Source organism: Carcharhinus amblyrhynchos, chromosome 6, assembly GCF_965287045.1.
Source record: "Carcharhinus amblyrhynchos chromosome 6, sCarAmb.v2.hapA, whole genome shotgun sequence".
Lineage (NCBI taxonomy): Eukaryota > Metazoa > Chordata > Chondrichthyes > Carcharhiniformes > Carcharhinidae > Carcharhinus > Carcharhinus amblyrhynchos.
In genome coordinates, this window is record NC_137329.1 from 110,247,369 (window position 1) to 110,391,547 (window position 144,179).

Consider the following 144,179-nt stretch of genomic DNA (forward strand, 5'->3'; position numbering starts at 1 on the left):
CATTCTATTTTTCTCTTTGACAAACATAAGGTCACCACAGCAATTTCCATTTGTTCCGTCGTTTTGTTTTATAGCCCTTGATATCTCAGCGAACTTTCCGAATGATAATTAGGATGAAATTTTTTTTTAAATGAAATTTTGTTTTTGCATTTTTGCATTTTGTGAATCAGGCTTTATTCATCAAATCTCCACTAAATATCTTTGCAGATACCTTCAAGTGTTATTGTAACATGATTTAGGAGCAAGGACTGATTACAACCTTGAGCTCAAATCTACTGAGATCTTTAGACAGTCAGTAACAAGGGCAGCACAGTGGCACAGTGGTTAGCACTGCTTCCTCACAGCCCTAGGGACCTGAGTTTGATCCCCGGCTTGGGTCATTATGTGGAGTTTGCATGTTCTCTCTGTGTTTGTGTGGGTTTTCTCCGGGTGTTCTGGTTTCCTCTCATGAGTCCAAGGATGCGTGGGTTACATTGATTGGCCATGCTGACTTGCCCCTTCATGTCCCGGGATGTGTAGGTTCGAGGAATTAGTGGGTAAATGCATGGGGTTACAGGGATCGGGTTTGGGTGGGATTGTTTGGGTGGGAGGCTAAATGGCCTCCTTCTGCACTATAAAGATTCTATGATCATTTCAGCAATCCATTTCATATTGAAAATGGAATAAGTAACAAAAAGGATAAAATAATTGAATATTTCATTGTTGGTATTTGTTGAATTGGTTTGTAGATAAAAATTTACACATCCTATGGATCGCTCTGGAGTGAAGCAGAGACAATTGGCAGGAGCGCGTAGACTATGGGTGGAGGAAAGACTAGCAGTTGGAGCCAAGGGGTGAACTGCACTCACCCCAAGACGAAAATCTCCACCTGAGGTCAAAAGACCTTTGCATGGCTCACCACCTCCCACCCACTATGATTCACATGGCAGGCAGGATGGGAAAATTCCACCCAGGAAGTCCACAACAGCATTCACATTTGTAGTCTAGTTTTACTAATCTTAGGGGAGGCAAGGTGACACAGTGGTTAGCATTGCTGCCTCACAGCACTGGGGACCCGAGTTCAATTTTGGCCTCGGATCACTTTGTGTGGAGTTTGCACATTCTCCTTGTATCTGCGTGGGTTTCCTCCAGGTGCTCCGGTTTCCTCCCACAGTCCAAAGCTGGGTGGGTTAGTTTCATTGACCGTGCTAAATTGACCCTAGTGTCAGGGGATCGGCAGGGTAAATATGTAGGGTTACGGGAATAGGGCCTGGGTGGGGCAGTGGTCGGTGTAAACTCGATTGGGTAGAATGGCCTCCTTCTGCACTGGAGGGATTCTATGGTTCTTGCCATGTTGTGACATGATTTCAATACTCTGTTGGCAGTGAAACCTTTGTTGTTAAAGATGTATCGAGCCGCCCGCTAGTTATCACATCCAGTTACCGTTCCCATTGAAACTGAGACGAAAAAAGTGCCACAGAAGATTAAATAGTATACTTGACTGAAATAAGTGTTCTCCAGAACTGCAGATCAACTCAAAACGTTAACTCTGTTTCTCTCTTCACCAGACCTTCTGAGTTTATGCAGCATTTTCTATTAAACCCTGGTAATGATATTTCAACATTTGCATTCTTGGCAATTGTGGCAAGATTTTGAAAACTTTATTCGCAAAGCCAGGGGGATGAAGGGTATAATTTTTATTTTATGGTCCGGACTTCAGTGCCTGAATACATGGTGGCAGCAATTTCCATGGTGCTGTCAAATGGTATTGGATAAATACTTGAAGAGGGAAAAATAAATCAGAGCTCGAATTTATCTCTTGATCAATTGGGCCAGTGGGCTGACGAATGGCAGATGGAGTTTAATTTAGACAAATGCGAGGTGATGCATTTTGGTAGATTGAACCAGGGCAGCACTTACTCAGCTAATGGTAGGGTGTTGGGGAGAGTTACAGAACAAAGAGATCTAGGGGTACATGTTCATAGTTCCCTGAAAGTGGAATCACAGGTGGACAGAGTGGTGAAGAAGGCATTCGGCATGCTTGATTTCATTGGTCAGAACATTGAATACAGGAGTTGGGATGTCTTGTTGAAGTTGTACAATATATTGGTAAGTCCACACTTGGAATACTGTGTGCAATTCTGGTCACCCTGTTATAGAAAGGATATTATTAAACTAGAAAGAGTGCAGAAAAGATTTACTAGGATGCTACCAGGACTTGATGGATTGAGTTATGAGAGGCTGAATAGACTGGGACTTTTCTCTCTGGAGCTTCGGAGGCTGAGGGTGACCTTGTAGAGGTCTATTAAAAAAAAATGAGGGGCATACTCAAGGTAGATAGTCAATATCTTTTCCTAAAGGGGAGTCTAAAACTAGAGGGCATAGGTTTAAGGTAAGAGGGAAGAGATACAAAAGTGTCCAGAGGGTCAATTTTTTCACACAGAGGGTGGTGAGTGTCTGGAAAAGCTGCCAGTGATAGTAGTAGAGGTGGGTACAATGTTATCTTTTAAAAAGCGTTTAGGTAATTACATGGTAGAATGGGTATAGAGGGATAAGGGCCAAATGCGGGATTCACTTAGACTTTTTTTAAAAAACGGGAGCATGGACAAGTTGGGCTGAAGGACCTGTTTCCATTATGTAAACCTCTATGACTCGATGTGTAGAGGGGACGGTCAGTTAATTGGATAGCTCTTTCGAAGAACTATCGCAGGCTGATTGTGTGAGTCCATGTCCGGAATATTATGGCTACTCAAGCCAGCAGGATTTTCCCATCCTGGTGCGGTGAACGGAGATTTGGCTGGGCACCAAATTCTCCGACCTCGCTGCAGTGGGACCTTGGAGCTGGTAAGATTGTGCCCTATGATTTCACTGAGACACAGCTTCTAGTCTTAATTTCAGAATAAGCCCATTAGTAATTACAATTGTTTTCACAGTTTTGTACAGCCGGTGAGTCAGAAATTCCTGGCACTTTCTGTTGCGTGCTGCAGAGAGAGGGAGAGACACTGCACTGGGTTCTGTCAACCACTTCACATGTTAATTTGTTGACTAACATATTCTCTCTCTTGCTTGGTAAGTAAGAAGCTATGTGAGTAATCATTTGTGAAACAGCAGGCGGTTATATTTTGCTGTTGCAAACCATTTCAAAACAGAGATCTGAAAAAGAAAATGTATAATCGAACATTTTTAAAGATCAAAACACTTCACAAGCGGATCACTGTACAAAGTGCAGAACAGTTGACATTTTCCTTACAAAAATTTCAGGATAAAATACACCCATGGCTATACAGTAAATTATTGTGCCAGACAATACAAATCAAACTACAAATCTAGACAGACAAGTAGTATTTTGTTACAAAACATCATTAAAAAGCCTCTAGGGGTTGATTTCTGCCTCCCTCCATCTCCGCGCCCCCCGACTTATTGGCTCTAGCACTATTTGTTTGGTGCAGTTAAGTGAGGGCTGCACCACTGTGCAGGTGTGTGATCTTTTTCATAGACGTACATGAGAACATGTGAGATGAGTTGCATTTTAAAGACAGAAAATGCTGGAAAAACCTCAGCAGGTCTGACAGCAGCTGTGGGGAGAGAATTAGAGCCAGTGTTTTGAGTTCTGGATGACCCTTCGTCAGAGCTTCATCAGCCCAGCGTGGCATGGTGGCACAGTGGTTAGCACTGTCACCTCACAGTGCCAGGGACCCAGGTTCGATTCCCAGCTCAGGTCAATTACTGTGTGGAGTTTGCACTTACTCCCTGTGTCGGTTTGGGTTTCCTCTGGGCACTCCGGTTTCCTCCCACAGCCCAAAGATGTGCAGGTTAGATTGATTGGCCATGCTAAATTGCCCCTTAGTGTCAGGGGGATTAGCAGGGTAAATACGTGAGGTTATGGGACTAGGGTTGGATTGTTGCTGGTTTGGGCTGAATGGCCTCCTTCTGTGCTGTAGTGATTCTATTCTGTGATGCTTAAAGATCTGCTGAGATTTTCCAGCATTTTCTGTTTTTGTTTCAGATTCCAGCATCTGCAGTATTTTGGTTTTCTTTTTGCGTTTTAAAGATGTGCATTTTAAAGATGGGTCTAGCCTGAGCAGGTAGAAACTGCACCCAAGTGCCTGTTCCTCCTTGGGTGCAATTGTATGAAATATCTATCTAAAAATGAATTTATATCAACACCTACATTTATATCTTTGTGAAGTCAAGAGGCCAACTGCAGAAATATTGATTGCATAAGAGAAGACGAGGTCCCATCTAAGTTCTACCATTTGCTGGGGCAGGAAGGGAAAATACTTATAGCTTGTTGCTTTAGTATCATTCTGCAACCACGCTGTGATAATACTGTGCCTTGAAGAAATGTACTTTGATCATGTCCCTTTTCTGGAAGTTGTTGGCACGGTTTTGTCTGCAATTGGTATCCTGTATAGTTACTGAGGCAGTGTAAATGACCTCATGTTTATTTTTACTCTGGCCTAATGCAGTGTCCTGGGGTTTTATGGTCCTTTGGGGGATTGCTGTTTGGGGTTTGTTTTGGGGATGATTGACAGGCCAGGTGATGGCTGGGCACAGCTTTTTTCCACAGAAAAGTCCAAGTTTTCACTTTTGATTTGGTTGCTGTTAGAACCTGATGGAAGAATGCTCTCCAAAGGCTTTTTGTAAAGTTCCAGGACTGGGAAGCCTCAGAAATTTAATCCACCATTCAAAGGACCAATTCACACCAGGTTTTAAACCTCAGCATCACATGAGCATACTTGCTTTTTGTGCCAAATCTAGAAAAGGATATATATTTTTGGGATGTTGTTTGACTTGGAACACTATGGATAGCTAGCTGTTAAGTTTTATACTGCATCATGTTCGAATCTTGTAATTGGTAAAAGCTTATGCTAATTCTTTTTGTTATATTTCAATTGTATTCTTAAATAAATTTTGTTCTTATAAAAGCTTCCTGGTCACTTAAATCATACTTTGAGTGATACACCTTATGCTCACCTGTGCCAATGCAAATGTAAAACTGTAGGTTCCAGTCTAGCTTTATAAAACTCCTTGGAGTTTCCGGCATGGGTCTTAAAAACACTGATTGGCAATTGCCCAAATTTACACTGCTGGCTAGCAGTAGAAAGGGAGGAGGAAATTCAGACCATATACTCAATAATAAATATGCTCCCAGCATGTGTAAAACTCCTTTGCACCAATAAACTTAGATTTGCATTACTGCATCAGGGCAAATTCAGGATCCAGTTTTGCAAACTCAAGACAGTTTGTTGTGATGGGACTTCTGATATTTGCCTTCACATTTGTAAACTTTCAATGAATGGACGCACACATGACTTTCCTCATGACTTTGCATAATACTAAGGAATTAACATTGCTAAACAAATGCATTGTTTGGTTCATTCATTTTGACACCAACAACTGTTAGAGAATCATTAAACAAATGCTTTCAACTAATTCCCATTACATTGAAATAACAATTTTTTGCATGTCCATTGTCTTGAATTGGGATCACTTTCAATGCAACATCCACAGTATGGAGCAAGGAGTGCAAATTAGAGGTACACATTATAGATATACAAAAAATGCTTTGTGTCTCAGACAAATCCACTTGCAACATCAAGGTGTCATCCTCACTGGCAACTAGGAAGAATCATGCAGTCAATGTGCAAGTAAATGGGTCCATTCATACATGGCAGTACCCTAAGTTCTTGTAAGAAATTTTGAACCAAAATTGCATGGGTAGAAAGTAATAGGGCTTGGCACTTCAATACCAATTGGCAGTAATCTCTTTATGACATTGTCTTGTCTGAAAACAGGACTTGATTTGTAAAACATAAATCTCCAATAAATAGTTTGTCCGTTTATGATTTTACAGAAACATAAAATAGTTACAGCACAGAAGGAAGACATTCGGCCCACTGTGCTGACTCACTACGCTGGTTCACTGCAAGAACAACCCATCCAGCCTCACTCTAACATCATTTCCCCGTAGTCTGGAAAATGTTTTCTCTTTAGATAATTAACCAATTCCATTTTTCCAAACCAGGATTGCATCTGCCACACGCTTCTTTTCATTTTTTATTTACTTTGTTAATTTATTAGTGTCACAAGTAGGCTTACATTATCACTGCAATGAAGTTACTGTGAAAATCCCCTACTTGCCACCCTCCGGCATCCCTTCAGGTACACTGAGAGAGAATTCAGCACAGCCAATGCACCTAACAAGCATATCTTTCAGAGCATCCGGAGGAAACCAACTCTCAGGCAATCCATTCCAGATTCCAACCTTTTTTTTTCCATCTTACGTCAATGTTTGTTTATTCTCTCAAGAGAAATGGGTGTCGCTGATGAGGCTAGCATTTATTGTCAATCCTTAATTGCCCTTGAAAAGGTGCTGGTGAGCTGCTTTTTTAAATCACTACAGTCCATGTTTTGTCTGAGAGGGTGTTCTAGGATTTTCACCCAGCGACAGTGAAGGAACGGTGATGTCGTTCCAAATCAGGATGGTGTGTGCCCTGGAGGGGAGTTTGCCGGTAGTGTGTTCCGATCCATCTGCTGCTCTTGTCTTTTTAGATGGTAGAGATTGTGGGTTTGGAAGGTCCCTTGGTGAGTTGCTGCAGTACATCTTGCAGATGGTACACACTGCTGCCTCTGTGAGTCAGTAGTTGAGGGAGTGAATGTTTAAGATAGTTGATGATGTGTCAAAGAGGGTTGAGCACCTTGAGTGTAAAAGCTGCATACTTAGCCAAGCAAATGGAGAGTAATCCATCATGCTTCTGACTTGTGCCATGTAGATGATGAATAGGCTTTCAGGGGTCAGGAAGTGAGTTACTCACCACAATGTTCCCAGCCTCCGATCTGTCCTTGTAACCACAGCATTTTAAGGCTATTCTAGTTCAGTTTCTTGTTAATGGTAAACTTCAGGATGTGGGGGATTCAGTGAAGGCAATGCCGCAGAATGTCAAGAGATGATGATTAGATACTTTCTCATTGGAGATGGTCATTGTCTGGCCCTTGTATGCCATGAATGTTACATGCCCATTTATCAGCCCAAGCCTGGATATGGTCCAGCACTTGTTGCATTTAGACATGGACTGCTTCAGTATGTAAAGAGTGATGAATGGTGCTGAACATTATTAGTGAGCATCCCCACTTTTGACCTTATGATATAGGGAAGGTCATTGAGGGAGCAGCTGAAGATGGTTGAGCCCGGAACACTAACTGTAAAGTACTCCTGCAGTGATGTCCGAGGACTGAGCATGAACCAGGAGATGGGAGAACAGTATACAAAACAATAGAGCCTAGGGGTTCAGTGGGTTCTTGTAAATGAAGTTCTTGCTGTTTTTCCAGACTGAATAGCCAGAACTTCAGACCTGAAAGACTGGCTACAAATGAAAATTGGATCTAATCAGGCCAGTTCAGAAAAATGAGGGGGGATCTCGTAGAATTTTATAAAATTCCAACAAGACTAGATAGGGTAGATGCACGATGAATATTCCCATTTGCTGGGGTGTCCAGAACCAGTCTGAAGATACAGGGTAAACCATTTAGGACAGAGATGAGGAGAAATTTCTTCACCCAGAGTCTGGTCAGCCTGTAGAATTCACTATTACAGAAAATATTTGAGGCCAAAACATTGTATGTTTTCATGAAATAGTTAGAAATAAATCACTTGAGGAGAAGGGGATCAAAGGATAGGGGGAGAAGGCGGGATCAGGTTATTGAGTTGAATGATCAGCAACGATGATAATGAATGGTGGAGCAGGCGCGAAGGACCGAATGGCCTCCTCTTGCACCTCTCCTCTTTTGGTGCTTCATTGCAGTTCCTATTTTTTTTAAAAAAAGCCCATTGGCAGCTACAAAGCTACCTGGAGCTGAGTAATAGCCTGAAATGATACCTTATCAAATGTTCAGAGCTGGCCCTGGCTGTGGGGAAGATTGATTACTGAGGTAAATAACTTCATTGGAGAGTAAATTCGGCAAGGATGTCAAACCAACATCCAATCTCTACTGGGCAAGTCAGAATAAAATTGGATCCTCCATCCCTCTTAGCTTGAAGTTTGTGGATTGCTTATAATGTGAGCACAAACAAAAAATACAAGTGTTATGAATAATCCTGTCATATCGGAAATGGATTCCATACACACACACACACACACACACAAGCAGCTTGCTCCCTTTAGATAGGAATGTAATAGAAACATTACTCAAATGAATATTTTGTAATTTGCAGTTCAGATTTTCTACAGGTAGCCTGAAATTATAACTAAAAAAATGATGTGAAGAAACTGAAGGGAGCCATCTGTTGATCTCACTAAATGCTATTGACCCACTCTGGGCAATTATGAGCACTATCCTGCTCAGATTATCGAGCCTGCTTTCAGCTAGCAGAATTACAGCTCTGGGCAAAAGATATTATGTTTAGATCAAGGCTTTGGGTGAGCGTGAGGCCTTTGGTTGAAACGTAACACACAAAAAAACTTTCCATTTACATAGAACTTAAACCAGTCCTCACAATATCTCACAGTGCTTTATAACCAGTGAATTGCTTCTGAAGTGGTCCCTGTGGTTAGGTAGGCCAGCCAACAGCAATTATAACTTGCATAAATCGGAAACTTAAGAAGAAATTTATTTACAGTAAGTGGACATCGTGAGCTAGGTCAACATTTATTGCCCATTCTTAGTTACCCTTGAGCAGGTGGTGGTGAGTTGCCTTCTTGAACCGCTGGAACTACTTTAACTCTGGATTTCTCCTTGTCCCGTTCCGTATAGTAAAATCGCTATTCCCGAAATGTGCCCTGGCTGACACTTGATTTATTTGGCCTGTCACATTCCCCAGAACTAGATCTCCTTCACCAGACTAGAAACATACTGATCTGGAAAACTTCCCTGAACAGAAACTCTTTACCACTCTGTCCTTTACACTATTACTATCCCAGTTTATAATTGGATACTAAAATGATCTCTCTGATTTCCTTGCAAGTTTGTTTCTCTGTATCGTTCCACTATTGGTGGCCCATGGTATGTGATGGTGCCTCTAGCATTTCTTAGTTCAAACTAAATAGAATTGCAATTTGAAAGTTAGCTATTCCCTTTAAGTCAACCAGAATCTATCTGTACCAGAAATGTTTTGAGGATTAAGCTCCATATTTACAATGGTTCTTGCTCAGAAATGTTTTTGACCGTAACCACGGCATTTTAATTTGTCACAACATTGGATACCCCAGTAGGCTTTCCTTAAGGGATGATATAAGGGGGTGGCACAGTGGTTAGCACTGCTGCCTCACAGCGCCCAAGTTCGATTCCCGGCTTGGGACACTCTCTTTGTGGAGTTTGCACATTCTCCCCGTGTCTGCGTGGGTTTCCTCCAGGCGCTCCAGCTTCCTCCCACAGTCCAAAGTTGTGCAGGTTAGGTGGATTGGTCATGCTAAATTGCCCTTTGGTGTCAGGGGGAAAAGCTAGAATAAATGGGGACAGGGCCTGGGTGAGATTGTGGGCAGTGCAAACTCGATGGGCCAAATGACCTCCTTCTGCACTACAGGATTCTATGACATACAATTTGTTTATCAAATTTCTAGTCCCTTGGAATTACTTGGGTAATCAAATTGTTTGCATGAGGAAACAGAGGGAAAAGACTGTACAATATCTTTAACTTGATGAAATTGGCTCACAAGATACTTTGTGAATAAACTATTATAATTCATTCGAGACACGAGACTACTTAGAAGATCTGATATTCATTCTTCATGTGACTGACATCCTGTTTTACCTTAAAAGCAAACCTCGAACAGTTGAAGAAAACAAATGCTTTCGTACACCCATGATGTTGATATGCCGGTGTTGGACTGGGGTAAACACAGTAAAAAGTCTGACAGCACCAGGTTTAAGTCCAACCAATTTATTTGATAGTAAACTCACTAGCTTTCAAGGTTTCCCTCTTCTTCAGGTGAATGGAGAGTTCTGGCCTGAGGCCAGAATCGGTTGGACTTAAACCTGGTGTTGTTAGACTTTTTACTTCGTACACCCAAGCAGTGAATGTGCTTGCTCTCTTTTAGAATTTGAATTATACCGAATGGTTTGCCAATATGTTTGCAAGTGTGTTCAGGGACAATTGAAGTAGTGGGACAAGATGATCGAAGAAAGAGATTTATAGGCCTGAGTTTACATTGTGGGAGACAAGCATCTAACTGCCGACCAATTCATTTGAAATCTCTCCCTCTTTCTCCACTCACAGGGGCAGTCGACAATTTATTTTATTTGGGAAATCTCTCCGCTGTCGTAGCTGAGAGAGAAAATCCACAAGGGGCAGGTTAAATATTTGTACACTGGTATTCCACAATATAGAGTGGGATTCTCCGACTGCAAGATCAGGAATTCCCACCCGAGCTCAACCAGACCTTCAAATGGGTCTGTCAAATTTTCTGTTCTTGCCCGTTACGATTTCTGCGAAGGGCAAGACTGGAGAATTTTGGCCATAATTTCAATGCATCTATTTGCTTCAGGTGAAACGCTCAGAACTACATTGGGCCTGATGGAATCTGATTACTTCAGATCCTGAAAGCCATCTTCTACCCTCTTCCATTGAGAATATTCCCGATCAGCTGTCCGAGTCTACTGCTAATTCCCTCCATATTAACTTTTTTAGAATTTTTATTTCAGAACGTAAAAAGCAAAACATTGATTTTGATAACACGTGTGACAATTGTTCAGCAGCTGCCTGGAGTTTGTTACAAAACGTTTTGCATTGACTCCCGTGAGATAACATTGGAAGGTCTAACTGGATAGCGGACTGGTCCAAATACTGATACTTCTGATAATCAGCCACTCCTTCTGGTTTTCTGTTACCAGTATCCGAATGCAGTGAATGTCAAAATTAACCTTGTGACCAATATCCTTCAGCTCAATCCTTCCATGTTGAAACTCGCCTAGTTTGGTATAGCTAGGACATTGCTTTCCTTTTTTCGCTGCTTGCACATTTTGGCCAACCTCTAATGCCCCGTGGTGCAAAATATCATTCTGCCTATCGTCAGTCCCCGTTTCAATCTTCAGTTTGTCGATCTTAGCTGGCTTGTCGAGTACGATAACAAAGTAATCTCCAGCAGACGTAGACTTCCCCCAAAAGTACTCATCCACGTTGCTGTACGCTTTGCTCGGGTCATAGTGTTCAAACACATTCATGTTGGTGTAAAGGGTTGCAGGGGGGTTGTCGGGAATGTCGAAGGAGTCTTCCTCAAAATCATCATCCTTGAGTTTATTTTCCGTCCCTCTGAACGAAGAGTAATATCCCATGTGCTGAAACAAAGAAGGCTTGAATCGTATGATATCCTTTTGGGCGAGCAGTCCTTGGAAATGAATTAGCAACCAGTCGCAAGGCATCTCCTGATAAAACATTAATAAAAATTGCGCCAGTCGTGGCAGGTCACGTGAATGGTAAAGCTTTCCAATATAGCCCAACTTTGAAAACTCTAATGTCACCCAATAGGAGCCTTTTCTTGAGGTAATGACTTTTTTAATGGCAGATAGGAAGTTTTTAGAGCAGCGAATGTCATCTTCTAACATTATGTAGTAGTCCGACAAATTGGCACAGAAATTAAGGAGGAAAGCATAATCTACATTCTGTTTAGATCTAAATCTCACACGATCTTCCGGGTCATTGTAGTTTCTTTTGAGGCCATCTAAACTAGGGTAATACTCCTCTAGAGTATGGATAACCATCAATCGACCAGAAATGATGTGATGGGCAAATTTTCTGGAGACATCTTGGACAACACCTTCACACCATGAGAGGTCAAAGTCTGCTAAGTGTACAATAACTACAATTTCATTCAGCTCTTCGTAGCTGGATTGGTCAAAAATAGATTTAATTGTTTCTAGTAGGTAGTTACCTCTTTTTCTTTTCACTGATGACAGTCCTATTGTTAAATATTCTGCACAAAAACATTAGAAAGAGGTTATCACTAAACCACAGGTTATTTTAATTGTTTTAGACAAGGATATGTTTTGATGATTGATTCAAATTACTTTTAGTAAAAAAACATGACGTACATAATAGAAACAAACTCACTTTTTCTAGGTATAGGGAAACCTGCAAGGTAACGGTAGGTGACATTTATTGCTCCTGAAAAGTTAGTTAGATCTTTGAACGTATGGACATATCTTTCTGAGTTAAGTTGGTGTGAAGTTATTTCTCTTGCCAGTCTCCGCTCTCCTTCCTGAAGAGTAAGAAAAATAATTGTAATTTCAGAGTAAAAGATATGGCAAAGATATTTTTCATTATAATCAAAACCTCTATCTTAGAGATCCTTTATTGTTTTCTCATTGAATTCCTAAAGTGCAGCAGGAGACCATTCTGCCGACTGAGTGTCCACTGAGCACAATCCCACCCAGGCCCTATTCCCCTAACCTCACCTATTTACCCTGCTAATCCCCCTGGCAGTTGGGTTAATTTAGCACAGCCAATCTACTTAACCCATACAGCATTGGACTGTGGTAGGAAAGTGGAGCAACCGGAGGAAACCCACACAGGCATGGGGAGAATGTGCAAACACCACACAGTTAGTGACCTGAAACTGGAATTGAACCCAGGTCCCCAGTGCTGTGAGGCAGCAGTTATAACCACTGTTCCACTGTGCCAACCCTGTTCTAAGTCAATTTTCTGGGCGCTGTCTTACTCAAAATATGCCCACAATACTTGCAGAGTTTCCGTCAAATGCAACCCACCAGCAAGTCTGAACAGTTCACACCACTGCATCAACCTTGGACCTGACATTAATCGGAATGATACGATTGTCAGAAAAGCATCCAAGGTCTGAACTGTCTTCTTGTTGGCAAGTTTATAGCTGGATGGCAAACCTGAGAAAGGAATCCACTGTTAATTCACTGGAATTACCTCCCGTGGGTGGCATGGTGGCACAGTGGTCAGAACTACTGCCTCACAACACCAGAGACTCGAGTTCAATTCCCGGCTTGAGACACTGTTGGTGTGGAATTTGCACATTCTCCTCATGGCTACGTGGGTTTCCTCCGAGTGCTTTAATTTCCTCCCACAGTCCAAAGATGTGCAGGTTAGGTGGATTGGTCATGCTTAAGTGTCCCAGGATCTGCAGGTTAGGGGGATTAGTGGGGTAAATATGTGGAGTTATGGGAGTAGGCCCTGGGTAAGTGCTCCGTTGGAGAGTTGGAGCAGACTCGATGGGCCAAATGGCCTCCTTCTGCACTGCAGGGATTCTCTGAGCTCTGATTCCTGCTGAATAAGATTAAGGTTATGTCCAACAGATTGTCCATAGAATTCCTTTAAGATCCAGTTTGCATCAAAATGATCCATAAATTCTCCTTAAAATTACACGGTTTATTACCAAGGTTAACATATGTTTCAAGAAACTGCAAAGGGTTCTGAACGAAGCCCAGTCTAACATGCAAACCAGCTTCCCATCCACTGACTCTATCCACACTTCCTGCTGCCTCGGAAAAGCAGCCAGCATAATCAAGCACCCCATGCATCCCAGATATTCTCTCTTCCACCTTCTTCAGTCCAGGAAAAGGTACAGATGTCAGATCATATACCAGCTGGCTCAAGAACAGATTCTTTCCTACTGCCATCAGACTTTTGACTGGACCAATGTTATATTAAGTTGATCTTTCTGCACACCCTAGCTATGACTGCAGCACTATATTCTGCACCCTCTCCTTTCCTTCTCTCCTATGTACTCTATGAACAGTATGCTTTGCCTGTATAACACTCAAGAAAAAATACTTTTCACTGTATCCTAATACATTTGGCAATAATAAATCAAATTCAAATAAAAAAGAGAAATATTTATGCTGTTGAACCAGCACAGTGGTTAAGGGCATTAAGGAATTGAAATAATTTATTTCGGAACATTTTCATTCAAAACTGCTGTGATTAAGTGTTAAATGTTGCCATTATCATTTGTATTTTTTACCATCACATATCTGTCCTCTTCCATATACAGGTTCAGGCAAAGCAGGCAAATTGCAAGGAACGCCAGCACTGGAATAGTCGAGCGCTTCCGGAAACATCTCATCTTCTCTGCACATTTCCAATACAGTCTCATGATAAACCTAACTTTGAAGTTTCCTGTAAAAAGAAAAGAAAGGTTTTTAAAAACATTTCCTTTACTACATTGCTCAACACACACATGCGCATGCGCACACACACAAATACACACACACAAACACACACATACATTCACACATGCACGCACACGCACACACACACACACACACACACCGATAACACCGTTGCACAGTGGTTAGCACTGCTGCCTCACAGTGTCAGGGACCCAGGTTCGATTCCTGATTTGGGTCACAGTCTGTGTGAAGTCTGCACGTTCTCCCCATGTCTGCGTGGGAATTCTCAGGGTGCTCCAGTTTCCTCTCACAGTCCGAAAAACATTCTGGTTTTCTGCATGGCCATTCTAAATTTTCCCTCAGTGTATCCAAACGGGAGCTGGACTATGGCAACTAGGGGATTTTCACAGTAACTTCATTGCAGTGTTAATGTCAGCCGACTCGTGACACAAATAAATAAACTAAAAACATAAGCATACAATTTGCTACTCATCTATACATTGCTTAATTTTTGACCCATTGAGGTAACATTTGTGGAACAAATATTAGGACCTCCATGTCTGGTGTTAACACGGTGAATAAAATTTAATCTGCTAAAAAGTACAATGCAATTTCAACAACATATTCCGATTTTTCTCTTTTTAGCACAATGTCACTTCTGGTTGGTTGCAGTTAACATTGTGATTTACAATTTAATTAAGAAAAAACCCAACAGAAAAAAACTTGATTTGAATTCTTTATTATTCCAAGGCCTTTGGACATCTTTTAGATTAAAGATATGCGGCCAATGAAAGGTACTGTTATTATCTTTTAAAGAAATATACCTGTGTAGTCAAATTTATGAAAATTTGCAGCACGGTAGCACAGTGATTAGCACTGCTGCTTCACAGCTCGGGGGTCCTGGGTTCGATTCCCAGCTTGTGTCACTGTCTGTATGGAGTTTGCACATTCTCCTTGTGTCTGTGTGGGTTTTCTCCAGTACTCTGGTTTCCTCCCACAGTCCAAAAATGTGCAGGTTAGGTTGTTTGTCATGCTTAGAAATTGCCCCTTAGTGTCCAGGGATACGTAGGTTACAGGGATTAGTGGGTATAATATGTCAGGATATGGGGGTAGGGCCTGGGCGGGGTTGTGTTTGGTGCAGACTTGATGGGCCGAAGGGCCTCTTTCTGCGCTGTAGGGTTCTATGAGTCTATGATTCTATGAAAAGTTGCCAATAAACGTCTTTGAAACAAAGTACCCAATTTCTTTCATATCGTTATTCTCTTTCCCTTTCTGCTTTTGTCTCTTAAACCTATCCTGAATAAGGAATCCTGAGTTCCAAACTCCACAAGGTAAAATTGCTTTCCCAGCACCCTGGATGCAGTTGAAACAGAAAATGAATCTAGGACCTGCAAATTTCTTTGCTCATAACAAATCCTACTATGAACAGATGAATCATAAAGATAAAAAGCTGCTTGCTAAAATTAAATGCAGAGATTTCTTTATGTGTGTACCTGTCCTTCCTACTGAAGGAAGTCACCAGTAACTCATCTGAAAGCATAACTGCACTGTCTCGAGATCATTTACAGGTTTCCTTCCAAATTCTTCATTTGGAGATAGCGTGACTCTTCAATCTTCATTGGAGTCAAAGGAAACAAAAATCAGGAAGTGTCCATCAGGCTGTTGATTCATCATCGCCTGTTTTATACCATCCCACAAAGTCAAAGGGAGTGATGGCAGAAAGGGAATCATGAGGTGGCGGTTACAAGAGGGGTTGCAGGTCAGAAACATGGGCAGGGTGATGGTCTTCAGTGTGCTCCCTCTTCCTGATTCTTGATCGGGCATTCATAGAATCTACAGTCTTGAAGGAGGCCATTTGGCCCATTGAATCTGCACTAACAGCAATCCCACCCAGGACTTATCCGAGTAACCCACATATAACTTCAGCATTAAAACACATCTACCCACTAGCTGTTCAATAAACATGCCAGAAAAGATTAGGGCTGGTTCATTCAAGATATAAGTGAATTTTTAACTGTGTGTTTAAGTCTCAGTTAACACTGGCACTGAAAAATATTTTTTACCAGTTTGGAATCTCATTCCTTCAGACATTGATTATTGCTGGAAATTTAGAAATGAATAAATATTACTAATTTTACTTTTGTTTCTAAATACTGTCTTTCTTTCTTCCATCTAATTATTTCACCTTTTGCAAACGACTTTACATTGAATTAAATATGTTAATTTATACTGCCTCGTTTAGGCTGTATGGTTCAACAAGGACTCATCAACCTGATTGGCTTTTGTTTGCCTGATACACAAATGTCCCAGATTTTCTCCAAATGGCACCAGGCTAAAATGGATTTCAAAGTGTAGTAACTTGTTGAGCTAAAGCCCCAAAATAATTTATAGCTAGAATCATAGAATCCTACAGTGCAGAAGGAGGCCATTCAGACCATCGAGTCTGCATCAACCACAATCCTGCCAGTCCCTATCCCATAATGCCATGCATTTACCCTAGCGAGCCCCCCTGACTCTAAGGGGCAATTTAGTAAGGCCAATCCACCTAACTCGCACATCTTTGGACTATGGGAGGAAACTGGAGCACCCGGAGGAAATCCACACAGACGCAGGGAAAGTGTGCAGACTCCACACAGCCAGTGACCCGTGTCGGGAATCGAACCACTGTGCTATCATGTCGCCCTAGTCGTAGTTAATAGTAAATAGTTTATGGGCAAATGCGCATCCAACATCATGCATTCACCACTGACAGCAAAATCAAGGATATTCAGAGTATATTTTCATTGTTGAGGTTCAGATTACAGTGTAGCAACATTAAATGCATATTACAATCTTGTAACTTATTCCAGTGCTATCAACTGGAATTTACCAGCAATAACCTGCTTACCAATGTTCAGTTTAGATTCTCCCATTCAGCTCCTGGCCATGTTATAATCTTGGTCCAAACGTGGGCAAAAGATCTGAATGAGAATGAATGCCCTTTACAACAAAGCAACATTTAACTGAGAGTTAAATGGACCATAGCACAATAAGGATCAGCAGGAATGCAGGGAACCTGTCCACTAGTTGGAGTCAGAAGGAATACAGTTGTGTTTTTTGGAAGCCAATGTTCTCAGCCCCAGGACATCACTGCAGTAGTTCCTCAGGGTGGTGTCTTAGACCTCTCCTCACTGCTATCGTCAGTTGCTTCATCTGCCATAACGTCAGAAGTGGGGGTGTTTGCTGATGAGTGTACAATGTTCTGTACCATTCATAGCTCATCGTGTACTGAAACAGTTTATGCCCACATGCAGTAAGACCTGGATAATATTCAGGTTTGGGCTGATAAATGGCAAGTAACATCACACAAGTGCCAGGAAATAATAATCTCCAACAGTAAAAAAAATCCGCATCTCCCCTTGACACCTACCATCATTGCCATCACTGAATCTCCCACCATCTCAACATTCTGGGGCTTACTATTGAGCAGAAACTTAACTGGACCAGCCATGTAAATACTATCGTTACAGGATAGGTCAGAATCTGGGAATCCTGTGGTGAGTGACTCATCTTCAGACTTCCCAAAACCTGTCAACCATCTGCAAGCCACAAGGAGTGTGAGGAAATGCTTTATACTTGTTTGGACAAGTACAGTCCCAACAACATTTAATAAGTTCAGTAACATCCAGGGCAAAGCAGTCTGACTGATTAGCCACCTTAAACTATCACTTCTTCACCAGTGGTGCAGACTGCCAGCAGCATGTACCATCAACACGATATACTGCAGCAACTCATAACCCGTGACTTCAAACACCTAGAAGGACAAGGACAGCAAAGAAGTGGGAACATCACCCCCTGTAAGTTCCCCTACAAGTCACACTCCATGCCATTTTCATTCCCACCTTTTCTACACGTGCAGTTTTTGGCTCTGATCTGAGCTGCTGGTTGTCTGGTGAATTAGGCCTCGTCTGCTGCCCCTAGTGGCTAGAAATGGTCTAGTCCATATTTTCAAAGACTAAGTGCATAAAACTGAGAGTGAAAACTCGCCTGAGAAACGGATCAGCAACTCTCCAGTTTTCACGCCGGCTGAACACTTAGAAAAAATCTCGGAAAATTCTGCCCTCTAACTCCAGGGTAAGTGCTGTGAACGTGCACCTTGCATGTTATTTTTCTATCAACTTGATCAGGAGTAATGAAGAATTGCTCCAAAGAAGCGCTGTCGTTTATTCCATCTGCTGGATAAAAGCAGCCAGACTGTGTCAAAGGCAATAAGGTCCTTTGGCAAACAATCTGGCATTGGCGTTGCTATGTTTGAACTGTTATCAAGGAAAGAATATTTTATGGAAAAAACACAGCAAAGGCAGAGCTTGAAAGAAAAAGCTTTCCAAGGACAGCACGGTGGCACACTGCTGCCTCGCAGCGCCAGGTTCGATTCCGGCCTTGGATGACTGTGTGGAGTTTGAACGCTCTCCCCGTGTCTTGCGTGGGTTTCCTTCAGCTGCTCCGGTTTCCTGCCGCAGTCTGAAAGATGTGCTGGTTAGGTGCATTGACCATGCTAAATTGTCCAAAGATGTGCAGGTTAGGTGGATTGGCCATGGGAAATGTATGGGGGCCACGGGGGGAGAGGCCTAGGTAAGATACTTTGCCAGAGAACCGGTGCAGGCTCAATGGGCTGACTGGCCTCTTCTGCACTGTAGGAATAATGATTCTCTGATGACCTGCACTTACCCTACAACTTTAATACTTGACATGACTCCCAACTGGGGAAAGAATGACATTTACAGTGCTTACTTCGAAATCTTTTCTCCCTTCATTTGGAGAATTAGTTGATTTTCTAATAAACCAAAAATGCACCAAAAACAAATTTCTGACAAAACTTCTAGCAAAAAAAAACTTCTTAAATATTTCCCAGTTGTATACTGAAAGTACTAAATATTATGGCTTGTTCCAGTTCTTTGCCATTTACACTGTTCTCCACCAGGTGGTAGATGTGGTTCCATGACAACTTAGTTTGACTTTCAGAGAGCCTAATTGTGCACGTAGTATTTAGACTTTGAAACCAATCTGTAGGGAGGAAGTACAGCTTGCAAATAACCATTTCAATGTAAAAACTGTCTGGTTCATCCAGTCAGTCAGTTCCGAGTTAGCTGTTCTCCACTGGAGTGGATGTGGTGTCCTAGTCGAAGTTGAGAAGGGTGAAGATCAGCCCGTTTTCCCCATTTGTCACTCTTAGCAGCTAATCTGCGGCCCCCTTGCTGGCAGCATGAAGCACAGACATGCGGATGGCAGGCGAAGTCAGGATTGAGCTTGTATATAGATAGCCCTTCAACAGTTGCACAGCCTGCTGACACTCACGGTCAAGGCCTACCCAAGAATAATGACCAGTTTGGCAAGGGATAAGCGGATAATCAGGCCTGCGGAACTGTGCCTTCAGCGAGAGAGAGAAGATTGAAGAAAAGGAAAGTGAAAGTCTAAACAGAAGGTTTCATTTTAATGCTGTGTGTCCACATCTTAGCGCTATTCTAGCAATCAGGGAATAACAATATGCAATTAATATTCACTTACATCCTCCAAAGAATATTAAAGCATTCTTCTCTCCCCTGATAATGAAACAAATAAAATACAGACACCGAAGACGTCATTCCTCATTAATCATCAATGCTGCTTTTGAAGATAACAATTGCATCTTTAAGGAGCTTTCTTCATCTATTGCTTTCCAAAGTACTCTGACTTTTTTAAAAAAATTTGATTTGATTTATTATTGTTTCTCTTGCAGGGTATTTGCCTCAATCTGATCCCATCTCTCAAATACTTTGCCTTGTCGGCGCAGGATCTTATTCTATATCTGTGAACTACTGAATTCTGCCAACTATCTTTCAAAGTGTTCACTCATTCTGGGTTTATATATTAATCTTTGTTCTATGTTCATGTAATGATAGATTCGTTCAATCAGTTTGTCCCCAATACCTCAGCAAATCTCTGTTTTCCTTCCCTGAGTCTCTGTCCCTGTCTAGCAAATGGCCGGAAATTGCTGCAACACATTTTATGAGCATCAGTGTGATCACTGGCATTCTAGACAAGTCATTTATGAAATGGAGCTTGTGGCGGCCACCACCGCAGGCAATAGTTCGATTTGATTTATTATTGTCACACGCACTGGGATACAGTGAAAAGTTTCTGTTTCTGGATACTTCTTCAGAAAATGTACATCTGCATAACCGGGGTTATTGCTTATGTGGTTGATTTTTCACTTGTATCATTTGGCATTAATGGGGCCAGTGCCATGTGATCCTCAGTGATGCAGTTGACACATCCTGAAACCTGGGAGCACGGTGGCATAATGGTTGTGCCACCGCCAGGGACCCGGGTTCAATTCTGGCCTTAGGGGACTACTCGTGTGGAGTTTGCATGTTCTCCCCGTGTCTGTGTGGGTTTCCTCCGGGTGCTCCAGATTCCTCCCACAATCCAAAGATGTGTAGGTTAGGTGATTGACCGTGTTAAATTGCCCCTTGGTGTCCTCAGATGTGTTGGTTAAGGGGGTTAGTGGGGAAATTTTTAGGGTTACAGGGATAATTTGCTCTGTTGGAGAGTCATTGCAGACATGATGGGTCGAATGGCCTCCTTCTGTGCTATAGGGGCCTCCCACTGGACATCCCAAGTGCCTTTCAGGGGATAGGCCCATTTCTGTACACCAATCAGCATCCTAAAACTGACTGTCATTTTAAGGTTGTTTTCATGCTGAGAGAACTTTGACTCTTCTTATGGGTATTAGAGGAGGTAAAACCCAACAAAGCTAAGCTTGACATTAAAGTTTAATTATTTATTAGTCACAAATAGGCTTACATTGACACTGCAGTGAAGTCACTGTGAAAATTCCCAAGTCGCTGAACTTCAGCACCCCTGTTTGGGTAAACTGAGGGAGAATTTAGCATGGCCAATGCACTTAACTAGCACATCTTTCAGACTGGGAGGAAGCCGGAGCGCTCGGAGGAATCCCACACAGACATGGGGAGAACATGCAGATTCCGCACAATGACCCAAGCTGGGGATTGAATGTGGATCCCTGGCGTTGTGAGGCAGAAGTGCTAACCACTGTGCTACCTTTTTTTGTCAAAGTCCAATTCAAAGTCTCAACCAGTGAGACATTACAGATCCAAGCCACTTCCTGTCTTGGACTTAATCAACATGATCCAAGCTGATAGCAGCAGATATTGCATCTTTGCATCTTAGCCAGAAGGCCTGGATGCCATTTTGAAAAATTGCTTCAAATGAAGCCTCAGTATAACTTGGTTGACTTCTATCAAGTGCAGGACAGCAAAACTACACTTGCTCTGAGCCAAAAGGCCTATTTCTCTATAATCAGGAGCTTCCTGTGCTCCCTCTGAACTCCCAGCCACCTGACGAAGGGACAGCCAGTTCCGAAAGCTTGCAACATTAGCTACAAATAAACTGTTGGACTTTAAGCTGGTGTTTTGGGATTCCTTTCTGTTTTACCCCAGTCCAACGCCGACATCTCCACATCATGACTCCCTCTGAGCCAAGCAAAACAAAAATAATTTGGACCCTTGCCACAGGAAACACACCTTGGCCATTGTAACCCACCCTGTTGAACTTTCTGACAACCAGCATCACCTGATGTTGGTCTGGCCTAATCCAATGTGCCTAGGGATGCTGACTAATTTGCTTCTTAGGGGTGATTAGGAGCGGACAGCAAACACTGACCTGGCCAGCGATGTCTGCACCCAATGAAGGCATGAAAAGAAATGATCAGTCTGTAACTTGCCAGCCTGGCAATAATGAACAAGTGGTTCAAAGCCATTGCCACAGCTGTGCTACCCCAGTGGTGGCGTCTAGTGGGGGAGATGAGAGGAAGAAGAGTGATATGAAGAACAAATGTTCGACTAATGGTTTGCCAAAGTACTAAAGTGGTGCCAATGAGGATTCTTATATATCACAGGGACTAGTGTTTTAGAACATAGAAGACAGAACCGTAAGCACAGGAACAGGCCCTTCAGCCCACAATGTTGTGCCAAACATGACACCAAATTTATCCCTCTCCCTCTATTCCTACTGAGTGATATGATGCCAGGAGATATGAGTTATACTGCTAGCATCCAGAAAAAAAAACGATCTCCGCATGTGTGCTTATCCTGCCATTCAACTGGCAGTTCTTCATACAAGAGATTTGATGGAGGCCTCTGAGCCTCTGCAACTTTCAAAGATGCTCCCACTTCATCAATGGCACAAGTTGATTTCTGAGCTTGGAATGTAGTTTATCTTTTTAAATAGAGTGAAAGCACTTCTTAAAAAGCCATTTATAGTGCACTGCCTTTTTTCTGAAGTGGGGAAGAACATTCATCATGTAAGATTCATCAACAAACATTTATTCCTTGAGATTTTACATTTTGTAACACTGCAAAGGGACAAGAAAGATGCGACCTCAAGGAAATCAATTGCAGTCAAGTAACAAAGTGTTTTTCTCAGACTACACTGTAAGGTCACACTTGGAATACCGTGTACAGTTCTGGTCACCCTATTACAGAAAGGATATTATTAAACTAGAAAGAGTGCAGAAAAGTTTTATTACGGGACTTGATGGTTTGAGTTATGAAAAGAGGCTGAATAGACTGGGATTTTTTTCTCTGGAATGTAGGAGGCTTAGGGGTGACCTTATAGAGGTCCATAAAATAATGAGGGACATAGATCAGGAAGGTCGTCAACATGTTTTCCCAAAGGCAGTGGACTCTGAAACAAGACAGCATAGGTTTAATGTGAGAGGGGAGAAATAAAAGGGTCCGGAGGGTGGTGAGTGTCCGGAATAAGCTGCCAGAGATAGTAGTAAAGGCGGGTCCAATTTTATCTTTTAAAAAGCATTCAGTTACATGGGTAAGATGGGTATAGAGAGATAGGGCCCAAATGCGGGTAATTGGGACTAGCCTAGTGGTTAAAAAAAAGATGGCATGGACATGTTGGGCCAAAGGGCCTGTTTCCATGCTGTAAACCTCTATGACTCTACGACTATGACTTTCCAATGGGGAAACACTGTGGATGGAAAGTATACCATCCCGGCCATATCAGGAACCATACCAGCTGCGTTGTGAACTCAATGCAGGGATCTGCTCCTGGTATGTCGCTCACGAGCACTAACCTGACACAGCAGTTATATGCTGCTGCGGATTAGTGAGGTTTATGGATTCACTTGGACTCTTCAATCAGATCTCCACCTGTAATATTTACTGTCTATGCTATTTCACAGTAATTAGTTGTTAATTGTCACTTAATAGAATTCTGATTACATTGCAATCATTAATCCTGCCACGTAGACAGCATTAGATACAAAATTCAATACTCATCGTTAAAACACGCTGGAAATAAAATGCTTCAGACTGAAATAAATCTACCCTCATTTGCAAATATGTATTTAGTAGATCACCAATCTATATCCATGCTGGATTTTAACTCGTGGGTGAGTTTTGAATGTGTTCAAATTTCACCCTCTGTTTCTGTTGCACTAAACTTTCTGTCACTCTGTCTCTCCATCTTAATCTCTCTTCCTGTTCTGTGACATCAGATCTCCCTGGATTCTCTGCATCCCGATCTCTCTCAGCTCCCAAATCATTCTCTGAAGTCTGTGGCTGTATCTTACCGGCCACTCACACCACGCTTCCACTGCATCGAGATCGGTGAATTTGGCAGCCAGCCAAATCCACCCACTGGCGTGAATGGTAATAACATTCCAGTCTTTGTTTATGATCTTACTCTGTTGCACAATCTCTTGCAGGATACTTGCCTCAATATGATCCCAACTCTAAAATACTTTGCCTTTTTGGTGCAGGAGCTTATTCTATACCTGTGAACCCCTGAATTCTGTCATTCCTCAACTATCTGCCCTATTGGTCACTCATTCTGTGTTCGTATATTAATCTTTGCTGAATGCTTATGTAATGATAGCTTCCTTCACTCAATTTGTTCCCTACACCTGGGCAAATCTCTATTTTCCTTCCATGAGTCTCTATCTATCATTGTAGTGAGTAATTCATGATCTATATAGCAATTGACTTTTGGAGAAGATATTGAGGGACAGGATATATGCACATTTGGAAGAAAATGGACTAGTTGGTGGGTTTGTATGGGGAGGGTCATGTCTCACCAGCTTGATTAAACTTTTTGAAGAGGTGGCAAACATACTTGATGAGTGAAGGGCTGTGAATGTAGTTTATATGGACTTTAGTAAGGCAATTGACAAGGTCCCACATAGCAGGCTGCTACAAAAGTTAAAATCACATGGGATTCAGGCTGAACTGGTGAGCTGGATACAGAACTGTATTGGTTATGGAAAACAGAGTGTAGCGGTGGAAGGGTATTTTTCAGAATGGAGACCTGTAACTAGTGATGTCCCACAGGGATCAGTGCGGGTACCTCTGTTGTTTGTGGTATATATAAATTATCCAGTGGTCTGATTAGCACGTTTGCGGATGATACAAAGATTGGTGCAGTTGCTGATAGTCTTGATACCTTCTGAAAAAACCTCCCCACCACTGATGTCAAACTCACTGGCCTATAATTTCCTGGATTGATGTTTCCTGATGTTCTCACTGGAACGACCTGATAGAAGTCTACAAGATTAGGAGGGGCATGGACAAAATGGATAGTCAGAAGCTCAGGTGGAAGAGTCAATTACTAGGGGGCATAGATTTAAGGTGCGAGGGGCAAGGTTTAAAGGAGATGTATGAGGCAAGTGTTTTACACAGAGGGTGATGAGGGCCTGGAACTCGCTGCCGGGGGAGGTAGTGGAAGCAGATACAATAGTGAGTTTTAAGGGGTGTCTGAACAAATTCATGAATAGGATGGGAATAGAGGGATATGGTCCCTGGAAGGGTAGGGGGTTTTAGTTCTGTCGGGCAGCATGGTTGGTGCAGGCTTGGAGGGCCGAAAGGCCTGTTCCTGTGCTGTAATTTGCTTAGTTCTTTGTTCTTTGATTATCCCTGCTTCCTTTCTTAAATAAGGGAACAACTTTGGCTATTCACCAGGCCTCTGGAACCTCGCCACTGGTCACAGAGGATATGAAGATATCTGTTAAGTTCGTTTAGGAACTCTATGAATCGACTGAAAGCAAACTGGAGTCAATTGTCTGTCCTGGAATCCATCACCTTTCAATCTCTCTCTAGGTGGGAGGTGATTGTCTAGTGATATTATCGCTAGACTGTTAATCCAGAAACTCAGCTACTGTTTGGAAACCTGGATTCGAATCCCTCCATAGCAGATGGTGGAATTTGAATTCAATAAAAAATATCTGGAATTAAGAATCTATTGATGACCATGAAACCATTGTCGATGGTTGGGAAAAACCCATCTGGTTCACTAATGTACTTTAAGGAAGGAAATCTGCTGTCCTTACCTGGTCTGGCCTACATGTGACTCCAGAGCCACAGCAATGTGATTAATTCTCCACTGCCCTCTGAAATGGCCGAACAAGTCATTTAGTTCAAGGACAACTACGGATTGGCAATAAATGTTGACCAGCCAGCAAAGCCCATGTCCCACAAATGAATCTAAAGCCTTTGGTGACCTTTGATTCACCCCCATTACATTTGACCTGCAACTATTGAGCTTCAAGCTTCCTTTAGGCACAGTGGAACCATCCCCTGTTACCTCAATTTGCTATCCATTATTCTCAGCCCTTTGTCTGTCATCGCTGACTTTCCCCTGTTACCATCAACTCTCGGGTCTCAAGCATTGACCTTCTCAGTGTAATCCCTAATGACTCACAATCCTTCTTGATCTTGTGTCTTATAAATCTGACCTTCTGTGTATAGTCCACCATCTTCCCTTCTCTAGGTACCACCTCCCGACACCTCCCTCCCTCCTTCAGCCATGCCTAGTTCCTCTTTGTATGAAACCACCTGATCTCAATCATCAATGACCTCTCTGTCACCGTTGAACAATTTATTTATTATTTATTAGTCACAAGTAGGCTTATATTAACACTGCAATGAAGTTAATGTGAAAATCCCTTGTTCGCCACACTCCGGCACCTGTGTGGGTACACTGAGGGAGAATTTAGCAAGGCCAATGCACCTAACTAGCATGTTTTCCGGACTGTGGATGGAAATCGAAACACCCGGAGGAAACCCACGCAGGCATGGGGAGAGTGTGCAGACTCCATGCAGACAGTGACCCAAGTCGGGAATCGAACCCGAATCCTTGGCGCTGTGAGGCAGCAGAACTAACCACTGTGCCACCATGCTGCCAACTGTGTCAACCACAAATGTAGAGGAAAGGTTAGCTCCTCCTCACTGATTTAACCTGAGGGTCACCACAAAGGTTGAGAAAGTTGGGCCTTTGTGAATAACTTCAGCTGGGAAGAGAATTGAACCCAAATGTTGATGTTGCTCTGCATCAGGTACCATTTGTCCATCCAGTCCATTGCATGCCACATTGGAGCAGATGTGAATCTGAAGGTACACCTTTCTCAATCACTGGTCACTTTGTGGGAAAGCTTAATTCTGGCGAGGTTGCCTTTCAATGGAGCATGCACTGAGGAGCCCTCGGTTTTGCCTTTGAAAAGCTCATTCTGTGGTTAACCCACCACCAGCTCCATTCCATAGTTTCATTCACCATCGGAAAGCTGACTTTTGTACCCCGCCCCCACCCCACACAGAGCCTACACCATACACCAGTGTCCCAACCTGCCTCGATTCCCGCTCCAAGGACCTTCATAGCTTCTGCCCATTGTCTCCTATTTAATGGTGAGAGTCTGGTGGCAGGAAGCTGCTTTTTATCTGTGTGTTTGATTTAGCTCAATTGGCTGGGCAGCTGATACATATGGCGGGGCAAAGCCAACAGCGTGAGTTCAATTCCCGTGCCAGCTGAAGTTATTCACAAGGCCCCCACCTTCTGAACCTTACCCCTTTGCCTAAGGTGTGGTGATCCACAGGTTAAATCACCACCAGTCACTGCCTAAGGTCATCTGGGACTGTGGCAACTTTACCTCACCAACTTGAACACTCTTTCAGAAAGATCCAGCTCAGAAAAAGGTAAAATACTGATAATGATGAAATTTCTCATTGAAGAATTTAATTACAGCTGAAAGAGCCACACTGGGAAAATACAAGCCATCTGTGACACGGGTATTTATCTGTGGGGTGAAGGTCAACTCTACTTCAATATATAAATCTAAATTTATTGTCCACCTACACTTATTGACCGGAATCATCTGCTCCTCCAGACAATAAGGATGGATGCAGGCAGGCCTGAAAATTTGCTGGGTTGATATCAGGCCTAATACCTGACCCCTGACCCCTTCCCACTGGAAGTAAGTTCTGAGCAGGGAAACCCATGGCCAGCCTTCCTGCCCCCCCATCTCATTGAGTCACTTAAGTGAGCAAGTAAAGACCACTTGAGGGCCTCGGCTGCAATCTTCCCACCTTCTGGCAGGCCTGCCGATATGCAGCCTGCAAGAATGGTCAAACTGTGTGGGCTGACTGGACGAGGTGCGTCCTCCATTTTCACTCGCCTGTGTGTAGATTGGGAGTATGGAGGTGGGGATGTATATGGCCACTGACAACCATTCACCCATCCTTGCTGTCAACTCCAATGGCACCCCCCTCTCCCCATGAACCCCACCCTAAGATGCCAACCTCCCCCCACAAAAACAATTAGCTTGCTCTTAGGTCACTTCCTCCACATTGATGGCAGGAGTTGCCAGCTTCTAATTGGCTGGGGCAGCTCTTGTTGGACGGGACATAATTTTCCAGAGTCCTCAGTCTGGAGTTGGTCCACTGCTGCCCACTTTGCCAGCTGGTGGGCAGAAGATATGAGTTGCCTTCCTCCTTAGAATCAATGCTGGTGTCTCACCGTTTTCGCAAGCAGTGCACAAGACACCCACCGAGAATGCAAGATCCTTGTGTTGACTTCTGCTGGCTGAAAATTTCCAGAGTCCTCAGTAGACTTTTTTAATTTGTTGCTCACCTTGATTCATCCATTTCCCTGCCACATTAAGTGCCCGGCTTAAATTAATTGTACATCTACTAAAAAGTAAATTAAAACGAATAATAAGAAATATCAGTGAATATTCCACTACGATTATGATGTCTCAACAGTATTGTTACAGCTCAGCTGATCTGTTTATGCCTGAGAGTGAAATCAAAGTCTCAGTAATTTGACGATTCCCTGATCAAGAACTTAATGCTGGTTTATTCTTTGCAGATTTGTCTGACTACCGTTGAGAACAGCTCTCCGTGTAGTTGAGCGTGCGTACGACTGAGATATGAGGATTCAGAGGGTTTTATTAAATGCTTAAGCTGTGATCAAAGCCCTTGATGCCACCTGAAGTCCTTGATTAGTTTGCAGTGAAGTGATGTTCTCTAGGGGATCTGCCGTTCTAAATAAAATAATACTCGAAATTCAGTCACACTTGCCTGTATGAAAAAAAGATGCAGTTAGCAGCTGGACTGGCTGGTACTGTCATTTGGCATATGCTGCAGTGAGTGATGGTCACCGACACAATTAAAGGAAAATTGCTTTGTTGCCACTAGGTGTCAGCGATGATGGGATGTCTGAAGTATTGCTCTCGGTTAGACTATGACTGCAATATATAACAAATGAGATTGGACAGCAGAAGAATAAATTCCACAGGAATAAAAAGGTACAGTTCTGAGATTGGAGTGGGTTTCTGAAAGGGATAAGCACTGAGGGATGATGGGTTTGTTGTAAAATGAAACATATTATCAGTTGCAAAAGCCAGAAGGATGAGCACTGCAGACCCAACTCCCTCGACGCCTCTTCCTTTGTTCAATGTGTCCACATCGTTTGTGGCTTCGTGGGAATACATTGCTGTTGAGATTCTTCCACTCACCCAGTCTAACATGGGGAAGGAGCAGACTGAAAATGCTGGAAAAATTGTTTAAGAACTGCTCAGATTATTGCTCCACTGCTTGCTGTTCTGCCAAAGCGAAGGCAGATGAAGAAAGGAACTCCACAGAAACTCAGCTCTGTGAATCTGCTATCAACTATTGCAAATGTTGGGGGGGTGGGGTGGTGAAATGAACACATTTCTTAATCTTGGGTACAATTTCCACATTATTGACAGGGGATTTCATAGAATCATAAAATCCATACAGTGCAGAAGGAGGCCATTTGGCCTTCGCATCTGCACTGACAACAATCCCACCAGGCCCTAACCTCATAACTCTATGTATTTACCTTGCTAGTTCCCTGAAGGTGCGGTGGGCAGCACGGTGGTTAGCACTGCTGCCTCACAGTGCCAGGGATCCAAGTTTGATTCCCGGCTTGGATCACTGTCTGTGCAAAGTCTGCACGTTCTCCCCATGTCTGCGTGGGTTTCCTCTGAATGCTCCGGTTTCCTCCCACAGTCTGAATGATGTGCTGATTAAGTGCATTGGCCATGCTAAATTGTTGCTCAGTGTGCCCGAACAGGCATCTGAATGTGGCAACTAAAGGATTTTCAAAGTAACTTTATTGCAGTGTTAATGTAAGACACCTATACTCACACACACACACACACACACACACACATCCATACACACACTTACACACACACACACACAAATAAATAAACTTAAAAAGTGACCCTAAGGGGCAATTTACCATGGGCAATCAACCTAACTGCACATCTTTGGACTGTGGGAGGAAATCGGAGCATTCAGAGAAAACCCATGCAGACATGGGAAGAATGTACAAACTCCACACCATGATCGTGAGGCCGGAATTAGACTCGGATCCCGGGCGCTGAGGCAGCAGTGCTAACCACTTGGTCACAAAATTGGTTGATTTTACAATCAGATAACAATGTTCTGTTGGCAATCATCACCTCAACACTCAAACTGCAAGTTAAATAAGTCCAAGCAAACAAGGTCTACAGTGCAAGCTGCACTTACGAAAGCCGGATGCAGTGGTGGTCCTTGGTGCTTTCCAACTGGTGGAGGTATTTACAGACATCTCCAACCTCTCTTTACAACAATCTGAGATCCCTATCTGCTTCAAGAAGATGATCATCATCCCAATACCAAAGAAAAACCAAGCAGCGTGCCTTAAGCGATTATCATCTGGCGGCTCTGACATCTATTATTATGAAGTGCTTCGAAAGGCTAGTCATGGCCTGCATCAATTCCAGCCTCCCAGACAGCCTGGATGCAGTACAGTTTGCCGACTGCCGCAACAGGTCCACAGCAGATGCCATCTCCCTGGCCCCGCACTCAACCCTGGAACACCTGGATAACAAAGACACCTTTGTCAGACTCCTATTTATTGGCTACAGCTCAGCCCTCAACACCATTATTCCCACAAAACTCAACTCCAAACTCAGTGGTCTGGATCTCAGCACCTCCCTCTGCGACTGGATCCTGAACTTCCTAACTCACAGACCACAATCAGTAAGAATAAGCAACAACACCTCCTCCACAATCATCCTCAACACCGGTATCCCACAAGGCTGTGTTCTCAGTCCCCTACTATACTCCTTATACATCTATGACTGTGTGGCCAAAGTCCCCTCCAATTCAATTTTCAAGTTTGCTGAAGACACCACCATAGTGGGTCAGATCTCAAACAATGATGAGACAGAGTACAGGAATGAGATAGAGAATCCGGTGAACAGGTACGGCAACAATAATCTCTCCCTCAATGTCAGCGAAACGAAAGAGATTGTCATCGACTTCAGAGAGTGTAGAGGAGAACATGCCCCTGTCTAGATCAATGGGATGAAGCAGAAAGGGTCGCGATCTTCAGGTTTTTAGGTATCCAGATCACCAACAACCTGTCCTGGTCCCCCCATGCCGACACTATAGTTAAGAAAGCCCACCATCAGAAAACTAAGGAAATTTGGCATGTCAGCTATGACTCTCACCAACTTTTACAGATGCACCATAGAAAGCATTCTTTCTGGTTGTATCACAGCTTGGTATGGCTCCTGCTCTGCCCAAGACCACAAGAAACTGCAAAGGTTCGTGAGGTAGCCCAGTCCATCATGAAAATCAGCCTCCCACCCATTGACTCTGTCTACACCTCCTGCTGCCTCGGCAAAGCAACCAGCATAATTAAAGACTCCACGCACCCTCGACATTCTCTTTTCCACCTTCTTTTGTTTGGGAAAGGGATATAAAAGTCTGAGGTCGCGTACCAACCGACTCAAGAACAGCTTCTTCCCTGCTGCCATCAGACTTTTGAATGGACCTACCTTGCATTAAGTTGATCTTCCTCTATACCCTAGCTATGACTCTAACACTACATCCTGCACTGTCTCTTTTCCTTCTCTATGAATGGTATGCTTTGTCTGTATAGCACGCAAGAAACAATATTTTTCATGGTATACTAATACATGCGACAATAATAAATCAAATTAAATCAAATCAAATCAAAAGGTCTTTTAGAATCATAGAATCATAGAATCCGTATAGTGTAGAAGGAGGCCATTCGGTCCATCGAGACTGCATCGATCACAATCCCATCCCAGCCCTATTCCCGTAACCCCACATATTTACCCTGCTAATCCCCCTAACACTAAGGGAGAAGTTATATTGGTCATTCAACCTAACCCGCACATCTCTGGACTGTGAGAGGAAACCGGAGCACCCGGAGGAAACCCACTCAGACATGGGGAGAACGTGTAAAGTTCACACAGACAGTGATCCGAGGCCGGAATTGAACCTGGCTCCCTGGCACTGTGGAGATGTTTTAAAGGTGGAGGCGGGGTTGGGTTTTTGAAGCTTTTTTTAAAAAAAGAAGCATGTTTCCTTTTTATGTTTCAGTGTTCCCTCTGCTGTATTTTTCTGAATGCATTTGTTAGTTTTCCTCAGTTAGGCCTCCACTTTTTCATTTCCTTCTCAGGATAATCATTTTTTTCTTTAGTCTGCTGGTTCTGCTGTCAGCTCTCAGAGAGAGAGGGGGGATGCCCGTTCCCTCGGGGCACCTGAACAAGCTGCATAATTGAGATGTGGGCCAGGAGAGCGTGGGGTGGCATCAAATTTAGTACAGTTTTCCCCTCATCCGTCACTAGCCCAGGACACACCTGGACATGTCGGAGGATTCTCTGCCAGCTCCACTTCACAAAGGAGGGCGGCTGCAGAGTTGTAGCATCTGCTGCGCAAGGAATTGTGGACAACATCTGGATCAGGCACAGCTGCTCCCTTAGAAATGACTGTTACCGCAGCGTCGAGCTTTCATGCTGATGCTGTAGGTCACCAAGGAGACAATCGGCATATCAGGCAGTCTACAGCGCGTGCATGTGCAAGAGAAATGACAGCTGCTATGTTGGTGGGAAAGCAGCACCTTCATCTCTTTCCTTTCTGTGGAAAGTAGGCGTCAGCTGAAGCGAATGCATGGCTTTCACTCGGTACAGGGTTCTTCAATTGCAAAGAGTAGCACTTGACACAAATTTGCATATCAGGGATCTTCCTATCAATCCCACGGGCCCTCTGAAGAGAAAGATTTTGCACTCAATTAATGATCAAGTAATGACTGAGCAGCAAAACATCATTATACCTGGCAGCAGCCCTGTGCGGCATGGTGCCACTGTGGTGAGCACTGCTGTCTCACAACGCCAGTGACCCATGTTCAATTCCCAGTTTGGGTCACTGTGTGGAGTCTGCATGTTCTCCCCTGCATGGGGTTTCCTCTGGGTGCTTATTCTTCCACTGAAGGATATATTGGTTAGGTGTGTTGGCCATGCTAAATTCTCCCTCAGTGTACCCGAACAGGCACTGGAGTGTGGCGGCTAAGGGATTTTCACAGTAACTTCGTTGATTTGATTTGATTTATTATTGTCACATGTATTAGCATACAGTGAAAAGTATTGTTTCTTGCGTGCTACACAGGCAAAGCAAACGGTTTGTAGAGAAGAAAATGAGAGAGTGCAGAATGTAGTGTTACAATCATAGCTAGGGTGTAGAGAAAGATCAACTTAATGAGTTTAAGAGAGTTAGAATGAAGTTTGAGAAGCATAGGATGAGAGTAAAAGGTAGAATTAGAAGATATGCTGGGCTCAGCTTGTAAGAAGTCATCTCACTCCGGCACCATCTTGGTTTTCAAGCAATTAATGTAAGCCTACTTGTGACGCTAGTAGGTAAATTTAAACTTACTCAGTAACTAACCTTCATTTGTCTTATTTGAAATCAGTAGAGAAAGGAATATCCTTTCACTAAAGGTAACAGTTGCCCACTGAACAACAGAGCAGCCACTCAGCTTCCACGCATCAGGACCTGCTTCTTTCCTCTATCTGCTCCTGCATCATTACCTCTGATGTTCGCCCCATGGATCTACCCCTGGCTGCCTTTTATTCAGCATCTACATGTAAGTGATCTCATCTAAAAGTATGGGGTTATTTTTCAAATATATGCTGATGACACCCAGCTCTCCCTCACCATCTGACTCCTCCCTTGTTGCTAAATGATCAGACTGCCTGTCTGATTGTTTGTAATCCCTACTCTGAGCTCTGTTCCATAGTTCCAAGGGCATCACAGTGACTGAATGGTTAGTACTGCTATCACAGCACCAGGATCCCAGGTTCAATTCCGATCTTAGGTGATTGTCAGTGTGGAGTTTGCGTGTTCACTCTGTGTCTGCATGAGTTTCCTCCGGGTGCTTCGGTTTCTTCCCACACTCCAAAGATGTGCAGGATAGGTTGACTGACCATGCTAAATTTCTCCTTAGTGTCAAGAGGATTCGCAGGGTATGTACGTGGCATATGGAACATAAGAACATAAGAACATAAGAAATAGGAGCAGGAGTAGGCCATCTAGCCCTTCGAGCCTGCCCCGCCATTCAATAAGATCACGGCTGATCTGTCGCTGCTCAGTTCCACTTTCCCGCTTTCTCCCCATAACCCTTAATCCCCTCTCTTATCAAAAACCCATCAACCCGCGTCTTAAAAATATTTAGCGAGGCAGCCTCCACCACTTCAACGGGCAGAGAATTCCAGAGATTCACCACCCTTTGAGTGAAGAAGTTCTGGGCCTGGATGGGATTGTGGTCGGTGCAGGCTCGATGGGCTGAATGGCTTCCTTCTGCACTGTAGGGATTCAATGATTCTAACAACTCCATCCTTCTTCCTGGTAATGGTCTGAGATCAAGTCAGTTTCTTTGTCACCTTCTTGCTGCTCTTCACCCCGAGATGAGCTTCCAACTTTATACCCACACAGTCACTGAGGCCATCTATTTCCTCCTCTGTAACATCACCCGCCTTTGCCCCGTCTGAATTTATCTGCTGCTGAAGCCATCATCCATGACTTCAATTCCTCAAGTCTCAGCTATTCCAAAACACTCCTGCCTGGTCTCCTGTTCTCCACTCTCTGTAAACCTGCGGTCATCCAAAACTCCATTGCCCATGTCTTAACTTTCAGCAGGTCTGGTTCACTGATTACCACTGTGTCCAGTGACCTACATTGGCTCTCAGTCATTACAGAGTTCATTGGCTTCAGACAATGTCCAGGAGGAAAAAGAAATATTCCGACCAATATTCTTACTTCCCAGTTTTTACTACTTATTTTTCTTCAGGCGTATAGTAGCTGAAAGGGCATTGAAGTGCCATAGCTTGGCAGAGAAAGCACGAGGGGTCATAATGGGTGAATGGGAGGGCTGAACATGGACCAGAGGCATGACGGACCATTAGGGGTGGATGGAAGTGCAGAGCTTGGCATAGGAGGCATGAGAAGCCATAACAGGTATGCGGAAGGAGAGAGTTTGGCAGAGATAGCATAAGAAAGACCTTCCAGACTTGCCTTTTAAAAGTTACCTTCATGCAGGCTAGAGTTCATGATTCCTCTGAGAGTCCTGAACTACGGGTCTTTAAAAACTTGATCCGACTGATCCATGAAGATTGTAGAGGAGTCAAACGTGCCAGTATCTGCTGTGGAGTCGGCCAGATCAGGAATGTTGGATGCAGCTTTTGACAAGAACCAGTTCCAACACCTTTGAAGGCAGTCTCAAAAATCTGACAACCCGGGAATGGGTTCAGAAATCCCGGAATCTGGATCCACCGGCCATTTTTATAGGGCCCCCAAGTCATCCCAACATAGTCGAGGCCTTAGTAACAAGAGTAGGCCATTTGACACCTCAAGCCATTCAATCATGGCTGATCACGAACTCAACCTCAACCTTTGGTTCAGTGGCCCTTTAATCCTCTGGTGTAACAAAAATTTATCACTCTCAGTCATTTTCAATCAGCTGAACTGCAACATATTCTTGGGTTCCAGATTCCCACTAACCTTTTGTGAGAAGAGGAAGTCCGGGAATTCACCGCTGAATGCCTAACTCTAACTCTAATATTATATCCCTTTGTTCTGGGCCCCCTCACCAGGGGAAATTTTATTCTGATTCTGACGAAGGGGTCTCGACCTGAAACCTTAGCATTCTTTCTCTCCATACAACTTCTGCTTGACCTCACCTGAATTGAATTGGTTTATTATCATCACATGTACTGGATACAGTGAAAAGTATTGTTTCTTGCATGCTGTTACAGACAAAACATACCATTTATAGAGTAGATAGGGGAGAAGGAGAGAAGAAGGTGCAGAAGATATTGTTGCAGTTAGAGAGGGTTTGATTTGATTTATTATTGTCACATATATTAGCATACAGTGAAAAGTATTGTTTCTTGCGTACTGTACTGACAAATCATACCTTTCATAGAGAAGGAAACAAGAGAGAGCAGAATGTAGTATAACAGTCATAGCTAGGGTGTAGAGAAAGGTCAACTTAATGCAAGGTAAGTTCATTCAAAAGTCTGACGGCAGCAGGGAAGAAGCTATTCTTGATTTGGTTGGTAAGTGACCCCAGACTTTTGTATCTTTCTCCCGAAGGAAGAAGGTGGAAGAGAGAATGTCCCCTGGTGCATGGCATCCTTAATTATGCTGGCTGCTTTGCCGAGGCAGCGGGAAGTATAGACAGAGTCGATGGATGGGAGGCTGGTTTGTGTGATGGACTGGGCTATGTTCACAACCCTTTGTAGCTTCTTGTGGTGTTGTACAGAGTGGGAGCCAAACCAAGTTGTGATATAGCCAGAAAGAATGCTTTCTATGGGGCATCTGGTAAAAGTTGGTCAGAGTCGTAGCAGACATGCCGAATTTCTTTAGCCTTTTGCAAAAGTAGAGGTATTTTGTTCCAGCACTTAATGCTTTTATTCCAGATTTTCAGCGTCCACGGTATTTTGCTTTTTATCATTTTCTTTCACCTTGTCTTCAGTTTACTCTCAAGTAATGTGTCCAGCTTAATTTGAAATTAAATGGAGAGAAAATGCTCGAAGGCAAACAAGATATGTGCACTTATCTCATCATTAATTACAGAGCTGGAACATTCATTTGAATTTCAAAGCAATGGATATCCATATTCCACTAAAAGTTGAGATTTAAATCAAGACATTGGAACAGAAGAAAGGAACAATAGAATCTTTGAGTCTTATTAATAAGGGCAGCTCCACATTGTTAGTTGTATTTTCCTGCATTTCATGAAGTCCTAAATATTATGTATTAGGGTGGCACGGCAGTACAGTGGTTAGCACTGCTGCCTCATGGCGTCAGGGACTTGGGTTCGATTCCTGACATGGGTCGCTGTTGGTGCAGAGTCTGCCCATTTGCCTCATGTCTGCATGGGTTTCCTCCGGGTGCTCCAGTTTCTTTCCAGAGCCTGAAAGACGTGCTGGTTAGGTGCATTGACCATGCTAAATTCTCCCTCCGTGTACCCAAACAGACGCCGCAGTATGGCGATGAGGGGATTTTCACAGTAACTTCATTGCTATGTTAATGTAAGCCTACCTGTGACTGGTAAATAAACTTTAAACTTTTAAACTTTAAAAACTCGGGTGAACTTGTATTTTCTTGAGCTGTGTCTTTTACACTCTTGCAAACTTTTGGATTTATGTTAAACTAGTTTCAGCTCAGATTCAAAGGGTAGAACTTTCCCAAAAGAATTGGCCAGAATTTTCCATCTGTTTACAAGTGGGATTCCCTGGTCCCACTGTCGTGAACGAGCTTTGGCTGAGTGCCCAATTCTCCATCCTCACATGCAGCAACGGTGAAGCATGAACAGTTGGAAAACCCCAGCCTAAGTGTAATTTTGGGTGAAAAGACTAGGATGATTTGCCTCAGGTTCCCCTGCACCTGAGGGTTAGAGATTGCCAGGAGCAGGAAGAATCCAGCATGAAATAGATCAAACATATTTGAATACTCATTTAAATATGTTAATCTGGTTCCCATCTTCTTTGGGCAGAGGCCAGATTAAATCTGGGTGGCTGGGAGAATCACAATGGAGGTTCACGCTTGCGTTAAACACACTCTGGCCCTTGCCCAACATTCTCCAACCCACACCATCCCAATGCAATCTACACCAGGCGTAACACTGCTGGAAAATTGCCTCCAAAGATTACAATTGGGTGATTAATTGACTGTTACTCAGACAAATGGCAAAGAACAGTAAAAACCATGTGCGAAAACACTGTCAGGGTTAAGGGAAAATGTGTATAAGTGAACAAATCATGTGAACATACAAAGTTGATGGGCAGCAAAAGATCATCTTGTCTACTGGAGTGCCCCAGGGGTCGGTGCTGGGGCCTCAGCTATTTACCATTTATATAGATGATCTGGAGGAGGGAACCGAGTGTAGGGTGTCAAAATTTGCTGATGACACCAAGATTGGTGGAACGGCAAATTGCGCGGAGGGTGTGGAGAATCTGCAGAAGGATCTAGATAGGCTGGGCGAATGGGCCAGGAACTGGCAAATGGAATTTAATGTTGGCAAGTGCGAGGTGGTCCACCTTGGTAGGAATAATGGTAGGAAGGACTATTACTTACGTGGCGAAAAACTACAGCAGGCGACGGTGCAGAGGGACCTCGGGGTCCTTGTGCATGAGTCGCAAAAACCCAGCCTGCAGGTGCAGCAGGTGGTCAGGAAGGCTAATGGGATGCTGGCCTTCATCGCGAGGGGGATTGAATATAAAAGTAGGGAGGTCTTGCTGCAGCTGTATAGGGCATTGGTGAGGCCGCAGCTGGAGTACTGTGTGCAGTTTTGGTCGCCGCACTTACGCAAGGATATTTTGGCCTTGGAGGGAGTGCAGAGGAGGTTTACTAGGCTGATACCGGAGTTGAGGGGGTTGAGCTATGAGGAGAGGCTGAATAAACTGGGCTTGTACTCGTTAGAGTTTAGAAGAATGAGGGGAGATCTCATTGAGACGTATAAGATGATGAATGGGATGGATAGGATAGAGGTGGAGAGACTCTTCCCGCTCAAAAAAGACAGTAGGACTAGGGGGCACAGCCTCAAGATAAAGGGGGGGCGTTTTAGTACGGAGTTGAGGAGGAACTTCTTCACTCAAAGGGTGGTGAATCTCTGGAATTCTCTGCCCGTTGAAGTGGTGGAGGCTGCCTCGCTAAATATTTTCAAGAAGCGGGTTGATGGGTTTTTGATAAGAGAGGGGATTAAGGGTTATGGGGAGAGGGCGGGAATGTGGAACTGAGCCACGGCAGATCAGCCATGATCTTATTGAACGGCGGGGCAGGCTCGAAGGGCTAGATGGCCTACTCCTGCTCCTATTTCTTATGTTCTTATGTTCTGAGCCTGCCTCACACCAAGATGACCAGATCATCATAGCTAAACGCATCTATTCTCCCCACCCTACGAGAATTGGATTTATGTAATATTTCAGGATGTCCTAAAGCACTTTAAAGTTTATTCATTAGTTTCACAAGCAGGCTTACATTAACACTGCAATGAAGTTACTGTGAAAATCCCCTAGTTGCCACACTCTGGCACCTGTTCAGCTACACTGAGAGAGAATTTAGCATGGCCAATGCACCTAACCAGTTTTTCAAATAGTTGGAGAACCTAGAGGAAACACATGCAGATGTGGGAAGAACATGCAGACTCCACACAGACAGTGATCCAAGTTGGGAATTGAATCTGGGTCCCTGGCACTATGATGCAGCAGTGCTAACCACTGTGCCACCATGGCACCCTCATCGCCACACTCCAGCACTTGAGGGCAAATTTAGCCTGGCAAATACACCTAACCAGCACATCCTTTGGACTACAGTCCATAAAGTATTTTTGACATGTTATCATTCTTGTACCGTGGGAAACACAGCTGCCAATCTGCACACAGAAAATTCCCACAAATAGCAATGTGATAACATCCAGGTCATCTGTCTTTGTGATGAGACGACCCTCTTTCTTGCCTCATTAGGATCTCATCTTTATCATTACCTTTTTGAGAAAGGCACAGCAAGACATCTCACAACACTAGGGTTAAAGGCCAACAGGTTTATTTGGTATCACGAGCTTTCGGAGCGCTGCTCCTTCATCATGAGTTACCTGATGAAGGAGCAGCGCTTGAAAGCTCTGAATACCAAATAAACCTGTTGAACTTGAACTTGGTGTTGTGAGACTCCTTATCACTCCAGTCCACATCATTCTTAAGGAAGGCTGACGGACTGACATCTACAAAAAGTAAAACCCTCAAGCGATGACTTGTTGACCTCACCGACAAACGGGTTTGTATTAGAAATTTGACGGCATGATTTTTAAATAATTTATTTAAATCACAGAGAACACTGGGTTTTGGGTGCACTCTTGGCAGATAAGGTTCCCTAATGAGAGGACCAAACCAGAAAGTCACCTTTTAACAGAGCTTAAAAAAAAATAGCAGCAATCCCTGCCAATTTGAATCGCGAGTGTGAATAGATCCTACAATAGGCTGGTATTAAATGTAATTTCCTTAGCTTCAAAGGCATTTATTAGTAGCCCTTTGGAAGTCTGTACAACCTTTTTTGCATGAAAAAAAGCCCAAAATATGATTAGCATTTATTTTTCTTTGTTCAGAGAATGAGCATGATTTTCTTTGATTTCGAAAGCTTTTATCTTCCAAGCCAGCATTACTTGGCATTCATTTCTGGTGGTGAATTTAAATTAAAACGTTGTAGTTTGAAAACTGCAAAGGAAAATTCAATCGGCAATGATAGGAGGAGTTAAGTGAACTGAGCTGCTAAATAATTCGGCAATTAATTCACATTGATTTTGCAGATCAAAAATGCCAGCATCCGAAAGAAAGGTTAGAATTCCACTTTCATAACTCATCATGGATCTGCTTGAATGGACATTTTGTGGAAAACAAATCCTTCTATTATATTCTTCTAATTGTTTTTGAAAATGATTAATGATTTTTAAGTATAGTAACATTGGAAATTCTACTGCAACAAATGTGATTGTTAAATAGAGGGCGGCACGGTGACACAGTGGTTAGCATAGCTGCCACGCAGCGTCAGGGATCTGATTTCAATTCCGGCTTCGGGTCTGTGTAGACTGTCTGCACATTCTCCCCGTGTCTGCGCAGGTTTCCTCTGGGTGCTTCGATTTCCTCCCACAGTCCAAATATTTGTGGGTTAGGCTGATTGGTCATAATAAATTGCACCTTAATGTCAGCAGGTTTAGGAGGTTAAATATGTGGGGTTACAGGGATAGGACAGGGCCTGGGTGGGATTGTCGTCGGTGCAGACTCGATGGGCCAAATGGCCTCTTTCTGCACTGTAGATTCTATGAGTGGGGGAGTATTATTCATGCACCCATTGTGAAATGGAAGTACATATTTGTTCATTTTTATAAACATATTAGGGAAAATTAATCATTGGCAGTAGAGTTTAACATAGAAACGTAGACATTAGAAGGAGCAGGCCATTCGGCCCTTCAAACCTGCTCTGTCACTGATTTTGATCATGGCTGACCATCAAATTCAAAATCCTGATCTCCCCTCCCCCACGATACTCCTTGATTTCTTTAGCCCCAAGAGCTATATCTAATTTATCCTTGAAATCAGATAATGTTTTGGCCTCAACTACTTTCTGTGGTAGTGAATTTAATATATTCACCACCCTCTGGGTGAAGAAATTTCTCCTCATCTCAGTTTTAAAAGGTTTACCCCCTTATCCTCAAACTATGACTCCTAGTTCTGAACCATCCCACCATTGGGAACAATGTTTCCATCTAACTCTTTTAGAATGTCATAAGTTTCTATCAGATGCCCTCTAACTCTTCCAAACTCCAATGAATATAATCTTAACCGACTTAGTCTCTCCTCAGCTGACAGACCTGCCATCCTAGGAATCAGCCTGATAAACCTTCGCTGTGCTCCCTCTACAGCAAGGAAATCCTTCCTCAGATAAGAACACCGATACTCCAGATGTGACCTCACCAACATTCTAGACAATAAAACATCCCTATTCCTATTCTTAAATCCTCTTGCTATGAAGGCCAACATATCATTTGCCTTTTTTACTGCCTGCTATACTTGTGTGCTTACTTTCAGTGACTGATGTACTACAACACCAAGGAGTCATTGAGTAGACACATCTCTCGATTTACTCCCATTCAAGTAATAATTTGTCTTCCTATTATTGCTACCAAAGTGGATAACCTCACAGTTATCCACATTATATTGCATCTGCCATGTTGATGCCTATTCAGTCAGTCTGTCAAAATCATGCTGAATCATCTCTGCACCCTCCTCACAGCTCACGCTCCCAACCAACTTTATATCATCTGCAAATCTGGAGATAATGCATTCAGTTCCCCCTTCCAAATCATTAATATACAACATGAACCGTTGGGGTCCTAGCACAGATTCTGCTAATAGTCATTGACTGCCAGTTAGAAAAAGACCCGTTTATGACAACTCTTTGCTTCCTATCTGCTAACCAACTTTTTATCCATCTCAAGACATTACCTGCAATCCCATGTGCTTTAACTCTACATAATAATCAGTTATGTGAGACCTTGTCAAAAGCTCTCTGAATAAAAGTCTGAAATAGTTCTTCTCTCTGGTAATTCTACTAGTTGCATCCTCAAAAAATTCTAATAGATTCAGCAAGCATAATTTCTCTTTTGTAAATCCATGCTGGCTTTGTCTGATTATACCACAGCCTTCCAAATGCCATGTTATTAAATCCTTGATAATAGACTCTAGCAACTTTCCCAATACCGATGTTAGGCTCACTGGTCTATAGTTCCCTGTTTTCTCTCTACCTCCCTTTTTGAATAGCGGGCTTACATTAAGTACCTTCCAATCAGAAGGAACTAGTCCAGAGTCCAAAGAAGTTTGGAAAATAACCACTAATAGATCTATTATTTCAAGGGCCACTTCTTTAAGTACTCTGGGATGAAGGTTATCAGGACCTGGAAATTTATTCACCCTCAGTCCCATCAATTTCCCTAAAACCATTTCTTTACTAATGCTGATTTCCTTCAGCTCTTCACTAAAACAGGTTTCTCTCAGCACTTCTGATACATTATTCATGTCTTCCTTTGTGAAGACTGAAGTAAGATACAAATTTAATTGCTGGGCCATTCCTTTATTCCCCATTATGAATTCTCCAGTCTCTGACTCTAAGGGGCCTACATTTGTTTTAGTCAATCTTTTTCTCATTGTGTAACTGTAGAAACTTTTACAGTCAGTTTTTATGTTCCCCACTAGTTTGATTTCATATTCTAATTTTCCCTTCTTAATCAATCCTTTGGTTCTCCTTTGTTGAATTTTAAACTGCTCTCAATCCTCAGGCCTATTGCTTTTTCTTGCCAATTTGTATGCTTCTTTCTTGAATTTGATAATTTCTCTAATTTCACTTGTAAGCTATGGTTTGGCCACAATTTCCCTACCGCTCTTGCACCAGACAGGAATAAACAACTTCTGGAGTTCACCTATTTGTTCTTTAAATGCATGCCGTTGCCTGTCCACTGTCTTTCCTTTCAGTAATGTTGCCCAGTCCATCATGGCCAGTTCATGCCTCATACCATCATAGTTACCTTTATTGAGACTCAGGACCCTGGTCTCAGAAATAACCATATCACTATCCACTTTGACAAAGAATTCTGCCATATTATAGTCACTCATACCCAAGGGATCTCTCACAACTAAATTGCCAACCAATCCTTTCTCATTGCATAACACCTTGTCCAAGATGGCCTGTTCCCTTGTTGGTTCTTCAATGTAATGCTCTAGAAAACCATCCCATGTACAAGCTAGAAATTTCTCCTCCATTGTACTGTGTCTAATTTGACTCTCCCAATCTATACGCAGATTAAAGTCACCCATAATCACAGATTTAATACAAGCATCTGTGATTTCCTGTCTAATGCTTTTACCAACACTACCAAGACAGTTTAGTGGGCTGTATACAATCCCCACTAATGTTTTTGCCCTTTGTTGTTTCTTGATGGGAAATCAATAGTTGATTTTGCATACTTCCTGATATTCTTTGCTATTGATGCTATTATTGAGCAGCTTGCCTCACCAGCAATCGTTGATGTTATGCCAATCCAATAGTACCTGGTTTGTGCAACCATCTAAGATGAACGTATACCCATCAAGGTTCTGCTATTGCATTTCGGCTTGCAATCTTTAATGTTTCTGGAACTACTTGGGCTCGATCCCATCACTTCCCATATGTTCCTGTAACTGAGCTCATTTCTTACCTGACTTCATGTCGAGTTACTGACTGTTGGCACAGAACCATTTACGAATTCTTCCCACACAGACCGGGGTAACGTTGGAATTCTAACTTAGTTTGCAATGAAATGTTGTGCATTTAAGGGAAACTGGTTCATTCATTATTCATGAAAAATTCAATTTGTCACAATCGGAAATTGGATTAAATACAACAAGGTAGCACCAGCTGTTTAATATAAAATTATTTTGTATTGAAATATGACAATAAGATATTCAATATTTAATTTAAGAACCTTAAGCTATTTGTGAACATATCCTTCTACATCATTTATACTGAAAGAGCACACATCCTGAGAGCAATATTCATCTTTGCTCCTCAGACCTTTCTGGTGAGTTAAAATAAACTTGATAACATATCGCACAGATAGCCAGTAGATTTATTGGCCAATAACATGCTCTTCGGCACTTCCAGCACTGCTGTTTGTCATAACCAACTCCTCATACAATGAGGCACTGAGGATTCCTGAATGAAGCAAGTACATATCGTAATGTGACCACATGCATCTGGGATGCGTCAGAACCGATGTATTTGCCATTTGTTAGACTCATTAAGGTCCCAGTTTTAATTTCAATCCATGGCTGTTGCCATAATATGATAAGAGAGCCTGAGCACTCCTCGAGATAGTCAATAGCAATAACTTGCGCTTAAGGAGCCCCTGTAATATAGGAAGGATCCTCAAATGCTTCACAGAGGCATAGTGGGGCTACTTTGAGCCCACGCTGTCTGTCCCAGGGAATGGTGGCGCATGCTCAACATCAGGAGAGACTCGGAAAACGTGATTTGCGGCTGCAAGTTTCCGAGTTCCGACCTTCCAACAGAGTGGCGTAAAATATGCTGCGCGACCCCAGGAAGTTCATAATACATTACCTTGTCATTATTGAGCACTCTCTCCGGGACTTCCCCCCAACCTTCCCCACTGGATATTCAGCGGGCACCGGCGTGGCGTCATGCCAGCGCCATTTACAACAGCTCTACATAAGCATGATCCCGGTGCCTTCACCTCCGAGGGGGCATTGAAAGGTGAACACTGAGGCAGCCAGTACCCTCTGGGGTGTGCACTGCTCTGGGGGTACTGAAGAGGACTTGGGGGATACAGGTAAGTGCAACGTCTAGGTTGGTGGCGGGGGGTGTTCCAGAATTCCCATTTCGGAGAGAGGGATTGACAGGAGTCACTTGCAGGCCTTACCTTCCCTTCATGTCAGGGCACCCCTTGTTTTAGCGGGGTCACGAAAGCTGGCGTGCAGGCTGCACTTTCCATGTCCTCCTTCCTAGGTCCCTTTCGCAGCTGAGGGAATGCCCTTCCTTCGTGGGGGTTGGTCAGAGGATGGGAGGGCTTGGAAACAAGAGGTTCAGCACTGGGAGTGACTTACCCGGGTGGGGTCCCATGAGAGGTTGGGCTGTCAGTGCAGAGTCGGGGATTCAGGAATGGGCAACGTTGATGGTGTTTACAATCAACCAGGAGCTGTGCCATCAGTCAGTCGATAACGTGTTCCTGGAAGATTTCAGACAAGTGCATGTTTTATTTTTGAATCCTGCGTCAGCGGGAGTGTTTTATTCGCTGTCAGCCCTGATATTCTGGAAGAATTGATTTGTGCTTGGGCAATGGTCTTCAAATGCTTCAGGTTGAAGAACCCCTTCTTAAATGGGTTAGGAATCACAAAGAGACTTTTTAATAGTGATGTGGTGAAACAATCATTTACTTCCCGGGTAAGCGAAATGGATATGCCTGTTTTTGATTGCAGAGTTTACCTATTGGTACAACGTTTGACAAAGAAGCTCATAATTCTAAATAAGAGTCTTTTTTTTATTTCTCACAGAGAAGTGGATGGAATTGTAAAATGTTGCTCCCCCAATATGCCCAGAGAAATCCGACCTATTTAAAAACAGAATTTGATTTAGTCGTCCTGGTACAGCAGTGAGCTGTAGAGCATTGGGTAGACTGGCTAAACGATGGTCCGACATGAGTTTGACAATTCAGTGCATCTCTTTGAGTGACAAAGCACCAATGCTGGTGTACAGGGGAAATAGTGGTATAGTGATACTGTACTAGCAAGCTAGGGGCCCAGGCTAATGCTCTGTTGATATGGGTTCAAATCCCACCATGGCAGCTCGTGGAATTTAAATTCAATTAATAAATAATAGGGATGGTGGAGTGGTTAGCACTGCTGCCTCACTGCATCAGGGACTGGGGTTCAATTCCCAACTTGGGTCACAGTTTGTGTGAAATTTGCACATTCTCCCCATGTCTGTGTGGGTTTCCTCCAAGTGCTCTGCTTTCCCCGCACATTCCAAAAGTGTGCAGGTTAGGTGGATTGGCCATGCTAAATTGCCCCTTAGTGTCAAGGGGGGCTAGCGAGGATAAATGATTGGGGTTATGGGGTAGAGCCCAGGTGGGATTGTGGTCTGTGCAGACTCGATGGGCCGAATGACCTCCTTCTGCACTGTAGGATTCAATGGGCCCTATTTCACCATTTTGATCCTAAGTTCTGGGTGGATTTGAAACTGGGAGTGTTTCCGATCCGACTTTTAGACCCGTTCTCAGACGCCCCAGTATGCACTCTGCCTGAAAAAATATCAGCAATTGTGAATTGTGCTGCAGAAGCCAGTGGGTGGTGCTTAACACGCCCGAAGTCCTACAGCCCTGATCAAAGCCTTCAACTGTGCCTATGCAGAAAAAAAGATAGAATGTGGCTCTCCTGCCACATCCCTCCCGAGCCGGACAATGCCTCCCCCTGACCCCCACAGATATTACCCTACCCGCACAACATTACTGACCCCCTTATCCCCTCACTCCCCCACCACCCAGAATGATTGCAGGCCCCTCCCTCTCCCCCAACCGATCTCAAGCAGAATGGCAGCGTGTTCTCCTGAAACAATGACCACGACACCACACAACCCTGCCACAGCAACCGCTGGAAGACGTGCCGGATCATCAATACGGATGCCATCATCTCACGTGAGAACACCATCCACCAGGTACATGGTACATACTCTTGCAACTCAGCCAACATTGTTTACCTGATACGCTGCAGGAAAGGATGTCCCGAGGCTTGGTACATTGGGGAGACCATGCAGACATTATGACAATGGATGAATGAACACCGCTCGACAATCACCAGGCAAGACTGCTGTCTTCCTGTTGGTGAACACTTCAGCGGTCATGGACATTCGGCCTCTGATCTTCGGGTAAGCGTCCTCCAAGGTGGCCTTCACGACACACAACAGTGCAGAGTCGCTGAGCAGAAACTGATAGCCAAGTTCCGCATACATGAGAACAGCCTCAACTGGGATTTTGGGTTCATGTCACACTATTTGTAACCCCCACAACTTGCCTGGACTTGCAAAATCTCACTAACTTTCCTGTCTGGAAACAATACACATCCCTTTAACCTGTGCTTAAAGCTCTTTCTGCTCACATTGTCTGTACCTATAAGAATTAATTAGCTGTAAAGACTCACATTCCAATCATTATGCATGTAAATTGAGTTTGTGTCTTTGTGTCCTTTTTATGATCAGAACTCCCAGCCACCTGATGAAGGGACAGCCTGTCCCGAAAGCTTGTGGCTTTTGCTACAAATAAACTTGTTTGAACTTTAAACTGGTGTTGTGGGATTTCTTTTCAGGGAGTATCCCAGCTTCAGAGCAGAGCATGAAGAGAATTCTCAATCAAAATAATCAAACAGAACATCGATGAGGGAACTCCTGCCCAAAGGATAATCAGAATTATTATCTCACAGAAGGACAGAGTGGAGAGAGTGCAGAGAAGGATGTCGCCTGGTCTGGAGGGTATTAACCATGAGGAGAAATTGAATAAACTGGGATTGTTCTCCCTGGAAAGACAGAGATTGAGGGACGACCTGATAGAGGTTTATAAAATTATGAGAGGTATAGATTGGGTGAACAATTGGAAGCTTTTTTCCAGGGCAGAATTGACAATTATAAAGGGGCACAAGTTCAAGATAAGGTTCAAAAAACAAAGAACAAAGAAAATTACAGCACAGGAACAGGTCCTTTGGCCCTTCAAACCTGCACTGACCATGCTACCCAACTTAACTAAAACCCTCTACCCTTCCAGGGACCATATCCCTCTATTCCTATCCTATTCATGTTCTTGTCAAGATGCCCCTTAAAAGTCACTACCGTATCCGCTTCCACTACCTCCCCCGGCAACGAGTTCCAGGAACCTACTGCTCTCTGTGTAAAAAATCTGCCTTATACATCTCCTTTAAACCTTGCCCCTTGCACTTTAAACCTATGACCCCTGGTAATTGACTCTTCCACCCTGGGACAAAGCTTCTAACTATCCATTCTATACATGCCTCTCATAATCTTGTAGACTTCTATCAGATCTCCCCTCAACCTCCGTTGCTTCAGTAAGAACAAACAAAGTTTCTCCAATCTCTCCTCATAGCTAATGCCCTCCATACCAGGCAACATCCTGGTAAATCTTTTCTGTACCCTCTCCCAAGCCTTCACATCCTTCTGGTAGTGTGGCCACCAGAATTGAACATTATATTCTAAGTGTGGCCTAACTAAGGTTCCTTGAAGCTGCAACATGACTTGCCAATTTTTAAACTCAATACCCCGGCATTGAAGTCAAGCATGCCGCATGCCTTCTTGACTACCTTCTCCATCTGTATTGCCACTTTCAGTGACCTGTGTACCTGTACACCCAGATCCCTTTGCCTATCAATACTCTTAAGGATTCTGCCATTACTGTATATTTTGTATCTGTATTAGACCTTCCAAAATGAATTACCTCACATTGTCCCGATTAAACTCCATCTGCCATCTCTCTGCCCAAATCTCTAACTGACCTATATCCTGCTGTATGCTCTGATGGTCCCCATCGCTATTTGCAAATCCATCAACCTTTGTGTCATCCGCAAACTTACTAATCAATCCAGTTACATTTTCCTCCAAATCATTTATATATACTACAAACAGCAAAGGTCCCAGCATTGATCCCTGAGGAACACCACTTGCCACAGCCCTCCATTCAGAAACACACCCTTCTACTGCTACCCTCTGTCTTCTTTGACCAAGCCAGTTTTGTATCCACCTTGCTAGCTCACCTCTGATCCCATGCGATTTCACTTTCTGCACCAGTCTGCCGTGTGGGACCTTGTCAAATGCTTAACTAAAGTCCATGTAGACAACATCTACTGCCCTACCTTCATTAATCATCTTTATCACTTCCTTGAAAAACTTGATCAAGTTTGTGAGACACGACCTCCCCTTTACAAAACCATGTTGCCGCTCGCTAATACGTCCACTTGTTTCCAAGTGGGAATAAATCTTGTTTCGAAGAATCCTCTCCAATAATTTCTCTACCACTGATGTAAAGCTCACCGGCCTGTAATTCCCTGGATTATTCTTGCCACCCTTCTTAAACAAATGAACTTTCCTTGTATTCCACATTTGCTTCGTGTGCTCCTAGCCTCCTAGCTTTGACAAATGCTTCCTTTTTCTCTTTGACTCAGCTCACAATATCTCTCATTATCCAAGGTTCCCAAAACTTGCCATTCTCATCCTTCACCCTTACAGGAATGTGCCGGTCCTGAATCCCTTTACACGTGAAGGCCTCCTACATGCCAGACGTTGATTTGTCCTCAAACATGTGCCCCCAATCTACATTCTTCAGTTCCTGCCTAATATTGTTGTAATTAGCCTTACCCCAATTTAGTACCTTAACTTGAGGACCACAGTTGTCTTTATCCATCAGTACCTCAAAAGTTACTGAACTGCGGTCACTGTTTCCGAGCTGCTCCCCTACTGAAACATCGACCACCTGTTCGGGCTCATTGCCAGGTCCAGTATGGCCCCTTCCCTATTGGGCTAGCTACATACTGTTTCAGAATGCTCCTTACAAAGTCTACCCCATCCACGTCCCGAGCACTGAGTTCATTGGAGATGTGCGGGGGAAGTTTTTACACCGAGGGTGGTGGGGTCTGGAATGCACTGCCAGATGAGGTGGTTGAGGCAGTTATGTTAGCCACATTTAATACTTATCTTGATAGGCATATGAACAACGAGGAATAGAGGGATATAAGTGATTGGTTAGATAGATAAACCTGATTGGCGCAGGCTTGGAAGGTCAAAGGGCCTGTTCCTGTGCTGTACTGTTCTTGATTCTTTGTTCTTTGAGGCCATTCAGCCCCTTGGCTCTCTGATTCAGAGTTCACCTCATGCTATTCCACCGCCTTCTTCCCATAACCCTTCACACCCTTCTTTTTCAGATAACTATCTAATTTCCTTTAGAAGCCTTGATTGAATCTGTCTGCATCACACTCTCTGGTGCTTCATGCTGAATCTTAACCATTTACTGCATGAGGCTTTTTTTAAATGATGTCGCTCTTGCTTCATACAGAATCGCAGAATAGTTAAATGCATTTTGCCCAGGTCAACGGAATTCAAGTCAAGTTCTGCTCAATGAGTCATTTCACTCCTACAGGCAGTTCAGAGAAAGCCAAAAGAATGACCCCATCATCAAAGCACTCAGTTTTAAGATCAAAGACATTTTTTGCTTTTCAGCCTAAAAACCACAGGCGTAAAAGATAGCCAGTGATCCAGGAAAGAGAGATCAGGAACACTACTTTGAACAAAACCGTGCCAGTAAGAGAAAGAAAAACACGTACAAACCAGAAAAAAAATCAGAAAAAATTTGAATTGGCTGCAGGAAGTTCTTATGCCATGGTAGATCCGTAAATCAACTGAACATCTGGTTGGAACAGTGGTGGCAAAAATCCTGGAGTTAGTTATTGTAATGTTCTGGCTCAGATCAGAAACTGTATGCCTTGATCATAAGTTTTGCATAAAATAGAATTCCTACAATGCAAAAGGAAGCTATTTAGCCCATTAAGTCTGCACTGACCGTAATCCCACCCAGGCCCTACCCCCATAAACCCATGCATTTACCCTAGCTAGTCCCCCCTGATGCTAAGGGACAATTTAGCATGGTCAATCCACCTAACCTGCACATCTTTAGACTGTGGGAGGAAGCCAGAGGAAATCCACACAAACAGTTCTCCAAAGGAAAATGTGCAAACTCCACACAGACAGTGACCCAAGCCAGGAATCGAACCCAGGTCCCGGGTACTGTGAGGAATCAGTGCTAAACACTGTGTGCTGCCCTTGATTGGAACAGTGGAGGCAAAAACCCTGGAGTTAGTTATTGCAATAATTACAAGGCTCTACAATGACTTGGCAGGAGAAAGTAATTGATTTATTTATTTGGAAAGAACGATTTATAAAGGAAGACAATGAAGATGTCCATATTCTTCAACTCCTTAGAGACAACTGCTGAGCTTAACTGTCAATCTCCAACTGCCGCCCTTTAACTGCTGCAACAGGAACTTGGACTCTTGCTCTACCTCCGCAGAACATAAGATTGGACTTGCGTTCAAGTGTCAATCCGCATTCTCGGCCCCACTGCCGCCCTGTGTTCCCAATCTCATGCTATTCCTGCTGTGTATCACGGTCTACTGTGCAACACCATCTCTCTCCCTCTCTTAGGTTTTTTTCCAACCCAATTCATGAACCGACAACCATTTACATGAGTAGATGATGAAACCATGTTTAAAATATGTTTGGGTAATACGTTATAATCTTTTTAAATTTCAATCCATCAGGAGATTCCCGAATTCTCTGAGACTGCCTCAGCTCTCTGCCCAACTCTGCCTTTGTCGAAGCAGCAATGTCTTGAGTATAATGTTTTGTAGTTTCAGGGAGGTTTGCGAGTACAGATGTGTGTTCCAGTTCCCATGGGAACAACAAGTGTTCCTCCCTCTTAAGTAAGAGGTCCCATTGAAATTGGCACTATTGAAGGAATGTTGATAGATGCTTCTAGATTATCCTTCTCTGTTTGTATCATATCAGCTTCCTTTTTTTTAATATGTTGGTCCACATGTTTCCTTATGAAATGAAAAGCTTTGCCTCATGTGCATCTAATCATACATAATAGGTAAATCACAGGGTGTTATATCAAAAGCAACAACAGAAAATGCTAGAAAATCTCAGCAGATCCAACAGCCTCTGTGCAGAGAGATTATAGCTAAGTTTTGAAGGGTCATCCAGATTTGAAACATTGGCTCAGACTTAGCAGGTCTCATGCTGTCAGACCTGCTAAGATTTTCCAGCATTTTTGGCTTCTGTTTCAGATTCCAGCATCTGCACAATATTTTACTGGCAGCAAATGCAACTTAAATCCGACTAGAATTGCACACTCCTTCTTTAATGTTGCTTCATCTTCTTTTACTATGTATGATTTACCAAATGTAAGTACATTTCAATACAGAATAATTGCGTTTTCATCAATTATTTTCTTTAACATTATGAAATCTGAACCTTTGGGGAGGCAGACATTTTGTTGCAGTATATTCACGTTTTGACTGTTTGTCCCTCTGTAAACCTAATACAGGCAGGCACCAGGTCTGGACACATGAGAGAGAGAGAGCGAGAGAGGTGAGAGGTGAGAGAGAGGAGAGAGAAGATAGAGAGAGAGATGGAGAAGAGAAAGAGGAGAGATAGAGAGATAGAGATAGAGAGAGAGGAGATAGACAGATGAGATAGAATGATGAAATAGAGTGATGAGATAGAGGATGTAGAGAGGACAAGACAGAGGAGATAGAGAAAGAGAAAAGATAGAGAGAAGAGATAGAAAAGGATAGAGAGAGAGACAGAAAGACGAGATAGAAAGATGAAAGAGAGATGAGATAGAGAAATGAGGTAGAGAGATGAGATAGAGAGATGAGATAAAGAGATGAGATAGAGGGGGATAGAGAGGAGAGAGAGAGAAGAGAAGGTAGAGAGAGAGAGCATAGATTGAGAAAGGAGATAGAAAAGAGATAGAGAGAAAAGATAGAGAGAGTGAGAGGGAAGAGATAGAGAGAGGAGATAGAGAAGGATAAAGAGGAGAAAGAGAGAGAAGAGATAGAGAGACGAGATAGAGAGATAGTGAAAGGAGATAGAGAGAGCAAGGGAGAGGCAAAGGACAGAAATGAGATAGAGAGGAGACAGAGAGAGGAGATAGAGAGAGAGAGAGAGAGGAGATAGCAAGAATAGAGATAGAGATAGAGAGGAGAAAGAGAGAAGGGAGATAGAGAGAGGAGAGAGATAGAGAAAGAGAAGGAGAAAGAGGTGATGGAGACAGGATATAGAAAGAGGAGATAGAGGAGATAGAGATAGAGAGAGGAGATAGAGAGATAGAGAGAGAGGAGATAAAAAGTGCTAGAGAGAAGCAAAAGAGAGAGAAGAGCTAGAGAGAGGAGATGGAGAGAGGAGAGAGAGAGAGCGAGGTAGAGCAAGAGTCCAAGTTCCAGTTGTGGCAGTTAAAGGGCAGCAGTTGGAGATTGACAGTTAAGCTCAGAGAAAAGTGAGATAGAAAGAAATAGAGAGGAGAAAGAAAGAGAGAGGAGAGATAGAGAGGAGAAAGAGAGAGCGGGAGAAGAAATAGAGAGAGGAGATAGACCGAGAGAGGGAAAGATAGAAACAAGAGGTAGAGAGAGAGGAGAAAGACAGAGGAGATAGAGAGATAGAGAGGGGAGAGAGGCAATGGGTCTAAAGTAAGAGGAAGAACAGAGAGTGGATTGACTGAGGGAGAGACCCAAAGCTGTACTGATGGTATGAGGCATGGTGTTTGTTCAGAGAGCAGGAAGCACAGTGTGGTTTGAGTAATAAGAAAGGGCAACATTTTTATTACATCGAGGAACTGCACACAATGAAAAAAAATGAGAAAAGCAATGAGGCATGAGAAAAGGTAGCTGCCTGAGGTGTCATTCATCGAAACCCATTTTGTGAGCAATAATCTCAATATTTTGATTTCAATGTTTTCAATCTCTCTGCATCATTCTCAATGAATGGGCTAATGGCCCAAAGGATAGGGGCATCCTTACAGCTTGTCATTTTAATGTCCAGCAATGATTCTGCATGAGACTTGTCTCAAATAATTTCACACCAGGTTAACAGCTCTACATTCTGCTGGGTTTAAATTTGTGCCTGGGTGCACATAAATTCTTACAAACAAATCATGCGTGATGCTATAAAGCAGCATTGCATGATATATACTGTAATTACGGGACAATCAGTATCATCGAGCTTGTGAATGTCAGTCATCCTGTGATACATTGTGAGTATATGTTAGCTAATTATTACTTCATCACCGCTGCTTTTAAAGAGTATCTATTGGCAAATAAATAACTCCCGAGATTTGGATCAAATGAACTATCTGGTAACATTTGACAGAATGTGATTATTCTGAATATATTACAGTTTATAACACGCAACAGATGCTTTTAAATCAAGAGTGCACTGGGCAAAAGAGTTGTAGTTAAAATTCAACAGCAAATGAAATCAACTTGGAGGCAGGAAAGGAGGTGAAAGGACAAAGTGATAACCAGCGCAGCCTCGAACCCTCCCTGGCGACACAGTGGCACAATGGTTAGCACTGTTGCCTCACAGTGCCAGGGACCTGGGTTTGATTCCAGGCTTAGGTCACTATCTGTGTGGAGTCTGCACATTCTCCCCGTGTCTGCGTGATTTCCTCCAGGCCTCCGGTTTCTTCCCACGGTCTGAAAGACGCGCTGGTTAGGTACATTGACTATGTGCTACATTCTCCCTCAGTGTAGCCGAACAAGCACCGGAGTGTGCGACTAGGGGATTTTTGACAGTAACTTCATTGCAGTATTAATGTAAGCCTACTTGTGACAAATAAATAAATTTTACTTTTGAGCATATCTTCACATACACACACTGTTTTTGTCCTTGTGGGGAATAGTGGGGAAGTGGTGGAAGGAATCTCAGGCTGGTAATCAGTCAATTGAACTGTATAATGAATGCTCCTTCAGTGTCCTTTGGATTTGAACCCAGAGCTTCTGGCCTAAAGGGTCACTGTCGATGTGGAGTCTGCATGTTCTCCCATGTCTGCGTGGGTTTTGTCTAGGTTCCCAGTTTCCTCCCATAGTCCAAAAAATGCGCTGGTTAGGTGCAATGGCCATGCTGAATTCTCCCTCAGTGTCCCCAAAAAGGTGTCAGAGTGTGGCGACTACGGGATTTTCACTAACTTCATTGCAGTGTTAATGTCAGCCTACTCATGAAATAAATAAAATAAAAGCAGGGGTGCTACCACTGCCACAAGATCTGTATAGATAGTAAAATTGTGTCATTTGTGTACAAAGTGGCTGCAGAATCCCAATAAAAGTTCAGAAGGAGTCCACTCGGCCCTTCAAGGTGAATAGTCTATCTGTCAGACTAGGACATGATGTGGAGATGCTGGCATTGGACTGGAGTGGGCGCAATAAGATGTCTCACAACACCAGTTCAAAAGGTTTATTTGGAATCACATGCTTTCAGAATGCTGCTTCTTCGTTCGGTGTTATGAGACCGCTTACAGAGACTAGGGCACAACAGTGTACGAGGCTCCATCCATTACCTATAAGTTACAGTAACAAATGTGGACAAAGATTTAAGGTGAACGATGAGGTGCGATTCCCAATGGTATTAGTTACCATTAATACCATTAAGATTAAGACTAAGATAGCGCATATCGACACAGACATTAATTACCAAGCACTGGGCACAACTATTCATATCACAGAGCATTGTCTTTCATTATAGCAGAGGGAGTTAAAAGATCTAACAGAGATTCTCAAAGGTTTGATACCATGAATAGGTAAACAAAAAAATTCATGCATTATATATTAGCATAAATTTAAAGGTATTAGCAAAATTATGCAGTTGATGTTGGAAATATTTTTTAGCTTGTTAAAGGATAGTATACCCTAGCAAAGCAATGGAAATCATAAAAGCCTCTTAAAAAGAAGTTGATAAATATTTAAAAATTATGATTTTAGGTAGCTCCATCAGAGAACAAGCATGATGGACTAAATTCTTCTGCACTGTATCAATGATTCAATGCAGTTTATTAAAGTTCTGCTCCTTAACAAATGTCTTCTGTGAATAGAACTTCTCTTTGCTCCCATTGTACACGGATGGAGTGCAGCACGGAGCCCTGAGCGGCATGGTGGCACAGCAGTTAGCACTCCTGCCTCACAGCGCCAGGGACATGGATTCAAATCCAGCCTTGGGTGACTATGCGGAGTTTGCATGTTCTGCATGTTTCCTCTGGATGCTCCGGTTTCCTCCAAAGATTGTGGGTTCGGTAGATTGGCCATGGCAAATTGCTCCTTAGTGTCCCAAAATGAATTAGCCATGGTAAATGAGCGGGGCTAGGGGGATTGGGTGGGGTAGACCTGGGTAAGATACCCTTTCGGAGAGTTGATGCAGACTCAATGGACCGAATGGCTTCCTTCTGCACAGTGGGGATTCTATGATTCTGTTGCCAGCAATTGTAAATTTTTATGTTTCATAGAGCCCCAAAAGTGCAGAAGGCGGCCATTCGGCCCACCAAGCCTGCACCTACCACAATCCCACCCAGGCCCTATTCCTGTAACCCCACACATTTACCTTGCTAGTCCCCTGACACTAGGGTCAATTTAGCATCATTGCTAAATTCATATGCATCTTTGACTTATTCAGATATTTAAATTCTACTCTTGAACAAGACCGGGGGTACTTGGATGTGATTTGGATGGAATTCCATACTAACAAACTTACTGATCTTGGCACGTCCAGATCAAAATGTTGTAAACAATTGTACCAATCAGAAAATATATCCCAATCATCAACTGGGATTTTCCAGCTCCCCTCAGCGGGTTTTCCTATGTCGGATGTGGCCAGTCATTGGCTGCCAGATCCCACCAAAATCTACAGGATGTTGCTTGTCCATCCCGTGACTGGGGGAACCACAAGGGGTTGACCACTGAAAAGACTGGAAGATCCCACTGCAGAGAGGGGCTGGAAAATCCCATCCATATACTCAGAGTGAAATTATGCCCTGGAATAAATGATAACTACTAAACAAAGCTGATCATGGTATTAGGTTGGAGTGGATCTCCCTACAGTGAAGCTCTCAGATAAAATGAAGTAATCAGTGGGATGTTGCATCAATTCAGTTGCTGAGGGCTCTTGTGAATGTTTGGCTAGTAAAACTTCCAAATCAGTAAGAAATATTCTTCGATCTCTCACGGAGGTAGAAACTTGGATATTATAGAACATCGTGGGTGGCATCAACATGATCACACATCACAAAATTAAGCTGCAGAAAGTCAATAATGATAAATCATTGCATAAAAATAATTTGTAAAGTGATTCTAATTCTGGCTTAGGTATAATCTTCAAGTACCCTGCAGTTAGCCTCAGGAATGAGTTTGGAACTTTCAGTCGGTTGCTTTATGCTAAACTAAGGTCACAGATTTGCTTTAATGGCCTGAGGTAAGTGAATTAATTGAGGGAAAAATACCTTCAGAATTACTACCTACAAGTTGCCTAATTAACACATAGCCTTTCCTTTTAACAATATTGGTTGCATCTTTGCTGATTAAAAAAAACTGACCTTATCATAAATTTAACACATATTGATTAGTATCTTATGGAATTGGCAGGGATGCCTGTTGTTGGTTGGAGAGACAGTATGTGTTCCAAACTATCTCGGGAAGGTCTGCCACATCTTGTTCCACTCAAGCACTTGACATGCCAGCAGCAAGCCTTACTCTGGGAGCAAGGACCCTCACAGCAGATGTCTAGCTGGCAAAGAGCCTTTTTTCTATTCATTCGTGGGACATGGACATCACTAGCTGACCAGCATTTATTGCTCATCCCTGGTTGCCTGAGGACAGTTAAGAGTCAACCACATTGCTGTGTCTCTGAAGTCAAGTGCAGGCCAAGTAAGGATGGCAGATTTCCTTCCCTCAAAGACATTAGTGAACTAAATAGGCTTTTCTGACAGTCGACAATAGTTTCATGGTCATCAGTGGATTCTTAATTCCAGATATTTTTATTGAATTCAAATCTGCTGAGATAGTTTGGAACACATACTGTCTCTCCAACCAACAAATCTGGGATTCGATCCCGGGTCCCAGAACATTAGCTGAGTTTCTGGATTAATAGTCTAGAGATTATACAATCAGCCATCACCAGTCAATCAGAGTAGTGTCACTGGAAAGGTGGTGGCTATATCTGAGGTGACACACCCGCCTGAGGCCTAAGATCATCACTGAATCCTAGGTTACAGGTGAGTGATGATAGGAGGCAGCATGTAGGGACCAGCAGCCAAGGAAGCGGCTGATCCCCAGTAGGCCCCTCTTCCTGGTGCCAGGCCCCTTGATCAACCACTGAGTGCCTTTCAATGAGAGAACCCCCAGTAGACAACAAGCAATCCTGCATGGGTTTAGTTGTCATTCCCTCTGCATGAGTACCTCACCCTGCTCAGGCTTAATACCAGCAGTACGAGGCCCTTAGAGTGGGATTAATTGCCAATTTCGGGGACACAATTGGCTGCAGGGCAGGAAGTTCATTCGCAAGCCTTCATGCCACAAGCTTATTTGGAGTAGAGATGCTATCCCAACCCTTTGCCCTCCGAACAACCCGATTAAGTGCCCCTTCCCATGCCACCAAATTTGTCACAGAGAACGGCGCAAGATTCTGCCCATTGACCTTTTTTGGTCCAGGCGCAGAAAGATGTTTTATATTATGTCACATTACAGAATAACAACGTACATCAAACCAACTTTCTGTAAAATAGATAGAATATATTAATGCACATTTATCACCATCATTGATCTATTTTTACAATGATAAATATGATTTCTGTAGCTTCCCAGAGTATTCAAGATGATCACTAGAATTTGTAACCAGTATAGTTGAAAATCTGATAAATGTCAAGCAATATTGAATACAACATAAACGAAAATCTGGAATAAAAATTTCCAGTGGCCATTTTTCATCCAGATAGTAATTAATTGGGCAGGTATTAAAATGTCAAACTGTCAAATCACTGGTATTCCCAACAAGCCTTTCTCCCGCAGAATCTGTCCCCTGTGCTCAAATTTCAGATTGAGTTCAAAAGCGTTAACTTATTTCCCAAGATTCTCCAGGAGTTCAGTGATTAACATAAACAGATAAAATACACCTTAAAAACTTCAACATTGCGGAATAATTGGACTTTTGGTTCAATATTATCTTGCAATAAATTGGTGAATTTAAATTTTAAAATGGCTCCTAATTATTTAAACTTTGAACGTAAAGATTCCATAAGATCTTTCAAATGTGTTGCGTTATAACTCTTACAAAATAAGAATTTACTGGCAAATGACTGACTCCCTGAGCCAGCTAGGTGGGCTGAGTTTTCATTTAATTTTAAGTTTAGGTTAAATTTATTTATTAGTGGTCACAAGTAGGTTAATGTTAACACTGCAATGAAGTTACTGTGAAAATCCTCAAGTCGCCACACTCCGGTGCCTGTTCGGGTGCACTGAGGGAGAATTTAACATGGCCAATGCACTTAAAACCAGCACATCTTTCAGACTGTGGGAGGAAACCAGAGCACCCGGAGAAAACCCATGCAGACACGGGGAGAATGTGCAGACTCTGCACAAACTGTGATCCAAGCTGGGAGTCCCTGGCACTGTGAGAAAGCAGTGCTAACCAATGTGCAACCGTGCTACCCCAATGCACCAAGCATTGATTGCATGGTGAATTTACTATGGCATGTTAGCAAGCAGCATAAAGGGAAATTTTATGTTTTTGGGTCAGATGAGGTGTAAAACAAAATTTAAATCTCAAAACCAAACCTAACTCGTTTCGATCACCACACTCAATGTGACGGCAGGAGATAATTTTCTTCTCCCAGGATTTGTGCTGCTCATTTAAATATTCATAGAATCATAGGCTGGAATATTACCGTCATCTCTGTCCCAGAATCTCGCGGAATGAGATTCTCCACTGGCCTCGGGTGGGATTTTTCGAACCTCACCCACGTGAGGTCATAAAAGTCTGGCCATAGAATTTATGGCAAGGAGACGGGCCCTTCAGCCCAAACTGGACCATGCTGACCAAAAGCCCATCTAAGCTAACCCCATTTGCCTGCACTTGACCCATATCCCTCTAAACCTTTCCTATCCATGTCCAAATGCTTTTTAAATGTTGTCAATGTCCCTTCACTCAAAGGGTGGTGAATCTCTGGAATTCTCTGCCCGTTGAAGTGGTGGAGGCTACCTCGCTAAATATATTTAAGACGCGGGTAGATAGGTTTTTGGTAGGCAAGGGGATTAAGGGTTACGGGGAGAAAGCGGGAAAGTGGAACTGAGCCACTTCAGATCAGCCATGATCTTATTGAATGGCGGGGCAGGCTCGAGGGGCTAGATGGCCTACTCCTGCTCCTATTTCTTATGTTCTTATGTTCTCCCTCAACCATGTCTTCCGGCAGCTCATTCCACACACCTCTGTGTAAAAATGTTGCTCTCCGATTCCCATTAATTCTTTCCCCTCTTAACTTAAACTCCAGTTCTCAATTCCTTAACTCTGGGAAAAAGGCTGAGTGCATTCACCCTAAGCAGTATATCTTTCAGATGTGGGACTTCAGGCTTCAGACAAAGATTGTAACAAGGATGCATGCTTTGGATTTTGTCTTCATTTTAGTTTCAGTTATGATCGGCCGCAAGGCAATATCTGCTGCAAGGAATAGAAAAGTGCTTTCCAGCTTTGCTTGTGGTCTAAGCAGAGAAGCTATGTTACTCCCTCATAAACCCAACTTGATTGGCCCATGAGCCAAAGATTGGATAACCCCTTATGATTGTGGTCTGTGGGTTAAGAAGTTTAGGATCCTGTTGCACAGGAAGGAACCGTGGCCCAGGCCACAGAGTTTGGGGAAGAGTTTTGTTGGAATAATGGTGTTGAAGGCTGAGCTGTAGTAATAAATAGGGGCCTGACATAGATGTCTTTGCTATCTAGGTGTTCCAGAGTTGAGTGCAGGACCACGGAGATGGCGTGTGCTGTGGACCTGTTGCGGCAGTAGGCAAACTGTAGTGGATCCAGGCAGTCCAGGAGGCTGGAATTGATTTGTGCCATAACTAGCCTTTCGAAGCACTTCATAATGATGGATGTCAGAGCCACCGGATGGTAGTCATTAAGACACAGTGCCTGGTTTTTCTTTGGTTCTGGGAGTGGCAGAGTGTTTAACATTGCTGCCTCACAGTGCCAGGGACCCATGTTCAATTCCAGGCTTGGGTCACTGTCTGTGTGGAATTTACACGTTCTCCCCGTGTGTATTTCCTCCAGGCGCTCTGATTTCTTCCCACAGTCCAAAGATGTGCAGGTTGGATGGATTGGCCATGATAAATTGTCCCTTATTGTCCCAAGATGTGTAGACTAGAGGGATTAGTGGGGTAAATACATGAGGTTATGGGGATAGGGACTGGGTCAAGTACTCTGTCAGAGAGTCAGTGCAGATGTGATGGGCCAAATGGCCTCCTTCTACACTGTAGGGATTCTGTGATTCTTGGGTCCATAACCTTGGCCGTAGTCTTGAATGTTATGACATATCAAGTGTGTATCCATGTACTTTTTAAAGGTTGTGAGGTTTCCCGCCTCCATTGCCCTCCCAGATAATGCTTTCCAGACTCTCACTATCCTCTGGGTGAAAGGAATTTTCATCAAATTTGCTCTAAACCTCCTGCCCCTTCCTCTTAAAATGATGCCCCCTTGTTATTGACCCTTCAACTAAGGGAAGCTGCTTCCTATCCACATGCCTCATGATCTTACGCACCTCAATTAGGTCCCTCCTCAGCCTTCTTTGTTCTAAAGAGAATAACCCGAGCCTGTCCAGCTTCTCTTCATAGCTCAGATTCTCTATCCCAGGCAACATCCTGGTGAATCTCCTCTGCACCTTTTTGATTTGATTTGATTTACTATTGCCACATGTATTAACATACACTGAAAACCACTATTTTTTGCGCTCAAGATGTGGAGGTGCTGGCGTTGGACTAGGGAAAACACAGTAAGAAGTCTCACAACACCAGGTTGATAGCCAACTGATAGAGACTGATAGCCAAATTCCGCATGCATGAGGACGGCCTCAACCAGGATCTTGGGTTCATGTCACACTATCTGTAACCCCCACGACTTGCCTGGGCTTGCAACATCTCACTAACTGTCCTGTCTGGAGACAACACACATCTCTTTAACCTGTGCTTAACGCTCTCTCCACTCACGTTGTCTGTACCTTTAAGACTTGATTACCTGTAAAGACTCGCATTCCAACCATTATTTTGTAAATCGAGTTTGTCTCTTTATATGCCCTGTTTGTGAATAGAAGTCCTACTCACTGACAAAGGGGCAGTGCTCCGAAAGCTAGTGGCTTCTGCTACCAAATAAAGCTGTTGGACTTTAACCTGGTGTTATGAGACTTCTTACTGTGTTTTGTGCACAATACAGAGAAAGCATACCATTCATAGAGAAGGAAAGGAGGGAATGCAGAATGTATGTTACAGTCATAGCTAGGGTGCAGAGAAAGATCAACTTAACATAAGGTGGCACCATTCAAAAGTCTGATGGCAGCAGGGAAGAAGCTGATCTTGAGTTGGTTGGTACATGATCTTCTCCGGTGCAATGACATCCTTCCTATAATGAAGTGAGCAGAACTGCACACAGTACTCTAGCTATTACCTAACCAGGGTTTTGCACAGCTCCAATATAACCTACCTGCTCTTATAATCTATGTTACAACTGATGAAGGTATCTGCTCCACCCTATTAGCCAGTCCTGCCATCTTCAGAGATTTGTGGACAAGCAGATCCCTCTGTCTGACAAATACTTCCTTTTTAACATCTATCCAGTCCTCTTTGGAAAGTTACTACAGGTTCAACTCCTACCCTCCATTCAGTTTGTGCATTACAGCTCATAATAACTCCACGTATAAAAAAAACTCCTCATCTGCCCTAAGGAGCATAACTCCAGCTTTTCTCATTCTGTGGTTCCCTATCATTAGTATCCTTCTGATAAGAATCCCTACAGTGCAGAAGGAGGCCATTCGGCCCATCGAGTCTGCACCGACCACAATCCCACCCAACCCCTATCACCATAGCTCCATGTATTTACCCTGCTAGTCCTCCTGATACTAAGGAGCAATTTATCATGGTCAATCAATCTAACCTGCACATCTTTGGATTCGATAGATTTGATATGTTCAAAATCACACAGGTGCTGGACAGAGTAGACAGGGAGAAACTGATCCTGCTCGTAAACAAGAATGAGAGGGCACTGATTTAAAGTGATTTGTAAAAGAAGCAAATGTGTAATGAGAAAAAACTTTTTCACAGAAAGAGTGGTTCACGTCTGGAATGTACTGCCTGGAAGTATGGTGGGAGATAGGTTCCAATGAGGCATTCAAGAGGGCATTCGATGATAACTTTAATAGATAAAATGTGTAGGGGCATTGGGGAAAAAGGGCAAGAGAATAGCTCATTTGGAGAGCCAGTGCAGACCTGATGGGCCAAATGGATTGGTCGTGATAAATTGCCCCTTTGCGTCATGAGATGCGTAGGTTAGAGGAGATTAGCAGGGTAAATACCTGAGGTAATGGGGATAGAGTTTGGGATACTCTTTCGGAGGGTTGGTGCAGGCTGGATGGGCTGAATGGCCTGCTTCTGCACTGTAGGGATTCTATGATTCTATGAAAATGGGAGATAAAGAACTCGTGAATGTGATGAGAAGGGGTACAGCAGCATCCTGCCTGCGTTACTGGACCAATAATCCGGAGACAAATTCAATTCCCACCAGAGCAAACGGGGAACTCAAACTCAGCTTATGTCAAATCATTGCGAATTTAATTGCCTTTGGAATTAAAACAAAAGAAATAGTGACCACGAAATGCCAGAGTGTCATAAAAGCCGGTTCACTATTAGGAAACGGAATTTGTTGAGCTTGCCCTGTCTGGCCTATATATATGTAACTTTCAAAGCACAGTAAAGTGATTGACTCCTAACTGCCCTCTGAAATGGCCTGGCCAGCCCTCAATTGTATTCAAGAAAGCAGCTCACCGCCACCTTCTCAAGGGCTATTACAGATGGGCATTAACAGCTGGTTTTGACAGCAACATCCACATCCCCCTACATGAGTGGGGGTAAAAAAAGCAATCGCCTCAGCTTGCGACTTTATTCATTCCTCCTTGGGTGCTGCCAATTGGTGTGCAATAGGTTAACTTTTACTCGGAAACACTTAGTACAAACAGCAGCACATGCCTACATTTGTAGCCTGGCATTGTGACATCTCTGACAAATACTCTAAATTACTTGCTGACAGCGTCGGGTGCAGTGGGAAGCTGATTATTAGTACAGTCAGGCTCCCTCCTGCCTTTGCCACACAGAAATTTACTGCAATAGTGTTGTGACGTTAAAAGAGGGGAAAGAAAGGCATTAATTCTACTTCATACAAATGTTCTGCTATCAGCAGTGACATTGCAGTTTAAGTTACAGTTAAAACATGCCAATAACAATAGGCAGCACAAGTCAGAATGTTCCTTTTGTGCGTGGTGTGTCTGCCCAGAATATGGTCATAAAATTGTGCAGACAATTTAAACACATCATATTTCCTACAATTCTTCACACAAATGACTTATTTTCTCTATTTATTTGCACCTTGTGGGGAATTTATCTCCTAGGATTCATTATCGTTTTGGTTAATCAAGTCTCAAATCATCTTCCTCTCAGAAAATGATTCTGTGCTCACTGCATTTCACACAGAATATAGATCTCACCACATTCACCACAGACATAATGAATTTCCAGCATGCACATTCACAAAATAATGATGAATATCTTTCTAACATTCTCCAACATTCTGCTTCCAATTGGATATCCCCACTGGGATAATTACCTGTTCTCAATCTTTTCATTGGGAATGGTCGATGGAACATTGGCCATCTAAATTTTTCTGCCTCCCTCACCCATTGCAACCTCTCTCCTTACAAACTTTCCACCCTTCGCTCCCTCAGGGCCAACCCTGACATTGTCATCAAACCTGCCGATAAAGGGGGTGCTGTCAGTCATCTCGCAGAGGCTGAGTGCCAATTCTCAGATACTTCCTCTTACCTTCCCATGGATCATGACCACACCATTGAACATCAAGCCATTATCTCCAACACCATCATCAACCTCATTTCCTCTGGATGCCTTTCCCCCCACAACTCCTAATCTCACAGTCTCCCAACCCTGGACAGCCCGCTTCTACCTACTTCCCAGAATCCACAAAAAGGACTAACCTAGTAGGCCCATTTTGTCAGCATGCTCCTGCCCTGAAGTTCCCTGAAGTTGCCCTGCTCCTGAATTTATTTCCTCTTACCTTGACTCCATCCTTTGGTCCATTCCCTCCCCACCTACATCTGGGATTCCTCTCATGCCCTGCGTCATATTGACAGCTTCCAGTTCACATGACCTAACCGCCTCTTATTACCATGGATGCACAATCTCTGTACACCTCCATCCCACACCAGGACAGCCTGAGAACTCTTTGCTTCTTTCTTGAAAAGAGACCTGAACAATTCCTATCCACCACCACTCTTCTCTGCCTGACTGAACTCGTTCTATCTCTCAACAAGTTCTCCTGAGCTTCGACAAAGGGTCGTCTCTATTCAGAACATCAGCTCTTTTCTCCCCTTACAGATATTGCCAGATTTGCTGAGATTTTCCAGCATATTCTATTTTGGTGAATATCTTTCTTGAGGATTCATGTTCAGTTTAATCCTTGCCGACTGCGGATGCGAGGATTTTAATGCCGTCTTTAAATTTGAAAGAAATTGTAGTCTGGAGAGGAAATAGATGTGACTTAAGCAGTGCCATCAGTTGTGTGTCTCACGTAGTGTGGGGTACATCTATTTTCCAAAGCATTCGCACTTAATATTTTATGAGCCCAATATTGGCCCTCGCCACCACAAAGAGACAAATTATTACTTTTCATTTAAGTAGACGTTCAGTGCAAAGTAATTGATTGGGGCCACTCTTAGAAAGGGATGACATTTCGAGTATATGATTGCACTACCAAGTATTCTGTAACTCATCTTGTTATTTATTGCCTCATGAAAGGCTAGTGTTAGTAAGCAGCCAATCTACTCTTGACAGGCACACAAATTAAACCCAGTTTACAAGCAATTTGCATCTCATTAGATCCAAATCATAATACAACATTAAGAAAGTAATTTCATGAAGAATTATAAATTGGCTGCAGATGCGTGTAATTTTTTTTTCTGGAGGATCTGGTGGAGTACAGCACAAAAGGAACTCATTAGCGTCTTGTCTTGGGGAGAGCTGCATCTGTATTAGCTGCATCTTGGTCTTTATTGAGTCACAAATCTGTTAAAGTTCAGCTGCATAAAGTCAATCCAAAATTTAATTAAAGCGGGTCCTTTTCTCTCTCCCGGCATATAAATCTGTTCTATTGATGTTTTACTAGTTTCGGTAGCAGGGAACCTGATGAAGACAACGGTTGTCAAGATTATGCATGTCTGTAGCTGTAAAACCATGATATGGACGTTGCAGTAGTTTGATGGGGCAAACTATCTGTTGAGTTTTAAATTATAGCTTCAGATAAATCCATGGCTTTGTTATCTCCGGAGCTGGACTATTCCAACTTTCCATCTTGCAGCCCAGCTCACTCTAAATTGTGTTTCCTGTGACCTAACTTGCAACAGGTCCCATTTACCCAAGTGTTCGCTCACCTACATTAGCTCCAAGCTCACCAATGGCTCAACTTTAAAATTCTCAATCTTTTTTTCTCCAAATTTCTCCATCTCGATGTACTCTTCCAGCCCTACAAACCGCTTCCCTCCGCCACCCCTGGGAACTCTGCTCCCCTCCAATTCTTAATTCTCCCACTTGCTCAGTTTTAATTCCTTCACTGAGGGGGCGATGACTCCGAAACTCCGGAATAAACTTCCTGAACCTCTCCTTGGAGATGCTCCCTAATACCCCTTTTACCCAAGCTTTTCATCTGCTCCGATATTACTTTTTGTGGCGTGGTGTTAAATTCTGTCAGGGGCAGCAGGGTGGCACAGTGGTGAGCACTACCGCTGCATAGCACCAGGGACCTGGTTTCAATTCCAGCCTTGGGTGACTCTCTGTGTGGAGTTTGTACATTCTTCCCCGTGTCTGTCTGGGTTTCCTCCGGGTGCTCTGGTTTCCTTCCGCACTCCAAAGATGGGCAGGTTAGGTGAATTGGCCATGCTAAATTGCCCCTTAGTGTCAGGGGGACTAGCAGGTGGGGGTTATACAAAGAACAAAGAAAATTACAGCACAGGAACAGGCCCTTTGGCCCTCCAAGCTTGCACCGACCAGGTTGCCCGTATGAACAAAAGCCCCCTACCCTGCCAGGGACCATATCCCTCTAATCCCAACCTATTCACCCCCCTCACCAGCAGAGTTCCAGCTATCCACCACCCTCTGTGGAAAAAACTTGCCTCATACATCTCCTTTAAACCTTGCCCATTGCACCTTATGGGGTTAGGACTTGGGTGGAGTGTGATCGGTGCAGACTCAATGGACCAGATGGCCTCCTGCACTGTAGGGATTCTATGATTCAATGATAATGCTCCCATGAACCATCTTTGCGCTTTTTAAAACTCATTCTTGGGATGTGGGTATCACTGGGCTGACCAGAATCTATTGCCCATCCTAATCTGCCCTTCAGCTGAAGGCTTGCTGGGCCATTTAAGATTCAACCACATTGGGCCGGGCCTGCAATCACAGTTGGCCAGACCGGATAAGGATGGCAGATTTCCTTCCTGAAAGGAATCAGGTAGATTTTTATGATAAAAACCCCTTTAAATCCAAGGTGTTATTGAATTTAAATTTAACCATCTTCCGTGGTGGAATTTGAACCCCAGTCCCCTGGTCTCTGGATTATAGAGTCATAGAGGTTTACAGCATGCAAACAGGCCCTTCGGCCCAACCTTTCCATGCCACCCAGTTTTTACCACTAAGCTAGTCCCAATTGCCCAGATTTGACCCATATCCCTCTACATGCATCTTACCCATGTAACTATCTAAATGCTTTTTAAAATACAAAATTGTAGTCGCCTCTACTACTACCGCTGGTAACTCGTTCCAGAAATTCACCATACTTTCAATGAAAAAAGTGCCCCCTGGACATTTTTGTGTCTCTCCCCTCTCACTTTAAACCTAGACTTTGTGACTGTACCATCACCTCCTCACATGTTAGTAGATCACAGTGTTGTACGAATGCAAGTTCTTGTTGAGCTAAAGGCAAGTTATATCTGCTTATTTAAGTACATAAAACTTCAAACATTTTTTGTTGTGGTAATTTATGTTAACATACTGCCTATTCTTTTTAATTAAAAAGCTCTACAAGAAAGATATTAAATATGACAGTAGACATCATTACCCATTTCTACAGCAGGATATTATATTTTGAATCACACATGAAAGCGGAAAGATTTTTTTTTCCCCATTTTACTCCTTTTCCTCTTGTGTAACGCAAGAAAAAAGATGATCCAAGAACAAACAGAATCTAAGCTAACCTCCTGGCCTGTGATGTTAATGGTTTGTTGCCAACCTGGCATGGTGGCACAGTGGTTAACACTGCTGCCTTACAACTCCAGAGACCTGCGTTCAATTCCCAGTGGGGTCACTGTCTGTGTGGAGTTTGTGCATTTTCTCCATGAGTGCATGGGTTTCCTCCAGTGCTCTCGTTTCCTCCCACAGTCCAAAGACGTGTGGGTTAGCTGCATTGGCTATGCTAACTTCCCCCTTAGTGTCCCCGAAAGAATAAGTTAGAGAAATTAGCAGGATAAATATGTGGGGTTATGGGGATAGGACCTGGGTGGGATTGTTGTCAGAGCAGACTCAATGGGCCGAATGGCCTCCTTTTGCGCTGTAGGGATTCTATGATTCCTAATTTCCAATTGCCAGCTGACTTCAGTTTAAAGACAGGGAATAAGATTGACTTTGCGGCACGGACACCTGAATGAACTGATACCTAGGCTGGAATTCTCTGGCCCTTCATGCTGGTGGAATTCTCCAGTTCTGCTGGCAGTGGATTCCCACCAGCGTGGGGTGACATCAATGGGACCAGGGAATCCTGCCACTAGCAAACAACACGCCACTTCTCGCCGGCTGGAAATACGCGGCTGGACGGCCAGAGAATCTCCCCTGACATGTTTGAAATCATGAGCAATATCTGGAGAATTTCATCCCTATGGACAAGGAAGATAGGCTTGTGATTTGAAGCAAGTTAGAAGGCGGAGTACAGAATGAATCCCTCACAAGGGGCCATCTGACCTCTCCTGCAAGTTTTAAAAATTGCTCATCCTCTTTCCTTATGCTCCCATTTGCTTTGTTTCTTTTCGTAAAAATTAGCTGATTAAGGATCCAGGGACAAAATACTTCAGCGTTTCAAGTGGACTCCCACTGGAATGGTGGCAAACTCTGACCTGGAGGCACTGGTGGGTCGAGTTTCCAAAGGGTCTTCTTCATGAATGAGGGGCCTTTTTAAAATGTTATTTATTTGTCACAACTAGACCTACATTAACACTGCAATGGAGCTACTGTGAAAGTCCCCTCGTCACCACACTCCGGCGTATGTGCGGGTACACTGAGGGAAAATTTAGCATGGTCAATGCACCCGGCCTGCACATCTTTGAACTATGGGAGGAAACCAGAACAACTGGAGGAAATCCATGCAGACACAGGGAGAATGTGCAAACTCCATACAGACAGTGACCCAAACTGGGAATCGAACCTGGGTGAGCCACTGTGCTGCCCTCTGTCCCTACACAGCTATTAATTGTAAAAGAATGGAAAATAGAATGGGCTGGGGCCTGATCATGTAAAAAAATCTTGCATTGATATAGCACCATTCACCATCAAAAGGACCTTTCAGCCAATTATTTTGAAACATAGTCACATGGTAGGCAATCTGTGCCTAGCAAAGATTCTTCAAGCAGCAATGTGATTATGAACTGATAATCTGTTTTTAAGTGCTGTTGGTTGAGGGATAAATATTAGCACAGAAATTGTGGCAAATTCCCTGCTCTTTGCAGTGAAATCATTTACATCGGTTCATCCGGCAGTTAGGATCTTCAGTTGCAAGCAATAACAGAATTAACTACACAAAATAAATCAAAGAAAACTATTTAATAAAGAAACTTCATTACACCAAGACTTGGGCCACCCAACTCCCAATTCGCTTTCCATTTATACCGAGTCAGCTGACCCTCACATCTTTTGCCATTGGCTACATTGTCTATGGGGTCAGTTGGTCAGCTGACCCTCCCAGCATGCTACCATTGGTTACATTGTGACAGATTCCAATGTGATCATTGCTTACTTTTTAACAGTATCCACCTAAAAAGGCTGATGATTGCTTAACTATTTACTCTGAAAAAAAAGGGGTCCTTGTGCATGAGTCGCAAAAACCCAGCTTGCAGGTGCAGCAGGTGGTCAGGAAGGCTAATGGGATGCTGGCCTTCATAGCGAGGGGGATTGAATATAAAAGTAGGGAGGTCTTGCTGCAGCTGTATAGGGCATTGGTGAGGCCGCAGCTGGAGTACTGTGTGCAGTTTTGGGCGCCGCACCTGCGCAAGGATATTTTGGCCCTGGAGGGAGTGCAGAGGAGGTTTACTAGGCTGATACCGGAGTTGAGGGGATTGAGCTATGAGGAGAGGCTGAATAAACTAGGCTTGTACTCGTTAGAGTTTAGAAGAATGAGGGGAGATCTCATTGAGACGTATAAGATGATGAATGGGATGGATAGGATAGAGGTGGAGAGACTCTTCCCGCTCAAAAAAGACAGTAGGACTAGGGGGCACAGCCTCAAGATAAAGGGGAGGCGGTTTAGAACGGAGTTGAGGAGGAACTTCTTCACTCAAAGGGTGGTGAATCTCTGGAATTCTCTGCCCGTTGAAGTGGTGGAGGCTGCCTCGCTAAATATTTTTAAGAAGCGGGTTGATGGGTTCTTGATAAGAGAGGGGATTAAGGGTTATGGGGAGAGGGCGGGAAAGTGGAACTGAGCCACAACAGATCAGCCATGATCTTATTGAATGGCGGGGCAGGCTCGAAGGGCTAGATGGCCTACTCCTGCTCCTATTTCTTATGTTCTTATGTTCTTAAAATGGCACCACTCATGCAGCACTCCCTCAATACTGCACTGGTGTGTTGGCCTAGGTTTTCTGTTTAATGTCTGGAGTGAAACTTGAACCCCAATCTTCAGACTTGAAGGTGAAAGTGCTCCTGGTTGGGACACAGTGATCACAGTTCAGAGTTCCCAAGCCCTAACCTTACAGGAACTAAATTTGGGAGGCCTGTACACTGAGGGAGAAGAGATCTCTTGAATTATGGGAGTAGATCATACCTGGATGGTACAGAAGAAGAATGATTTCCATTCTGTTTGAGCCACTATTCTTCCATTATTAGGGCACCCTGACACTTGTCCCAGTCCAGAAACCAGAGTCTGGATATCCCAGTATCTGGGGTTACTATGGTATGAGTTTCTGACATCCCCACACAAATTGGTGTCCCGTTTCTGACCTAACAGATCCCTACAAAATCATCACTGGATGACACCAGTGAGCATAATCCTGTTTAATGTGCCTGCAGAATTTAGCAGCCAGGTCAGGTCTCATCATCAGTACCCTTTTGATAAATTAGGCAGAATTAGAGACATTCGTTGGAATTCTAACACCTTGCCTGCCATGGAATCTGAGCTGGCAAGAGGCAGACAACGGAAATATTCATTGACGTCGGGTGGGAATTTCTGGCCTTGCTCGAGTGGGATCATAAAATCCCGCTCTATGGGTGGAATTGTCCTTGTGCTTCCTCCCTCCCCCCCTTCATACCCCCCCAGTAGTGTTTTGCAGCAGTGGAGGTGGCCCACCATTGGCCAGCCACCTGATCTATCAATGGGGTTTCCTGTTCTATGCACCCCCTGCCGCAGGTTTCCCAGGAAACCTGCATCGGGGATTCACCGTCGGCTGGCCAAGAAGATCCCACCAGTGGGAATGGTCTGAACATAAGGTGGGATTTTTCCAGCCGTGTTCACCCGAAGTTGGGAAAATCCTGCCCGAGGACAACAGGCCTTTCCATGGTGTATGCCCTGCCCGCCACAAGGCAGGTGGGAGGGTAAAATTCCACCCGTTGACTCCAATATTTACTGGCACAGGATTTCCAAGTGGGGAGATGAACTCTGGTTGGTTTCTCCCAACGCTGTGGAAATTTAACTCCATCATGTACATTTTCCTTTAAAAACAGGTCAGGGAGTCAGCCCAATTGACAAGCTTATTGACTCCCAGTCATGCAGGGAACATTGCAAAGGAGACTGTAGCCCAGCGGCAGGTTGATTTCTTGCAAAGGTTCAATAAATTGATCCCAGGGTTGAGACGATTGTCCCGTGATGAAAGGCTGAATAAATTAGGTTCTCTGAAGTTTAGAAGAATGAGCAGTGTTCTCATTGAAGCAGAAAGGAGTTTAACATTGACAGATAAAACACAGGGACACAGTCTATGGATAAAGCCCACCAAGGCCTCTACTTTCTCAGAATACTAAAGAAATTTGCCATGTTCACTTCAACTTCACCAACTTTTATAGATGCACCACAGAAAACATTCTTTCTAGTTGTATACAGCTTGGTATGGCTCCTGCTTTGTCCATGACTGCAAGAAACTACAAAGAGTCGTGAACAAAGCCCAATCCGTCACTCACACCAGCCTCCCATCCATTGACACTGTCTACACTTCCTGCTGCCTCGGAAAAGCAACCAGCATAATCAAGGACCCCATTCACCTCGAACATTCTCTCTTCCACCTTCTTCCATCAGGAAAATGATACAAAAGTCTGAGGACACATACCAACCGTCTCAAGAACAGCTCCTTCCCTGCTGCCACCAGACTTTTGAATGGACAGACCTTGCATTAAGTTGATCTTTCTCTACACCCTGACTACAGCTGTAACACTACATTCTGCACTCTCTCCTATCCTTCTCTATGTACGGTCTGTGTAGTGCATGAGAAGCAATAGTTTTCACTGTATGTTAATACATGTGACAATAATAAATCCAATCAAATCAAATCAAAAATCAGTTTGAATTCAGATGAGGAGAAATAACTTCTCTCAAAGAGCTGTGAAACTTTTAGACTCTCTGCCTCAGATACTCCATTATTGAATATATTTAATGTTGAGATTGGCAGGTTTTTAGTCTCTCAGAGAACCACAGGATATGGGGAGAGGACGGGAAAGTAGAGGTCAAAGCCCAAGCTCAGCCATTATCGTGTTGAATGGTAGAGCAAGTTCAACGGGCCATATTGTCTATGTTAAATCCTGTCACACCAAGGCTTCTCTCCAATAGCCACTCCACAGCCAGGTGTCAGGGAGCACAGCTCTTTATTATGTCTAACACACTCCACACTCTAAATGTTGACTGTCCACACAGGGTGGTTCCAACCAGCTCACCCTGCATCCGAGGCCACTTGGTACTATGCCCCAACATCCATAATAGTCCATTCCTGCTCCTATTCCTTGAGTTATTGTGTGCTTGCACCTCTGCCTGGTGGTCAGGAGGACCGTGTTGGGTACAGTGTGTGTTGGAGGCTGGTGGGATGATAGGCTGAGAAAGATCAGGGCCAGGTTAATGATGGTGAGGAGGATGCGGTGACTGTGGGGGGTTAGGCATTTGGGATAGACTCCAATGGAGTAAACCAAATCTGGTTGGGATGAAGCGATCAGAAAAAAGAGTTCCTCCCCCCTCCTGAGCTGCTGTTGACCGCCATTAAGCCTGAAACAAACAATAAAATCTTAGGTTTGCAGCTTCAGTAAAATAGTTAAATTGAGCAGCTCACCTCCTGAGAGCAGGTTAGTCGCCTGTCCCCCCATTTAGTCTCTGTTAGAACCAGAAGCAGATAGGGTCGAGGTGGAAAATCAGGATAGTGCGGATATTGGAGATCTGAAATAAAATCAGAAAATGCTGGGTAAACTCACCAAGTCAGGCAGAATCTGTGTTCGATGTGGGTTGACTTTGGGTTTGAAATTTTCAAAATCTTCAACATCCCATGAGACCCAACTCTACTGGGGTTTTGTGGATTTAAAATTAATCCTGTTATTAAAATTTGATGGTACATTTTCATGTAAAGCTGCTTCAAAAACATATCCTTTGCTTTGTTCTGTGTTTTACACTTCACCCATTCTTGCAAACAGTCAATGCTAATAATATCGGCAAGACTTGATGGCACTATTAGGCAAAAGAAATGAAAATGCACAGTTAGTGTTAAATTACTTATTGATTGAATAAAAGTGTTCAATAATCAACAGAGATGGATACAAAGAAGCTAAAAATGATGATGGGTTTTTTTTAGAAGGGTGGCACGGTGGCACAGTGGTTAGAACTGCTGCCTCACAGCACCAAGGTCCCAGGTTCAGTTCCGGCCTCGGGTCTGTGTGGAGTTGGCATGTTCACCCCTTGTCTGCGTGGGTTTCCTCTGGGTTCTCCCGTTTCCTCCCACACTCCAAAGATGTGTGGCTTAGGACGGTCTCAACCGGGATCTTGGGTTCATGTCGCACTATCTGTAACCCCTATGATTTGCCTGGGTTTGCAAAACCTCACTTACTGTACTGTCTGGCGACAATACACATCTCTTTAACCTATGCCTAACGCTCTTTCCACTCACATTGTCTGCATCTTAAAGACTTGAATAGCAGGTTAGTTGTAAAGACTCACATTCTAATCAGTAATCTGTAAACTGTGTGTGCTGTTATATGCTCTGTCTGAGACCAGAACTCTTCATTTGCCTGACGAAGGGGCAAACCCCGAAAGCTTGTGGGTTTACTATCAAATAAATTGGTTGGACTTTAACCTGGTGTTGTGAGACTTCTTACTGTTTTATTAGGTGTATTGGCCATGGTTAATTGCCCATTAGTAGGGGCAGGGGGATTAGCAGGATAAATACGCCGGGTGATGGGGATAGAGCCTGGGTGGAATTGTTGTCGGTCAGACTCCATGGGCTGAATGACCTCCTTCTGCACTGTAGGGATTCTATGAGGGGGGTATCTCATTGAAACTCACAGATTACTGAAAAGCCTGTATAGTATGAATGTAGGAAAGCTGTTTCCTTTAACAGGAGAAACTAGGATCCGAAGACACAGCTTCAGAGTAAAGGGATGACCCATCAGAACTGAGGTAAGGAGCAATTTCTTCAGCCAGAGGGTGGTGAATCTGTGGAATTCATTGCCACAGAAAGCTGTGGAGGCCAGGTCATTAAGTATATTTAGGTCAAAGATCGATAGATTCTTGATTAATAAGGAGATCAAAGGTTAAGGAATAAAGGTGGGAGAATGGGCTTGAGGAACAGATCAACAATGATTGAATGACAGGGCAGACCTGATGGGCCAAATGGTCTAATTCTCTCCTATATCTTATGGTCTTATGTTAATCACAATGGTTTTCTAAAATTTTTGAATTTTAAAATGAATATGAATGATAAGGTCTTGCATTTTCTCCTAAACTTCTATTTTTTTCTCCTCCTCAAAGCTCTTATAAGCTATTTCCACTGATCAGTAAGTTGCTAAGCAATTGCATACATTTAATAGCATTAAGAGGTAGAAAATCAGAACAGAATCCATAATAAAATTTAAGAAACAAGTGGATCACCACTTCAAAAATTCCAAAAAAAGCGTGTGAGGAGAAAGGAAGTGAGGCAAGTATACTGTCAATGGACCGAATAACCACCTTCTGTTCTATAAAATGTTGTTATCTTGTGACTGCCCCTACGGGGCCATTTCCCAAGCAGAGGTTCCCTTCTGCATTGTACCCAAGTCCGGGGAGAGCAAGCGTTTATAGACTATTCAACTGCAGGGGTTCCTCGGCTGAGTCCAAGTCTGTCCTCCCTCAACCTCTGAGCAACACAGTTTCCAGCAGCAGGCATTGACTAGTGAATAGGAGTGTGCTCCCTTCCTGATATTCTCCTTCTCAGCCAGCCAATGCTGAGCCAATTGTCGAACACCTTCTGCTACCCTGGCAGAGCTCAGCTAAATTAGCATAGAATTGAAAGTAGGACGTGCTGCTTAGCTGAGCCCGATGATACAACAATTGTATCAACTGAGCCAGCACGAGAAACACAGGCTTCGAGCAGATATAGTCTACTTGGCAAGACTTCGCTTGACTGACAAGTATAGGCACAATAAATGGTCAAATAAAGCTAATTAGCTCTCGTCGACTCCCCTCACATTATCCAGTGAAGTTGGTTTACTAGTTGGATGTCTCTTGTGGTGCCTATTACTTGCCAAAGTGATTCACTAATGAAGCCCTAGGTGCTCACATCAGAAGACTTGCCAAGGTCTGTTTCAACATATGATCATGTTCCTTCACCTTTACTGAAATAAAAAACCCAACTCACAGCAATTTTGGCAGTAGAACATCGATCCTTTGCAGCCAAGTGCAAAATATTACACAATAGAAATTCTGTTTGTACCACAGTTTCTACCCCGCAACACCAAAGAGGAGGTCTAAGGTGGTTATTTTGGGGGCAATTTTAATGCTACCCATCTAGTGGAAACCAGGATAGTGGATAGTGAATATCAGTCAGCCCCCTCATCCGCCAATGCACCAATCCCACTATCTTCAATTCATAGAGTCATAGAATTCCTACAATGCAGGAGGAGGCCATTTGGCCCATTGAGCCTGCACCAACAACAGTTCTGAGCCCTAGCTCCATAACCCTATGTATTTACCCTGCTAATCTCTCTGAGACTAAAGAGCAATTTAGCATGGCCAATCAACTTAACCTGCACAACTTTGGACTGTGGGAGGAGACTGGAGCATCTGGAGGAAACTTACGCAGACATGGGGGAATGTGTAAACTCCACACAGACAGTGACCTGAGACCAGAATTGAACCCAGGTCCCTGGCGCTGTGAGGCAGCAGTGCCATCCACTGTGCCACCATGCTCCCTTTTGTAATTGCTAATTTCTCTCATGAGAAAGGGCATTGGTGTGCAGTTGCCATGAACTTTCTTTAAATATGCAGATCAGAGTCCGGTGAGGTCATCAGGCCCCAAATGTAATTTTACCTATGGCCTGATTGGTCGGGGGGAGACATTGTGGCTTTCCTGCCAGATCAGCTCAGTGGAAAGAGAATCCAGGAAGGAAGTGTTTTTTTCTTGTGGGAACCAATGGCTATTCGGATTGAACCTGTAGTGTAAAAATTGGAGTGCAGTCAACCCTTTCAAGGGAATTTCTATTTTGAGTTCCTGGTGCTGGAGGGATAGTCCAGAACTGGGGGTCATGCCTTGAGGATAAAGGATAAGCCTTTTAGGACTGAGCTAAGGAGAAACGTTTTCACCCAAAGAGTGATGAATCTGTAGAATTCACTGCCACAGAAAGTAGTTGAAACCAACAGTGTGTGATTTCAGGAAGAAATTAGATATAGCTCCTGGGACTAAAAGAATCAAGGGATATGGGGGTTTATCCCCCTTACTGTCAAGGGGATAAACAATAATTTCAGCATCTTTCACGTCCTTGGACATATGACACTGTGCCATTAAGAAGTGTATTTTTATCATGTTTGCATATTTATCATGTTTCTTGTAAGGGGTATGTTTAAAATTCAGCTGTATTACATGGTGCAGATTTGTCTACACCAGGTAGCTCACACACTAAGAATGCAGGTTAATGGCTGATTTTAGCTTGGGATGTGTTTATTTTGTAATCTAAGTAGTGTATTTTTGTTTATTTTGGTGTTTCTCCTGGGGTTTCTGAGTAGAGTTGGTTGACAGAGACAGGGTCATGTGAATGGGTAATGATCAAAATGAAATGTCAGAGCAGGCTCAAAGAGCTGAATGGCCTACTGTTACATATATTTTCCAAGTTCTTATGTTTCTATGAGTGGTCTCGCAGGCTCTTAATGATAAGGCCAGGGTTTTCCTTACACCTTTAAAAGCTCTTTTGCAACTACAGCAGGCACTCCTCCCTATTTTTACAGGCCACAGCTTTAAAGCCAAGAGTTTTCACCATTCTCAGCAGAAAGAAGCTTTCTATATGTCAACTTGGTCCATTTGAAATGGTTGCCAATTGCAATCTGTGTGAAGTATCATAGCAGCTGAATCTAACTACTTGAAACTACTATGATCTCATTGAACAAGTCAACCCATCCCCAAGGATTTCAAATCTAATCACTGTCTGACGCAAAAAAGGCAAACTCAGACTGTGATTTGACCTTAAAATGGTCAAGAGAACAATAAATCCAGAAAAGTAACCATTTTTCACAACCCAAGCACTGCTGATATCATTTTATGACTCCACAGTCCTCACTGAAACCAAGCCAGAAAGATGAGACTGCAGACATTCTGAAGTTTCGTAATAAAATTTACACATATGTCAACTTTACATTTCTTTGAGGCAAAAAAAACAATTCTAGGTCCCGAGCATCTTCAGCTTCACCGATGGCTTTCCCTCCATCGTGAAGTCAGAGATGGGGGTGCTTTCTCTTGATTGCACAATGTTCAGTCATTACTCCTCAGATATTGAAACAGTCCATGTCTGCATGCAGCAAGAGCAGCACCCACCACCACCTCCCCCCACCCCACTATGATTCCCATGGTGTGGGATGGGTAAATTCCACCCTCAGTGTCACACTAATAGGTGGCATTGTCATTGTTGAGTATTCCACTATCAACATTCTAGGATCTTGCCGTTGACCAGAAAGATAACTTGGCAGCCATGTATAAACTGTGGCAACAAGAGCAGTTCAAAGGTTGGGTATTCTTTGGCAAATAACTCATTTTCTGATTCCCAAAGCCTGTCCACAAGTCAGGAGCATGATAGAATACCTCAATGAGTGCAATCCAACAAACACTCAAGAAGCTTGACATAATTAAGGACAAGGCAAGCCACTTGATTGGCATCCATCCACCAACTTAAGCATTCACTCCTTCCACCACTGGCATATCGTGGCAACAGTGTGTTCCATCTACAAGATGCACTGCAGCCATCCACCAAGGCACTCAGCTCAACAGCACATAATATAAGGACGTAAGATCTAGGATCAAGAGTAGGCCATCTGGCCCCTCAAGCCTGCTCCACCGTTCAATAAGATCATGGCTGATCTTTTTGTTGACTCAACTCCATTTACCCACCCGTTCATCATAACCCTTAATTCCTTTACTATTCAAAACTGTATCTATCCTTGCCTTAAAAGCATTCAATGGGGTAGCCTCAACTGCTTCACCAGACAGGGAATTCCACAGATTCACAACCTTTAGGGTGAAGAAGTTCCTCTTCAACTCAGTCTTAAATCAGCTCCCCTTTATTTTGAGGCCATGCCCCCTACTTCTAGTTTCACCCACCAGTGGAAACAACTTCCTTGCTTCTATCTATTCCCTTCATAATCTTATATGTTTCTATAAGACCTCCCCTCATTCTTCTGAATTCCAATGGGTATAGCCCCAGTCCACTCAGTCGCTCCTCATAAGCCAACCCATCTTCCAAACCTGTACCTCTGTCATCCAGGACGTCAAGGGCAAGATACATGGGAACACATGGGAACATCCATCACAACTAATTTCTGGTTAAAAATAAAACCATCACTTGGTTTTAGGATTGAGATGACTTTGAAAACAATTTGAGGATCATTTTCACATTTTATGATGCCAATTGAATGATTCAAATTGAGTTGCAACCTTGGATCTCGTGCCTATGGCAGCTATTACATTTTGAAAGCAAGCGTTACTGTAATTGGAATAAATGACCTATGTGAGGATATTATTGCCTCAGGCCCCAGGTTTGACACGTTTGGGTTAGTTCAGACCAAACCAAATGCACTCACCTTTCCATCAATTCAAATAACCAGCCCGCTAATGACAATCTTTTCTAACATTTTAAATGTGTGTCAAGGAAATCGATTCTGAAAATTGAAATGAAATTCTGTTGTTAAATTTTGTTCTATCTCCAGGAAACTAGTGCTTTGATGTTCACTGGCTGCTCCATCTCCTGCCCCAGAACGACGCACTCTTCCTGTCACATAGTCATTGTCAGGGTCTTAATATTTTGCATGCTGATTATGCCTTACATAGACATGGATTTGATTCCTTCATGATGGTGACCTGTCCACATTAATGACATTTTCTAATGCTACTTGGGCGGCAGTTGGCACAGCGGTTAGCACTGCTGCCTCACGGTGCCAAGGATCCGGATTCAATTTGAGCCTGGGTGACTGTGTGGAATTTGTACATTCTCCATATGTCTGTGTGGGTTTCCACCAGATGCTCCAGTTTCCTCGTGCAGTCGAAAGATGTGCAGGTTAGATGGATTGGCCATGCTAAATTGATCCTGAAGGCGGAACTTTCCCGTCCCGCCTGCAGCAGAAAAGTAGCGGACGGGGGCGGACGTTGCAAAGGTCCATTGACCTCGGGTGGGATTTTCTGGCCTTTGGACAAGTGTGGCTGGAACGTCCTGCCCTCAGTATCCCAAGAGGTGAAGGTTAGGAGAATTAGCGAGATAAACACATGGGTTTATAGGGATGGGGTCTGGGCGGGCTGCTCTGTCAGACAGTCTGTGCAGAATCAATGGGCCAAATGACCTGCTTTTGCACTGTAGGGGTTTGATTTTATTCCATTCTATTTGGTTCTGATAGACTCCGCAGGCTGCAGTGAAAACACTAACGTCTTTAACATTGATCATTTTGAAAAGAAATCTAGTACACATAGCAGTAAGAATCAGCAACCTAATCCTAAAGTGACCCTGTTTGAATATACAAGTGGAGAAAAAAATTAATGTTGACAGAATTCCCGTGCAACTTTCACCCCCTGTTCCGCAGAAAGAACAGTCATTTGCAGGCTCTAAAAAGACTGAAATGACTGTACATTGTTTTGCTTGTTATTGATGTTATAACAGGTGTGATTATCTAGCGAAAAGACTAGCAGAATTTGTAATCAATTGTCAAATCTCCCCCAGCTTCCACTTATTGCTGTTCCAGCTGTTCTGCCCCCCCCGTTACGCAGTGCATAATTGAAGAATGGATGTTAACTCTGTTTTCTCCCCCTGTGGATGCTGCCAGACTTTCTGAGATTTTCCAGCATTCTCTGACTTGGTTTCAGATTCCAGCATCCACAGTATTTTGCTTTTATCCTAATTAACATTTCTGGGTCAGCCCTTTTATATTGGTCTGTTTAGCTGAACAGTTCATGTAGAGTTTATTTGCAGTCTTTGGAGTCTTGATAGCAATATTGGTTTGTGCAAAGATTGGCATACATATCCATTCGGCCAGTGCAAACTGTGTTCAAGGAATGATCCCTGCAGCCAAGGAAGTAGGCCTGGCACCCAAGCAAAATTGAGACTACTCACCAATGCCATGGCGTCTAATTTAGACCACTTGTTTCATCAGTAGTCGCCTCCAGGGAAATGTTAGATGCAAGGAGCTGGGTGCAAGGGTGGCACAGTGGCATAGTGGTGAGCACTGCAGTCTCACGGCATCAGGGAGCCAGGTTCAATTTTGACCTTGAGTGACAGTATGGGGTTTGCATGTTCTCACTGTGTCTGCATGCATTTCCTCCAGGTGCTTTGGTTTCCTCCCACAGTCCAAATATGCACAGGTTAGATGATTTGGCAATGCTAAATTGCCCCTTCATCTCTAAAGATGTGTAGGTTAAGGAGATGGGTCATGCTCAATTGCCCCTTCATCTCCAAATATGTGTAGATTAGAGGGGTTAGCAGGGTAAATGAGTGGGGTTACAGGGATAGGGCCTAGGTGGAATGTTCTATCGGTTGGTTGGGGCAGACTCAGTGGACTGAATGGCTTCCTTCTGCACTGTAGGAATGCTATGATTCTATGATGGATAAGAAGAATGGGAATAAAGTCACTGTGGACCATTTGCACCCCTGCTCAAATGCCTTGGAGCTGGGCAGAACATTCCTTGTCTATAAATGAAAACCGCTTGTGTTGAGAACTGATTGTAAGGCTATGCCGAGGGCACAAAAACCCAAGCAGAGCAATCTTGGCTCCTGCTATACTCAAAGCACAGTAAGAAGCCTCACAGCACCAGGTTAAAGTCCAACAGGTTTATTTGGTAGCAAAAGCCACTAGTTTTCGGAGCGCTGCTTTCGGAGTGCAGCGCTCCAAAGGCTAGTGGCTTTTGCTACCAAATAAACCTGTTGGACTTTAACCTGATGTTGTGAGACTTCTTACTGTGTTTACCACAGTCCAACACTGGCATCTCCACATCATGCTCAGAGCAGACAGAATTCAGGTAGTGGTTGCAAAACAAGCGTTAGGCCGTCAATCACATAGACAAAGTAGCCCGCAATGTGGGGTTGGGTGTATTTCTGATATGTCTGGATTATATAACAAATATTTCAAGTCTTTGTTTAATAACCAGCACAGCAGTCTTGGATTCTAATCAGTACACTAGTTCAACATCTGCTGAATGGCTCCAACATTTCTCCAAAGCTCACTCTATCCTGCATGATTTTTCACATGTGATTGATTGCAGTCACCATCTGGAATGTAAATGATATGTTTGCCAATGTAGAAATGTAATTTGTAAAATTAGAATTGCTAAGTCAGATGATTAAACTGTTCTTGACAAATACTGGTGAGCCAAAATAAGATATCCGCATAAAAATTCTTTTTTTGAATTTCTGATAACTGGCCATGTTAGTATATGCTGAGTGTAAAATAAGTGAAGAGAAAGGTAAATTAACTGAGGGTGATGGAACAAGCTGGTTGGTTCAGCGTTGAACTGAGGTGTTGCATCAAATCAAATCTCATGGGATCCAGGATGAGGTATCTAAATGGATATAAAATTGGCTTCTTGACTGAGGCCAGAGGGTGGTTGTAGAGAGTTGTTTTTCAAACTGGAGGCCTGTGACCAGCGGTGTGCCTCAGGGATCAGTGCTGGGCCCATTGTTATTTGTCATTTATATTAATAATTTGGATGAGAGTATAGGGGGCATGGTTAATAAGTTTGCAGACGACACCAAGATTGGTGGCATAGTGGACAATGAAGAAAGTTATCTCCAATTACAATGGGACCTTGATCAATTGGGCCAGTGCATTGACGAATGGCAGACGGAGTTTAATTTAGACAAATGCGAGGTGATGCATTTTGGTGGACTGAACCAGGGCAGGGCTTATTCAATTAATGGTAGGGTGTTGGGGAGAATTACAGAACAAAGAGATCTCAGTGTACATGTTCATAATTCCTTGAAAGTGGAGTCAGAGGTGGACAGAGTGGTGAAGAAGCATTCGGCATGCTTAGTTTCAAAGGTCAGAACATTGAATACAGGAGTTGGGACGTCTTGTTGAAGTTGTACAAGACATTGGTCAGGCCACACTTGGAATACTGTGTACAATTCTGGACACCCTATTATAGAAAGGATATTATTAAACTAGAAAGATTGCAGAAAAGATTTACTAGGATGTTACCGGGACTTGATAGATTGAGCTATAAGGAGAAGCTCAATAGACTGGGACTTTTTTCTCTAGAGCGTAGGAGGCTAAGAGGTGACCTTATAAAGTCTATAAAATAATGAGGGGCATAGACAAGGTAGATAGTCAATACCTTTTCTCAAAGGTAGGGGCGTCTAAAATTAGAGGGCATAGATTTAAAGTGAGAGGGGAGAGATAAAAAAGTGGCCAAAGGGGCAACTTTTTCACACAGAGGGTGATGAGTGTCTGGAACAAGCTGCCAGAGGTAGTAATAGAGGTGGGTACAATTTTATCTTTTAAAAAGCATTTAGGTAGTTACATGGGTACGATGGGCATAGAGGGATTGGGCCAAATGCAGACAGTTGGGATTAGTTTAGGGATTTTAAAAAAGGGGCAGCATGGACAAGTTGGGCTGAAGGGCCTGTTTCCCTGCTGTAAATCTCTATAACTCTATGACAGTATAAACTAATGCAGCAATTTTAAGTAACAGACAACTGATCTTTCATCGTGTGGAGATGCCAGCCTTGGATTGAGGTGGGCACAAAAAGAAGTCTCACAACACCAGATTAAAATCCAACAGATTTAGTTGGTAGCATGAGATTTTGGAGCACTGCTCCTTCATCAGGTGAGTGGAGTGAATCTTTCATAAATCATTTATACGATCTATTCTACAAAGTATTATTTTGAAGTTGTATTTCCTTTACTCTGATAAACTACTTGTCAATTTCAAAGCAATTTCATAAATTCTAAATCAGCCTAGTAGTGATCTCAGTGTTCTCGGTGATTCAAAATCAGAAGATTAATGTAATAACATTGAAATATACTTAAGTGTAACAAATATTGTTGAGTAGCTGAAGCTCCAGTCAAGATTGTTCTTTATGCATGCCATATAAAGGCATGCCATCCATAAAAACCCATCAGGTCCATGGGTGGCACAGTGGTTAGCCAGGGACACGGGTTCAATTCCGGCCTTGGATCACTGTCTGTGTGGAGTTTGTACATTCTCCTGTGTCTGCGTGCATGTCCTCCCGATGCTCCGGTTTCTTCCCAGAGTCCAAAGATGTGTGGGTTAGGTTGATTGCCCATGCTGATTTATCCCTAGGTCAATATTTGGGGTTACGGGAATAGGGCCTGGGTGGGATTGTGTGGTCGGTGCAGACTCAATGGGCTGATTGACTTCCTTCTGCACTGTAGGGATTCTAGGATAAAGCAATCTAATCTTTGCAAAAGTTGTCATTATAGCTGTAACATGAGAAACCACAGGTGGGATGCCTCATACTGATAAGAATTAGAATATTTATCAAGTCTCATCCAATGCGGAGAAGGAATTAGAATTTTGTGAATTGAGATTGCTTTTGTAAAATGGATACAAAATATTTACATATGGTTCAAGCTTTTATTTCACATCCACAAATTGGTAGAAAATGGGCTTAGCAATTCTGTCATTTGCCCACTAGTGTCAATATGAGGTATTCAGGCAGAAATGGCTCAGTGTGTAATCACTGGACTATTAATCCAGAAATTCAGTTAATGTTTTGGGACCCGGGTTCAAATCCCACCATGGCAAGTAGTGGAATTTGAATTCAATTTTAAAAAATCTTGAATTAAGAATCTACTGATGACCATTGTCAAGTGTCAGAAAAACCCATGTGATTCACTAATGTCCTTTAGGGAAGGAAATCTGCCATCCTTGCCTGGTCTGGCCTACGTGTGATTCCAGAGCCATAGTAATGTGGTTGACTCTCAACTGCCTACAAGCAACTAGGGATGGGCAATAAATACTGGCAGGTCTGTGATGCTCATGTCCCATAAATTAAAAAAAACTACTCTAATTCTTGCCTTATATAAATTTGACAAGTGAATAGCATCAGTAACTGTCCACTGGGCTTGGGAGGGGATAGATTTTGGCCATGTCCAATGTCAATTCTTGGTAGCCAGCAGCTTTTCACTTTGAGTACATTTCAGTGTATTGAAAGGCAGAAAGTATTCAGTGGGGCATGTCCAATTTCTTGGTGTGTGCCCTGGAGGCCTTGGTGAAGTATGTTTCATTTCCAACAGATGGGAGAAAGGTGTCCTGTCGTACTGCCAGGGAAGCACGATTCCAGATAACATAGAAGTATTAACGTCTGCCTCAGAAGTTCAGAAAAAATGACCTGACTCAGATTGCTAAGATAAGACTTCCATTCAGAGACTTTTTTAAGCTTTGTTAACAAGGCATGATCAATGCAAATCTTGGCTTAGCCCTCTTCACTTTACTCTACAAGCGCTATCACTATAACATTCTACAGTGTCCATCCCCCTTCTGTTATATCCAAACCTTGCCAAAGTCATTGCTCTCACTATCAATGCCTCCATATGCACACCAATGTTTCTTTATAACACCAGCCAAACTATTCAACTCTCATCCACTGATTTTCAGAAATCCTCTGCATGCCACATGCTACTCTTTCCAAAGCTGTGCAGGTTAGGTGGATTGGCCATGCTAAATTGCCCCTTAGTGTCAGGAGGACTAGCTAGGGTAAATGCATGGGGGTTATGGGGATAGGGTCTGGGTGAGATTGAGGTCAGTGCAGACTCAATGGGCCAAATGGCTTCCTTCTGCACTGTAGGATTCTATGATTCTTTCCTTTTGCAGGACGAACTGCTGTGCAATTCCAGGAAGAGGGCTCGCATAAAAGAAATTATTCTGCCCTTTCATATGCTGTCATTAGCTGCAGATGTGGACAGTTGCAAAGATCAAAGCAAAAGAAAACATGTCAGGTGATGGTTAGTCCCATAACCATTGACTTCTCTTATCTTTAGACCATCTCTGTCACTCAGGTCTATATCGCCTTGAATCTTCATTGTGTTAGCAGTTAAATATCTCAATACTGATGATTAAAACAAATCTTTTTGGGTTGTGATGTGCTATGCTGATTGACAGTAAGAGCAGGAGGCCACTATAACTGAAGGTACATGATCACTTACATGAGTGAGCACCAGTTCAATATTTGGCTTCAGACAGTGACCTTAGAGGGGTCAGTACTTCATTAAAAAAATTGTATTCGTCCGTGGGATGTGGGTGTTGCTGGCTGGGCCAGCATTTATTGTCCATCCATGAGGGCAGTTAAGAGTCAATGACATTGTTGTGGATCTGGAATCAAATGTAGATCAGACAAGCTAAAGGCGACAGATTTTCTTCCCTAAAGAATGTCACTGAACCAGATGGGTTGTTACAATGGTCATCAGCAGACTTTTTAATTCCAGATTTTTATTGGGTTCAGTAAATTGTCTCAGGACCAGGGTGAGGAGGCAGGTTCCAAGATAACAGAACCTTCGCAGCTGGCATTGCTTTGAACCGCACGCTAGCCACCTAGCCAACTGAGTTCTCCAGCCCCCTGTCTTCTCACATCTACCCTATTAAATAGTTTGTCATCTTAAAGGTCTCCATTAGGTCATCCCTTGGCTGTGATTCTTCTAGGAAAAAGAGTCCAGCCTGTTCAACCTTTTGCAATATTTCTAACCTCTCAGTTCCGGTATCAGCATTGTAAATCTCCTCTGCACCTTCTCCAGTGCCTCTATTATCTCTCTTCTCACACAAACACCAGAACTTCAAGTATGATCCAACCAAGGCTCAATAAAAAATTGAACAAGATCTGAGAATATTTCTTTGAAAATAATTAAAATGAATGCATCACATCTTCCTATCTCCAGATAATTGGAAACAGGGTGTGTCCCATCATCCACCAAGATGCACTAGTGGACCCCTTCAGAAATCCCAACGCAAGGACAGAGTGGGAATTGCCCAGGAAGTTTGAACTTCTGATGGGCTATTATCCTACAGTCCGGGAGCTGCTGAGACAGTCTCCAAATCTGAAAGACAGTCGGAGAGTTTAGACGGTTGTGAATTACTTTCCTGGATACTTAACCAGGAAATGTCCAACAGATAAAAAACCTAGTTGTAGGGGGGAGGTATTTTCTGTTCTGAATTTGGTGGGTGGGAAAGCTGGTGGGGGTGGAGAATAAAACTGGAGTGCTCAGACAGCTTTCATGTTGGTAACATTCCCCATGGACATTGACGTAATGGGGGTCCTGCTATGTAAAGTCGGGAACCCCACAACCATACATTTAAATATCGTTAGCAGATCTCTTCGCTATATTTTCCCCCCTATGTAAGAATTTTCATCTTCACCAGTGTGGTATCATTTCAGCAAGGTTTACAACAGGTCTAGACCAAAAGGGACCTGGCAAACTGCCCCCATCAGAGGCGCACAGGTAGGTACAGCTCCCGGAGGATATGGGGTGGGGAAGGTATTACACTAGCACTGGTCCTGGCACATCCTCTTGGCACTGCCCAGGGAGCACTGCCATGGAGAGTTTCCACTGGAGAGATTCACAGTTGGGGGGAAGGGTCCCTTGCTTGGGGGAGGTGTAATGAGGGACGGAGGTTCCCTGGGGTGGTCCTATGTTCATGGGAGGGACATCCAGTGCCCTTTGGAGGGGAGGGGGAGGGGAAATCCTTTTTTTATCATACCGGAAGGGTTTCCCAATCTGGCAGGGGCTGAGGTTGCTGGCAGGGCAGACATACTCAGAGCATGCCCCGCCAACATGACATTGTTGACCCCAGGATTTGTTTTGACAATGTGTCATGGCGGGAGAAGATGGCAGGGCAGCCAACAGGCTTCTCCAGTGTCATCAAACTGCCATCAGTTTTCTCACCTGAGTTGACACGTTGTCAAATAAAAGGGAAAATTCCTCCCCTCGTCTAACAACTGACACCCCCCTCACACAACTACAGTCCATTAGGAGGCCATTCAGCCCATCAAGCCTGCACCGACAACAATCCCCATCTAAGCCATAACCCCACAACCACATGTACTTACCCTGCTAATACCCCTGACAGTCAGGGTCAATTTAGCCTGGCCAATCAACCTAACCTGCACACCTTTGGAGTGTGGGGGAAAACCAGAGCACCCAGAGGAAACCCATGCAAAGACAGGGAGAATGTGCAAACACCATATAAATAGTTACCTGAAGCCAGAATCGAACCCGGGTCCCTGGCACCGTGAGGCACACTAAGAAGTCTCACAACACCAGGTTAAAGCTCAACAGGTTTATTTGTAGAAAATACCACTAGCATTCGGAACTGGCTGTTCCTTCCTCAGGTGGATGGGGCAGCAATGCTAACCACTATGTCACCGTTACCCTGGAGGTCTAAACATGCAGATCTAGCATTTGATACTGATAATGTCTCCTTGTTTAGGCATTTTTTTTTAATCTATCTAAAACAAACAAACTTTAGTGCCTAATTCTTAAGAAAAACTGCTCTTTGGCACAGTGTTAGTGTCCTGATACATGTTCACATTTATGTATTGTGCTCAGTGAGATATAACCCCCTGTGGAACTCAAATAGGCAGAGACAGACTTAAAGTCAATAGGGGTGTGCAGGAAACAGTGCAAGAATGCTACAAAGCATGAAAATGAGTTGTATATCCAAATTAAAACTCAATTAGTGTTAAGGGGTAATGAAGGAACAAAATGAGTTTTATGAAAATTGCAGTCCTTGTTCTTAGTAAAGTTAATCAATTATTCAGCTCACATTATCTCAATAAACTAAGTGAGCAGCACACACTATTACCTATTTAGTTACTTGCAGCGTGCACCAAAACAGGACCTGAAACTCATGTCCTGCTGATCCACTGTCAGTAAGAAAATTTTAGGCTTGTTTTAACGGAGAACCGTAAACTCAACACAGGACTGAAGAATGTGTTTGAAAGCTCCTCGGTTTGCATAACTTAACATCATACTGGGAGGTTACACTTCATACTACATAATAGGGTGACCCTTGAAGATAAAACTAATCAGCAGTCATCTTTCAGGAATAAGGAATGTTCAAGGGAGTTGATTCTTTCTCTCCTCGACACAATATATTACGGATGGTTAGGTGGTAAAGTGGTGTCACCAGCTGAGGAAATGGAATCATAGAATCTCTACAGTACAGAAGGAGGCCACTCAGCCCATTGAGTTTATACCAACCACAATCCCACGCAGGCCCCTATAACCCATTTAGCATGCTAATCCCCATGACTCTAGGGTCAACTTAGCATGGCCAATCCACCTAACCCATATATCTTTGGAGTGTAGGAGGAAACCAGAGCACCTGGAGGCAACCCATGCAGACACAGGAAGAGTGTGACCGAGGCCGGAATTGAACCTGGGTCCCTGGCACCGTGAGGCAGCAGTGCTAACCACTGTGTCACCCTGCCACCCAGGAGAGTCAACTTTGTGTGTCAGCCCTGGTTCAAATGATTGCGCTCTTGCCTCTGGACCAGAAGGCTGAGAGTTCAATTTCTATTTCAGGAACATGATCACATCAACCCCAGGCCCTATCCCCGTAACTGCATGTATTTAACCTGCTGATTTCCCTGACACTAAGGGGTAATTTTACCTTGGCCAATCCATCTGACCTGTACATCTTTCAACTGTGGGAGGAAACTGGAGCACCCAGAGGAAACATGCACAGACATGGGGAGAATGTGCACACTCCACACAGAGAGTCGCATAAGACCAGAATCAAACTTAGGTCCCTGGCGTTGAGAGGCCGCAATGCGAACCACTGTGCCACCGTTCTGTCCTAGTATATTGGCCCCTTTGTCAACTGTGTTAGGATAGATAATTTTAATCTTATTAAACACTTCAGATGGTGTTTGCCAATGATTGCGTTGTCTCAATCTGCATATTCATTGTCTCATCCTGCATATCATCATTGTTTTCTGGTTTGCTCGCGTATATGTTTCTGATGGGATACCAGATGGTCATTGCTTGTGCCCATTGTGTACAGTCTGTTCGGATCAGTGCTCCACTCTTTGTAGCTGCATCAGCCACTGCTCTAAAGAGCTGCCATTGCCAATAGCCCCTTGTGCTACATGCCTTGCAGAATTGCAGAAAAACTGGGCATTTTCTTGGGTCATGTTACACCTTCCGCATGTCTTGCTGCATTTGGGTGTTTTCGTACATGTTTCAACAATTGGGACAGTACTTAGAATATGTAAGCTTCATAGATCTGCGAGCACCGTTTCATACTTGCGTCCATCCTTGTTATTCTTCCATGTAATACATTTTGAGCTTGTCTAGCAGATCTTTCTGGAATGTTTCCATGGGAATGGATGTGATCACCAACTCAACAATTCTCCCTGCGTTTGAAAAATCACAGGATGCACCCTTTATTCTGTATCTTTTGATGAAATGGTGTATGGATTCTGTAGACTGTAGTCACAATGACATGACCTCTGGTCAATGAATACAGAAGTTTAACCCAATTTTGAACGATGCAGTTTGCATCTTTTGCTCTCCTGCTGTTAATCCTGCCATGTTCAGCCTTCATTTCTAATCGCTCAGTGAAATTTTGTGGCTTGCTTGTCTGGTTCATTGAATCAAGAAACCACAGCTATGTACACTGTTCAAAAACACTGAACTTGGATAGGTCAGCTGTATCCCAATTTAAAGTGGAGAATGCTATGGACATTTTGACAATATACATTTGACCTTTCTCAGTTTATTTTTCAGTTAGTTCTGAAAATATCTTTTATTATCGGTACCTTCTCTGGCCTGATTTTTAATGATAGCTTTGTTCTTTGGTTGACTCTCCCTCACTCATGTTCGGTCTGGCTCACAGCCGAGGTACTTGCTTTCCAAACTGAGCTGACCTGATGCTGGTGCTCCTGACTCGCTGGTCCATTCATGAAATAGGTCATGCATTACAATCTCACCATGAGGGATCCGTCCGCTTACCAGCTCCTTACTTGAGCACTGACCCAGCCTATGTGTACAAAGCTTTCTTGTGCAGTGACCATGCTCTGATTGTGATGCTCTCCAGTGCTGCTAAAACAGTACAGTCTGACCAAAACATTGATCTATTCTCATACCAAGTAGCTGGATCTAAGGTTGTCCGCCATGTTGTACTTAACCTTGCTGCCGTGCTGATGGATTGCCACTGAACAATGTATTGTATTTTTATCGTGATATAAAAAGCTTCAGTCACCTAAAGTTAAAGTTTATTTATTAGTCACAAGTAAGGCTTATATTAACACTGCAACAAAGTTACTGTGAAATTCCCCTGGTCGCCACACTCTGTCGGCCATTTGGGTCAATGCAGCTTGTCTTTCAGACTGTGGGGGGAAACCAGAGCAACTTTAACCCACACAGACATAGGGAGAATGTGCAAACTCCACACAGCCAGTGACCCAAACCGGGAATTGAACCTGGGTCCCTGGCACTGCGAGGCAGCAATGCTAGTCACCGTGCCACCCCAAACTCATACAAGACTGGGTAAAATTGGTTGGGGGTTCATTTATTTGGACTGTGCACCTGGATGGATAGCTGAAGGTATCAGCAGCTGAGTGGTGTTCTGTCCTCAGGCAAAAGGGAAACTGAAGCTGGATCACACGACACACTTCCCTTTGAATGGAGGCATCTTGCTATCCATTAAAGGCAAATTACGATTGATATGTCCCCTCCAAAGGCTTTGGTGAAGCAGGTGCGCCTAACAGCATTGCGTCTGCTTCCTGTTTTATGTGACCTTAACCTGTAAAAATGGGGAAGGAATGCTACATACTCACCGCCACCATGTTTGTGTGATTTACTTGCCACGTGGAAACTGAGAAGTTGGCTGCATAAGAAAGTGTATGAAAGTGAAATGGAGCACTAAATATTAGTTGATTGCTGATGGCTGGGCGATGGGGATGTGGGGCATTGTGCGGTGTGAGCAGATAGTGGTGTGCTGTCAGTTGAAGATGTATTCACTGATCTTGGCCACTCCTTGAACTCATTGAGCTGTTTCTGGCACAGTAGTCAGACTCCTGGGATTCATCTTTCTCAGGACCAGACTCTGGAAATTCACCATTCAGGCCACATGCTTCCATTCACTTCAGAGGGCATACCTTCCAGACCACTCATACAGGCACAATCTCTCTGTCCTTTTGACCTTCTGATCTAAGGCCTCTAGGACAAAGAGTTATCTAGACTCAAAATGTTGGCTCTACTCTCTCTCCACAGATACTGTCAAACGTGCTAAGATTTCCCAGTATTTTCTGTTTTTGCCTCCAGTACCACATCAGTTAACACAGAAGACCTTTCTCTGGCTTATTGTTGCAGTGATAATCTTCTTTTTTTCCACCAAGAACTTCTCAACATAATTCTAACAACTGCTCTAGCCTGAATATTATCCTCATCTGCTTTAAGAAGGACAGGCTGTCTTGAAGAAGTACAGGCCGGCAATGAATTATGTTTGCTGAACGTGAATCTGGGCCCCCTGCTGAGTCAAAAGGATGGCTTTGTGCTTGGCTTCTCACTTGTAAGAAAAGTTGTTAAACATGCAACACAAGGTCACATGCCATCTATCTCAACTAGACCAAGGATGAGATCATTACATCGTGATCCTTGGATCCTCTGAAAGACCTGATTGAATTTGCAACTCAACTGGTTGATTTAAATAGTCAGTTAGCTTGTTTTGTTTTTTTTTATTCATTCGTGGGATATGGACATTGCTGGCTGGCCAGCATTTATTGCCCATCCCTTGTTGCCCTTGAGAAGGGGTGATAAGCTTCCTTCTTGAATCGCCGCAGTCCATGTTCTGTGGGTTGACCCACAATGCCGGGGATAAATATTATTTTTCTTTACCTATTAGTGTCACAAGTAGGCTTGCATTAACATTGCAATGAAGTTACTGTGAAAATCCCCTAATTGCCATACTCCACTACCTGTTCAGGTACACTGAGGGAGAAGTTAGCATGGCCAATCCACCTAATCAGCACATCTTTTGGACTGTAGGAGGAAACTGGAGCACCTGGAGGAAACTCATGCAGACACAGGATGAACGTGCAGACTCCACACAGACAGTGACCCAAGCCAGCAATTGAACCTGGATCCCTGGCACTGTGAGGCCGCAGTGCTAACCACTGTGCCACCATGCACTGGGAGAGCTCTCTTTTCCTTCCTTTCAATTAGCCAGCCAAGGTTTCAATGTAAAAATATCACCAAAAAGATGATCCCACCAACAATTCTACATTCCCTCAGCACTGAGTTATTTTCTGCCTTTGTGGTGTGGGTTCAAGAATCTGAAAAGAGACTTGAACCCACAAGTTTCAGAGATGAACGCAAAAATAGTACCACTGAGCCAAGTTGCTTTGTAAATGGTTAGCTAAAGCAAACATTTCACTCCCAAAATCGTCCTGGCAATTGAACAGAAAGCAAAATCCGAGTAGCTGGAACAAAATGCTATTATATTCAGCTGTAGTGAAGCCAGGTGATGCACTGTAAGCAGCATAGAGTCTCCCTGCTGTAAACATCACATAAAGGTCTCAGATGTTACAGTGGTCTGCAATTTAACACCAGACTGATTTTTGCAATTATTTAACACTTCTCCCACAGTTTCGTCTGTGCAAAATATTAGAGATGCAAGCCCAGAGGTTGGTGCATGAATAGTTAATGCATGCAGATCAAAATTTCTGTCCTTTATTACAGACACTAAGACAATTCTTTGTCAAGAAAAAAACAGACAGGGGAATTTGATACAAAGACGCAAGGCATTTGTGCAATAATTTGATAGAACAGAAATTCCAGGTTGTAACCATTGGCCCTGATTATAAATATATACACAGCTGAGCAAGTCCAATTTAGATATGAACTCCATCAGGACTGTCTCTCAAAAATATTTTTCAAATCAAGTTTCAAGGTAAGACACTAATTTCAGCTGTCACTGCACATACATTTGGAGTATAGGCTTGAGAGTCCGTGGAGCCCAAGTACTACAATGTCCAAATGTAACAAGTCTTGGGCAAGATCCAGGCTTGGTCTGACAGGTGGCAAGAAATATTCATGCCACACAAATGCCAGGCAATGGCATTCAATGGCATTACTCAAGCAGGATCCCTCACTATCATCATCCTGGAGATTGCCATTCACAAGAACCTGACCTGGGCTAGCCATAAAAATACTAGAGCAGGTAAAAGGCTAGGAACCCTGTGGCAAGTAATTCACTTCCTGATCCCCAAAAGCCATCGACAATGCACAAGTCAGGAATTTGATGGAAAACTCTCCATCTTCCTGGATGAGTGTAGCTCCAACAACACTGAAGAAGCTTGGCATTATCCAGGACAAAGCAGCTCATTTGATTGCTACCCCCTCCACAAATATTTACTCCCTTCATCACTGCTGAACAGTGATGGCAGTGTGTACCATCTTCAAGATGCACTACAACTCACCAAAATTCCTTTGACAGCACTTTCCAAACCCACAACTACTGCCATCTAGAGGGACAAGAGCAGCAGATCCAAAGGAGTACCATCATGTAGAGGTTTCCTTCCAAGTCAGTCACCATCCTGACTTGGAAATATATCGCTGTTCCTTCACTGTCACTTGGTCAAAATCCTGGAACTCCCACACTGATGGCACTGTGGGTGTAACTACACTAATGGACAGCAGTGGTTCAAAAAAGCAGCTCACCACCACCTTCTGAAGGGCAGCTAGGAATGGACAATAAACGCTGGCCTACTCAATGACACCTATATCCCAGAAATTGAATTTTTAAAATGTCCTGGGCAGCCTATGGGCTCTGCATACAATGGACGGAAATTTTCCCATGGTCTTCGGGACCCCAACATTAAGCCCCAGCGGATGTTTCTGAGCTCATAGCTGCTGGCAGCAGGACACTGCTGGATGGTTTTACCAGATGCATCCTCCTAACTGGTTACGACCTGGCTCAGTCAGAGCAAACGGCAGATCTGAAGTCTCGGCAGAGCCATCTGAGAGATGGGCACTTTTTGAGGGAGGCATACTGGCACAGTGGTTAGCACTGCTGCTCTACAGCACCAGGGACCCGGGTTCGATTCCAGCCTCGGGTAACTGTTTATGTGGAGTCTACACATTCTCCCCGTGACTGTGTGGGATTCCTCTGGATGCTCTGGTTTCCTCCCACACTCCAAAGATGTACGGGTTAGGTTGATCGGCCATGCTAAACTGCCCCTGAGTGTCAGGTGGATACATTTGGTGGAGACCCCCATTGCCTGGCATATGTGTGGCGCATGGTAAATACATTATGGGGATAGGGCCTGGATGGGATTATTGTCAGTGTACGCTCAATGGGTCAAATGGCCTCCTCCTTCTGCATTGTAGGGATTGTATGATTTTAAGGGATGGAACCCACCGGAGCACCTCCAAATAGAGGCAACTTTGGAAAGATAAAATCAGATTTTAAAAGAAAACAGGTAGCCAATGGTGATAGGCCTCATGGATTGGAAGGGAAGATTTTCCGGGAGGATCTTTGGGGATCACAGGGCTGCTCCCACACTGAACTATCAGAGGGAGGCTGCTTCCATCAAGTTGGCAGCCTTGCTACATGACATGGTCTACTCTGCCCTTGGAAAAATGCTAGTTGCCCCACTTACTGGTTATTAATTTGACCTTAAATGCTTTAATTTGGCACAAAACTCATTGTTGGGAAATGTCCCTGGCAGTGTGACTACAGTGAACAGCCATCCTGACATGGCTCCCCAGCAGCTTACTGGCCTAGCCTCCTCTGTTACCATCACCGCGAGGTAGTAAAGTTCAACCCGATGAGTTAAAATTGTTTTCTAAAGTTCTGCATTGGTTTAAGCCAAATGTTCACAGAGAGGGAGCGTGGTGGAATGTGTGGAAATCACTCAGCCATGTCTCTGATAATCTGCAATATGTTAATTTTATCACTTATGAATGGGAAGAGGTTGAGGGCAATATAACCACGGAATGGAATAGCTGAAGAAATTGAGAGGACAGTGTCACATCACAGCAGAAGAAGATTGAGAAGGACATTTTGCTATGATCTTACTGCAATTCTTCTTTTTATTCATTTGTGGGACATGGGCATCACGGGCTAGCCAGCATTTATTGCCCATCATGAGTTGCCCTTGAACTGAGTGGCTCGTGGTTGTCACTTTTATTTATCTTTGCTTCTCTACAATATTGTGGTGACATTGCAAGTGTGAGGTTATCCACTTTGGCAGGAATAATAGTAGGAGGGATTACTATTTAAAGGGCGAAAAGCTGCAGCATGCTACAGTGCAGAGGGACCTGGGGGTCCTTGTGCACGAATCGCAAAAACCCAGTCTGCAGGTGCAGCAGGTGATCAAGAAGGCGAATGGGATGCTGGCCTTTATAGCGAGGGGGTTAGAATATAAAAGCAGGGAGGTCTTGCTGCAACTGTACAAGGCACTGGTGAGGCCGCAGCTGGAGTACTGTGTGCAGTTTTGGTCGCCGCACTTGCGCAAGGATATTTTGGCCTTGGAGGGAGTGCAGAGGAGGTTCACTAGGCTGATACCAGAGTTGAGGGGGTTGGACTATGAAGAGAGACTAAATAGACTGGGTCTGTACTCGTTGGAGTTGAGAAGGATGAGGGGGGATCGTATAGAGACATATAAGATAATGAAGGGGATGGATAGGGTAGAGGTAGAGAGATTCTTCCCGCTCAGAAAGGACAGCAGGACTAGAGAGTACAGCCTCAAGATAAGGGGGGTGCAGTTTAGAACAGAGTTGAGGAGGAACTTCTTCACTCAAAGGGTGGTGAATCTTTGGAATTCTCTGCCCATTGAAATGGTGGAGGCTACCCCGCTAAATATATTTAAGTCACGGGTAGATAGGTTTTTGGTAGGCAAGGGAATTAAGGGTTATGAGGAGAAAGCAGGATAGTGGAACTGATCCACTTCAGATCAGCCATGATCTTATTGAATGGCGGGGCAGGCTCGAAGGGCTAGATGGCCTACTCCTGCTCCTACTTCTTATGTTCTTATGACATGCACAGAATATAGAGATCAAAGGCTAAACTGCATGAGCTGTATTAGTGGGGTTTATGACGAGGTGGCAACTCGACTCAGGAAACCAATGTCACAGTAAAAATTTATTAAAGACCAGTGATCAATGAGAGAAATTATCTCGATACTCGATGGGTCATACTAGGGCTGCTCTTGGATGTTCGAGAATAGCCTAGTGCTTCATGTCGTTAGTGTCGCTTAAACTGGACCAGATGCTGGGCAACACGACAGCTCAGTGACTATCACTGTTTGCTGTGCAGACACATGGATTTGGGCCAGTGTCTGTGGGAGTTTGCGCATTCTCCCTGTGCTTGCGTGGGTTTTCTCCAAGTGCTTTGGTTTCCTGCCACACCCCAAAGATGTGCTATTATGCTGATTGGAGATAATAAATTGTCCCTAAATTAGTTTCCCTCAATGTGGAATGCCATAAGCATAGATAAGGGTCATGGGTGGAGGGGGGACTGGTAATGTTAAAATGGCGGCATGGGCTCGTGGGGCCGAAGGGCCTGTTTCCCGGGCTGTTTTTGTTCTTTGTTCTTTGTTCTTTGATAGTCACAGATATATAACACCTGGATCTCTCGGACAAGTTGTGAAGTTATCAGTAAAAAACCAGAAAAGTTACACATTTTCTTTGTTGGATTTCCCGCCCTTCATTCGTTCAAAATTAATTTCATTTAGAATGCACACATCAATACAAATTTCTGACAGGTGCCTCAGCCAAGGGCATTGTACCTTCCAACATAATGGTATCTCATTCGATCCAGACACTAACTCCTTTCTTGGTTGAAGTTACTTGCCTGTTAACAGGTTATGCTAGACGCTACCGTAAAGGTCAAAGTTGACGTTCCCACTGGCTCACTGCCACACTGAATAGACATGTGTCCCTGCAGCCAGGGACATATATAATCTGTGTCTGGACAGTGACTGAATCTAATCATTATTGTTGTAATGTATGTTCCCTTGCCAGAAACATTCTGTTATCTAAAGGGATCCCAGGCCTTTGGCTCTGAACTATTCGCCTTTACCATCATGCTTTTTAGTAACTTGTTTTGGTTAAAGTGAACAATGATCCATAAAACACTTAAAATACATTTAAAATATTCACCTTTATGTTTTAAAATCATAGTTACTTGTTTAATTTTCTTACTGCATTCACATATGTGTAAGCTGTTCTCTTGTTTTAAGAACCATTTAACTCTTTGTTATTCACTCTGCCAGTGCCTTATGGAGACTGTCTAAAAACTAAGAAAAATGAAAAATAATTGTTTTTAAGCTGCGTGTTGTGTAAAACCAAATCTTGGATTGTTACAACTGTCTAGGAGTTGTTGTTTATGGCAAATCAGACAAGAAAGCAGTCCAACAGATAACTGAAAAATCTTGTTCATTAGTGAAATGATGGATTTCCCTCATTAGAGGCTAATTAAAAAATAAAGAAAAATATCTGAAACAGAGGAAAATATTATTAACTTCCCCGAGAAAAATGGGGCCTCATATATCCATAAAGTTAGATCTGATAACAACTGGCAGGTGAGAAGAGAGCGACTGCCCTTGACAGCAAGGCAAAATTTGACTACTTGTCCAGGAGCCCCGGCAAAACTGGAGTGGGTGGGAATTGGGGGAAAACTCTCCGCTGATTGGATTCATATCCAGCCCAATGGAAGATGTTTGTGCTTGTTCGATGCCAATTTCAGCACCGCACTGCAGGAGTTCTTCAGGTTAGGATCCAAGACCCAACCATCACTGAATCCTTACAGTGCAGAAGGAGGTCATTCAGTCCATTGAGTCTGCACTGACAACATCCAGGCCCCATCTCCATAACCACACATACTCATTCTACTAAACCCCTCCCTGACGCTAAGAACCAATTTAGCATGGCCAATCAACTTATCTTTGTTGTCCAGGTCTTGCTGCGTATGGAACCAGACTGCTTAATAAAGATTTGTGAATGGTGCTGAACATTGTGCAATCATCAGTAAACATCCCTACTTCTGACCTTATAACAGATGGAAGGTCATTCATGAAACATCTGAAGATGGTATGGTGACACGGTAGTTAGCACTGCTGCCTCACGGTGCCAGGGACCCAGGTTCGACTCCTAGCTTGGGTCACTATCTGTGTGGAGTTTGCACATTCTCACCGTGCCTGCATGGGCTTGCTCCAGTTTTGTCCCACACTCCAAAGATGTGCAGGTTAGGTTGATTGGCCAGGCTAAATTGATCATGGGATTAGCAGGGTAAATGAAGGTTATGGAAATAGGGCCTGAATGGAATTGTAGATGGTACAGAGTCAATGGGCTGAATGGCCTCCTTTTGTATTATAGGGATTCTAAATCCATCGTATGAATATTTTTAAGGCAAGGCTAGATAGATACTTGATTAACAAAGTTAATTGGGAGTACGCTGGAGTGTGGGATTGAAGTTACAATTATACCAACCTTTTAGAATGGCTGAGCAGGCATGAGAGGACAGGTGGCCTACTCCTGTTCCTGAGTTAAATGTTCATATGTGTGTGATAAAAGTGCTGCTCCGATTGGGCCTTGGGATGGGATATTTGCTGATTAGAGGGAGTGAGGTATCCTTGCACCTCAGGAGCTGTTAATGGGTTGCTGCTGTTTCTTAAAGGGAAGCAGGCCGCTCTGCTGCAAGATGTGACTCTGAACTGCTGAAAGTCTAATGATGAATGAAAGATGAATAGCAAGTACTCCCTTGAATAGCAAATACTTCCCTTTGCAGGTGAAGAGTTTCTGCTGAAAGTCCACACAATTTGGGATATACAGGTTGAGAGAGCAAATGAGAAAGATGTTTTCTGTCTGCTGGAAACTTATCAAGCACGTTTTTGCATGGGTTCAGTTTATGTCACACTGGATTTAAGTATTTTCACTTTCCAATAAAAATCTGAACAGTTGAGCTGAGTATTTGGCACCATACTTCAGCAGCCTGTGCTAGGTCTCAGAGATGCTTTTTCTCCTAAAGTTTTTAGTCAATTTGTATATTGTTGAGCGCCAAGGCGGGATTTTCCAGCTGCGCATGCCCCAAGACCGGAAATTCCCGTCAGAGGTCAACGCACCTTTCCATGGTCCACTGAATTTTCTGTCCCACCCGCTACGATTCCCATGGCGGGCAGGATGTGAAAATCTTGCCCTTGCTGCCGTGAGCCAGTGTGGTCAGGCAATGTTTTGAAATATATTGCTTTTAAAGAAAAAATAATTGGCGTATTTAAGAGGGACAGCATGATTCAGTTTTGTTAATATAGCAGCAAACGCTCAAAGCATTGTTAATGACTGTTTGGACCACAATCTATTTTGGACACTCAGAATGACTGAAAACTCTTTTAGAAAGACTTGGCAGAACAATTTCCCGATTCCATTTGTGTGTAGTAGACAATTGCTTTTGTAAATTAAGAGCTTTTTAAACAAGTGCTCATTCCTGACTAGGAAGAAGACAAAAATGCAATTTTTAATACCACAGGATCAAGTCAGAGACAGGAGCCAAAATTTTACTGTTCCACTCGCCCAAGGCTCATAAGATCCCGCCCCAGACCAACAAAGAATGCCGTTCTGTTACCCTCACCCGTCCCAATTCTGGGGTGGGCAAGATGGTAAAATTCCAGCCAGAGTGTTCTGCAGAGAGGATCCCACCATCTGTCTGTCCACCATCTACAAGTCAGGAGTCTGATTTAAAAATCCACTTGCCTAGATGAGTGCAGCTTCAATACTCAAATAAAAAGCACAGTCAACCAGGATAACAGAACAGCCAGCTTAATTGGTACCCCATACAGCAACTTCAACATTCACTCCCTCACCACTGAAACACAGAGGGTGAGATTCTCTGGTCTCACTGTAGCATGTTTCTTGGTGCTGGGAGGTGGCGCACTGTTAGTTGGCCACTGGTCCCACTGCTGTCAAAGGGATTTCCCATTGATTCCACACCATGTCGCCGGGAAACCCGTGGCAGGGATGCGCCATTGGCTGGACCAGAAGGTTCCATCAGCATGAAGAGTTGGGAGCTTTAGCCCAGTGCGTACCATCTACAAGATGCACTTCAGCGATTCAGCAAGGGTCCTCCGACAGCACCTTTGAAACCCATGACCTCCACCACCTAGGAGGTTAAGGGCAGCAGGTATGTGGTGACACCACCACCTGCATATTCACCTCCAGGCCATTATGGGGTGGGGCCTAATGAAGGTGGGGTATCTAGGGGGAGCCTGGTGGGTGGGGCGTCCCACTGCAACTCTGTTATCTGGCTGAGCGACAGAGGGAGGTAGGACGGCGATCGGGCTGGCCATCTGGGTGGGGGTGGAGGGGAGACATCTGGTAGGATCAGACCACGGTGGGGGGCGTGGTCAGAGGGCCAGCAATGAGGGTGTTACGGGGCTGGCCAGCGATTGAGCTGCCCAGCGATTGGGAGGTCGACAGTGCGGAGCTACCGCGCATGTGTTGATCTTAGTGCTGATAGATCGGCGCATATGCAATGGCTGGCTCAGCGCTGCGCTGCTGGTCTCCCAGGTGGAAATAGGCCCCGTCCACTGATTTTTAATAAGATTCACTTTGGTCCACTCTGCAGTGCAGGAAGTGTGGAAGGCTCATTTTGAAAATCCCACTGAAAATACCAGAGAGTTTATTCCAGTTTTTACGCAAATTTGACACATCAAATGTTTTTGAGAGAATCACTTCCAAACTGTTGTCAACAAAATTGCTTAACAAACCTGCTAAAATTGATCATACAGGTTCATCAGGCTGTATGTGGTTTGCTATAAGAGAAATCATAAGCCAAAACTCAAGAATCCATCAAACAAATACATTGCTGCAATAGGTTTTATTGTTAATAAATTTCTCCCAGTCATGGAAAAATGCAGAGCTCTTAATGAATCATAAGATCATAGAACCCTAAAGTGCAGAAAGAGGCCCTTCGGCCCATCGAGTCTGCGCCAAACGCAATCCTACCCAGGCCCTACCCCCATAATCCTCCATGTTATACCCACCAACCTACTCATCCCTGGACACTAAAGGGCAATTTCTTAGCATGGCCAATCAACCTAATGGGCACATCTTTGGACTGTGGGACGAAACCAGAGTACCCAAAGAAAACCCACACAGACACGAGGAGAATGTGCAAACTCCACACAGTGACCTGATCCAGGAATCGAACCCAGGAGCTGTGAAGTAGCAATGCTAACCACTGTGCTACCGTGCCGTCCCATAATTTTTGCATGAACAATAGTACCATCCTGCAAGGATTTTTTTTTAAAGAATCAGTGGCTGGGATTTTCCATTCCAGGCCCAGGTCCCATGGCGGGAACCAGGAGTGTTCCCTGCCACAGAGTCTATTGGGAATTAGTGCTGAATCCCACAAAGCTGGGCTCATTAATTAAGCAGTCAAGGGTTCCCCAGTGCATTGACATTTGATGGGTGACATGGCGGCACAGTTGCTAGCACTGCTGCCTCACAGTGCCAGGAACCTGGGTTCAATTCCGGCCTCAGGTGACTGCGTGCAGTTTGCACTTTCTCCTTGTGTCTGTGTGGGTTTCCTCTGGGCGCTCCAGTTTACCCCCACAGTCCAAAGATGTGCAGGTTAGGTTGATTGGCCTTGCTACATTGACCCTAGTGTTTGGGGGATTAGCAGGGTAAATGTGTGGGGTTACAGGAATAGGGCCTGGGTGGGATTGTGCTTGGTACAGACTTGATGGGTGAAATGGCCTCCTTCTGTACTGTAGGGATTCTACGATTTTTAGGCGGAGAGAGCAAGTGTTGAGATACAGGATCAACACGATGGGGGATCAGAGTCGAGGGGTCGAATGGCCCACTCTCACTCCTATTTTCTATATTGCTATGCAACCTGCTGTGGGGGGAAACCTGGCAGGCAAAAGGGAAGTGAGAGCCGTAGGGGATAAGTCCTGTAAAGAGCTATGTAAGTGTCCATGAGGCTGGAGGGGAAGGAAAACTTTCTCCAGGCTCTCATGCAAATAATGCATCTCAGTGAGTCTCGGCCCACAATCTATTGACCCACCTCTGATCCACTGACGCCCTCTCATTCTATCCACTAGCTAGTGATCTGCTGACTCTCCTGCCGAGTCACATCAAACTCCTTCCCCATAATCTGTTGGACGTGCTGCCGTCTCTCAGCAATGCTCCCCTCACCTATGCCCTGATCTTTTTCTGTTGCCAAGGCCTGCTTCCACACAGTGTTTCCCATCTTGAAGCTTTTCCATTGGATCTTCTGGCCTACCATCTGATGAGAAAAGTAACAAAATAATTGATAATGAAATCCCACCATTACGCTCGACATAATCTGCATTACTCGGTTGCCCCAGACAATGATCCCTCCCCAACAATCTCACAGCTAGTTCTACAGTAGTGTAGGCCCATTTCTTCTTGAAAGATCTATCCAACTAGTCCCATTCCCCAAACCTTCCCCATAGCACTGTTCACTTTACCATAAAGTGCTGCTTTGCAGAAGGAGATCGACTTTACCACAAATTGCTACAGTGCAGAAGGAGGCCATTCAGGCCATCAAGTCTGCACTGACTCTCCGACAGAACATCCCTTCCAGGCCCTATCCTCGTAACTCCACCTATTTATCCTGCTAATCTCTTTAACCTTCATGTTTTGAGACACTAAGGGACAATTTATCATGGCCAATCCGTTTAACCTGCACACCTTTTAGATTGTGGGAGAAAAATCAGAGCACATCTACATAAAGATGGGGAGAATGTGCAAACTCTACACAGTCACCCAAGACCAGATTTGAACGTGGGTTCCACAGTGCCACTGTGCCATCCATTTGAAGTACATATCCAGTTTCTTTTTGATTGAACTTGATTCCATCACCTTTTACAGCAATGTATTCCAGGTCACACTTGCAGTGTTAAAAAATAAATCACTGTTACAATCATGATTTTTAGCAAAATATGGACATATCACCCCGTTCACATGCAATTATTATTAACTGGAGCATCCTCCTTTAAAAACTTGTTTTTTCCTCTCAAAGAAACCACAACTAACATTGGACAGTTACCTTACAACACCACAATGTTTCAGGAGTGCCTTACAAGGTTGTAATGCAGTAAATTTATTCCGATGTTCTCAAAATATGAACATGAGACTTAGACACAATCCATTCCCCAAGTCCAAGTCGCAGTGTCATCTTGGCTTAGTGTTAGCAAGTTTGCTTATCCGTTAGAAGGTTGCGGGTTCAAAACCCACTCCATGTAAGCGGATAATCCAAGCTGACACTTCAGAAGAGAACTGTATCGTTAGAGATACTGCCTTTTGGATGAGATGTTAAACAAAGGTCCCTCTGCCTAGCTGAGTGGATGTAAAAGATCCCATCGCACATTTTCAGAGAAAAGCAAGGAGTTCAATCACCACCAAGACAAATTAACAGGTCACTTATCACTCTGTCATATGAAAACTGGGCTATCTATTTTGTCCATAAAACAACTAGTCTATGTATGATTCATTTGTCGTAATGATTCATACATTTTGACATAAATTAATTGTTGTTTTGTGGACAAAATAGATTGTAAAATATAATGCTCCCTAAATGTACGTTCATCCTTTACAGTGGCAAAATGACAATCAATTGACAATTAATGTTTTACTTTCACTGGGGTGCAGTCTTCTTTGATTTTGCATCTTGTTTACTCCCATTAACCTTACAGTGGCAGGAGGAGGGATCTTTGTAAGGCATAATATGAAGGAACGAAATAAAATGAAGTGTGTGGTCACCTCCCGTGTAAGGGACAACCTTATTTAAGAATAACAACCTTTCTACATTGGATGATTTATTATTAACCACTAATTCATTATTAACTACGGCTAGATGAAGCTAATGATGCGAACCTATTCAGTCAATAAAAGAGATTTTGATTAATTTACGCTTAATAATTATTTAGCATTATACAGTCTGTTGATTTTGCATTTTTCATCCAGACAGCCAGAAGTAATGAGAATAACGCATCTCTCCCCTTTCTAAAATACTTCTTCAGGGGTTGTTAGCACATAAAAGAAAGCACAATGCTCCCAGTCCAGTCTGTGAGATAACCTGCTGCATCAGTCCAGCTTTACCTCCTTCTGCATTCATACAGGAATCTGGAGTGACCAGGATACTCTCAGTGTTCCCCCACCCCTCCAACAACCCCCCAAACCACTCATTGCAATGCCTTCCACATCCATTACAGCTATCTCCACATTATCTCTCTCAAGTAAGTCATGTGAAACTGTCAAGGTTCAGCTACCACACAAACACAGAAGCTATTATAGCTCATAAATAATTGAGGGGAGTGAATAATTCAAAAGGAGTTCTCCTCAGGTTTTACTCTTTGGGACTCGATTTTTGAACATCAGTTGAACTGAGATGGACAAAAATAAATAAAAGCCCCCCCCCCACCCCGCCTTTTTTGGGTGGAGGGGGGCTAATAGCAAACAGAAGCCTGTCACCAGCAAGTAAGAGGAGAAATGGAATCCCAGCTTTGGAGCATATTCCCTAAGAATTGTCTCTTTCCTTCACCACAGATTAAATCCATGCAAAGCAATGAGGAGCAAATCAGCAGAGATCAAGGTTGCTATTCAGGGAACAAACAAGTCGAACATCGTTCCTTTCAAATTGATCAAAATAAAATTACATCAAAACATTTAGGTACATTTAGAAATATACAGTGGCAATTCCAACCAATCACATTTTTATGACTGAATCAAAATAATCAAACTACTCACTGCACACACAACGTCTCTCCAACCTCAGCCTGGAACTTGTGCAGCCCACAGTTACAATGAATACAAGCCCTCCAGCAGACGCTTAAATGTCTTCACTGCTACTTATGAAATCCATTTGCACATGCCACAGCTGACAGCACAGATGCTGTCCTTTTCTTATATATCCATCCATTTGTTTCAGTAATCCCACATAGCATTAAGGACTAACCACATTACTGTTTGTCACTTAAGACCCGTTCCTTCTTGATGAGCGTTAGTTTTATTACCCTGCTGTAGGAATAAACTAATACAGGAAAGGCAATGATTCCTGCTGGGAGAGTCTGCATTCTATTAAAGGTCTGCTCCAGACATCCTCTCTGCTCTTTCTTCCTCTAGATCGCAGGCTCTTTCATATAAACTGAGGTCTGTATAACAGAGTGAAAGTCTCTTAAAGCAAACACCTCGACAGTGAGAAAAACCTCTCAGTCCTTTGTAGTAGACGACTCATGTGGATTGCATATGAATGGATCAATGGACTGCGCTGAGCTGATCAAACATTTCCATCACTAGGATGTTTTTAGTACCGTTCATGCAAATTAATAGGCATTAGTAGGTGACATTTTAATAAGTTCTCCTTGGTATTAAGACAGTATGGGTGGTCCAGGGAACACAAATGTGTGTGTGTGTGTGTGTGTGTGTTAGCCAAATACACGCAAAATAGTGTGCTGTACTTCAAAAATTATTTTTGCATTAGTTTTATATTAAAGTTAGAATAGGCATCCACACTATTATGTACATGTTCAATAGCCAGTGTAACCCAGTCAAAGGTTGGTTGTACCTGCGTCCATTGAGTCTGTCTACACTTCCCGCCGTCTCGACAAAGCAGCCAGCATAATTAAGGACCACACGCACCCCGGACATTCTCTCCTCCGCCTTCTTCCGCCAGGAGAAAGGTACAAAAGTCTGAAGTCATGTATCAACAGACTCAAGGACAGCTTCTTTCCTGCTGCCATCAGATTTTTGAATGGACCTACCTCGCAGTAAGTTGACCCTTCTCTACTCCCCAAATATGACTGTAATACTACATGCTACACATTCTTGTTTCCTTCCTTATGAATGGTATGCTTTGTCAGTAGAGTGCGCAAGAAACAATACTTTTCACTGTATGTTAATACATGTGACAATAATAAATCAAATCAAAATCAAATCAAATATTTTTGGTGTATAAGCAATGAAAACATACACTAACAGAGAAGATATTTTTGTTCAACAGTTAAATGTGTATGCTTCAGTAGAACTTGATGAAGGTATGTTTTACTTTGAAATACTATACATATGGAACTTAATAAAATAGAGCAGCATAGGAGCCTTCATAACTGAAGGTTCCTGTACAAATTGATCAATTATCTGTCAAAAATACCTGATTTGTTGAGGAATTAGAATTAGACTGTTGGCAGTACAATGAAAACAACCAGAGGAAGGGCACATTGCATGGTTTGTAGTAAAATTAGAAACACGTTTACACTCCCAATATCGCACAAAGGAAATCCACCTCCTGATTCCTGGAATGAAAATATGCAAACACAGACATTTCAGAATTATGCAAGCGCCTAAAAAACAGGATTACACAGTCATGTGGAATGAAGGTTGGGGGGGAGAAAAACAGCGCAGCAAAAATGCTAATATTGCTTTCTGGTTCTTCAGAAACTGTACGTCCAGGGTCAGACAATTAGCAATTTGGCTGCCAAGCCCTTTTCTGATTGGGTTCGGGTTAATTCACAAGCCGAACAAATATTTGAAGTAAAGTCGAAATGGATGAAATAATTACAGATAAGCCAAGTGTCATCAATTAACAGTCAACAAAGCTTGATCTCGCATTCTGAAGGCATGAGAGTTAGGGCAGCTTTAATATCACAGCATATTTTACTGTGGTTATGGATTCCATTTTGATAAACGTGGAGCTGGATTTTCCTGGTGGTAGCTGAAGACAGCCAAATGACAGGGGAAAGAGAGCTCACAAAATAACAGGAGGGCAGGGCATTGGGAGGGTGCCCAATCTCACCTGCCGCCATGCCATTTTTCGAGCAGTTGCAGCCTTAGCAGCCAATTGGCCGATTAAGAGCCTCTGGATGGTGGCCTCCAACATCTTGATTTGCCCCTTACTCTGAACCCACTGGCCATTTCACTATTTCCTATCCTGGTGCTGTTTGTCTCTCCCCGTATCCTGTGCACCTTGGCATCAGCGAACCATAGAATCTTAAAGTGAGAAGGAGGCCATTCGGTCCATTGAGTCAGCACTGACCACAATCCCACCTAGGCCTATCTGCATAATGCCATGTATTTACCTTAGCTGGTCCCCCCTGACACTAAGAGGCAATTTAGCATGGCCAGTTCACCTAACTCGTACATTGTTTGGACTGTGGGAGGAAACGGGAGCACCCGAAGGAAACCCAAGCAGACACGGAAAAAATTTGCAAACTCCATACAGACAGTGACCCAAACTGGGAATTGAACCCGGGTCCCTGGCACTGTGAGGCAGCAGTGCTAACCACTGTGCCACTGTGTATTCTTGTGTAATATTATCTCCTTTGGGTGGCACGGTAGCACAGTGGTTAGCCCTGCTGTTTCACAGCTCCAGGGACCTGGGTTCGATTCCTGGCTCGGGTTACTGTCTGTGTGGAGTTTGCACATTCTCTTCGTGTCTGCGTGGGTTTCCTCCAGGCGCTCCGGTTTCCTCCCACAGTCCAAAGATGTGCAGGTTAGGTTGATTGGCTGTGCTAAAATTGCCCCTTAGTGCACTAGGATGCTTAGGTGAGAGAGATTAGCGGGTAAAATATGTAAGGATATGGGAGTAGGGCCTAGGTGGGATTGTGGCCGGTGCAGACTCGATGGGCCGAAGGGCCTCTTTCTGCACTTGTAGGGTTCTTTGATTCTATGATTCTATGATCCTGGCTCATAGAAACTTCCAACTTAGTCTAAACCTTCCCCAAAAGCACTAGCAAATCACCCAGTAAGGAAAATGGTTCTGGCCCAGTTTAGGTGCAACCAGCCTAGCCTGTGCAGGTCCCATCACCCCCAGAGCCTGTCTCTAAAAGAAAGAGTGAGTGCTGTGTTATTCCATCTAATTAGACACCTTATGGGAGGCTTGTTCAGTATCTCGATGATTCTAGATGAGGAATGAAGGAGGGCATAAGGCCAGGCAGAACTTCACCCGCAGAAGAGTGGAAGAGCGAGGATGTATCCTTCCTATCCATGGAGAACATCCCCCTGCTTCTGAAACTCCACTCCCAGGACTCCTGATGTCCAGCCAGTTCCCGAGCCATCCTGAAATGTGCTGCTGTGATCTAAATAGAGCACTTCATACTTTCAGTGGGTTGCAAATACTTCGTGTGCATATGAAAATTGTGTCAAATCAATATTCAACTGCCAAACCAGCAGGTCTCTCATCTGGCAAATTCAAATTATGGTCAGCAGCAATTTGGACCCAACTTCACACTAAATCCAGAATTTCAGAATTCCTTATTTACACCATTCATGTCCTTTGGCCAAAATAATCACCACAGCAGCTAACATCCCCCTGTTTATAAACTCCCCGCCACATATCTTCAAATGTGGTATGTCTTTTCACGTGCCATTTATCAATTCACTCGATGAGTGCCTCATGTATTCCTTGTTGCTTGTTCGTCATGGTTTGCCAGGTCACCTAATTTGGTCTCATCAGGAAATTTAAGTATAAAACTTACGCTGTGCCCATCTCCAAATCATGAATATAGATGGAAATTAATTTTGTAAGCTACACCTCTCACCTATCCCAAAAGCATTGATTTATCTATTCTTGGATCCATTCTTTTCAATAACTATATACTATAACAAAAAAAGAAAATGCTTGAAAATCTCAGCAAGTCTTTGACAAAGTTTCATCTGGACTCGAAACGTCAGCTCTTTTCTCTCCCTACAGATGCTGTCAGACCTGCTGAGATTTTCCAGCATTTTCTCTTTTGGTTTCAGGTTCCAGCATTCACAGTAATTTGCTTTTATTATGTACTATAAAAAATTGTTGTGCATCTTATCTTCTGAAAATGTATACATTTTGGTAAGCTTATTTCTGTTTTTTATAAATGTGAGCTGATATTTTGTGATTGGCCCAAATTTCTATATCTGAGTCAAACACCAACAAGTATCTAACTTTCTGGAAAAGTCAACATGGTTTTGTGAAAGGGGAAATATACTTCAGCAACATTTTGGTGTTTTTTGAAGGAGCCACATCTGCTGTGGACAAAGGGGAATAAGTGGATGTACTGCAATTAAATTTCCAGAAGGCACTTGATAAGGTGCCACATCAAAGGTTTTTGTGGAAAATAAATGGTCATGGTTTACATAGAAACACAAAGCAGGAGCAGGCCATTTGGCCCTTCCAGCCTTCTCCGCCATTCATCTTAATCATGGCTGATCGTCAACTTCAATATCCTGATCCCCCCTCCCTCCCCTATCCCTTGATCCCTTTAGCCCCAAGAGCTATATCTAATTTCTTGTAGAAATCAGACAACATTTGGCTTCAACTACACTCTGTGGTGGTGAATTCCACACTTTCACCATCCTCTGGCTGAAGAAATTTCTTCTCACCTCCGTTTTAAAAGATTTACCCCTTATCCTCAAACTATAACTCCTAGTTCTGAACTCACCCACCATTGGGAGCATTCTTTCTGAATCTACCCAGTCTAATTCCGTTAGAACTTTATAAGTTTCTATGAGATTCCCTCTCACTCTTCTAAACTCCTGTGAATATCACCCTATCCAATTTAATCTCTCCTCATATGACAGACCTGCCATCCCAGGAATTAGCCTGGTAAACCTTCGCTGTACTCTTTCTACAACAAAGACATCCTTCATCAGATAAGGACACCAAAACTGCACACAGTACTCCAGGTGTGGCCTCACCAATGCCCGACACAATTGCAGTAAAACATCCCTATTCCTATATTCAAATTGTCTCGCTAAGAAGGCCAAAATACTATTTGCCTTCTTTACTGCCTGTTGTACCTCTGTGCTTACTTTCAGCGACTGATGCAAGGGGACTCCATTATCTCATTGAGCATCCACACTCTCTCAAGTCACAGCCATTCAAGCAATAATTTGTCCTCCTATTATTGCTACCAAAGTGGATAACTTTACATTTATTCACATTATATTGTATCTGCCATGTATGATGCCCACACGCTCAGCCTGTCCAAATCACACTGAAACATTTCTGCATCCTCCTCACAGCTCACCCTCCCGCCCAACTTTTGGGTGTAATATATTGGAAAGAGTTGAAAACTAGCTAGCTAAAATGGTGCAGAGAGTTGGCATAAATGGGTCTTTTTCTTGTTGGCAGGGTGTGACGAGTGGTGTGCCACAGGAATCAACGCTAGCGCGCAACATTTTGCAATTACTTGGATGAAGGGATTGAAAGTTTGGTTGCTAAATTTGCTGATGACACAAAAATAGGAAGGAAAGTAAATTGTGAAGATGACATAAGGAGGTTCATAAAGGCGCTTAGATAGGTTAAGTGAATGGACAAAACTCTGGCAATGGAGTATAATGTGGGCAAATGTGGAGTTGTTCATGTTCTCTTATCGTCTAAACGATGAAAGATTGCCAAGCTCTGAATGCAGAGGGATCTGGCTATCCTAGTGCATGAATCACAGGAGGCTAGTATGCAGTTACAGTAAATAATTAGGAAAATTTATAAGATGTTATTATTTATCAATTGACTAGAAAAGTAGGGAGCTTGTACTTCAGCTATATAGGGCATTAGTGAGACCACATCTGGAGTATTTTGTGCAATACTGGTTTCATATTTAAGGAAAGATGGAATGCATTAGAAGCAGTTCAAAGAAGATTTACGAGACTGATACTAGACTGAATGTGTAGGTTGTCTTATAGGGTAAGGGGGGGTTAGTATCCACTAAAATTGGAAGTGTAAAAGGTGATTTGATTAAGATCTTGTGGGGTATTGACAAGGTGGAGGTGAAAAGATGTTTCCTCTTACTGGAGAATCTAGAACCGGGGTCATTGTTTAAAAATAAGAGGTCACTCATTCAGGAAACAGATGAGGAGAATTTTCTTCTCACAGAGGGCTGTGAGTGTCTGGAACTCTTTTCCTTAAAAGGCAGTGGGAGCAGAATCTTTGGTTATTTTTAAGGTAGAATTAGATAGATTCTTGATTAACAAGTGGGTGAAAGGTTATCAGAAGGCAGGAATGTGCATCTGAGATCACAATGAAATCATTCGTGATCTTACTGAATGGTGGAGTCGGTTGAGGGACCTAGATGCTTACTCCTGTTCCTAATTCCAATATCATATGGTTTAGTCCTTTCCCTTTTCTTGCTTACCAGTGTAGAATGTACTATCCTACAGTCTTTCAGCAAATTTCCCCTTTCCAAAGATTTTTAGAAAATGATTAGTGCTTGAACTAATTGTCACCATTTGTATTCTGAGATGCATGATATCTGGGCCAACATGCAAATCCATTAGCTTTTTGTTGCAAATTCTTTATAAATATTTAGCATCCTCTTCCAATACAATATAAATTGTTGTGTTCCCCTTATCTTGGTGTTCTTGCAAACTGTCCTGATGAGTGCAAGATGAAAAACTTTGATATGTCTCTTTTCTCAGCAACACACTTGAGTTCTGTACTGCCGAACGACTAAATATTTTATTCTGTTGATGGTTGTTTCGCTTATTGTTCTACTTTCACTATCCATTATAACTTGGGGCAAAATATTTATTCAGCATCTGAACAAATCCTCCACAATCACGCGCAAGGTATCTCCGCTCTGCACGCCACACATCTCCACATTCCATTTCTTATTGGCTATCATTTCCCTTCTTATGTGCTAATAAAAACTTTTGTGATTTGTTCTTATGTTGGCTGTCAGGTTTTTATTCCTGTGCCCTCCGAGACATTCCAATTACTCTTTTATATTTCTCAATTTCCTTCTGTATCATCTCCTCTCCACTTAACATAACTCCTCATCTTTCAACTTCCCTTTTGTATTAACCTTTTTTATTTAACCATGGAAATCCAATCTTTGATGCATCCCTATTACAACTCGTCTGAATTATGCACCGAATTTATCCTGTGTTGAAGTATCTCCCGTTTGCAGGTCCATCGTTTGATTTGCTGCTTTTTTCCCCCACCAATTAACTTGCGCTGGGTTCATTTTCATGCCATCCAAATTAGCTCATTTGCACAATATCACCTTTACCTTCGCCTCTCTTTTGTTCTTCGTCTACTTTACTATGCAGTTATTTAGGTTGCAGCCACCACAACTGCAAATGTCAGAGATTTAAAATTCAAGCGGAGAATGTTTGAAATGGATGGCACTTTGATCTGCTGCTGTGGAACCAGAATGAGGTTTAAAGCTTTGGGTATCGAACCTTCAATAGAACCAAAAACTGAAAGAGAACATTATGGTTCGGCTCCAAAAAAAACAAAGGGGAGATCGAAACGATTGCAGAGAGGAAGACCATAGCTTGGAAATAAAGTTATGCGTGATTCATGGTGCAACTTCTGTTCTGCACAGACCTAATAAAGCCAGTAGCGTGTCCATAGCAAATTGGCACAGCAGCCTCATTGGAATTGGATCTGACACGACAAGCATCAGCTGAGGTCAGAAAGACAGCTAGTCAGTCGCAAGGGAGCAAGATTATCTGGCTGGAAGACCAGCTGAAAGGCCTTGGATCAGTTTGAGCTACTGTGGGCCGTGGGATATAGGGGCTAATGACAATGGAAAGGCACACACCAGTATCATTCTTCCTGTTCCTCCTGGACTCATATGAGGTGTGGTGAGCCTCAGGTTAAATCACCCCCAGTCATGGCATATGGTCACCTGGGACTATGATGATTTTACTTGCTTACATTCGCCTAACAATTGACAATGTTGTTACTCAGAAAATGTGCTTTTGCTCACAATCCAACAATTTGGAATATGCAGGGTAGTCTGATGTATTGGAAAGTGAGAAAATTGAAGTATTCTTACACAAATCTTATTTTCATTTTTGCGGGTAGACTGATGCAAGGAATAGTCATGGAATCCTTACAGTACTGAAGGAGGCCATTTGACCCATCGAGCCAACAACAATCCCACCCTATCCCCGTAATCCCACATATTTTTTCTGCTAACCCCCCAAAATTGGGGTCAATTTAGCATGGCCAATCCACCTAACCTGCATTTCTGGTGGTGTAAGGTCTAGTAACTCCTTTAAGGACAAGTGATTAGACTGCACTCAGAACCAGCAATCCTGAACACTTTACTCCTGCTGTATTTGGTTCAAACCATTTTCTAATTGAGGTCCTAGTCGCTCTTATGGTGCGGCTTGAGAAGAGCAGAGGAATTCTTTTGGCTTCAATCTCAACATTTATCCATCAAACAACATAGTCAGCAATAGATTAACTGGTTATTTGTTGCATTGATCTTTGGAAGGCATTGTCGTGTGCAGATTGCCTGCTGAATTTTCCTTTTGCCTTCTCAAATGTGGGTTTAGCTCAATTAGTTGGATGGCTGGTTGGTGATGTAGAGTGACGCAAACAACGTGGGTTCAATTCTCCTATCAGCTGAGGTTATTCATTAGGGCCTCACCTTCTCAACCTTGCCCCTTGCAGTAGCGTGTCGATACCAAATTGGCACAGCAGCCTCCTTGGAATTGGATCTGACACGACAAGCATCAGCTGAGGTCAGAAAGACAACTAGTCAGTCGCAAGGGAGCAAGATTATCTGGCTGGAAGATCGGCTGGAAGACCAGCTGAAAGGCCTTGGATCAGTTTGAGCTACCGTGGGTTGTGGGATATGGGGGCTAATGACAACGGAAAGGCCATTGTCTGTGGGACTATGATGATTTTACTTGCTTACATTCACCAAGCAATTGACAATGTTGTCACTCAGAAATCGTGCTTTTGCTCACAATCCAACAACTTGGAATATGCAGGGTAGTCTGATTTATTGGAAAGTGAGCAAATTGAAGTATTCTTACACAAATCTTATTTTCATTATCGCAGGTTGACTGATGCAAGGAACAGTCATAGAATCCTTACAGTACAGAAGGAGGACATTTGACTCATCGAGCCAACAACAAAACCCGGCTTATCCCCATAACCCCACATATTTATTCTGCTAATCTCCCTGAAACTAGAGTCAATTTAGCATGGCCAATCCATCTAACCCACACATCTTTGGACAGTGGGAGAAAACCAGAGCAAAAGGAGGAAAACCACGCAGACATGGGGAGAACATGCAAACTCCACACAGACAGTGACCCACGCTGGGAATCTAACCTGGATCCCTAGTGCTGTGAGCCAGCAGTGCTAACTACTGGGCCACCGTGCAATTCCAGTCGGTCAGCCAGCAGAACCTGTTAACTGATTAATACTGGGACAATGGAGTTGGTGCCAGTGTTTAGCCTACAGCATGATTCTGGGCGGGTGAGAGGCTGGCGGTAGGGGGTGATGGTATTGGCACGGAACACAGAGGATTGCTGGATCATTTGTGCAGACACTTGGATGCAGGAATTCCTCTCCCCCACCCCACCTTGCTATGCACGCAATTTTGAAACCCAACATGAGTTGGAAGCCAACTGCGTGGGTTTCCTCTGGGTGCTTCGGTTTCCTCCTACAGTCCAAAGATGTGCGGGTTAGGTCAATTGGCCATGCTAAAATTGGCCGTTAGTGTCCTGAGATGTGTAAATTAGAGGGATTAGTGGGTAAATGTGCAAGGATATGGGAGTAGGGCCTGGGTAGGATTGTGGTCGGTGCAGACTTGATGGGCCCAATGGCCTCTTTCTGCACTGTAGGACTTCTTTGATTCTATGGATGAAATACTGATCAAATGTTGTCTGCTTATTTCAATCTTAGTGGCATCCCACACCGTATGTCTTGACCATCAAGCTATATTTTTAAGCAGTCTGTGAAGTTTGAGAGACCCGTAATGGTACACTCATAATTTCTGGTGCGGCACAATTAAAAAGAAAGTCAGACCATTAGATGCAAAGGCAATAATAATCCAGGTCACTAACTGCTCCTGTCAGTTCTACAGGAAGTTCAGCACATAGAGCCTCACTATTGGTATTCTGTGCAGATATGTCGAACTGAGAGTTTGCTGATGTGCAGCTGCAGAAACTCTTGTGTTCTTGGCATACATACAGAGATCTTGCTTGAGAGCAAACAACTGTTATGGTATTGCTCCAGGAGTGCGCTTGCACAGAACTGGAGGCCTAACCGCATGTCTGGTGTTGGTGAAATTGAACCCTGGCAGCAATTGGACTATCCTCATCCAACTTGGCTGCATTTTCCGCATACCCAGCAGCAGCATCTTTTTGTTCTAAAGACATTTAAAAGGTGCAGTGATTAGCCACGCTAAATTGCTCCTTAGTGTCAGGGGGACTCTCAGGGTAATACGTGTGGGGTGACAGGGATAAGGCCTGGGTGGGATTGGTGTCAGTGCAGACTCGAAGGGCTGAACGACCTCCTTCTACATTGTATGGATTCTATGATTTCAGGTGAATATACACGGGAGCTAACACGGATACAGCATCAACGTGCTCATCTTTGGAATGTTTACCCTCGGCACGTCAAATTTGAAATAATATATTCATAAGTTATGGAGCTTCAGTGGAACTGCTGTATCTATGGTTGAGGTGTCCTTTAGATTCAGTGAGTAGAATATTTCTCATACAACTCAGTCATATTCTGTGCCCTTTCAAATCAAAATTACAATAATGGAATTTCTATACATTTCTTGGTGAGAAAAGGTTAACATTTATTTTGGGTGATGGTACACACTGATGCACGGTAATGTCATTTGATGTACACATGAATTATTACTTTTGATTTCCATAGATTGGTCTGTGTGGCAATGACAGAATCAGAATACTACAGTGCAGAAGAGGCCCTTCGGCCCATCGAGTCTGCATCGACGCATGACCTGCCTGCCTAAGCCCACATACCAGCTCTTGGCCCATTGCCTTGAATGTTATGGCATGCCAGGTACTCATCCAGGTGCTTTTTAAAGGATTTGAGGCATCCCACCTCCACCGTCCTCCCGGGTAGTGCCTTCCAGACCATCACCACCCTCTGAGTAAGAAAGTTTTTCCTCAAATCCCCCCTAAACCTCCCAGCCCTCACTGTGCCCCCTCGTAATTGCCCCTTCAACTAAGGGGAACAGCTGCTCCCTGTTCACCCTGTCCATGCCCCTCTTAATCTTGAATACCTCAATTTGGTTGCCCCTCAGTATTTTTTGCTCCAGAGGAAACAACCCAAGCTTATCCAACCTCTCTTCATAATTTAAACGTTCCATCCTAGGCAGCATCCTGGTAAATCTCCTCTGCACCACCCCCAGTGTGTTCATGTCCTTCCTACAATACCACTTGTGCGCATTGGCGTAAATTCACATAAATGGTATAACTAATGTCCTGCAGCATTAGGAAAGAACTCAAAACATCTTTTCAAACGGCAGATGTCAAAAATTACTTGCCTTTCATTAACCATGCATAACATAAAAGGATAGTTGCATTTATGGTGATATTATCCATCACAGGAAAAAAATGAATACACTGCACTTTGCCAAAAAAATCAAATTATGGAAGTGCAGAAATTACAGTTTTTAAAGTGGTGCTTGAATCAGCAAGTCGAAAATGAGTTTTGCAATCCAGTTTACTCAGAGCATAGACCTGGCTTCCAACTCCCTTTTGCAACATCCTTTCATATGTAAAGTCGAGGCTTTCAGACTCAGTTTAAGGTATATTTATGCAAGGCATGTTCCACTTTATTACCAGAAGCAAATTTTGTTGACTTCAATTTAATATATGGGTTCCGAGCATTTTGGCTTGTAAGGATATAAGATTCTGATTTGCAACTTGGGAAATATTGGATTTCCAACGGAAGCAGTGTTTTTTTTTATTTATTAGTGTCGCAATTAGGCTTACATTAACACTGCAATGAAGTGAAAATCCCCCAGTTGCCACACTCTGGCACTTCGGGTATACCGAGAGAGAATTTAGCACCGTATCGGCATGCCCTTTGGACTGTGGGAGGAAACTGGAGCACCTGGAGGAAACCCATGCAGACACGGGGAGAATGTGCAAACGCCACACAGTCATCCAAGCTGGGAATTGAACCTGGGTCCCTGGCACTGTGAGGCAGCAGTGCCAACCAATATGCCACCGTGCTGTCATTGGAGTTTAGAAAAGTGAGAGGGGATCTCATAGAAACTGATTAAATTCTAACAGGATTGGACAGGGTTGCCTGAATTTTACCTCCTTACCTGCCAGAGACTCATAAAATCCCACCTAAGGTCAATGGAGAATACCATTCCGTGGGGGTGGGGGAGGGGTCATTGTTTAAGGATAAGAGGTAAATCTTTTAGGACTGAGGCGAGGAGAAATTTCTTCACCCAGAGAGTGGAATTCACCACCACAGGAAGGGGAGACCAAAATGTTGTGTGATTTCAAGAAGGAATTAGATATAACTCTTGGGGCCAAAGGGATCAAGAGATATTGGGGGGGGGGAAGGCGGGATCAAGATATTGAAAATGATGATCAGCCATGATTAAAATGAATGGTGGAGCAGGTTCACAGGGCCGAATGGCCTACTCATGGTTCTATTTTCTATTTCTATGTTTCTACCCTCTTGTCAGGCAAGGGAGACACGTGATTATCGGGGCACTTGATGTATAAAGCTCCAATCTATTTCTTTGTAAAGGACTGCAAACAACCAGAAGTCAGTCCTAGATGACCATGGGCTGCTTTTTCCTTTGAGGGGAGAGAGAGCTGATGGTTGAGGATTTTCACCTGAGGATCATCACACCTCAGGCAGGGTGGAGGTGATGGGGGTGGTGGGGGAGGTGGGGGGTGGGGGGGCGAGGTTAAGAAGTGGGGCCTTCGTGAATAACCTATTCATGTACACATATGGGTGAGGCAGTAGTTTTATCACTGTAATAAAACTGTGTTCCAGAATATATTCATATATTCAGTACAATCATGGTTCTTAATTTGCATCTTAGTAAATAGGTCGAGTGTCAGTTATTCAGGATTGAATTATTGTCTTGAAATTAGAAATTTGCATCATTTAGTCAAATGATTGTCAAGTGATTTGTGTCTTCAGAATTGTCTAACCGTATTTCACAATTCTATATCTTACATTTTTTTAACATACCTCCATAATGTATGTATCCAACAGTTACTTTACAGGATCAAAAATGATAACATGAAGCTGAATAATGGGTAAAGTTTATTTATGAGTGTCAGAAGTAGGCTTACTGCAATGAAGTTAGCATGAAATTCCTCTAGTTGCCACACTCCGGCGCCTGTTCGGGTACACTGGGGGAGTATTGAGCATGGGCACCCAACCGGTATGTCTTTTGGACTGTGGGAAGAAACCTAAACACCTGGAGGAAACACATGCAGACACGGGGAGAACATGCAGACTCCACACAGTGACCTAAGCCAGGAATCAAACCTGGGTCTCTGGAACTGTAAAGCATCAATGCTAACCACTGTGCCACCATGCTGCCCCCATTAAATGGATACTTTATATGTAATACTAAAAACCTGATGCTTTAAAAACTTCCTGTTTACAAAATGTTGCTTCCTGAGGTCACATTTCTGTCACACTTTTGTGTCAATATTTCCTGCAGTATACAATTCTGATGGAAACAAAGTAAACTTGCTGTCTTGTTTCAATTACACACCAGGATTAATACAATCACACACCAGTCTAGTGTTGTGGCTCCTTAGCCTGTGCTGCAGAGAATTTAATTCAACCAATTCCAAAAGATCTGACGAAGAGTCAGCCTGACTCGAAACGTTGACTCTATTCTCTCTCCACAGATGCTGTCAGACCTGCTGAGATTTTCCAGCATTTTCTGTTTTTGTTTCAGATTCCAGCACCCGCAGTATTTTGACCTTTATTCGTGAGATCTCTGCTGCAGCTACAATACTTAGCTTTAAACAATAGCAATGTGAGACAATGTATAAAAAAATGGGGACTAAATGATACTTGCCTCCTCAACTTTAACTATCTCCAAGAGGGGGAATTTTCCCATCCCAGCCGGCATGGGAATTGGGCTATGCAAGGGCCTGTTGACTTTGCACAGGATTTTCTGTCTTTGGGGGCGAACGTGACCGGAAAGTCTCACCCGAATCTGCTTCAACTATTTATTTAACTTGACTGGCTGAGATATGTTGTTGTCCTCGCTGTTTCGGCAGCAATCTGGTGAAGCAGATCACCAGACCTTTATAGAATCTATTCACCTTAAATTCAGCTGATTTCAACAGAAAGAATATCAGGCGGGTTCTGTAACAAACTGCCAATCTGCCCCTTTGAATTACCACCTAGGCATGAAAGACGTCCTTCCTCCCTGTGTGCAAAATTAATTGTGATAAATTTACAAATGGGTCTGATTATCTTCTAAGGTTGGTTTCTGATTGCATTTAATTACAAACAGCCTCCATTTCGAGTCAGACAGGTTTGTATAAAATAGGGCAGATGCCCACCTTTCTGCCCACTTACCCAATTTTACCCTCATGATACAGACGATGGCTGGGTGCCACAACTGGCAGAACACCCAACGTATTTAAATAAATTTGGGTCAATAGGGCTTTATTACCAAGCCAACTGACACCTGTAATGTGCTGCTCATGGGCTAAAATGTTCAGTATGGGCCATAGGGAAGGAATGGACAGCCAGCTTTTCAACAAGAAAGCCTCAAAGGCCAAGAAAGAAGTGTGTCCCTATCTTCGGGTGTTGCCCTTTGCAAACTACAAAGGGTGGCACCCCCTCAGATAGAACCCCACCGCCTCCCCCATTCTTCATACCCCCAGCTGGATAAAGGCACCACCTCCCACTCCTTAGCCCTGGACGTACCTTTCTCGGGGATCCATTGGACCACCTTTTTCTTCCTCCTTCTTGCAGTTTCAGCAATGTCCATGAATGTGCTCTCAGGGACTGACGGAGCTGCCAGTCAATCAGATTGGCAGGCAGCTCCTGAGGGCAGGATTTCCTGACCAGGCTAGAAGTCCCACACTACCAATGCCCATATTTAGCTAGCACACAGTAAAATGTTGCAGGGTCAGGCTGAAATGCATCAGGTTCCTTCCATGCCAACTTTGCTTCTGGGGAGCATGGGGAAGGGTGGGTGAGGTTTGGAGTTGGGGGGGTGGCGGGGGGCAGTGGCAAGCCATCAGCCAAACATCTTTGTATCCTGGATTCAACTTATCTGGATTAATTGAATCGTAGATTCATAAAACCCCTACAGTGCAGAAAAAGGCCATTCAGCCCATCAACCTTGACAGTAATCCCACCCAGGCCCTAACTCATTAACCCCATGTATTTACCCTGCTAGTAAGGGACAGCAAGGGACAATTTAGCCTGGCCAATCAACCTAATCTGTACATCTTTGGCATGCGGGAGGAAACTGGGGAAGAAACCCACACAGAATGTGTGAACTCCACATTCGAATCGAACCCAGGTCCCTGGAGAGTAAGGCAGCAGTGCTAACCACTGTGCCACCGTGGATTATAGCACATTGGCCATTACACCTTAATTAGTGTCATCCATTCAAATTTACTTTGAGTATTGTCACATCTTTTGATTCCTTTATAAACACTTTAATGACAGTGCCTCAACATATACAGCTCTAGAAATTCATTGACCACCTGTCTCTGCTGTAATACTACTATAAGCATCATCAGTGTTTAAAAACGTACCTTTCAGCCTCAGAGCAATCCAGTTCAGTACAACATTATCTGTCCATGGATGGCATCACGTGGGTTAGCGTGTTATGTGAATGGTGTCAAATGGCTTTTCTAAATCCAGATGTATAACATCCACTCCCTATCTATTAGATCTGTCACATCCACTGAAAGGCCCTACGAATCTGGTTAAACACAGCCTGATCCTTCTAAATCATAGAATCAAAGATGTTTACAGCACAGAGAGAAACCATCTGGCCCATTGTGTCCGTGCCTGGCTTTTAGCCAGTGCAATCCAACAGTAATCCGACAGACCTGCCTTCTCCTCACGGCCCTGTATGTTCACGCTGGTTTTCTCCGATCAATCCCTGCCCTCCCAGATGATCCAATACACTATACCTCCTCAAAGCGATGCCCTCCCTATTGACCCCACAGCTGTGGTACAATCCACAGGTCCATAATTTTGGGATTTAGTTCCTCGTCCATTAAAAATACGAGGGCAGTATTTGCCACTCTCTGCTCCATTGGGATATTGCCTGATCCCAGTGTGCTCCGAAAAATAGCAACAGGGGGATTTGCAATCTTTCGAGCACCCGGATGGAAATTGTCTGCACCTGGAGCCTTGCTTGCCTTAAATTTCCCCAACCTATCTAATCTGCCTTCCCTGGTGATTCAGTTTCCGTTCCACTCTCTGTTCCACAGCGCTCTCTCAATTCGAGCATCACTTCTCCCTTTGTCAGCAGCAAAGATTGTCAAAAAAATATTGATTTAGCAATTTTGCTACTTCCCAGTGCCAGCAGTAAATGGCGAAACATCCCTCTGCAGCTTTCTTTTGTTTCTAATTTACTCAAAGAACGCCTCGTTATTGTCCTTTATATTTCCTACTGTATTCCACAACTTCTCTGGTTAATAATGTCACTTTTATTATCCTGGAATTTCTTTGACTCTTCTCTGGGGGGAAAAAAGAACCACTCCTGAAATGCTATAAAAAATGACCTTAAACCTTCCTTTTCACATGCTTGTATTTTTCTATTTTAATACAGCCAACTCTTAATCAGAAATAACTTAATTCAAATTATTTTTCTAATTCAGAATTTAATTCTTTTGGCATTAAATTCACCGTGTTATTAACTTTATTTAATTTAAATAATTGAAATGTTCTATTTTTAGCTTAAAAGCCATTAGTGCAATGAAATGGTTTCAACTCACAACTTTAATTCACAATTGTTATCATTTCTTTGTAAAAATGTTGTTTTTAAATAGAATAATTGGGCTTGAGACATACCACTACATACTAATTATCAGCTATGGCTCAGTAGTAGAATACAGACAATTAAAATAGAGACATGATGTACTTTGTTACTTGTTATGCCAGAGATATGAAACAGGAAAATAACAATAATTTAAATTTGGAAAGGTGCCACATTTTTAAAATAGGTAACTTTTAGAATCATAGAATCCCCACAGTGCAGAAGGAGGCCCATCAAGCCTGCACCAACTCTCTGACAACAATTCTACCTAAGTCCTATCCTGGTAACCCCATGTATTTACCCCACTAATTCTCTGAATCTATACATCCTGGGACACTAAGGGGCAATTTAGCATGGCCAATCCACCCTAACCTACACAACTTGGTGCTGCGGGACGAAACCGGAGCACCTGGACGAAATTTGGATTTTGTCAAAATAATATTCCTTGCGAAACTCCTACATGCCAATGATTTGCTTAGTATTTCTGTGACCCTCCATTCCTCAGCTTCAAATTTTTCCATTTTAATGGCATATAAATACATACCAGTACTTATTTAAAAGAAGATCTTATCTGATATGGTTCAGTTGGCGAGGCTTTGATTGTTTGGTTATTGACGAATTTATCCAGGTTGTAATCCTACTTTAGGTGTAATTGCCACAGGATTGTGGATCCACATCCACGTGGATTTGTCAGTGATTACAACAGTAATTAAACCACAAAGTCCGGGGCAGACTCCACTGGACTAAGCCAAGCTGCATATTTTCACTTCTTTACGCTTATCATGCACACATTTTAAATCTCATTTAATAACTCCGAAAATATTACCTTCATGATTACTTGTAGATCTGCATATTGTCTATCACAGAAAAACTGCTGGATTATAATGCAATCGCTGGGAGTTTTTTTGGATTTGACAGCAAAATAAATTGTAAACAGTGTCTGCATCAGAGTAGCAAATTTCTGGTTGTTCAAAGTTGTGTGCACTGATCATTGATGTGTACAAGATTACACATTGAATCATAGAATAGAATCCCTACAGTGCAGAAGAGGCCATTTGGCCCGTCAAGTCTGCATTGATTCTGTCAGAGTATAGTTTTTTAATAAGTTTTTCACAATTAGACTTACATTAACACTGCAATGAAGTTACTGTGAAAATCCCCCATGCCACCTGGCACCTGTTTGTGTACACTGACAGAGAATTTAGCATGGCCAATGCACCTGACCAACACGTTTTTCAGACTGTGGGAGGAAACCAGAGCAGCCGGAGGAAACCCAGACAGACATGGGGAGAATGTACAAACTCTGCACAGGCAGCAACCCAAGCTTGGAATTGAATCTGGGTTCCTGGCGCTGTGAGGCAGCAGTGCTATCCATTATGCCACCGTGCCTATCCCAGAAATCCCACACATTTACCATGGCTAGTCCATCAAACCTACACCTATTTTAATCTTAGAATCATTGAATCCTTACAGTGCAGGAGGAGTACTTTAGCCCATTGAGCCTGCACCAACTTTCTGACAAATCATTTTATACAGGCTCAACCCCCACCAAATCCCTGTATTAATTGTACTGTTCCCCCGAACCTACATGATCTGGGACGCTGAGGGGCAACTTAGCATGGCCAATCCACCTAACGTGCACATCTTTGGAGTGTAGGAGGAAACCGGAGTACCCAGAGGAAATCCACACCAACACGGGGTGAACATGCAAAATCCACACAGACAGTGACCCAAGGCTGGAATTGAACCCTGGTCCCTGGCACTGTGAGGCAGTGGTGTTAACCACTGTGGCTCAGTGCCACCCTAGGCATTAGATGTAACACTTTTTTCCCTGTAATTCATTAAACATTACATAATTTCATGGACAATTAAAAAGTCACATCGCAGTGTTTCAATAATTGTCTTTTTTCCATGGATTTTAGATTTTGTTATCTCCTCCTCGCTGCCATTGTTTTCACACTCCCACCTTTTTTCTTTTCTGTGTCTCTCTCTAAAACTATCTTTCATTGTTGTCTCTGCAGTTATCCCTTTTATTGGTATTTTCTTTTTCCTTCCTTACATCAATCGTTTTTGCTGTTCCCTCCTTCCTTGGTAAATTTCTCGCCCAATCTATGCTTCTGCAGCAGCTATTTCATCAATTTTCTGATGCCTGATACCCTTTTGCAAAATTTGAACTGCATAGAAAATGAATCTTAGAAACAAGGAATGAAAAATTCACACTTTCAGAATCCAGAATTGACTTTGGCATCTTTCACTTGTCCCAAAGATACACTACTGACTACAGCTGATCCTCTGGCCTGGGGACAGTTTAATATTTCTGACAAGCTGCCTATCTTTTGCCTGGGAGTCCGTCAGGAGTTGGGGTAGAGATTTTCTATGTCAGAATTTGAAGGCCTGATGAATGTTCTGTTGCTGGCAGTCCCCAAACTGCCAGTAAAACTTTCACATTTTATTCAATGTATTTTTGTAGCATTGACAGACCATTGCACAGGCTTCACAGCCACTAAAGTGCCAACCTGCACCCCACCTCCCCCTGAATTAACTTAAAAAGTGAGGCATGAGATTAAATATTTGAGTGTTACTTCAATACAATCATCATGTTCAAGCACAATTATAAGGATGTTACATGATGCAACATTATCCCATTTCTGGCTCTCATTCCGATCCGTCAGAAAGTCATGGAACCCCTACAGTGCAGGAGGAGGCCATTTGGCCCATCGAGCCTGCACCAGCAACAATCCCATCCAGGCCCTATTACCGTAACCCCACATACTTATCCTGTTAGATCCCCTGACCCTACCGGTCAATTTAGCATGGCCAATCAACCTAACCTGTACATCTTTGGAATGTGGGAGGAAACTGGAACACGCAGAGGAAACCCACGCAGACATGGGAAGAATGTGCAAACTCCGCACAGGCAGTGACCTGAGGTGTGAATTGAACCCTGGTCCGTGGCGCTGTGAGCAGCAGTGCTAACCACTGTGCCAATGTGCTGCCCAACTTGTTCAACCTTTCTTCATCAAATAAGCCCCTCATCCTACAAATGAGTCAACTGAACCTTTTCTGAATTGCTTCCAAAGTCAACAATAGGAATCACAGATAATCCCATCAGGAAGTTCTGGAGTATTCTATTATTGGTTTGTGCAGCTGCCAAGCATTTGTATGATGTTCACTTTGAACATAATAGTGATAGCCTTAACCTTCACTCTCAGAGTGACAACTGTGCATTCTGGGAGTTGCAATACATTCTGAATTACTGAATGGTTGTAATAGTTTTGGTGAAATGCAACTTGTTGGCCGCAATTATAATAAAAATTAATGATGAGAAAACCGGAATGATTTATATTGGTCTGTCTGGCGCTGTAATCCTTCCAAACTTAGTCACTTAGCAGTGATTTGTGGGCTAGGTCTGGGAGTCTAAACACGCCAGTGGGGCTGGCTGCAAAGTGATCGGGCACTGTTTTTGGAAGGGTGTCCCGATCTCACACTGTACTGGGAGACCACCTCTCTCTACTGCCATGGCTAATACCCAGCTACCCCCATTGGTGGTATGTTTTATATTTCCCTACCCCCTCCCTGAGGCAGATTCCTGGCATCGGGGCATTTGAGCCCCCCCAATAGGTCTCTCTTTATGATCCCACCCCTGCATAGCCAGGTTAGTTTAGTTTATTTATTATTGTCACAAGCAGGCTTACATTAACACTGCGATGAAGTTACTGTGAAAATCCCCTAGTCACCACACTCATGCTCTGCCTCACAGCGTGATGTGGGTATGCCGGCGTTGGACTGGCGTAAACACAGTAAAAAGTCTGACAACACCAGGTTTTAGTCCAACCTATTTATTTGATAATATTCTCACTAGCTTTCGAGGGGACAGCCTCTTCGTCAGGTGAATGGAGAGTTCTGGCCTCAGACAGAGCATATAAAGCACAGACAGTTTAGAGATTACTGATTAAAATGCGAATCCTTACACCTAACCTGCTGTTCAAGACCTGAAGTGGCTGACAATGTGAGTGGTAGGAGCACTGATCACAGTTTAAAGAGATGTGTATTGTCTCCAGACAGTACAGTAAGTGAGGTTTTGCAAACCCAGGCAAGTCACGGGGGTTACAGATAGTGCGACATGAACCCAAGATCCCTGTTGAGACCGTCCTCATGTGTGCGGAACTTGGCTATCAGTCTCTGCTCCACCAGATACATGGTAAATACTCTTGCAACTCGGCCAACATTGTCTACCTGATACGTTGCAAGAAAGGATGTCCCGAAGCATGGTACATTGGGGAGACCATGCAGACGCTACGACAACGGATGAATGAACATCGCTCGACAGTCACCAGGCAAGACTGTTCCCTTCCTGTTGGCGAACACTTCAGTGGTCACGGGCATTCAGCCTCTGACCTTCGGGTAAGCATTCTCCAAGGCGGCCTTCACAACACACGACAGCGCAGAGTTGCTGAGCAGAGACTGATAGCCAAGTTCCGCACACATGAGGACGGTCTCAACAGGGATCTTGGGTTCATGTCGCACTATCTGTAACCCCCGTGACTTGCCTGGGTTTGCAAAACCTCACTTACTGTACTGTCTGGAGACAATACACATCTCTTTAAACTGTGATCAGTGCTCCTACCACTCACATTGTCAGCCACTTCAGGTCTTGAACAGCAGGTTAGGTGTAAGGATTCGCATTTTAATCAGTAATCTCTAAACTGTCTGTGCTTTATATGCTCTGTCTGAGGCCAGAACTCTCCATTCACCTGACGAAGAGGCTGTCCCCTCGAAAGCTAGTGAGAATATTATCAAATAAATAGGTTGGACTAAAACCTGGTGTTGTCAGACTTTTTACTGCCTCACAGCGCCAGAGACCCAGGTTCGATTCCTGGCTTGGGTCACTGGCTATGCAGCGTCTGCACTTTCTCCCCATGCCTGCATGGGTTTCCTCCTGGTGCTCTGGTTTCCTCCTACAGTCCGAAAGATATGCTGATTAGGTGCATTGGCCATGCTAAATTCTCCCACAGTGTACCCGAACAGGTGCTGGAGTGTGACGGCTGGGAGATTTTTACAGTAATTTCATTTCAGTGTTATTGTAAGCCTACTTGTGACACTAATAAATAAACTTTAAGCTGTAAAATAATTGGGAATTGTAAAAAATGAAGACAAACTAGGGGAAAAGTTTATTTCTAATACTTGGGTGTCTCCAGAGCAGAGCCTTTCTTGATTGTTTGTAGGAATAGTTGCTAAGTTGCTTTCCTCCATTTTACCAAGTCACTGTGAGAACCCATCCTCACCAGCACAAACCTTTCAATGCAGGTTGTTGAGATCAGGAGCTGAATTGTAACTTCTCCATTCCCTTCCATGCAGAGCTAAGAGAGCAAATTAATTATGGATAATTAATTCACTACTTACCAAGTTGTGTAAGTAAAAATGACATAGACAATTCTGAAAGGATGGACCGTTGCCAGAATGCTGAACCGGGGTGGCTTTTGATTGAGTGAGTTTGAGGCAGCCCCAACCATTGCCTGCGAAGATCTGTCAGAGGATTTCATGCAAATCTGACTGGCTACGTTCAGAGGGAAAAGCGGCAGATGGCAGAATGGTTAGTTACCAGATTGACAATATAGCTAACCCGTTTGGATAACTGCCTAACCAACATGCATACTGGGAGGCGTTATGTTACTGATTGGCTTCGATCAGCAGATGATCAAAACATTCTCATATCTTTGGGATTGATATATTTCAAAGTTCGAATTTGCTCTGAGCATGAATGGGCAAAGATTTAATACAGCTATGTGGCACTGCTCTTGCCTGTTGTAGTGCAAATATTAAGCTATGTGTATTGAGTGGGTCAAGATTCCTGTAAAATAGCAGGTAAATTAATGTTACATGAATACTTTAAGCAGTAGGCTGTGAGCACACTCAGCAGTAATTTCTCAGCGTCTGTTTCTTGTTTCAAGGTGTGCAGTGGATGTTGTAGAGAGGACGACTGCTGACTCTCATGGCTGATGCATTGCTTCATGTTTTCAATGATGAAAGAAATGACCTTTCTCTTTAAATGAAGCTTTGATTCAGCATTTTCATGAATAGCCTACTGGGTAGATACCTCAAGTTGACCTCAGGCGCATTGCACTGCCTGGTTTTCTGAGAAACCAACATATTCAGAGAGTTTTCAACACACAGTGGAACAAAACACAGCATGTACAATGTAACTCATGCAAATATATTCTCACACTAGAGCAGAAAGACTGCGGCTGCTGGAAATCTGCAATAAAATAAAAATGCTGGAAATACTCAGCAGGTTAGGCAGCATCTGTGGCGAGATACAGTTGATGTAATGTCCGAACTATGTTAGGCGTTGTGGGTTTTAAACAAAAAGAGAAAAAAATGCAGTTTGCACACTTAAGACGGAATTCTCTAGCCGCATTGGTCTAAAAGCCGGAAATTCCCACCCAACCGTCAATGGCGTTTCGCATTGTCCGCAACCCGCCCACTAAAATTCATGGCAGGCGGGATGAGAGAATTCTGACCTTAGATTCAAACTAACAATAACAAGGCTTGTCACAAGAGTTGCTGCCTGTACAGAGGATAAACTGAATCTAAAATCAGGAGCCTGTAAAACACCCAATAACATCACCATCAAATCATGTGACTGGCTCTTAAAGCAATTACGCAACCATTTAAATATATAACAGATAACATTCCAGGTTATGTTCTGACAGAAGATTACCAATCTGTCTGTTTCGCCATGCAGACCTGCTGACTATTTCAAACATTTTTGCTTATATTCTGAACATTCTCACTTCACTTGTGTGTGATGTTGCAATTTGATTTGATTTGATTTGATTTATTATTGTTACATCTATTGGTATACAGTGAGAAGGATTGTTTCTTGTGCACTATACAGACAAAACAAACCATTCATAAGGGAGAAAGAAAGGAGGGGACACTGATGATAATAATAGTTGCTGTCCTTCCTAAAACAAAAGAAAAATCTACTTTCTCATGAAGATATTTTGGCAGAAAATTTCATCTACACAGCAGGTGGGTTTATCATTTCACTTGTCGTATCATAGAATCATAGAATTCCTACAGCACAGAAAGAGGCCATTCAACCCTTCGAGTCTGCATTGACTGTTACCCCGGCTTGCCCCATAAACCCTCCTATTTACTCCGCTAATCCTCCTAACTTATGTATCGTGGGACACTAAGGGGCAATTTAGCACAGCCAATCAACCTAACCTGCACATTTAGTGCAGCAAGCAAATCTTCAGCTATTCCCTTCCACGCTTCCCAACTACCTTTCTGGTTCCTTTTGCTCCACCTATTTCAGCATATTGTGATCCAGCTCAGTTAAACCATTCTCTGCAGTGTTTTGCTGTGTTCCTTTGCAAAATGATGCAGTAACTCTGCAGCTTGAATTCAGAGAAGGATGGAGTGCAGTGGCACAACATGGAATATAACCTCAATACGGTGTTAAATCAGATTTTTAAAGTGCTCGCAGAATCCCTTAGGCACTTTAGAAAGTTGCAGGGAATTGTCTTAAATGTTGTCAGAGTGCGAAGATTCCTGCCTCTGCTCTCAAAGCACTTCACATTTGTCGACTGGGATTTATATTCTGTGCATACACATGAGCAGGCATGCAACCAGTTCCCTCTTAGCCTTCAGTGTTCAAATCAGAACCAGGCAGAATAAATAAGGCGCTGAAAAAGCCAAGGTCAGTTCTTGACCAATATAAACATGTCTTTTACATCATTTGAAAGTGGTACGCTAACACAGTGGTTAGACTGCTGCCTCACAGCACCAGGGACCTGGATTCAATTCTTGGCTTGGGTCACTGTCTGTATGGGGTTTGCATGTTCTCCCCAGATCTGCCTGGGTTTCCTCCAGGTATTGTGGTTTCCTTTCCTTTCACCCAGGTGTGGGTTAGGTGGATTGGCCATACTAAATTGCCCCTTAGTGTCAGGGGGATTAGCAGGGTAAATTTACGGGGATAGGGCCTGGGTGGGATTTTGGTAGGTGCAGGCTTAATGGGCTGAATGGCCTTCTTCTGCATTGTAGATTCTATGATTCTCGATTTTTATTTCTATGAGCTATAAAAATGTAATTTAGAAGTGCCAGTGAGTCTTAGAGAGTCATCGGCCAGAATTTTACCAACCCACCTGCCAAAGGAATCAGAGTAGGCAAGGGGCAGACAATGGAGAGGTCCATTGACATCGGGTGGGTTCCTACAGTTTCCAGATGAGCAAGGCTGCAAAATCCTACCCATAGAGTAACACAATGCTGAAAAGGCCCATTGGCGCATCTAGTCTGCACTGATAATATCTACCACTAAAGATGCACTAATCCCATTTTCCTGCACTTGTCCCATATCCTTAAACATTATGATGTTTCAAGTGCTCATGCAAATTTAGGATGTAAGATTTCTGGCCCCAACCACCTTCCCAGGCAGTGCATTCCAGAACCCACAACCCTCTGAGTGGAAAAGATTTTTCCCAAATCCCCTCTGAATCCCCTGCCACTTACCCTGAAACAATAGCCCAAGCACCACCACTCATCCCCATGATTGACCCCTCAACCAAAGAGAACAGCTCCTCCCTACTCACTCTGTTCATACCTGTTCTAATCTTATGCACCTCAATCATGTCCCCCCTTAGCTTTTCCTTCTGTAGAGAAAACAACACAAGTCTATCTAGCCTCCCCTTGTGGCTCAATACTCCATCACAGGCAACATCCTGGTGAACCTCCTCTGTACCCTCTCTCATGCAATCACATCCTTCCAATAGTCAGGTGACCAGAACTACCCCAGCCATAGTCTAACCAACACTGTTCAAATCCTTGCTTTTATACTCTATACCACGACTGTTGAAAGCAACTGTCAAATATGCCTTTTTAACTATCCTACTCATGTGCCCTGCCAACTTCAGGGATCTGAGAATATTTAGACCAAAATCCCTCTGTTCATCTGAGCTCCCTGCTATTCATTAAATACTCCCTTAGTCATAGAGTCACAGAATCCTACAGTTCAGAAGGAGGCCATTTGGCCCAACAAATCTACACCAAGCACAATCCCACCCAGGGCCTATCTCCACAACCCCATGCACTTACCCTACCTAGTCTCCCTGACACTCATCTTGTCCAATGAGAAGGAAGTAGGCTGAAGCAGAATTTCACAAAACAAAAATAAAAGGACTGCCTTTTCCCCTCCTCGGTGAGCGAATTGATGTCTGGGGCAGAAGCTGAAGGGCTGCAATTTCAAACTTGGCAGGCCATTCCTGCCAGATGCCATCTTTTCCTGCGGTGGGAAACATGGTATGTTGTAATATAACATACCATTAAAGTGGCATTTGGGTTTGCTATTTAAATGTCTACTGGAAATACAATTTTCCCTGAGCTTGGTAATTTTCTTGAGGCAGGTGTATTCATGAAAACTGTATGAACCACATAATCGAGTAGGCCAATTAGTGAACCTGGGTGAAGCCTGCTTTGAACAAGTATGCTTAGAAGTTCTTCCCAACGTCATCTGTCATAGTTGAATGGTGTATGATGATTAAGTATACTTTCAAGATATTTCAACATCAGTGGCCACTAAATTAATGAGCATTGTATAACTCTTCACAAGCATGGGAGTACTTTATCTATGGATAAAGTCCTAGCTGCATTCTACAGTATTGAAAATCTGATTTAAATGGGTCATGTGGGGACGGTGGCTTGAGTATTTTAGTGATTCAATATCCTGAGATCTTTTCAGATTTTGAAAAACTAAATGGTTGCCTGACTTCTCTGACGAAACTTTACTGAGCCATTAGAAAACAATGGAGGTTATGACTGGACATCTAATCAGGCAAATTAAAATAATCTGTTGCGTTGAGCTCTTCGGGGAACGTTCATTCAGCTATAAAACATAATCTCATTATAAATTTATGGATGTGCTCCAGGAACCACTAATGGATTTGGCTCAGCAAAGTTTGTTGACTTAACTATGTGGAAATTTTGTGCTTCGTGTGATTGACATTTTTATGAACATATAGTAGGATTAAATGTTCTGAAAAGGTTTTGAAATAGATGGTTGTGTACTTGACAAATTAGTAAAAACTTAAGTCAAGAGAGTTTTCAGGAGAAGTTTCAATTGTTGTGTGCTTGATTGACAATCTTATGAGCTTCTAAAATGGTTGTTTTTATCAAGAAGAGTTTAAATGGCTGATTATTTTTTTCTGTGAGCATTTCAAAGATTTCCCAGTGTTATTATATGGCGCATTGGTCCTGTGCATGCTGGATAATGGAGGATGCATGGAGTGTGTAATGATATTAGAGAGTATGGAGAAGGCATAGGAAGGAAGAAGGTTTGTGGCACCGGGCATGTGAGATATAAATGGGGTATGGATGGAGGGGATGAGGGCTGGATGGCCTATCAACCATGTAGAGAACTGGAGTGATGTTTCAGTGACTGGAGTTGGGCCTTCTAATCTGTTGGTCTTAGCGTCTGCCCACTTCCATTCACACATCGAGCTGCATTGGAAGATAGCGGCTGTGGGTCCAGCCTGCACCTGAATTTTGGGCACCAAAGTTCCAGGTGATTAGGCTACTTTTTGATGCCAGTAATGCAATGTTGGGCAATGACCTAAGGTGGGCTTCCAGAATCGAAGAGGAGAATTCAGTCCAAGGGGGCGAAATGGGTCATCAGCCCAAAACAGGTAACAATTTGCTTTACACCTTCCACCATTGCGCTTACCTGTGAAACCCAGGGGGAAGAAAATGGAGTTAGATGCAAAGTGGGCTGCTGATATACTTTCGCCCAATTTCTGGCAATACCTGAGAAAATGCTCACTCCCTTACTTTGTTTCAGCAAATTATATATCTCACTCTGTAAGCTTGTCATTGTTAAAGCTGCACTTCCCAAAATGACTAATTCATCCTTTGGGACCTGGTTTGAATCCAGTCCAGAGAAAATAGTCTGGAAAGATCTTTTCAGCCTGATGGCTATTAGGGCTAACTGACTAATTGAATCCTAGCTGTTTCAATCCAATTAAACAAAGACATGAATTCAAATCATGCAACTCCGCCAATTCTGCAAGGTCAGCTACACCAAATCTTGATTAGAACTGCAGAGAATGTATTGGAAATGTCATTTGGAGACATATTTTTTAATAGGGATCTCAGGCTTTTTATCTCTAATGGTTATGGAAGTGTTTTGCATTGATTTGTGCTTATCTGCACTCTACCGAGCCTGGAAGTGGTTAAGTCCGTCACTGGGAAGTTATTGGAAAGAAGACATCACGAGAGGAGGTCTTGTACAAGCCTACTCAATTGTTAAAGAGTCTGTCGAAAAATATAATCTGCAATATTACTTTTAATTAAACTGCGGGCTCAGAACGAGGCTGAAATGGGTCAAAGGCCATTTTAAGGCTGAAATTGTGGAATTCTTCTTCGTACAAAATGCGATCAACATGTGAAATACATTCTCAGCAAGAATAGTGGAGTCAATTTGTTTAAGAAATGATTAGGTGCAGCTTTTGGGGGCATGGGTAAGTCTAAACCTTGGTGGATCAGTGCATAAAGATGGACCAAACAGCCTTCCTGATTTGTAATGATCTTGTTTTGCAATCCCTGCGACCCGGGCACCAGGACTAGCTAATAAATGAACCTACTGAACCCATCAACGTTGGCAAGATCAGTGATTCCCAATCTGAGCCTGGAATTCATTCTCTCTCACAGATTTGCATCCCTGAGATTTCAAGAGCTGGAAGTAGGGATGAGACAAGAACTAAGGCAAGAGTGCTATAAAGAACAAAGAACAGCACACCAAGTCTGTGCTGATCACACAATCCTATCTAGACCAACCGCCTGTATCCCTCTATTCCACGTTTGTTTATGTCTCTATCCAGTTAAGCCTTCAATGTTGCTAACATATCTGCCTCAACCACTTGGCAGTACATTCCAGGCCATTATAATTACAAGATATCAATATGATCCAGATGGTGCGTGTATGCAGTTTGCCAATAATCGTTCCAGACATTGAACTCATAGTGTTTTCTACCTGAATAAGTGGGTGGCAATTGGAACAAATTTGCAGAAATGGGGCAAACCATTGTGATAATGGGGCACCATAGAAAGCGTTCTTTCTGGTTATATCACAACTCGATATGGCTCCTGCTCTGCCCAAGACTGCAAGGAACTACGAAAGGTCATGAATGTAGCCCAATCCATCACGCAAACCAGCCTCCCATCCATTGACTCTGTCTACGCTTCCTACTGCCTCGGCAAAGCATCCAGCATAATTAAGGACCTGAACATTCTCTCTTCCACCTTCTTCCATCGGGTAAGGGGTACAAAAGTCTGAGGTCACATACCAAGAACAGCTCCTTCCTTGCTGCCATCAGACTTTTGAGTGGACTTAACTTGCATTAAGTTGATCTTTCTCTACATCTGATGACTGTAACACTACATTCTGCACTCTTGTTTCCTTCTCTATGAACGGTATGTTTTGTCTGTATAGCGCGTAAGAAACAATACTTTTCACTGTATGTTATTACGTAATAAATCAAATCAAATGAAAAACCAGGCCTGGCCTTCAGAGCTACGCAAACCCCAACATGTTGGGGGGAATTTTCCCATCCTGCCCACCACAGGAATCACAGCGGGTAGAATACGGACGAGGTCTGTTGACTTCAGGCAGGATTTTCCGTCATTTGGGATGAGCGTGGTCGGAATGTCCCGCCCATTGGGTTGACTAATTTGAGATCTATACGGTGGAGCTGATTAGTTCTTCAAATATTACACTGGGCAACAGATGGCATTTTAATTCGAGGAGTAAAAACTTCAAGTGCAATGAAAGGAAGACAAACTTAGCACTGGCCAGGAAGGATTTTGACAAGTACTTGGAACAGAGAAGGCTGGGTGACTTGTAACATTGCCAGAACCCAAAGTTGACCCCGGTTGATAAAAGGAAAAGGTTTCTCATCTGTTATGCAAATGGAACAGTGGAAAAAAAAGAATCAGGTGGGATGTCAGCTCATGATAAGTAGATAAGGCCAAAGAAAACAGAAAGTTAAGGAGTAAGCATGACTGTACATCTTTTTCTCAGATTGTTCCTTCCGAGTATATTAACATCTTCACAGCAGTGATTTAAGTATAAAAGGGGTGAAAGCATGGCTGAATAAAATAAGACCCCCGATGAAGGGAAAAGATGGCTTGAACCAAGTTGAGCCATTATTGGCACAAAAGATGTTAAGATCTTTTTTTCTGTGCCACTATTATTGCAGACTTCAAGATTAAAGTAAGATGCTAGCTGACATTTACCTCATCCATACACTCAGCTGGCAGATGAATGGCAGTTCTTAGCTATGCTCCACAGGGATAGAAAACATTTATTTGACTATAGAGTGTTCTCCACATCTGGCTTTATTTGTCCTGCCAAAAAGAAAAGCACATGTGAAGTGAGAGGTCAGCATTATGTTGTGGGGGTGCCTGGGAGTCTAAAACCACTAGCAAAATTCTCCCAAGCCCCCGCCAGTGGGTTCAGTGGCTGGTGTAAGGACTGTAGTCAGAATGCATCCTTGTAGAAATTTGATGTCTGTGTCAATATGCGCGATCTTCTTGGAGATTGTCTCCACTTGGAGATAACAGTTTGCGGTGTTGATGGTAGCCGTGATGTGGAGATGCCAGCGTTGGACTGGGGTAAGCACAGTAAGACTTCTTACTATGCTTACCCCAGTCCAACGCCAGCATCTCCACATCATGGTGTAAGGAAGCCATAAGACCAATAGATATAGGAGTAAATTAGGCCATTCCGCCCCCTGAGTCTGCTCCATTCGATTATGGCTGATATGTTTCTCAAACCTATTCTCCTGCCTTTTCCCAGTAACCTTTTATCTCCTGACCAATCGGGGCAGTACGGTGGCACAGTGGTTAGCACTGCTGCCTCATGGAGCGAGGGACCCAGGTTCAATTCCGGCCTCAGGTCACTGTCTACGTGGAGTTTTCACTTTCTCCCCATGTCTGCATGGGTTTCCTCCAGTTTCCTCCCACAGTCGAAACATATGCGGGTTAGGTTGATTGGCCATGCTAAATTGCCCCTAGTGTCAGAGAGGTTTGCAGGTTAAATGTGTGGGGTTACAGGAATAGGACCTGGGTGGGATGTGGTCAGTACAGTCTAGATGGGCCAAATGGCCTCCTTCTGTACTGTAGGGATTCTATGAAGCAAGAACCTATCAATATCTATTTTAAATACGCTCAGTGACCTGGCCTCCACAGCCTTCCGTGGCAATGAATTCCACAGCTTCACCACCTTCTGGCTGAAGAAATTCCTCCTAAACTGGGTTCTAAAGGGTCATCCCTTTATTCTGAGGTGCCCTCAGATCCTAGTCTCACCTACTAATGGAAACATCCACCATGGGACTTAGGCCCAAAAGTCTGGGAAAATTCTACCCTCGGTGTCAGTGTCTCATTATAAGGGGTTGGTGATTTAGAAGGGAGGTGAGAGAAATTTCTTTAGTCAAACAGTTGTGAAACTTTGGACTTTTCTATAATTATATTCAACGCAACAATCAATACATTTTTGTCCTCCTTGTCAATACTAAGGAGGAATAGGATAAAAAGATAGGATTGAGGTAGTCATGATTTTGCTGAATGGCAGCTCGATGGGCCTGACTGCATACTCCTGCTGCTATTTCATTTTTTGAGGTTTAAAGTATTGTATTAGTGTCACACATAGGCTTATATTAACACTGCAATGAAGTTGTTATGAAAATCCCCAAGTCGTCACATTCTGGCGACTGTTCAGGTACACTAAAGGGAATTTAGCGTGGCCAACGCACCCAACTGGCATGCTTTTCAAATTGTGGGATGAAACCCACGCAGACACGGGGAGAACATGCAAACTCCAAGCTGGGAATCAAACTCAGATCTCCGGTGCTGTGAGGCAGCAGTGTGAACCTCTGTGTCACCCTGCCACCCTGCAGTCTTATGGAGCTTGACGTTCTGATTTATTTATTGGGGAAGTCTGAATGAATGGATATTATTCAGTGCGAATGGCAGGGATTTTGCAATGGAGAAGATGAATAGCAATTGTTACCCTGCACTGATCAATCTAACCTAATGCGCAATAGCACTAAAAATAGCCAACGTGATTTATAATGAAGGGTGCACCATTAAATTATGGTAGAACAGGAGATCGAGGAGCCACCAGCTAATCAAATGGTGTATGAAAATGCAAAGACAAGTAGAATGTAAGGTTGTATAAGTAGAAAATAAGTCAGAGGAATTGTTACTGCCACTGGTTGAAGCATTTTGATGAGATCACATGTGAAGTATTTTGACCTATCTTGTCACCTTATTTACGAAATGATACACTGAGAATTTGAAGGATAGGAATGATAATAGTTGTAGGGTTTAGATCAATGAGCTATGAAAAGGAGCTAATCGAATTCACTATTTCTTCTGGAAAAAGAATATTAAGGGAGAAATGATCTACGCTACTAAAATTGTGAAGCAATAAATACAGTGGGTTTAATATTAAAGTTTTTTTTGCAGACTAAATAAGTTGATTTAAGTTAAGGAAGATACAAAGATATACAAGGAGCTAATCCACCATACATGAAGTATGGAAAGTATCCAAAAAGAACACAGAAGGAAGAGGAGGAGGCCACCCAACCCTTCGAGTCTGCTCCACCATTCAACTATGTCATGGTTAATCTTCCTCAGTGTCCTTTTCCTCATAATGTAATTGTAAGAAATGTGATGTAATTACTATCTGGAAATCTATCAATCTCAGTCTTCAACATGCTCGCTGACTGAGCTTCCACAGCTCTCTGAGGTAGGGAATTCCAATGATTCACTACCCTTTGAGTAAAGAAATTCCTCCTCAGAATCACAGAATCCCTGCAGTGCAGAAGGAGGCCATTCAGCCCATCAAGTCTGCATCAATCACAATCCTACCCTGGTCCTAGCCCCATAACCCAAATATTTACCCTAGCTAGTCCCCCTGACACTAAGTGGCAATGTAGCATGGCCAATCAACCGAACCCGCACATCTTTGGAGTTGTGGGAGGAAACCGGAGCACCCGAAGAAAACCCACGCAGACACGGGGAGAATGTACAAACTCCATACAGGCAGTGATCCAATGCTGGAACTGAACCTGAGTCCCCTGGTGCTGTGAGGCTGCAGTGCTAACCACTGTGCCATTGGCAGCGCAGCCCCAAATTCTCTTGTCCCAGTCTGTAATTTACTGACATTTATCTTTGCTAATCTTTTTCTTTTTAGATACTCACAGATACATTTACAGCCCGTTTTAATGTTTATTGCTACATTACATTCATATTTTATTCTCCCTGTCTTTATCAGTTTCTTGGTGAATTGCTGAATTCTAAAATCCTCACGCTTACTACTTTTTTTTGGCTAATTTGAGCCTCTCCCTTTGATGTAATACAGTTCTTCACTTCCTTTGTTAGTCATGGTTGATTCACTTTTCCCATAAGGTTTTTGTGCCTCAAAGGAATGTATATTTGGAGAAAATAATATATTAATTCTTTAAATACAAGCCATTGCCTGTTTGCCATCATACCCTTTAATATATTGTCCCAATCCACTACAGTCAATTTTTAAAAATTCATTTATGGCACATGGGCATTATTGGCTGACCAGCATTTATTGCCCATCCCTAGTTGCCCTTCAGAAGATGATGGTGAGCTGCCTTCTTGAATCACTGCAGTCCATGTGCTGTGAGTTGACTCACAATGCCATTAGGGAGGGATTTTGACCCAGTGGCTGAGAAGGAACGGCGAAACATTTCCAAGTCAGGATGGTGAGTGGCTTGGAGGGAAATTGCAGGTGGTGATGTTCCTATGTATCTACTGTCTTTGTCCTTCTAGATGGATATGGCTGTGGGTTTGGAAGGTGCTGCCTCAGCATCTTTGGTGAATTGCTGCAGTGCTTCTTGTAGATAGTACTCACTGCTGCTATTGAGCGTTGTGGTGGAGGGAAGGGATGTTCGTGGAGGTAATGCCATTTAAGCGAGCTGCTTTGACCTGGATGGTGTCAAGCTTCTTGAGTGTTGTCAGAGTTGCACCCATCCAGGCAAGTGGGGAGTATTCCATCACATTCCTGACTTGTAGATGATGGAGAGGCTTTAGGAAGGTAAGTTGCTTGCCACAGTGTTCCTAGCCTCTGACCTGCTTTTGTAGCCAATGCATTTATGTAGCCAGTCCAGCAGAGTTTCTGGTCAATGGTTTCTCTAAGGATGTTGACATTTGCCCCTCATATCTTTAGAGTTTCCTTTCTTTAGATTTAAGATGGGACCACATTGTCTTCTAACTTAAAGGAAAATTCAAACGTATTATGGTCACTCTTCCCTAAAAGTTATTTTGCAACATGATTATAACATTATTAGGCCTTTCTCACTGCATAACACTAAATCTAAAATGGCAGATTCATGGAGGAATATTGAGATTTGAACTTTATGTTTGTACAGGAGGCAATCTAAAGCACTCTTGTGCATGTTCTGGTACTATGAATAAGATACCAAAATAGTTTTGTGCCTGTCAATCCAATGTTACTATGAAGAGCAAAATAAATTTGATTATAACATCTGGCATTCAGTACAACAATAATTTCTTCCCTGCTGCCATCAGACTTTTGAATGGACCTACCTCATCTTAAGTTGATCTTTCTCTACACCTGAGCTATGATTGTAACACTTCATTCTGCACTCACTCCTTTCTTTCTCTATGTTCAGTATGCTTTGTCTGTATAGCGTGCAGGAAACAATACTTTTCACTATATACTAATGCACGTGACAATAATAAATCAAACCAAATCAAAATCACCCATCAGGAATGTAAGATGGTATCTGATCTTAAGCTTTGGCCATCTAGATAGCAACTGTAAGTACATGCCTGGAGTCCTCGCAATATCTGTATAGTTTACTGTAAATACGTGTGTATTTATTAATACCACAAATAGGTTTATATTAACACTGCAATAAAATTACTGTGAAAATCCCCCATTTGCCACACTCTGACACCTGTTCCAGTACACTGAGGGCAAATTTAGCATCACCAATGCACCTAACCAGCACATCTTTTGGACTGTGGGAGGAAACCCACACAGAAAGAGGGTAAAAACATGCACAGACAGTGACCCAAGTCAGGAATTGAACCTGGGTCCCTGGTGCTGTAAGGCAACAGTGCTAGCCGCTATACCACTGTGCTGGCCTAGCTCAGTAATGTTCATAACAACTTTGTGATAATGTCTAAAAGACTGCTTAATGGTTTATAAGCAGAACACGCCATGGGTAATGACAACTTGACAAAACATCAGAGTGGAGGCTAAACGCAGAATATAGCACGTTGAACTCTGTCCAAGCAAACTGCCTTAGCCCCAATCTCGAAGAGCTCCGACAATTATGTTGGGATGACGCTTTCAAATCTCCCCGGGGGTCATCCTGAATGAAATGGATAATGTAGTTGCACATTTGCGCAAATTCTGAAGTGGGGTTTGGAGCTGCTAAGATTCATTTTATACGCAAGATAATAGCTAAAAGGAAAATACTTTCATCCCTTCCATTCAGGATGAATGCAAAGGCAAATCCCGAATTGAAAAGGCCCGCTGTGATACCTAATTTATTCTGCCACTTTCTTTCTCTATATTCCTCTAATAATCCCTGCTCATCGTTGCCATGCATTGCTGCAGCATATTGCTTTATGTTATTTCGCCGAAACTATTTTTCTGCAATATGAAGGCCATTAAAAACCCATTTGTTCTGACGAAGAACTGTCCAAAATAATTAAGAATGAGGGGTCAGAAGCAGTGTCATGCTGCAACATGGAATGTAAAGGCAGTCACTAAATTAACAGATTTACAGCATCTACATTTGTGAACAAAGACGACTGCTCTGTTCTATTTGACTTTAATTAGTGTAATTGATAATAGTTTAGAGCTCCTTGCTAAGCTAATCATGCAGATACATCTTTTCCTGTCAGAAAGAAAATTAAAAGCAGCTGGGCGTCATTTATTAATACTGAAAACCGGCAAGGAAGGAATAAAGATTATTGTTTTCATGGTCACTCGGGATTTCATGTCTTCAGTAATGAATAATGCATCCTACAGTCAGAGCCACAGGTACACCAGGAGGCAATGAAGGACATGGAACAAGAAGTGCAATCAATGAAGGGAAAATTAACTGTTACTGGTTAGCATCCAAGCTTGTATTATTGAGTTAGAGCACGGTGGCTAAGGATGGTCAATAAGATTCACACAGAAACCAGTCAATGTCTTATCTTCTCATATTGTTCGTGATATTTTGCATAGACGTATGCGTAGGGGGACAAATAAGCTCCACAGAATTTTGGGGTAGCACAGTGGTTAGCACTGCTGCCACACAGCACCAGGGACCCGAGTTTGATTCCCAGCTTGGGTCATCTGTCTGCGTGAAGTTTGCACGTTCCCCCTGTGTCAGCGTTGGTTTCCACTGGGGTGGTCTGGTTTCCTTGCACAGTTCGAAAGATGTGCTGGTCAGTTGGATTGGCCATGCTAAATTCTCCCTCAGTGTTACCCGAACAGCTGCCAGAGTGAGGCAACCGGGGGATTTTCACAGTAACTTCTCTGCAGTGTTAATGGAAGCCTCTTTGCAACTAATAAATAAATAGGATATCGTACTTGCAATTTAAGAAAAATATATTTGCATTAAACACGCGGGTAAGAAATCAGAATTCAGTTTTTGGACAAATGAAGCAAAATGCCAATTTTGGAAATCTGAAGATGGCAATGATGAGATTAACAATAAATGCTGCCACTACCAAAGGAGCACAGTGGCATCTCACAGCACTAGGGATGTGGATTCAATTCTGGCCTCTGGTCACTATCTGTGTGGAGTTTGCATGTTCTCCCTGTGTCTGCATGGATTTCCACTGGGTGCTCCAATTTCATAGAATCGTAGAACCCTACAGTGCAGATAGAGGCCCTTCGGCCCATCGAGTCCGCATGGACCACAATCCCACCCAGGTTCTACCCCCATATCCCTACATATTTTACCCGCTCATCCCTCTAACCTAAGCATCCTAGCACACTAAGGGGCAATTTTAGCATAGCCAATCAACCTAACCTGCACATCTTTGGTTTCCTCCCACAGTCCAAAGGTGTGCAGGTTAAATTGACTGGACATGCTACATGATCCTTCAGTGTCAGGGAATTAACAGGGCAAATATGTGGTGTTACAGAAGTAGGGTCTGTGTGGCATTGTGGTTAGTGCAGACTCGATGGGCCAAATGGCCTCTTTCTATTTATGATTATATTCTATTAACACTGAAAGTCCCACGATGAAAGGAAGAATGATTGTCATTTTAGTGATCACTGGGGGTTTCATATGGGATGCGCAGTAGAGCAATAGTTAGCACTCCTGCCTCACAGCACCAGGGGACCCGTGTTCGATTCCCGTCTTGGGGTTGAATTTTCCCATTCAGCCCATCACGGGAATTGTAGCAAGGGAGTGGCGAGCCATGGAAGGATCCGTTGACCTCGCGTGGGATTTTCCAGTTTTGGGGTGAACGCGGCCAGAAGACCCCATCCTTGGTGATCGCCTGTATGGAGTTAGTACATTCTCCTCGTGTCTGCGTGGGTTCCCTCTGGGTGATCAGATTTCCTCCCACAGTCCAAAGATTATGTAGGTTAGGTGGATTGGCCAAGCTAAATTGCCTCTTTGTTAGTGTGATTGTGGCAATGCTTGAAATACTGCAATGCCCCTCAAGCTACAAGCCTCTTGCTAGACTAGCAACTTGTTCCAGGGATAATTAAATACAGAAACAGGCAACAGTTTGACCAATGCACCGGTAGATGTGAAAACGTAGAGAAACAGGGGTTTCGTATTGGTGCGTGATGGCACAGTTGGTAGCACAACTGCCTCACAGCGCCAAGGCCCCAGGTTCAATTTTGGCCTGTGGTCAATTTCTGTGTGGAGTTTGCCATTCTCTCCTGTCTGTGTGGGTTTCCTCTGGGTGCTCTGGTTTCTTTCCACACTCCAAAGATGTGTGGGCTTGGTTGATTAGCCATGCTAAATGGACTCCAGTATCAGTGGGATTATTAGGATAAGTGTGTAACGTTACAGGAATAGATCCTGGGTGGGATGGTGGTCAGTACAGATTCTATGGGCAGAATGGCCTTCTTCTGTACAGTTGGGATTCTATGATCTGTGGTTTTATGAGCTATTGTTGATTTTAAGTTTGGTTTTAAATCCTTAGATGACGTACAATATATCTTGTCATTCTTTTATTGCTTTAAGCTATGTTTCCTTGCTTAAAATTGCATTTTATTTTGTATGTAACAAACGGATAAATCTTTTCAAGCTGACAACTTATTTCATAGGAACATAAACTTGACTTTGGAATTACTTGTATTTAATAAGGCAACAAATGATCATGTACCTTTGAAAACAGAGAAGACCTTTGTAACTGAGGGATGGCAATAAGGTATCTTCGGACATTGTGTTCACAGAACGATTATTCAATGGTTTTGAATGTCAGTGATTTTGAGTGGATTATTATACATAACACTTAAAACCATTAGCTGACACTGGTGCTCTGATGAAGCCATTTCGTTTTCATGCAGCCAATGCATTTCATAAATCAACACTAAATACCTCACAGTACGACCACAACCAAGCAAGGATGATATCTCAATAAAATAACCAAAAGAGAAAACGCTGCAAAATCTCAGCAGGTCTGGCAACATCTGTAAAGTGAGAAAAGAGCTGACGTTTCGAATCCAGATGACCTTTTGTCAAAGCTAAGAGGCTTCAAAAGTAGGAAATATACTGTAGGGCGAGGGAATGAAAGATGAGTTGTAGCCACAAAAACAAGGGGAAACGAAGGT

At 43.3% G+C, this 144,179-nt stretch overlaps 1 protein-coding gene across 2 annotated transcripts; it reads right to left on the reverse strand.

The window, feature by feature from the left end:
* Positions 1 to 10,574: 10,574 nt before the first annotated feature.
* Positions 10,575 to 106,841, reverse strand: mgat4c (mgat4 family member C). 2 transcript variants are annotated; one of them, XM_080191741.1, is made up of 5 exons: positions 106,771 to 106,841; positions 73,264 to 73,367; positions 13,905 to 14,059; positions 12,026 to 12,173; positions 10,575 to 11,888 (listed from the first exon to the last, which is right to left on the reverse strand). In XM_080191741.1, exons 2-5 carry the CDS (start codon positions 73,295 to 73,297, stop codon positions 10,735 to 10,737), a joined length of 1,491 nt encoding a protein of 496 aa, XP_080047867.1. In that variant the 5' UTR covers positions 73,298 to 73,367; positions 106,771 to 106,841; the 3' UTR covers positions 10,575 to 10,734. The 2 variants fall into 2 exon arrangements, with proteins under 2 accessions (XP_080047867.1, XP_080047868.1); XM_080191742.1 differs by lacking the exon at positions 106,771 to 106,841 and adding an exon at positions 105,372 to 105,386.
* Between the last annotated feature and the right edge of the window lie 37,338 nt (positions 106,842 to 144,179).

Coding starts and splice junctions, on each gene's coding strand:
- mgat4c (XM_080191741.1), bottom strand. CDS start 73,297: ATGGGGGGACAGGCGACTAACCTGCTCTCAGGAG. Junction 14,060..73,263: donor GACTAACCTGCTCTCAGGAG/GTGAGCTGCTCA, acceptor TTCTTTTTACAG/GAAACTTCAAAGTTAGGTTT. Junction 12,174..13,904: donor AAGAGGACAGATATGTGATG/GTAAAAAATACA, acceptor CTTACTCTTCAG/GAAGGAGAGCGGAGACTGGC.